Source organism: Aulonocara stuartgranti (assembly GCF_965226115.1).
Source record: "Aulonocara stuartgranti genome assembly, chromosome: 23".
In the NCBI taxonomy this organism is placed as follows: domain Eukaryota; kingdom Metazoa; phylum Chordata; class Actinopteri; order Cichliformes; family Cichlidae; genus Aulonocara; species Aulonocara stuartgranti.
This window is the reverse complement of record NC_138958.1, coordinates 25,669,687-25,785,469: the sequence shown is the minus strand read 5'-3', so window position 1 is coordinate 25,785,469 and position 115,783 is coordinate 25,669,687. Positions and strand designations below refer to the sequence as shown.

Here is a 115,783-nt window from a genome sequence, read left to right as displayed (position 1 = left end):
GTCTGTGAAGGTTCTCAGTCCTCCAGGTCATTGTAGTCTAAGGAGCTTGGGGGGGAAAAAAGCGTCTGGATTTCTTTAAGTTGCTTGAAGACGTTTCACCTCTCATCTGAGAAGCTTCTTCAGTTCTAAGGTCAAATGGCAGAGAGTCCCAGATTTAAACCCAGTGGGAGTTTCCCCCCCAAAGAGGGCCAATGGACCACCTAATAGTCCCCGACCTAATCACATGAGCCAAGGTGTGAAAACAGATGTAGGTCACAATCAGCCAAGGTTTCGGGGGAGCTTATTGTGAAACCTGGCCCCACCTTATGTGATTTCCTGAGATCAGATGGCCCAGGATGTGAGTGGGCATTAAGGCGTCTGGGAAGGGATCTCAAAACTGGATTATAGATGGCAGACAGTTGGTGTCGTAAACCCCCGCCTCTGTTCAAAGATGGTCACTCACAGTGGACATAGATGGCTTCTTTCACTCCTCTTTCAAACCATCTGTCTTCTCTGTCCAAAATGTGAACATTGGCATCCTCAAAAGAATGACCTTTGTCCTTTTAATGCAGATGGACCGTTGAGTCTTGTCCCATCGAGGTGGCTCTTCTGTGTTGTGCCATGTGTTTATGAAGTGGCTGTTTGGTCTCTCCAATGTAGAGGTCTGAGCATTCCTCGCTACACTGTACAGTATATACTACGTTGCTAAATTTGTGTTTAGGAGTTTTTGTCTTTGGGATACTCCACTCCACCATTTGACCTTAGAATTGAAGAAGCTTCTCGGATGAGAGGTGAAACGTCTTGAAGTAACTTAAAGAAGTCCAGACGCTTTTCTTTCCAAGCTCTTTAGACCAGTATGTTGGTTTGTTTTCTGGCAATGGCATGTATTGATGTGCAACCTCTGTAGGGCCCACTAGATGTCAATGTTACACCACAGGTACAGCTTTACTTTTGCGCCTTTTATGTGCAAGTATTACAGTGATGATACGTAATTACAAGTTCATCATTTTCTTGGGTATGTGTTATTTCTTTAATGCCAGAGGCTCTGATAAGTTGTGTTGATGAAAAACGTTGTGACATGTGAACCCCACAGGCGTCACAGCCATGGTTCATGAAACCTGACCTGCATTGCCTGAAGGGGTGGATCTGTACAATGAAAGGTTTGTAATCAAACTACGCTCCAAGCATATAAATACGCACATGCTCTGTTGCACACACACAATCGACTCTTTCACACAGCGCTTTCACTATGGGCTTCCGGGCTGCTGCAACCTGGTACCGCTGCCTCCCAGCGCTCTGCTCCGGGACAGCGCTTCGGGTCGCTCCGGTGCTCAGACCCGCACCCTTCGCTTCCATCCCGGGCAGAAGAAACCTGAACGTGCAGACAGCAACTGAGGCGGTTAGGCTGAAGAGCATTGATGACTTGCCGGGGCCCAGCCGGTCCACCAGTATGTACTGGTTGTTGGTCAAAGGATACGCGGAAAAGATGCACTTACTGCAGGTACTGGAAGAGAATTTAGTGGCTTAAAACAACAACAGCAACTTTTTAACTGTTTGTACATTTGCGCTAAAGAGTAGAACAAGTATGAGATGACCTTCAGCCGACAACAAAAACTGTTTCCACGGCTGCTGCTAGTGTTTCGAGAAAACGCATTCAGGGATGTTACTTTCTTTCAAACTTTTGAACAAACATTTTGGCTTTTTTGTTCACTTTTATTTCTATTGGCTCGATTTTGTATGAAGTCCAGCCAGAATGAAATGTGAACTAAATGTGGGACAGAGAGAATGACTTTTAAGTGGTTTCATTTAAACATTTTAATTAGTTTAGATGTATGACCTAAAATTAAACAGGTTTGGTATTAAGTTTTTAGCTATAGAATAGTAATTATACAGTATAATCTGAAAACAGCTTCCCAAACTCCTAAAAAAGCTTTTCAAAGTGTTAATCATATTAATTATTATTTAGATCAATCTATTTAAAAGTAGTGTGAATAAAAACCAAAATCTAAAAAGTAATGAAATTAGTGATTGTAATTAAACAGATATTCATGTCCTCATTGTCTTTGTTATTGTAAAATAGACTTTTAAATAATTCAATTTTGTAGGGCTTACAGAAGCGTCAGTATGGGCCCATCTGGCGCTCCAAGTTTGGCCCTTTTGACATCGTCAATGTGGCGACTCCTGACCTCATTGGTCAGGTGATCCAGCAGGAAGGCCGCTACCCAGTCCGAATTGAGATGCCCCACTGGAAGGAGTACAGGGAGCTGAGGGGCCAGGCCTACGGACTCCACGTAGAGTGAGTGTAGATGATGTCAAAAAAACTTTTATTCATGTGTCCGAAATTCCTTACAAACAGCCAGGGACCCAGAAAGGAACCCAGAGGAGATCCTCTGACTTATAATAATCAAATGATAATTTCAAATATACATTTTTCTCTGACAACATAGTATTTGTATATAGTATTTCATTCTATTATATATATAGTATCTTATTATTATTACCTTATCCTGTTCCAGTTTTGCTGCTGTAATTTTGCACTGTCCACTTTCTGCTGTCCCATGTGTGGGACTAATAAAGGCTTATCTTATCTTATAAGCTATAAGTAATTCTTAAATTTTTGGAAAAGAAAATTGGTAAAGTTAAGCCCACGTAACAACCTGGTGGATTGTGGAGGCATCCATTGGGTGCTTGTGAAGAATCTCTTTAAGCTAAAAAAAAAATCTGATTTCATAAAAGAATACTGGCGTTCCTCAGGGGTCTTTCATAGTACAGGTATGTATATAAGAACATTTAGCAAGAGAAAATGTACAAATATCTTCTGCGGAGTAGTAAAGGAGTGCTGAAACTGAAACAGAAACTGGCCAAAAGTTTTTTTTAACAGCCATAATTCTCTAATAAACTTCATCCATCGACTTTTTTTCTGTGTCGTGGGGGTAGCATCCTGTTCTTCTTCTGGTTGTTGTTATTATCCTTTCTCGTCTCTGCTGATTGATACTGACTATAACATAGAGTTTATAAAGCCAAAAATTATAAATTGTCCTTTGATTTTGGCAAAACCTGCTACTGGAGTTCCTCAGAGTTTTGTTACTTGTCCTTTTAAGTTTTTTCCCTTTTAATTTTACAGAACAGGACCAGAGTGGTATCGCATCCGCAGTGCCCTGAACCCCAAGATGCTGAAGCTACAGGAGGTATCGGTTTATGCCTCCACCATCCAGCAGGTGACTGGAGATCTGCTGCAACGCATTGAGCTCTTACGAGCTCGCAGTCAGGACCAAGCCACAGTTTTGGACGTGGCAGCTGAGCTCTACAAGTTTGGCTTTGAAGGTGAGAGGGACAGCAACTAATCCTAAAGGGGGTGTAGGTTAGGGTTTGCAACTCTTTTATTTATGTATTTATTAATATTTTATTTACAGGTATATCCTCCATCCTGTTTGAGACCAGACTGGGGTGCCTGCAGGAGGAGATTCCCCATGAGACTCTTCGCTTCATCAAGGCTCTTAACGACATGATGACATTTGCTGACATGGTGCTTCTCTTCCCACGATGGACCCGCAACATCCTCCCCTTCTGGAAACGCTTTGTTCAGGCCTGGGATGACCTCTATGAAGTAGGTATGTAACAGAAAAAAACACAAAAGGGAAGATTTCTGCTGTTTTGGGTTTGCTTTAAGTTCATTTGTATCTTTTATGTGTTTGCACGGCAGCTCAGATGCTCATCGACAGAAGAATGGCTGAAGTTGAAGCTCAGGTGAGCAGGGGTGAGCCTATAGAGGCCATGTACCTGACCTACCTGCTGTCTTCTGGCAAACTGACCAAAGCGGAAGTCTACATAAGCGTTACAGAGCTGATTCTGGGAGGAGTCGACACGGTGAGGAAACAAAATGCTGTAGCATCATGCGTCTGTTCTTCATCCATTTGTTCACTATTGGTAGAAAGAAAATTTTGGTTAACTGTCACAGTTTGAGCTGCTCCAAAATGCCTTTTATTTTTCCTTTTTATTCTGTAAACCAGCAGTTACTGACATCTTTTAAGATTAGTGGGTCAAAAAATGAGCAGAATTGGGGAGTGTGTGTCTGCTAACATAAATTAATAAGCACGTGATTAAACTTGTTTGAGAGGTATCGAATGGAGAATCAATATATTTTGATTGAGTGATCTTCTCTGTTAGAAATTGATGAGGGCTGTGTGGTGGTGCTGGCAGACAGCAGTGAGACAGGTGGAGCTCATTCATCCAGAGAAGCCAGAGATTTAGTTTACACTGTGGACTAATCTCTGAGTAGAGATCATGAGCTTGCTATAAAAATGAACTTGGTTGCCTGAAATGACTATCTTACATGACTTGTGCTGGCCCTATGGCGTTATTTTTGTGCCACTATTCTGAACGCATGCAAAAAAAAAATTGCAGGTGCAAGTGTCGCATTTTAAGAAGAAATTTATTTTGAGCGAAGAAAAGCTAAATTTGAGTGAACAAAATTCATTGCTGCGTGCAAAAAATGTATTTCAGTGTTTGCTATTATCCACACACACACACACACACACACACACACACACACACACACCTCTGAAAACGTTAGAGCACTTTTGCAAATATGTGATGTCTTGATGAATCGAGCAGATATTAGAAGTTTACACAGCTACATTCTCGCATGAAAATATCTTAAAAGTTTATTTTGTGACCCAGAAAGAGAAATATTTCAAACTCCGCCACTCTGTGTTCCTCCGCCACTGCCTCGTTTGAGTTTTGGACGAAATGGATTCTGGGATATTGCATTTCGTCATTTCGAGCTGATTGGAGACCAGAACAGCCAATCAGATTTTTTTGCATCCAAGTCTGTGATTGGCCGGTTTTGTGGCACAAATATAACTGTGTACAGAAAGAGTTGAACGCGCACGGGCAGAAATGTTGAGAGCGCGAGCAACACATTGCGAGCGCAAGTGCAAAAACTGAGCGAGAAGGGCTGCTAGTGTGTGTGTGTGTGTGTGTGTGTGTGTGTGTGTGTGTGTGTGTGTGTGTGTGTGTGTGTGGATAATAGCAAACACTGAAATACATTTTTTGCACACAGCAATGAATTTTGTTCACTCAAATTTAGCTTTTCTTTGCTCAAAATAAATTTCTCCTCAAAATACAATACTTGCACCTGCAATTTTTTTTTACATGCGCTCAGAATAGTGGCACAAAAATAACCACATACTGGCCCCCCTTTTCCCTCCAATGCTTGGTATGGACCTTGGGTAAGCTTAATCAAGACACCAGTATAAGTAAAGGCCAGAATGTGTGGGACGTTCTCTAAACATGCAGGGTGAGGACTCTGAAGAGTCAGAGGATGGAAGCAAAGTTTCGACACCGTGCTCAGTTTTAAGCCATCTGCTCTTGCACACCCAATCTCATAATGTCTCACCTTCCAGTTCTAAAATAAACACTCTTAATGACAGTCATCACAGACACAGACACATGGGACATGTTTTTCAGGCTTAGACTTAGTACAGTTTGCAGCAAATTGTGCCAAAAACATTTATGTGATTCATTTAAATATTATCCTCCCAAGATTTTGCACTCTGTAAATGAAAAAAGACTCCAAAAAGCATAAAAGTTCTAAATATCAGTTTGACAGTCATGAAAATGCAGTTTGGTTTATTGGATCTCATCCATGAAATGCGTTTTACTTTTTAACCAGATTCGTTGATTGCAAATACGTAATTTTTTCACAGAGTATCCCTCTGGTAGTGCTCTGAGCAATCCAAGACCACTGGCTTGTACTGACAGCACCACTCCCTCTAGACCTGTCCCAACATCAGCAGTGCATGCTGTTGAATGCCCGGTAACTCAACAATAAAGCACCACTTATCTGAAATACAATTATTGACAGAAACAGTGGACTTGTGTGTTTGCAGCCATTTCCCTGTTGCCGGGTTTAAATATGGTGAATTTGCTTCTTGTGAAGGATTTATTCTCATGACTCATCCAGTGACTTCACTCCCCCACCAATCAGTGGCATGCAGTCTTTTGATGTCACATTTCTGGCTCAACTCAACTGACTTGGAAGTCCTAAAAAAGCACCTGGTACCAAGTACTACTATCTAATGGAAAACCCTAAAAACTGAGTGGTCTAGTTGAGCTGAGTAGTCCAACTTTATAACAGCATATCCAGCAGCCTCAACTCCCTTGACCCGCTCAAAACAGTCTCTTTTACCTGCTGTGGCCTATGGTTCACTATGGACGTCCGTGCCCTAAAGACCACCTCCTGCTGATTTTAGAGGATCTATAGCCTTATAGACATCATGTGAGGTCCTGTAAAGAAACTCTCTCTCTCTCAGGCCAAGACTTATTATTACTCTTCCCTCATTTGTCATCAGCAAAGCCATTCCAGACTGCTGGACTGGCTACTTCACCCCCTTGATCTACCTCATCCTTCAGGTGCCCCTGACCTCTGCTACTAGGCAAGGCAAGTTTATTTGTATAGCACAATTCAACAACAAGGTGATTCAAAGTGCTTTACAGAGACATTAGAAACAAAAACAAATAAAAAGCATGATTTAAAATTGATTAAAACAAGCAAACAAACAAACTAACTAATTAACAAACAAACAAACAAAACAGTATATAAAATCAAAACAGATAAAATCAGAACAGTAGATAAAATCAGTAGTTAAATGTAAGTTTTGAAATTTAAGCTTAAAAGTGTGGATTTGGTGTTTTATTCAAATGCAGCTGAGAACAGGTGAGTCTTCAACCTGGATTTAAATAAACTGAGTGTTTCAGCTGATCTGAGGCTTTCTGGGAGTTTGTTCCAGATATAAGGAGCATAAAAGCTGAATGCAGCTTCTCCGTGTCTGGTTCTGACTCTGGGAACTGAGAAAAAACCGGATCCAGATGACCTGAGGGATCTGGAAGGTTCATACTGGCTCACCAAACACAATGGAAGGCCCTTGCTCTGCCGCTGCCCTGGTTAACCAAGGTGTGCCTCAAGGTTCTGTGCTTGGACCATTTCTCTTCATTTACATGATCCCCTTTGGCTAGATCATTTGTCACCGTGGTCTCTGTTTCTGTTCCTATGCTGATGACCCTAAACTTTATCAGTACCAAACCTATCACACTCCATAGTCACTTGTCAGCTGTCTGAAATTTAAACAAGGATGTTATCTAATTTACTCAAGCTCAAAGTAATGAAATAGATCTCCTAATTGCGACCCCCCCCCCCCCAAGGCTGTATTCTAGAAGACTGGAATTTTACTCCTTGACAGGCAATGATGACAAAGATATTCAAAGCTCATCTTGTCCAGTACAAACCTTAAGTTATTATTATTATTAATAAACAAATGTGTCTGGATTTTATTCATTTTTTAATAAGATTATGGACTTAGATGATAAATTCCATCCTTTTTTAACACTCTTATGCTGTGGAAGGTTTCTTAGAGTGATAATCCTCTTCCTACCTTTACTTCTAAAATGACTCGGCCCCTCTGATTCTCCTTTTTTAAAAGATCATGTTACTGACCACTTTTAACATCATTAGCTCTAAGAGGTGTTTGTTGCCAGTGTGCAAACTCTTTAAGAAACAGGGTCTGCGACATGTGACCTACAAACCTCAGCAACACAATTATTTGTGCCTTATTCGACACTGAATCTGCTAGCTGAACCTTTATTTTATTTTCCTGTGTGGACTCATTGTTAAACTGTCTCTAGGCAGTTGAGTGAGGAAAGCGGTTATTCATCCATATTACGTTACATTGCAAAATAAACAAACCTTTTCCAAACATGTTGGCATCTTATGTGCAACGAACAACAAAGAAGTTACAGATAAGCTCTGTGTTGCTCATGTAGAGAACCTAAAAGACTGCCATAGCTCATTTAGCACACAAAATTCAAGGTGTGGACTTGTTTGTCTTGACTTCAGTCTGACTCAAGCTTTTCAGCCTCTCACTCAACCTCCACCTTCACCACAACCATGTAAGCTTTGATTCACAATAGCAAAAACACTAGATTTCCATCTCTGTGTCCTCTTGACACGGGTCGACAGAAACCGGCGGCCTGGACTGACTGCAATCAGTCAGTTAGATTTAACGGTGAGAAAACCAGCAGCAGTGATTTGTTTTTGTTTTACCCAGCAATGTTTTTATGTGAGAAGCGAACACACATTACTTACAGCAAAATTGCTTCAGTTTTGCCTGAGGGAATCAAAACCTCTGGTATTCAACACAAACACAAGCCCAGTAGGGATCACATCTGGTACGGCACGTACAGCAAGCTGTCACAGAGCCCGTTTGGCGGCATTCCCTGGTGAGGTTCAGGCTTGTCCCCATCCTTTGCCACAAGCTACAAGTTGGAAGTTTGCGTAATCTGGACATCTTGGTTATCCAAGGTGGGCAAAGATAAAGCTCACAATGTTTAGTCAGTATTTGTACGCTGTGCTCGTGATAGAGGAAAAGTAACAGGCTTAAGGTTAACTTAAAAGGAAGGAAGATAGGGTCCATTATTTTAAGAAGTTTCCTTTTCACATACAGCAAATTTCATGATTCATCCTTTAAAATAGTCTTTTCTATTTTTAAATCAAGTGAAGAAGATAGCTTTCAATCAAGCCATCTTCTTTTTAAGATAAAAGGGATGGTGAACGAGATGAAAATGTGGTGAGGAGATAGTGACTTTGGGTTTTCAGATAAGATGTGTCTGTTCCTGAAACATTGATTGTGTGTGCTCACAGATGGGAAAGAAAATTCCAGAAGACTAGAAATAATTGTTTTTCTGGTTTTTACTGTGTGCCTTTCTCTGTTTGCACTTCTTTCTTATCTTCACCGTTCTAGTGAAGTAAAGGCTAAAGAGCCCCCCAAAACATGAGTACTTTTTAGAATGCAGTTTCTTGGGTGGTCCAACTTTGTGAGTGGGAAATCGGAGTTGAGCAGACTGCTGATTCAAATGATTACTGGGAATTTGGCAATTCCAACTTCAGACTTATTCAGGAGTGTACCAATAGAGGCCAAAAAGTCCTTTGAGTTGAGTTTGAGTTGGCTTCAGTATAGTGTCTACAATGGTAACAACAATGATAAGGGAGGGAGCCTGTTTATTGGGGTGTGTGAGTGTGTGTTGCAAGGACGTGCCTTTAGGGTGTATGAATGTGCCAGACAATGATTATTGGGGAGTGTCGTGTTGAATCCCATTAATCTTATGTCATACTGAGTTGAATTTGAGAGAGATGTAGTCTGACCCAGCATGTATGTGAATGTAACAAAGGCAAGCCAGAAATATTTAAAGTATACTATTATTTGAATGTAACAGAGCAGATGTTTATTGAACTGAAGCTAATGCAAAGCAGTGCATAGAGGGGAGAGTCTCAATACAAGGATGTTAGAATATTACATTTATAGTGAGCTTATTCATTGTTTTAGTAACATTTCTAAAGAGATCAGGCCATAAGAAAACCTGCCAATAGCAGAAAAGCCTCTGCGTGTCCTTTCTCAGAACACAAATGTTTCACCCCTCACCTAAGAGGGTAATAAAATCTTATGGAGAGTAATTTAATGTAGGTGGTACTGAGAGTTGAGCCTTCAAGTCAAGAGAGTTACTTTGGGTCACATGAGCCAAGGTGTGGTCCATGACATGGGACATTACCATCACAGGGGTCAAGGTGTGGATCCTCTGTGAAAATTGCCCTATCCCGTCATTATGTGAGCTATTAGGTTACACGGGTTAAGGCATGAGTGGCGTTTAAATCGCCTGAGAAGGGATCTGAAGACCGGAATATCCTTTCTCCTGTAAGTGCAGATGTATGGCCAAGTCTCGTGCTGTGTTGTGCCGTGGGTATGTGGTTTGGTTTTTTGGTTTCTCCTGTGTATATTTCAGGCCCTTAAGACTACTGTGAACTGAGAACCTACACAAACATTCACAGATTTCAGGTCTTATAGTGCAGTAGTTTCTCATAATGCCTCCCTGTTTACACTTTCGGGTATTAGAAGCTAACCTCATGCTGTGTGTTTAGACTGGAGTTTTCTTTTTAGTTCAGTTCAGATAGTTTGTGCCACCCAGCTGCTGAGCTCAGGAGTGTGAAGGAGGTGCACACAGAGTCAAAAGGAATTATTTTAGCAGGATGGGAAAGAAAAATGATCCCTGCAAATGCTGAGTAAACATCACAAAGAGACACTATAGTGTTTTTTGTATTGTAAGCATTGATGTACATCAATAACTTGCACGGTAATAGTCGTTTTAAGTTTTTTGTGATGTTTTTACCTCTAATTTTTACCTACGTATCTACTCAACCTCTTCCATTTTTCTCCCACCTGACTCCAGACGTCCAACACCTTGTCGTGGGCTTTGTATCACTTAGCGAGAGACAGCAGGGCTCAGGATCGACTTTACAGCGAGGTGAATTCGGTTTGCCCAGACAAGCGGGAGCCAACCATGGATGACCTGAGCAGGATGCCCTTCCTGAAGGCCGTCATAAAGGAGACATTACGGTGAGCTGACAGCTATTTGCGTCTGTCTCTCAAAGGAGTCACGTTTTTCTTAACCGTAAGCATTTTAACCGAAGACCTGATGGTTTTAAAAACAAGTCTGAAATTCATAAATGATCTACAAACACGTGATGTATTTTGCATCTGCATGCTGGAAATCATCAAGTTGGTGTTTTGCACTGAATCTTTTCAAAACTTTGCTGTCCACTCATCCAAACTACACAAGTTAGTGATGTGAAGTCATTCGTGACAGGGAACAGTTTGAGCTTGAGACAAGCAGTAACAAGATTTTGTGAAAGCTGGGATTTTTTTGGATGCCTCTCGTTTACTTCTCGGATGAGAAATTCCAGTGAGTGCCAAAGCTCCTCATGTAGGTTTTCACACACAGGTGCTAAATCCTGCTGGAAGACTGAACTGGCAACTTCATGAAGGTTGCCAACAGAATGATAAAGTGCTCTGAAACCTTCTGCTAGACAGCAGAGTTGAATTTGGACATGATAGAAGGAATAGTTCTGCAGGCTTCTTGAAGGACATTCAAAGCTCTTCTTTGGATGTTTCTGCCTTTTGTTCTGTTCTCTGTCAACATGATCCCACACTGCTTTAATAATGTTGACGTCCGAGCTCTGGGGAGGCCGATCCATGACTGATGGTGTTCCACTGTTTGTTTTTCTATCCAGGTATGATTTTACTGCATTGGCAGTGTGTTTGGGATCATTCACATGCTTGAAAATAAAGCTGTTCTTAATCCGATGCTTTCCAGCACTTTAAAAGCCCTTTGGAAGCAAATTATAGAGAAATGAGGGTTGGCTCAGGACTTTGATAGAGTATTTTATGAGAACGGCCCAACCCAGCAATGTCAAACTGTTTTAAGATCACTTACTTAGACAAGTCAGAGCTGCATTAAAAGCAACATGTGGTTAAATCAAGTTTTAGTCTTAATAAAATCGTGCTTTTGCAGCCCTATGCCTCAATTCCACAGTTTAAAAGCGTCAGGATATTTAGAGGTAAAAGTTCAAGTCTGTGAAAACCTTCAGCTACATATGCATGCTGGCTTTCTTTGAAAATCTGATTAAATGAAGCACACACAGGAAGTTCTCATGCTGAATATGTTGTTTTGGACGGTTTCCTGCTTCTGTGGGTGCAGAATGGAAACCTGTGTGGTATTTGCAAATATTCAAGTGGCTGCTTGTGTACAAAATGGTTTGCTCAGTGTGTGTCATCACCTTTGAAACTCAAAAATTGCTGTGTTGTTCTCACACTGCCACACACCTTAGATGACTACATTTCAGAGAGGTGTGTTTTTATGAAGGAAAAAAAACGTAACAATCTCGAGGATTACTGATGGCGTTTGCTGTGTTCCCGCGTCTCTGTCGTCTCTGTGACAGACACCTCTCAAAGACCCTCAGTCAGCAAATCACATCACAGTAAGAATAAGAGCAAAATACACCTCTGCCAAGGCTGAAAACTCCCTCCATGCCAAACTCAGAATACTGGTGGCATTTTCTTGAGCAATTAAAGGCAATACCATCCTTAAAAAATAAATAAATACATTTTGGTATGTACTTTTAAAGATGGCCTGTATTTGTATAGTGCTTTACTAGTCCCTAAGGACCCCAAAGCGCTTTACACGTCCAGTCATCCACCCATTCACACACACATTCACACACTGGTGATGGCAGCTACAGTGTAGCCACAGCCACCCTGGGGCGCACTGACAGAGGCGAGGCTGCCGGACACTGGTGCCACCGGGCCCTCTGACCACCACCAGTAGGCAACGGGTGAAGTGTCTTGCCCAAGGACACAACAACCGAGACTGTCCAAGCCGGGGCTCGAACCGGCAACCTTCTGATTACAAGGCGAACTCCTAACTCTTGAGCCACGACACAGCACATTTAATTCTGTTCTGCCTTGCAAGACTTCTGCCACAAACCCCTGGTGACGGATCCAGTTTCTCCAGTCACTTCTAACTTGGACCAAGTCCACCTCTGGTAGCATATTACAAGAAAATGTGTGCTCGAGTTCCTGAGAAATCCTCACATCCTCTGTGGCAGTAATAGTAATCTGTGGTGGAGTAAGGGTGCATTTTCAACACGATTTGGTCAAACTGTGACCTCAAACATTTACTGGCGACTCTGATCATGACACAACAGGAAAATGAAGCTTTTCTTTTGAGTTTTCACTGATTAACTTTGTCCTTAAGTTGAACTTTATTCTCAATCAGTGGATTAAGTTCTTTCTAACTAACAGTGAGTTCAGGGTCAAACATGGGTCAGAAAATGAAGAATAATACTAAGTAAGCAATTCTTAAGCCACATACCTGTGTCATTATTTCTTTCCTTTTTTAAAAATTTAAATCAATCATGACAGTGACAATGCCAGAGTCAAAAAATCCTTCGGGATTATTTGCATTTTGCACCCATCCCAACAGGTTTTATCCCACAGGGGCGGTGATTTGATTCAGCCTGTATCACTAGGAGGGGTAAAGGTTCACAAGGTTAAAGTTACATATTTCAGTGTTTTTGCACTTTGAAGGTCTTGTACTAATTGATTTATTGCGAATGACCTCTTGTGACCCATCCCCAACAACTTCATGTTCCACACTTGATGAACTGCTCTGTGGAGAAGCAGTCGTGGCTCGAGCGTTCAGAAAAAAACGAGTCCAAATCTGCCCGGAAAGCTACCTGTGTACTTAGTTGCATACAGTTTTTTTTGGCCTCGGTGGAGCTCAGTCTGACTGCCCTTCTAGTTTAAAAGCAGTTGTGTGGTGGTGGTGGTGTTTTCTTTATTTTCTGTGTTTATAGTTAAGCTGTTCCAGCCAGATTGGTAGTGTTATGAAGGACAGGCTCAGTGAGAACCATCGGTAAATTAAAGCTGGTTTTATCTGTAAAGGACAAACTGTTCCAGTAGTCTGCTCTGACCCATCCAGTTCTCCCATCTGTAACACAATACCTCCATGCATACGCAATGTTTTCACAGGACTCTGTGCAGCCATGTGGAAAGCGAAGTACCTGCCATCATTCAGTAGCTTTTAGGAGCAATAACTTGCATTAATGGTTTTCTTTATGACTTTATCAGTCTCTCACATCGTTGTGGAGGCCCAGTCTTCTTTAGTTCATTGAGATTTGAGGTCATTTGCTTATGCACAGTTCTCTTAAGGTCAACAGCATCAGTCAGATTCGGGTCTGGAGTTTGACAGGACCACTGCTGTGCTTGGGATCATTGTCCTGTTGCGTGACCCAGTTTCAGCCAAGCTTGAAGTGTCAGACAGATTTCCTCAGGTTTGACTCTAGAATATTTTGGTATACAGAGGACTTCATGGTTGACTCATTTACTGTAAAACAAACCTAAATCATCACCCCTCCACCATCGTGCTGACAGCTCGTGTGAGGTGTTTTGTGCTGATATGCTGTGTTAGGTTTTGTGCATTTTGGCCAAATGTCTCTACTTTGGTCTCGTCTGTTCTCACCCTGTGGAAAAAATTAGTTCCTACACTAAATTATCGTCAGATTTATGAAACGTGTACTGGCCTATTTTCTTCTTAAAACTGTGCTTATGTTATCAGTCAATGGAATGCTAGGACTGCCGTAATGAATTAATTAAATACACTATTAAATAATTAAATGTGGCAATAATTAATTACAATTGAAAATAATTAATAAAATAAATATTTACGACACATTTAATTAATTATTTAATGGTGTAGTTAATTCATTATGGCAGTCCTGGCGTTCCATATTGTGCAACCTCCATGCAATTTGCATATCATCTGCAGATTACTCCACCCGCATTTATCAAAATTTATTTATATAGCATGTTTAAAAACAACAATGTCGATCAAAGTGCTTCACAAATTAGGAGCGAAGAAAATAATTTACCAACAGCAACACAAAACAACCTATAGAAACCAGCCAAAATTTAGTCAACTAACTTAAGTCAAAGCCAAAGTAAAAAGGTGAGTCTTTAAGCAAGATTTAAAAGACTGAATAGACTCGGAAGTGTGAATGGTAATAGGGAGATTGTTCCATACTCTAGGTGCTGCGATGGCAAAGGCACGAGCGCCTCTGGTTTTAAGCCTAGACCTGGGCTGCATTGAGAGCATCTGGTTAGAAGATCTTAGTGCTTTTTTTGGGGGGGGGGTTATACAAATGGAGAAGTCCTATTAAACAGCTAGGTGCCGTATTATTTAAAATTTTATAAGTGAGTAAAAGAGTAAAATGATCATACATTCTGGTACCTGATAAAAGGCTATATAATGAACCATGTACCTCCACGTATTGTGCCATGTATGGAGAAAGCAGTGACAACGTTGTAAGAGGAAGAAAAAAGTCTGACGACTGTAGAAAATTCAATAATAGAGTGCAGCAGAAAGAGCTGAGTATATCTCCATTTTCACTCTCACCTATGGTCACAAGCAAAAGGTATCAATATTGTTGTTGTTACTATTAATATTTTAATATTCACTTGTGGTTTATAGAGCATTTAAAAGTAGAATGGGAGGCAGAGCCTTCAGCTTTCAGGCCCCTCTTCTGTGGAAACAAGTCCCAGTGGAAGCAGTAATGCTGGACTGCATGTGATTATGAGAATAGTTTTCCACTTCCACACTTTCTATTTACAGCTCCTACACTTCTAACTGTTACAAACAAAATGGATCATATGACTCCTGTGTCCATGCTTTTCTCTGAGATGCTTATAATTTATCCATCTGTCCTCTTACACGTATCCATTTTAGGGTTGCAGGCATGTTGGAGCCCATTCAAGTTGGCACGGGGTGAGAGCTGGGGTACATCCTGAACTGATCGTCAGTTGGTGTCAGAGTTGTTTGTAATTTGTTATTCATGTGGGTTCTTCATATTTATGTCCTTGGAACACTAATACATTTGGCCCTAGCATTAAACAGTTGTACTCTCAGGTCAGGGTAAATGCATTCAGACTGGTCTACACAGTATTTTTTCCACTCTCCTTGCATTTGGTTCCTCCTTATTTCTCTCTTGCCTTCTGTTTGAATTTATTTTATATTTTTTTTGTCGGTCAAAGCACTTTAGAAGGTGCTTTATAAAAAAAGTTATTTCAGTTAAAAGAAAGCAATAAGAAGAGATCATTTCAAGGAAGTGACTTCCTGATTAATTCATTTACTGAAATAAAGAGTTTGAGTCTGATTAGACTTTGATGACGCTCCATAGCAGAGCAAAGTGTACCGAGGGTCTGTCCAGGGTCTGTCCAGGGTCTGTGGAGTACACTTAAATTACCACATATGTTAGAATTTAACTGCCAAGTCTCATTTTTTAGAGCTCTTGTACATAAGAAACACTGATTGTTTGGTTCTGGGGGAATTCTTTTTTTAAAGGGATGCTGTCACTGCTCTGAATACACCGTGATGGTCTAAAGAACTTCCTCAGTTGAATGTTTCTTCCAGGTTTTTGTGAATTCTGAAATAGTTAATGGTTTCTAAGACTGTCTCTATTTAACAATAAAGAGCAGAAGAAGAAGCAGAACCCCCAACCATGAGGGGCAGCCAATCAGAAGAATCAAAGTCATGCAAAGCTCCTATAGTAGAGCAAGAATGAAAACACCTAGTTGGAAGTGAGCTGAATCAGCCGTCTTTCAGTAAACATCTGCCCTTTTTGGCCTCACGTATTTTCTCTGTCTTCTGATGCAGTTTACGCAAAAACCAACATGTCAGCTGCGATCGATTACAAAGCTGGAAACATCTCTCATGTCTTATTGGAGGCTGATTTGTTTCTTTCTTCCTCAACCAGCCTGTATCCAGTGGTTCCTGGAAACGGACGCTTTGTTTCGGAGAACGAGGTGATTCTGGATAACTACTGGTTCCCGAAGAAGGTAGGAAGACACGGTTACACACATACACTCGTATGTCTTTAAGCATCTCTCTAAAATAAGCCGTCTTTTTCCAGACTCAGTTCCATCTGTGCCATTATGAAGCCTGCCACGATGAGTCCGAGTTCACAAATGCTGAGCACTTCCTCCCAGAGCGGTGGTTTCGCAGTGACACGCCGAATAGCCGCAGTGACAGAGCCAGGCCCGGCTTCTACCAGCATAACCCTTACAGCTTCATCCCGTTCGGCGTCGGGGTGCGAGCCTGTGTGGGGAAGAGGGTGGCAGAGATGGAGATGCACTTTGCTCTGTCCAGGGTGAGTGATGCAGAGCTAGTGCTTTTTTAAGGGTACCTTTTGTACCCTCTGCACAATCTGTGCACATGGGGGGGCAGCTGCGTTCCTTGTGAGGATTGCCCTTTTCCAGCCTCCCTCGCCTGCTTATAGAAAGCACCATGTGGTAGAAACTGGCATTGCATGAAAGTACAGCCCAGCTAGTTTGACTTGAGTTAACATCCCTTTAACCCAGAACACTGTTGTAGTTTCTTCACTTTCTGTTGATAGTATTAGGTAATTTTGAAAGATTGTTGGCTTTTTCTCTGGGGTTTTTTTGTATTATTGTAGGTTTTAACTTACAATATAAAGCATCTGAATTGAATTGAACTGAAATATTTATAAATATTTTTAAACCCAGGACTAAATGCTGAAAATGACACTAGATGTTCTCTCCAAGTGAAGACAGCTGCAGTACTTTATCTTCCTGCAGTCTACAGATGCTGGCTGAGCAGCAAGAAACTGATAAACTGGAAATAAAAACAGTAATAAAATGATTAGCGAGTCCTTAGAGGGAAATAAACAGAAGAAAGAAGGAATTTCTGCAAAAATGCCAAACAAAATAGAAAAGCTCCTTCTTTTGGCGCTCCAGCACTTGAATGCACTGAGACATGTATCACTTCCTCTGTCTCATCTTTATCACTAAGGACGTGTACAGGCTGTTGAATACTTCTGAAGAAGCCGGCTGGCTTAAAGTGGCATTTCAGGCTGCTGTTAAAGGTCAGCGCCTTTAGAGCGCCACAGATTTTATATTTTTAACCTTTTCGTTCATATTTAAACGGCGGACGGTCACGGCAGATGGCTGCCCCTCCCTGAGCTGGGTTCTGCTGGATGTTTCTTCCTTTTAAAAGGGAGTTCTTCCTTCCTTTCTACACACTGATGCAACCTTGTTGCGCTTTAGGGCATTATTCTTTTCATCGACAGATTGCCTAATCTTAAATAATCTGTCTCAGCTTGTTGGAATTTCTACAACTATGACCTGTTATATCTGTATTCAAGTCATGTCATAGATATGAGCATATGAAAACAGATATGCTGAAGAATGTTTGGGCTGCTTTCAGAGATGAGTCTCCCTGTGGTTTGTGTGTTTTGACATTTTCAAAAGCCAGGTTGCCTAATTAGCGTTTTAATGCAAACATCAGTCTTGGTGGCTGTGGTCAGCGTTGTTCTGTTTTCATGTTAAAAACAGTTTTAACCCAATAGGTTCAATTGTTTACAAAGTGAATTTATAAAGAAAGGAGAAGTGCAGTTTAATGCACTTTTAGTATATATGTTATGTTCTGCAAATCAACAGAGTAAATAACTTAGGTAATCAAACATTTAGCTACAATCGGAAGCAGCCGATTTATGGGTAAATTTTTTTAACACAGTCCTGCTATTGCTCTGCAGCTGATGCAGCATTACGAGATCCAGCCTGAAGATGGTGCACCGACAGTGGAGGCCAAAACTCGGACGCTGCTCATTCCCGCTAAGCCCATCAATCTGCGCTTCCTCCCCAGAGTCTGAAGATGGTGCCAGTGATGGCAAGCAGCTCGTACATTCACAATAAAAGTGCTCCCAGAAGTTTCTTTCTCAGTGTAACTTTAGTTTGAGCAACAGGCTAAAACTGCACAGAGGTACAAATGAGTAATTAGATAAAAATTTAAGGCCATTTCTGGTGTTTGCCAGTCTGGGTGTGGTGCAGTTACGCATCTGAGCCTTAATGGTGCAGATTCCTGTCAGCAGCTGCATTTAACAAATTTCAGCAATGATGGTAGTGAGTAAATCCTCAAGCCAGGTTGACACATGCAGGGATTTCTCTTTAGGAACACATTTAATGGGCACATTTATCATTTTAAAGAAATAAGCTCATAATTTATCTACACATTTATCTTTATATGTATTTCTTTATATTTCCTTAGCTAACGTCTGTTATGGTCTTCCTTTATTATTTCATAGTTGTTGTCATTCTGTTTAGTTTTAGCCCTCTGGTATAGTTCTGGATTTTTCAGCAAGTAAAGGCATGTTTTTTGTTTTTTAAACCTCCTTTAGGTTTGTGCATGTGGCTCCTCAATTTATTAACCCATAACAGAATTTGCAAAACAGATGTTATTAGTTTTTAGTTACTACTCAAGTATAACTTCTTTGCACTGTCAGATCTGAGAGTACACTGGCTGTTAAAGCCGTTTAAACACATTACTTTATTTACTTTCATTAACTTTTACACTGACTTTGAGTTTGACATTGACTTTGGCTAAAGTGAATCTCTGAAGTCTTTGATGATGAACCAGTGAAGTGAAATTCTCCCTTTAAAGTTTTTAAAGATTTTATTTGTGCATGTATTTACACACAAAAGAGCTGTTTTATCTTTCATAAACATATTTGTGCAGGAAGTAATTTCATATTTTTCTTCCTCTTTCAGAGAAGCCAGAAAGAGAGAAAAAGGACTTCTCTGCAGAGTTTAGATGTTCACACAAAATTGAACCTAATGCCCAAATCTTGCCTTCTGCATTATATAATCACTGTAATTGTATAACTATGAGTCCTAATATCACTGTGTGTGTGTGTGTGTGTGTGTGTGTGTGTGTGTGTGTGTGTTAGAAAATGCCAGTCTAACTCCAAGCACTTTGCTTTGCATACCTGTTTTTATTAATCTCTTTGGTGCATGTAAAGCTGGAGCAGGTGGGGCTCAAAGCTCAGATGTTGGAAGTGTGAAAATACTTATGCAGATGGGTAGTGCACACTGCCCCCTTGTGACAATAAGGAGGAACGGCAGGCTGTATACATATTTAAAGTTGAGGTTAATAAAATATTTTACACCGATCGCTGTTTGTTTTGCTGTAAGCTCAGCATCAACCACACAGAGGAATAAAGTTGGAGAGAGTGTGTGAATTTACTGAAGGAAAAGGAATTTTTGAACAATTACAATATCACATGTAGACGTGGTGATTGTGATCCCAGTAAAGATGAAATGTTTGTGTTTTTTTCTAAATAAATCAAGTATTTTCTTTATTTTTGACTTTTTAATTCACATTCACTGCAGTCTGGCCATTCCCCTTTAACCTCTGACATCACAAGGCTTTGGCTTGACTCACTGGATATTTGTGTTAACAGGTAGCTTAACAGATGTAGGTAAGTGTACAGTATTGTGCAAAAGTCTTAAGTCACCCCTCAGTTCTTTATATCTTCCTATTAAAATGTGAAATAGGTGCAGCTACTGAAACATGAAGCATGCATGAAAATAAGATACATAAGGTAAAAAACAGTGTTTTGCACAACTCTAACAAGCTTGAAAGTCAATATTTGTTGTGACCACCTTTATTCTTCACCACAGTCTGAACTCTCTTAGGCAGCTTTCTTGTCATGTCTTTAAGTCGTCTTCAGGAATAGTTTTCCAGGCTTCTTGAAGGACATTCAAAGCTCTTCTTTGGATGTTTCTGCCTTTTGTTCTGTTCTCTGTCCACATGATCCCACACTGCTTCAGTAATGCTGAGGTCCGAGCTCTGGGGAGGCCGATCCATGAGTAATAGTGCTCCACTGTGTTGTGTGTGTTTGTTTGTTTTTTAAATTCAGGTATGTTTTTGTTTATGCCGCTGGTATTTGAGAGTGTGTTTATAAACTCAAAACAAAACAAGATGTCTCTATCCAAACATCAGTTTTGGCTCTTTAAGCCATTGTTAAAGAATACAAAGAGAAAGCATGACTGTACATGCACGAGGAAAATCAGGGACATCTACACAGTGTTGCGTGAGTCCTGTGAGGTTTCCCAGTTTGAACGATGCACTGATGTGATATTAAAGAGATTACACACAACAGTCTGATTTTTATTTAAGGAGACAGGAGGACAAAGTCTCTTTTCTAAGGACAGATAAGTGAGATTTGAGATGAGTTTTTCCAGAGCAATTTTATCTTTTTTTTTTTTTTTTTTTTTACGAGTGACAGTACGCACAATCAAATATCACAAGTAACTGAATCTGACATACAATAAGAGAGAAACTTTCATAACATATTGAACAATTACCTACACTCTTTGGCCCCTTTATTAGGTACACCTTGCTAGTACCAGGTTGGACCACCTTTTTCCTTGAAAAATGTGATGGCAACATTCCAGTTTGAGATGATCTGAGTTTTATGACATGTGGGGGAGATTTTTCTGTGTAGTTTAGATAAAGCTACAAAGACACACACAGACACAAATGGGGGGGGGGGGGGGGGGGGGGGTATGATCATGTGGTCAATGTTCTGGCCAACCGATGACAGACCAAGTGTTACTGAAGGTCATTGGGGTTTATTTCTGATTAAATGTGGGAGGAGAAATCTCAGCAGGTACATAAGACTGGAGGCAGAAATCAGTCAGTAAAATACTCCTATAATTAGTGACAGGTGTAAATATGACCTCTCGGCCTTTAAACGCTGCTGCTGTACTTCTGTGACTTCTTCACTCTTGTTGTCAAATGCTAAAAGTTCCTTCTGGTTCTGTTTAACTGGTATTTAGAAGATCCCTCTATTTATGGGACCCCATGACTTGTAATTCCATTTGAAATACTCGGGGAGTGTGCTCCAAGGCCTTTACCAGCAGGTAGTGCCTGTAGCCTTCGATATCAGAGCAATACTGAATTAATATTAAATAAACAGTATAAAAGGAAGCTTCATCCTGTGGTTGCATTTAAGAGCTCAGCCTCTAGGAGCCGCTGCTAGAATTTAAATGTCCCTCCTTCATAATCAGTAAAGCCGTGCAGGCTCTGACAAGTGAGCCCTCGTCATTTATTTTTTATTTTTTATTTTTTGCAGAGGCCATCCTCTACCCGCTTAATGCGAGCGGCTCAGTATCCTCCAACTATCCATCCAGCCGGCCATCCAACCAGCCCACAACCCGGATCATCCAGCAGCTCTTTTTGTTTGCTCACACACAGCTCTGCTTTATATCCGGCATGTAACGGTTATTTTACTAATCGTTTGCTGTAAGACTTTCTCCCCGATGGATGACTAGTCCGAGCGGCCGGGGATCCACCGCCCTGCAGGCTGCCGGGGAACACTGAGCACGCCGTCCGGGGTCAAAACGGTGGAAATGGTCGGTGTTTCGGGCTCGGGAGGCTCCTTTGGCTGTGATGCGAACGCGGACGAGGCGCGTCAACCTGTCGGGGATGATGGTGAGTGGCAGATTAACGCGCACGGCGCGCTTTATTTGTCTCAAACACTTGCTGTCAAACATCAGGAAGGAGCGCATCTTTATTTTAACTGATGCTTTTAGCTGGAGAGGACGTGTTTTTACGCACTAAAATGCAGACTCTTTGGGATTTAACTGAGGCCAGCTGGCTTCCTGTGATGGATGCTGAGCTCCGGTGATGTCTGACCCGGATGGCCGCATCGGGGTCGATCTTTGGTTGGAGTCAGTTGCTTCTCATTATAGCAGATGGATGGATGGATAATGGATGGATGGAGTATTTTTAGAGAGGGCTGAGAGCATGTCTGTCTGAGTTTGAGCATTCCCAGAGGTCCCTGAAGTGATCTGAAACAAACTCCGGATTGGTTTTAAGCCTGGTTTAACCTCCTGATTTAGAATTTTAGGACTAGGATGATTAATTTTAGAAAATAAACATCATAGTTAAAGCAGTCGCTAGTTTCACTCATAAGCTGGGGTTAAATTTGGGAAATTGGAGCTAAAATTGGCATTCAGATTCTTTGGTACTGAAACGTGAGTGGATTCATTGATATATAAAGCTAACTAGCAGCATGTTTTGGTTCCACCTCTCAGGTGTTTAACGTAGATCTTTGCCAATGACAGTTATTTAAAGGTTTAACACCATCCCAGAATTACGTTTGCAATTAGAAGAGTAATCATCTAGTCCGTAAAATGTTGGGAAATGTTGGAAAAACTGCATCACACTATCCTGGAAATCCTCCTAAATACTATTTTTAGTCCAGATCTTTGGTGTACAATCATGGCATTAAGAGAAACCCAAGTATCATTGTGTTTGAGAGGCTGGAAGCAGAGAAAGGTTGAAATTCAGCTTTAAAAAAAGATTTAGGTGATCAATTTGTCATATAGAGTGATTAATTTTCTGTCATTTTTTTTTTAGGACAATGGGTTTTATCAGTTGTGGTTCCATAGTGTAGAGGTCCATTGATTTGAGAACAGGAGGATACATAAATCCCTTAGAGTTGGATCAGGAAGGGCGTCCAGCATAAAAATCTGTCAAAAATCTGTCAAATTAGATATGAAGAAATACCTACAGAAGAAGTTGAAAGTAGCACTAAGTAATCCAAGTTAAATTTAACAGAGTTCACAACTGCAGTCAAGAGAGAAAGAAGTCTTGTCTCTCCCAATCCAACCTCAGGCATGCCTATGTCTGCAGTGGGAAGCAGTAAATCCAAAGTTCTCAGTTGGAGTTTTCAGCTGTGACGACCTCCGTAAAGTCAGACTTTGTGATTCAAGATGGCAGCAGAGTGTTGTAAACCGTAGAACCTGTAATCTGAACCACCGTTTTTGAGTATTTGTGTTTTGCTAACTAAGCTGTATACAGACCAGACTGTGCACATGAACATTTTTGTAGATATAAGCCCCTCCCCCCAAAAAACAAATACTATATACTATAAAGGGTTCAGCGTAGTGTATCTTTCACGTATCTGGTTTCACTTACCCAAATGCTTGCAATCAGGATAAATGGTCACACAAAGCTAGTTATAAACTTGCTAAGTTAACGCAGCATTTATGCTGATTATTCACATGAAATACGCGGTGTTTCCAGCATCTGACCAATCTAAAAGGGGCGTTTTGCAGAGCATTTGACTTTTATTCCACAGAAAATTATACCTATGAGCATCACCTACTTTAGGAGTGCTTTTATTAACATAATATTTTTTTGAGACATTATCAAATGGTTGCCAAATAAAAATTAATAAAGAACTTAAGACATGTACCCATAAAACTGTGCAAAATTATTTTCTGCCAACACAAAAAAGGAATAAAGTTGCATTTAAGAATTATATTTATTACTGATCCCCATCAGAGAAACACAAAGACACTGAAAAACTGTTCTCCCTGCAGAGGTTCAATAAATCTTTCGTTGGAAGTGAAAGACCTTAGGAGTACAGTAAACTCAGAGCCAACCTTAAAGATACCTGGATAAGATAAAGTTCCGTTTTTTAGTACAGGGCTCAGGTATTGCTGTTGATCATTGAGTGGCCCTACCTCGCTAGAGAGCAAAACAAAGCCTGTTTTTCTGGCGACTGCCAATGGAAACGTGGCTGTGTTGTCACTCTGAGCTCTGACATCCAAGTTCTGAGGGGAAAGTTTTATAATTTATACACACCTGGTCAGGTGTAGACAATCGGAAATTAAATCCAGGCTACACGTCAGTACTGCAGTGCAGAGAAGTGTGACACAAACAACTGATTGATCTCTGAAGTCAATATTTTTCAGAACGAACCTTCAGAACGAACCTTACAAATATCACTTACGTATGATTTTTAAACATTTTTTTTAATCACACAGTAATTTAGACTTCCTGTTGCTGCTATGACTGTGGCACACTGTGTGCTATGACTGTAATGGAGGAGGTCACTTTAAGAGGGATGGACTTGACCTCCTGACTATGACTGATGTAGATGATAAGGTGCTGACTCTATGAATCCACAATCTCAACAGGGTTGTCCGATAAGAACAGATGGCGTATCCACAAAATCCACTGCCACTCAGGTATCTGTTGTTCACTCATTTAATTAACAAGAATCCGAAGCACACATCCATAATGTGAGTGAGGGGATTTAACAGGCTGTAAAATGCTATATGCCGTGTGGTGAGTGATGGTGTGGTTTCTGGTGGAAAGAACATAAAAGTCTTCTATAATTATGTGAACAGAGTGTATTAAATGTGTAATACAACAATACAAACAATACTGGATAGTGGATCATTCAACCAAATAAGGCAGTATCAACAAATGATATCTTACTCAGCAGATGTGGCTCCGTTCGTGAGTTCTGCGAACTGGCTGGCCTTTTGTACAATGACCGTGACTTAATATTAGGTTATAGATGTTTTCTGCCACAAGCTTCAAACACCACAAAGTTTGGGGAAGATTGAACAATTTATGAGTTTAGCTGCTTCTTGTGCTGTGGCGAAACATCGAAATTCGCCAAGATGTTGCACGAAAATCCAAATGCTTTATAAATTAGCACTGCAAACATCTTTAGATTGAACTAACCAAGGGTGAAGCAGATTTGACTAATTGTCTTGGTGGAGTACACCACTGCATAAAACCTGGAAATGGCTAGCTGTGTCAAACATTTCATACTGATGTTAAAATGGCGGACTTCCTGTTGGGTTTAGGGTATGGCTCCAAGAAGCTTTTTTTTTTTTTTTTTTTGTACATCTTGGCATGTTACATGAAGCTGACAAACCTCATACACATAGGTGAAACCATAGACTGTAGAAAAGATGGATGTAGCTTCCAGGTCATAAAAATGAACCTAATGTCGATGTGTGTTCTTTTTAATGGCCAGCAGGGGGCGACTCCTCTGGTTTAATAGAAGTCTATGGAGAAACTGGTTCTCTATGAGCTCAGCAGATGGCTTTCTGGTGTGTTTATGGCCCCATCACTATTCTCAAGTCTCACTGAAAAAACAAAACATGTAGTTATTTTTGTAGATTTTGGTCACTATTAGAATGACCTCAGTGAGACTTAGTTTCTCTTTTAATGAAGTAGTTAATTAATGATTTCACTCTTCTTTTATTTGGTTTTTATTTATATCTCAGGTAATTTTATTTTACAGTTCCAATGTACAGCACTTTGTGTCAGCTGTGGTTGTTTTAAAATGCTTTATAAATAAAGGTGATGATGATGATGATGATGATGATGATGATGATGATGATGATGATGAATCAGAAAATAGGGCTTCCCAGGGTGTACTTGTGTACTAACAATTTGACAATTGCAAGGCAAACATAGCTGCTACATCTATTTTTATTCCATAACTTACTTCATAACACACATATTGCCTACAACAAAGGTGTTATCTTTAAAGGATGTGTTTAAAATATTCATATTGTCAGAATATGATAAAGTAAAGCAGCAAGTTCTCACCTTAGAGAATCTGTAACAAGCACATGTTTGCCAGTTTTGTTTGGGGGAAAAACGAAGTGGTTATTCAAGCAACATAATAGTTGCCTAACTAATTGCTGCAGCTAAAAACAATCAGCTCAAGCTGGCTGCTAGATAATTTTCAGCACTTAATGAACACTTTAAGTCTAAAATATTAAACAAACATTAATCAAGAAGGCACCTAGTCTGTAGCTGCACTCGTTACTGGAGGCAGTGGGTGAGCGTTGAAGGCCTTTAATGTGTTTCTATTTTAGGCTCGTGTAGCTGTGTAAGAAGCTGCAGAAGCTGGAGACACCCAGCTGTCCTCCCCACACATCAAGCTGAAACTCTGGATAATTCTGCCTTTTCATGTATCAAACTTTAACCATTTATTGCAGCAGTGGAGATGAAAGGCTTCGCACCAAGAACTGCAATCAAGTATTTGTGATAACTGGCGATGAGTCTTTCACATCTCTGAATTTTGGGACATTCTTCTTTGTAGAATTGCTTTAACCTCCTAAGAACTCTTTCACGGCATGCATTTTTCATTTCTCTTTGCTATTTGGGCTGATTGGGACCTGATGAATGTAAAAACAAAGAATTACATGATTTTCTTTTAAACCTGATTTCTGTTTCTGAGAAAAATGAGATCCAGTGGCAGCATAATATCCTCGTAAGTGGATATCAGGCTCTTGTAGAAAGCAGAATTCATGGTTCCATCAGTTACAGCAAGTCATCCTAAAGCAGCAAAGCAGCCCCAGGCCGTCACACTGCCACCACCATGGTGTGATGTTCTTTTTATGAAGTACTGTGTTTTTTCTATGTGAGATGTAACTCAAACCTTCCATAAAGTTCCATTTTTGTCTCATCAGGCCACAGAATATTTCCCCAAAAGTCTTTGGGATCATCAAGAATTTTTTTGTTGTGTTGCTTTTTGAAAGCTTTTAACGTGATTCACCTTGTCAGTCCCTCAGCTGGCAGTTTGTTCATGATTTACCAATGGGGCAAGTACTTTTTTTACTCAACCCTCCATTGTTGGTGGTTGACATCTGATTGTCCCCCTGACGGTCAGTCTTCACTAGAGTTTAAAAACATGAAACTTTCCACCTCTTGGTTTAAGAATTGTAGAAGCCACTTGAGAAATGAAACATCTTCCAGTCACTTTTCTTTTTCAAGCTCTTAAGACTATCTGGATGACTGAGAATTTACATAGCCATTAATCCCAGGAGGAAGTTGGAAAAGTTGCCCATGCTTTTTATATCTAGTCATCTGCTCACAGAAATATCAAAAGGTTTAGTTACTGAAGTCATTGCATTGGTTTGTGGTTAGCTTGGGAGTTGATTTAAGACCTTGAAGGGTTTGGTACCTTAGTACCTCTGTGACATGCTGTCTGCGGCCTGTGTCTACCAACAATTTTTCATTTGCTGCAATATTATTAGTGTTTAAAAATAAAAACAGTAGCCTTTCAGTAGTCTACTTCCTGGTCCCAGTAATCATGTTACCTCATTTCTAGCTGCTTTATCAATTTCAGGTTACTGGTCTGTTGTTGGGTTCTATTATTATCATATTGAATTTCTGTTTATTTTATGGATTTAACCTTAGCTGTTGTCTTCTTTTTATGTTTTGTCTTTGCCATTAAAGAAAAATTAAATCTACCATATCAATCAAGTTTTGCTTGCTCGTTTTAAAGGTAGCATTAGCCCCTCAGACAGACCTGCTTTCTTTCACGAGAAGCCATTTGGAAATTGCTCTCAGCATTGGTACAGAGATAAATCCACCAGAGGAGAGCAAAATGAGCCTTTTCTGCACCCACAGGAGCAAAGAATGACCCAGAATGCATTGCAGGCTCCAAGTCAAGTTGGGTTTTAATGAGTGGAGCTCATCCTTCATCATCATACCTGACTGAAAAGCTCAGTTCACCTTCACTTACAATTGGCTCGTGAAACCTTTAGGGTCCTTTAAAAGCCATTCTGGGCAGTGAAGGTTTTTTCTAACTGAAGCAGGTTAACAGAAAGTAAAAGGCAGCATTTTGTGATGAAAATAACTCCTGATATGTTTTGAGTTTTCCAGACTTGAGTTATGAAACAGTGTGAGGATGCGAGCCACTCAGAGCAGCTGCCTGATAAAAACCCTGCAGACCTCGAGCCGGCTCTTTGTGTATTCACTGTGTGTCAGGCCGCCGTCTTATCGGTGCAGTCAGGCGGCACGACTCGAGCTCTGCAGCCCGCCAGGGGAATGAAAATGCCACAACACGTCACTACAGATTCACTAGTGGGTCAACGTCTCCGGCATGGTGCTGCTCACGTCCTCCTGGCCCCCACCCTCCCCTCCTGTCTGTCTGATGTAGCTGAGTTTGTTCTTGTCTGGAGCATCGAGTCACAAGCAGCGATGCAGGTCCTGGAAGAAAACCTAAACTGATAAACACAAGGACATTAAGAAAACATTGGTACTTTGAAAGAACAAAAATGCTTTAGAAGTGGCAGCACAAGCAGTGAAAGAAGCATTATGTGCATAGTGATACACAGTCGAGTTTGATCAAAGAAGCAACATCACCAGGATCAAACAATGACCTTTTCTTAGTTGCACCCCTTTGTCCTACACTGACATGTTTTCTCCCTTCCCTAAAATGTAAATTCACTCTGTGTGTAGTTCACCTCGGGTCAGGACGACTAAAGGAGAAGACCAGAACAAGTCAATCTCTCGAGGTTTCTGTAGGTGCGCTTTTGGAAGAACTTTTAACTGCCGTCTACAGCTGCCTTTGTCTGTGGTTGATCTGAGTGATATCTCTATGCGTGTCTTTTCTTTATCAGGTTCAGAACTTCATTCAAAGTCAAGTCAGTGCTTGTTGTTGGTGTGTTTTGGACCTCAGGGCCACCATACTACAAATCTGTATTAAGAGAAAAAAAATCTACAAGTGCTCAAGTACTTCCTGCTGTTTTTCTGCAATTATTTGCAGCACAGCTTAGATATGAGTAATTTAAATCTCGTCATCTCTCTGTGAGCGTGAGACTTTATAGAGACATCTATGTGCCTACTAGTTGAGGAGATGCAAGTTAAGCATCTTTTGTGCAGACCTGGAAAACAGTCCCTACAGGAAAGGGTTATTATTCGTTATAGGATGCACTTTAATCCTACAGTTTTATCTTTAAAAAACAAAACAAAAAACTAGGAAAATTTACACATTTTGACTCTCTTCATAGTAACTTCAGGGTTTTAGGCCATGTTCATCTCTTTAAGGTCCACTGTAGTCTTAGTTTGGTGTTGTTTGGAGGTCATTGGGTTCTCTTCACAAACAGGTTCATCATGTTGAGCTCTCCTGTTCTATTTGCTGCTTTTTGTACCTGCTCGAGGAGCAGACGTCCAAGGAGCTGTGGGAATTGTGGTGTTTGTGTCAGAGCTTCCTGTGCAGTGTTTCAGGGTCCAACAGAGATGATAAGCGCACCAAGTCAAACTAATTAGTGTACAGACTCAAACAGAGAGCTGAGACCTGCGGGGTGCTGAGAGCCAGATGTTTGTTCAGAAGGCTGCGGCTTGTTGTTGGAGCTGACAGGTGCGGCTGGGCAGTCTGAGTAAAGGCTACAGCTCGTTCCTGCTCCTTTGAGCTTAAAACAAGCAACTCTCAACTGGGAATTAATTCAACTGAACATTTAAAAAAAAAAAGAAAGTACTATTTGTTTTTACTGCCTTATTGTTTAAGGTTAAAGACAAGAAATATGTAGAGAAAAGCCCCCTGCTTGCACTCAAACCTGAGATTCGTGCCCAAGTCAGTCAGCTGTAATCTAAATCATAATCAAGCAAAACTAGCAAAGAGCAACATGAAACCTCTGTCTTGTTGCTGTTAATGTGAATATTTTTTGTAATAATTATTTTTGACTGTTGGGTAAACCAAGCAAAGCACATTTACACTGATGTTTATGTGGATTAAAGGCAAAGGTAAAACAGTCATCCTTCAACTCGACTTTCATTTTTACAAAGTGGGATGTCATAGGGAGTGATAGTCCAGCTGGTTTTGAACTTGAACTGTGTTTTCATTTGGCACAACAATTCTTCATTGGATGTTTCAGAAGGTTAAAGCAGGAGTCCACGTTGACTCTCTTCTGCTCAGGAACGATTTCAAGCTGTGCAACCCAGAGCGTCCTCACTTGACGCTTTGCCTTTGGACTCCTCAACTGATTAAACTGCTAATTTGTAGCCGGAGTACCAGCTCTGATCACCAGCGAATATCCTCCACATGGCATTCGGGTAACTTTGAAAAAGGATGTTTGCGCTCTGTAAGTTTGAAGTCCACAGAAAGCACAGTGCATGTGGAAGCTAGATGAGGATGAAGAAGATGATCTTGATAGTCCTAACATTCACAAAGAATTAAAAAAAAACTTCCCACTGGGTTGGATGACATCTGGAGGAGGAGTCTTTCATTAATCAAACAATTATTTAATTAAAATTAATTTGTAAAAATTAACTTGATTTAACTTTAATTGTTCAGAATATGGAATAATAATAATTCACTGCTGCCCTTCAGTCTAGGTGATTGTTTAAACCCATTCGAATAACAAATAATTAATGCAACATAGTCCTCTAGTTTTTGTAAGGCAGTTAAGGTTTCCAGTATGGTAGTGCCTTGATCCTATGTAGAGGACAGATACCCATAATCCTTTACTCTGTGTAGCCAAAGTCAAACACAATCATCAATCCTACATATGTGAGACTCCAAGCCGATGTCGACCTTGTTATCGATGACCGAAACAGCATTTTCAAATCTGTCTCGTCCCTCCAGTCAGGATTGTTCAGCTGCTGGAACGCGCTCCATCATCTAAACAACCTTGGCTCTTAGAGATCAATACTTGTGACGAACTGACTGTGTTTCAGTATCGGTCCATCAGGTTTCCGAAATTATGCAAGCTTGTTAATGGCGCTCTAGTTCTCCTTACAGCATCAGCAGGTTGGGAAAACACAGCTTTAACTGGAAAAATGAACAACACAGTTCTGATTCATCCCACTATGTGAAGCAGTGGAGCTGGAATAATTGCGTTGATCATAGCTGATGGCCACGGTCCATCTCATTTCAAACCCTGCAAAACGCAATCAACCCTCCTATTGATCTGTGCCACGATCCCAGTGTTATTGAAGCTCGGGTGAGCAAAGAAGAGCATGGACTATTTCTGCACGTGAACAAGAACGTGGCTGTTGCTAAATAGCAAGTACGCCAAGTTCTTATTTGAGATGTTTACTCAGGAGACTTCCACATATGGGAGGAGGCAGCGCGGCCATTCTTCAACTGGAACAGCAGCGTGTCTTTTCCCCTTAATTTCACAGAGATTAATATTTAGGATGAAGTTCTATATACTACAGAAAGTTATTCTATGTCTAATTAAAGTTGTTGGAGACACTGACTCGAGTAAGTAAGTAAGTAAAACTTTATTTATATAGCACCTTTCAAGATAAAAATCACAAAGTGCTTCACAGAAGCTAAAACCTAAAAATAAAAATCAACTAAAAGCAAGTTTAAAAAGATGAGTTTTTAGCTGTTTTTTAAAAGCGACCACTGAGTCCACAGATCTCAGGCTCAAAGGGAGAGAGTTCCACAATCTGGGGGCCACAGTTCCAAAAGCTTTGTCGCCTTTTGTTTTCAGCCTCGTGTGCTGGACAGCAAGCAAGCCCTGGTCACATGACCTCAGGGACCTGCTGGGAATGTATGGATGCAAAAGTTAACTTATATATGTTGGTGCTTGTCCATGCAGAGCCCTGAAAGTCAAGGTCAAAACCTTAAACTGGATTCTGAATTTAACGGGGAGCCAGTGCAGCTGAATCAGCAGGGGTGTGACATGGGAAAACTTGGAGGACTTGGTCAGAAGCTTTGCAGCGGCGTTCTGAACAACTTGCAGACGATCCAAAGAGGCTTTACATAAACAAGTAAACAAAGAATTACAGTAGTCCAGACGAGATGAAACAAATGCATGAATGACAATTTCTAATTCGGAGCGCGATACAATGGGACTCAGCTTAGCAATGTTTCTCAAATGATAAAAACAGGAGTGAACCAAAGATTTTACGTGGGCATCCAAAGTCAGAGCTACAATCATTGTACATACAAAGCGATTATCAGAACAGTGTTGGATCCTTGTTGGTAATTTATGGTTTTCATAGTAGATTAGTTGATTTTCCTAAGGTTTAAAGAATCTTTGCATAACCTTGACATGTCATGACAAATGCTATGCTTATGCTATATTGTGAATGTGCGCGTGTGTGTGTGTCAGGATTGATCCTAAACACACAACTATCCTTCCAAGAAATGTCCTGTTGACTGTAGTTTTACCCTGAAGGTTAATTCACAGTTTGATCAAGCAGGCTTCATGAGATGAAACTGTCTTTTTTTCTGGGTAATCTGAAGTTAAATTTTTTGTCTAATGTGGAGAATTGCTTGATACCCAGCGTAACAGCTAGCTGGCTAACAGCTAGCTTATCTGCAATGCCACTTTCTGGCCAACAGATGGCACTCTTACAAATGTCAAATTTGATTTCACTGTAATTATATCAGACGAGTGTTTGTGTCCAGTCACAGCCGTCAGTGACAGCTTAACGCTCACACCAGATGTGAGGAGTAATACGTGAGCATTTCGTTTACGTAGGATAATAAACTTTTTTTATTTGAATATTTTTTATTTTTTGCTTATTTTTAAAGGAAATGTCCATGTGATTACCGTGATCATTTATAGTATTTTTCTTTATTGTTTTACATGAGGTATTGATTAAACTGAATACCAACATTTTAATTATAAGTATATGAACATACAGGACATATTTAAGAACCGAATAAATATTATCATAAATATTTTCTAAGATAACAGCAAAGTTTCCGTCCAGCTAAATCAAATTGAAATGAGAAACTTTTAATTGACCAAAGGTTATCTCAAAGTTGTGTTCATGCAGCCAACAACTTAAAATTTAATAATGACAACTCGAGTTGAAGAACAGCTCCCTCACAGGTTTACTTTCCACTCATGGAACATACAGCCATGTTCACAACTACTGTCAGCCTTCCTCTATTGTAAGTTTTGTGTTATACTTCACAGATTTGTTGACGTTACACCCTCATAACAAAAGTTATTTGTTCCAGCGCTTTTTCTTCTTTCTCTGTTGATCTGCTAATACTAGTATCCCCAGTGTGGCTGTGCCTCTATGTTTAGTTTCTCCTCCTTGGGAACAGATCAGTGGTGTTTCTGGTCGTCTCCCTCAGTGCACTGTTGGATGCGAAACAGTGAGGCAACTGGATCAGCTGGGGAGGGGGGTGTTCAGACATGCTGTGCAGCAGGATTAGGACAGTGTGAAAAAGAGAGGAAGCCTTTGTTGTGGGAGGGTGGCACTTGCATAAGAAAGATAACGGGGGTATTTCTTCAACACGTGCTGCTGTAGATCTGAGAGTACCTGAGAGGCGTCTTAATCCCAAATGTCTTTAGGTTTTATGCTGCCAGTTTCTCCAGTAATTTGAGTTTTTCGATGTAAAACTGAACTTGCTTTAGATTATTTTACAGGATTAAATTAGTGACAGGCTTTAGTTCAGTGTAAATCGCTTTAAAAGTTTAAAGATGTTAAAAACAAGTTTTTCATATTCCTCACCTCACTTGAACTTGTTATTTCTCATCAACTGCAGCTGAAAACAATTTTCAGACTAATTGATCACTCACCGTGGGACCAGTCTAACAACTGACATTAATCTGGTGTTTGACAAGATTTTTAATCTTTAATTTGAAAAAAAAAAAAAAGAGGTTTAGTCATCTTGAGATAAACATATACACATTTTTTTGCAGCCGCCTGTGTGTGTACGGCAACAGAGAACAGTGTTGAAAACAATATGCTGAAAAGCCTGTACATGTTGTTAGGTCTGCCGTGGTTCTTTTACACTGGGATTTTCCATCCATGGGGTTTATAGAGACTGGTCCAAAAAATTAGAATATATCCAGTGAGCAGCAGTGCGCTGGGAGAAAACATCTTGTTAATGTTAATGGAGAATGACCGGACTGTTTTGACCTGCTAGGAAGGAACTGCTAATGCAAATAAACACTTGTTACAATGAGGTATGCAGACAAGCATCACTGAAGGCGCAACATGTTGAACCTGAATTAAAGATGGTAATTTGGACCATTCTTAATCCTTCTCATTATTATTATTATTATTATTATTGTTTTTTTTTTTCCATTTTATTTATGAACAACATCTATTTGTCTGTCTATCTATGACTAAAATGACTCTCAGCAGTGTGTTAGGAAAAAACTCCTCCTTCTTTACTGATCCCTTATCAGCAGATTCTCCCCATTTTGCCCAATCAGAGGAAATGACAGGAGCGACACGTGCTTTTTATAAGTGGATCAGCCCATTCAGTCTCAGCCTTATGTAACCCGCTCAGTGTGTGTCTGAGGAGGTGTGAGAACGCCTCGGCCTCTTGGCGCCGTCGGTCGTGCCTCATCCTCGCAGAGTCGTGCCGGTGTTTGTGGGCGAGAGCCGATGTGCAATCTGAAAATAATATTCATCTGACCGAGTCACGTAATGTTGTCATGTGGAATGTGAGTCACCTCCACCAGTGAAGTTTAAGTGAGCTTTATGTCCTGTCTCAGTATCATTCAGAGCACAGCAGACATTAGATGGACATTTTTGAATTTTGATTTTAACCTGCTGAGATAACGATACAATGCCACTTTAAAGGTGGCACTCTGGATGTAAAAACAGTTCAAAGTGAAGATCAGAAGGAAAATGCCAATTTGTATCTAGTAGTTCAAAGTATATTTAGTTGTCTAAAACCTTGATTATCAAGTAGTTTTTTGTTTTGTTTTTTAAATCTATCCATTCTCCTCTGCTTATTCTTTTCAGGGGGGCTGGAGCCTATCCTAGCTACCATACCAGGTTGCCAGTCTGTCGTAGGGCTAACACATAGAAACAACAACCGTTCACACTCAGATTCACACCTATGGGCAATTCAGAATGACCCATTAACCTAACACCATTACCTGCATGTCTTTAAGTCTGAGAGAGTAATAGCTTTCTTCTTCCCTTTTTCCTCCTTTTTTTACCAAAAGACAATTTTTTGTTTTTGTATTTCACAACCTGATCTCAAACACTTGATCTATTCATTTTCTTTCAAAGGTCTTTTTATTAGACAAAGGTTCTAATACAATGTATACAATAACACAAAATGCTTCAGAATATTCCAAAATTTCAATCTTGTTCCCACCCTAAACCTTAAAACAACAAATAATTGGCAGCCTGATGCCCAACTAAACCAAAAAACAAACCAAAAAACAAACAGAAATAAACAAAAAACAAAAGCAAAAAACAACAAACAGACTCATAAAAGAAAAGAAAAAAACAAGAGGGGGGGGGGGTTCCATGGACTACTCAGAAACAGTAGTTTTGGGCCTTTCAAAGAAGTCCAGAAAGGGGGTCCACAGTTTATAAAATGTATTTTTAGACCCACGAACTGTATATCTAATTTTTTCTAAATCCATACAAGACATTATATCTTTTAGCCATTGTGTGTGTGAGGGAGGAGGGGGGGGAAGAGAGTCTTTCCACTTCAGCAGTATAGCTCGCCTGGCCAGCAGTAATGAAAAGTTTAATGTTCGCAGGACTTCAGACATGGTATGGTAAAGAGATTTCCAAAAGGTGTACAGAGAAGGGCAGGACCAGTACATATGAAACAATGTACCAGGAGCACCCCCACACCTTATACAGGCTGGGTCCACCCCTGGGTATATGTATACTATTATATATGCATATACTATTATATATTGTACATATATTTATTAGTTTCAGATGTAGCCATTCTTGTATTTTGCTTGTTTACATTATTGTATTTTGCACAACTCTGTTGCTTGTGAAGCTCGCACACAAGAATTTCACTCACATGTGCTGTACCAATGTACCTGCACATGTGATGTGACAATAAAAGTGATTTGATTTGATTTGTGTGCCAGTCTATCCCTGGACCAATGCCCCCGATGAACTATCTTAAATTGGATAAGTGTATGTCGAGCACACATTGATATATTGTGAACCTGACACTTGATCTATTCAACTGGGTTAAAGTGACTTTATGACAACGGGTGAAACAAAAATTAAAAGTGGTGGTAATCGGCTCTAATGTTAGCTTGCTAGGCTAACTAGCGCATTCATTCTTGGTGTAAGCTATCTAACATATCTTTTTAAAAAAAGATGTTTATCCTAGCTTGCTAGCTTCTATTCTCTCATTGAAATGCTGGCATGAATGCTGGCTCAAGTAAAAGCTTAAAGAGGTTGAGTAACTGGTAAATTAGCTTATGGTGAACTATTATCATGGTGAAATTAATCTAGGCCTGTCTTCTTTAGGTTTGATCTTTTGGAGTAGAAGATGGAGTTAGACTACATCCTGAGAACATTTCAATCTTAAATTGAATGCTCAAAAAGTAAGATTGGTTCCCATGAGCAGTATTTACAGTTATGAGAGTTACAGTAAAATGTTGTTATAAGTCCTGTCCATGTTGTCTATTTTGGGATAGCCCAGATTAAAACTTAATTTAGATTTTTCTCGTTTTTTTTTTTTTTTTAATTTTTAGTATTCCAGCTTTTTTCTCAGGAATGACTGGCATCCCTTGGAAAGTAGAGTTTTGCCACCCTGCTGCTCTTGGCACTGTTTGGTCCTAATAATCTGACCTGCCTGTCACCCATGTGTATGTCTGTGATCCCCATGATTCTGCTGCCACTGGCCACATCCTCCTCTGCGCACGGTCACATTTCCACAGCAAACCCCAGCCGGTATTGATTAACATGTGCAGAGGGATGGCAGCTGCAGTGCTAGGTTATCAGTGGGACGATTGACAGTGGCGCCCTCTCTTTTCCGTCTCTTCTGTCTCTCCCGGAAGCTGACATGTAAACCGGTGACACACTCGGTCCTCCGCTGTGAGCGGCGGGAAGCTGGCAGCTCGTTCTGAGCTCATCATGAACAGGCCTGTTCTTGGCAGCTCACCCATCAGCCTGTTACCTTGGATGGCTGATGAATAACACCGAGAGACAGAGAGAGGTCTGTCTGCTTCATAGGCTCATTTTCTCAATAAACCACCGGCATTCAGACGAAGAGGGAAGAGAAGTTTTCTAGAGAGCGTGAGATGGGACAATTTTCCTCAGGTCAGTGATGTTGTTAAACTTGGGATGTATTGAATATGAACAGTGCTTTAATTTCTGTTGTCATGTGATGATGTGCTTATTACAAAAGGCTGAGAGTGTAAAATGTTGGGTGTTTTGGTCCACCACTGAGTAACTAACTAAACTAAATAAATTGAAAACTAAATAAAAAGGAAAATTAATACAGGAGAAATATAAATAGAAAATACTAGAAACAGATTCATGCCTATAATATATACATTTTTAATATCAGTTTTGGTGTATTTCATGATATATAAAATTTCTATGGAGTCCTTTATTTCTTTATGTCTGAGTTTATCTGTTTTGGTCTTCCATATTTTAAATATTAAAAAACTAACAAAATTTATGAATGAATATATAAATAGACTAAAAAAGAAACAGGAAACAGGGTAAGCAATATGAAGGAGAAAAGACACACACACACACACACACACACATGTACATACATATATATATGTATGTACGTGTGTGTGTGTGTGTGTGTGTGTGTGTGTGTGTGTTTTCTTGTTTTGAATCATAGGAATGGTTACCAATGCAAAGAGATCTTAAAACGAGTTGGAGTGCAGTGAGTAATACATTATGAAGCTCTTATGTAACACAGCATGGTGGGAAGGCAACGGCTGTGTTTTTTTTTCTTCCCCCCCTTTTATACTCTTTCTCCTTTCTTTTTGTTTTCACTCTCCCATTTTAGTGTTTTCCTTTCAGACCTTAAACAAATCACCACATCCAAGACCTTTAAAATCTCTTATCCAAGTCAATTGTTGATTAATAACTAGAGGTGATAAATCTTTTCAAGTCTGAAATGTGACAAAAACAATCACATTTTGATGTTGCATTCATAATAAATTGCTACCATAAAAATCCATGTTTTTCAAACAATATTTATAGTTTTCTATACTTTTTGTAATTTCCCTCTATAAATTTAAATGTTCACCTCCAGGTTCAGTGTTTTCTTTATTATTATTATTATCATTATTATTATTATTATTATTATTATTTGTAGTGCCCGGGTTAATATGGGTTAGAAAAACTTTACTGCACCATCTTGTGGTAGCAATTGATACTGCATGAAGGTACAGCTTATATCTAGTTCAACATGAGTTGATATCTCACCCACACAACACATGGACGTCTTTAAAGTAATTTCTTCAACTTCTGTAAACTATTTTGTGGACTTTTAGAGGGTTTTAAACTGTCTTTAAACATTATATTTTATTAGTTATTCAGTGTTATGCAATTCCACTTGTTCAGTCTGTTTCTGCACATGGTTCCTCACTCTTCTCGGAGCCCTCTTCACCAACAAACACAAACACCCACTGAAACAAAAAGTTGAGGACATGACTTCACTTGATATTATAAATATTTTCAGAGTTGAAGGCATTGAGGTAGAGAGTGGTGGGTCGAAAATCTTGGGTCCCAACTGTTGAATAGAACATGTGAAATACCAATGTTGTTTCTCCATTTTTACAGCCGTAAGCTACATTCTGACTGTAATAGACAATTGTTTTTTGATCCAGAAGGAACCATGGGTTGATGAGGATCCTGGTGTTAAAATGTAGGTAAAAATGAGACATTTCATAAGCTATAACTTATTTTGAGCAGATACTGACCGCACATGGTGATATGACACTTCAAAATTTACCTTTTTGAAGGTTTCTTCACTGAATAATCTGGAAATGGATCAAACATCCAGAGCATTAACACCTGTGTCCATCCCTTTACGTCACAGCTGGCACACTTTTATTGAAACTATGATGTCGATGGTTAATGGTGGCTATAGAAACCATCTTTTCTCTTTAACATTAACATCTTTTCTCTTTAACATTAACATCTTTTGTCTTGGACATTAGTGTGTTCACTTCCTGCTAACAGGAAGTTGGATCGTGGTATTTTAAGCCCAGCCGGTGCAGCAGATCTATGAACAGTTGTTGTGATATTTCTCACCATTGCTGAAGCTTTGGCGTCAGTCACGACCGTGACACAGGCGGTCACGTTGTGTGTTGTCATTTTTGTGTTGGTGGAAGCTGTTGGGTGACACAGCAACAACTCAGATTTTTTATTTTGTCATTTTTCGCAGTTTGTGTGTAAAGTTCCTCAAGTGCGAAAATTGCTGTCGCACTTTAACGCAGCCGTATGTTCACAGTGGAAAGTCTTCGTGCTGTAAGCGACATCTCACTAGAGTTATCCCAGAGAATCAATGATTTTTAGCTTCTTTAGCTTGTCTGGAGCCACATTAGAGCACCTGAGTGTGAATTACAATGAAAATTTTCAAGTCCAGTAGGTACAGTAGTCTCATGGGTACATAACACTGCTGTTATTCAAAATCTTCCAAGATATTCTCTGTAAATATTTCCCTTTATTGTGACCCTAATCACCAAAATATTCCAATTTTCTCTCCCTCATATCCAGATATTTAAGGTTAAAATATTTAAAAGAATAAAGGATCTCATGTCATCATGAACCCGTGGAGTTAAAGATCAATCTGAGTAGTGGAGGAAAATTGGAAAATCTTAAATGTGAAGGAAAACATGACAAAAAAGTTCCTTTTCTTTGATTTTTACTGTGTCATAAAGCGGTAAGAAAGCATTCAATTTGTATGTAGTGGAGTCATTTAAGGTTTGCATGTCGAGGCCATTTTCTTCTGCTGATGCCACTTTGCACCAAATTAGTGGAAAATTTGTAACATTCATTTGAAACTTTCTATTTCTAGACATAAGTTTGAGAAACAAATCACAGAAGCTAGATGTTTGACCTCGGCTGTTTGAGCTTGTAGACATTTACACCCTCTAAACGTCCTCTCCTACTAAAGCACGTTGTTAAAAACACATGAAATCTTTGTTTTAGACGTTTTAGTCTTGTTGCACAGACCACTTTGAGCTGCTTTTAGTTGTAATTTCCAACTGAAATGAAACCAGGGAAGTGAGATTAGTCTTTACAACTTCACACAGGAAAAATACTTGTGGACAAAGCTGACTTCCAAAACATCCCCATCTGGATTCTCCAAGATTTCAAGGACTTATTTAGTCCCTAGAAGAACTTGAATACTCTGCATTTTTCTCCCACGGCGAGCCAGAACACTCTCGGATATCGAGTGAAAATCTCTTTAAGAAACTTTAAAGTTGAAAATATCAGACCCTCTCCCCCTGGGCACTAAACTGTCTGCTCTGAAAAGCCCTGACTCTGATCACGAGGGAAGCAACGATAAGCTCAGTTCAATCTCATGTTCTCCAGCTGCTAATTATGGATCATAGTCAAACCATATTAGTAAATGGATTAAAAAAACAAAACAAAACATAGTTTGAGCCACATGCTGACCTCTAGCAGCAAATCACGGGAAGTGCATAGAGGGTGATGATGAAAACATGATGTTAACTTAGTGTTTATACACCAATCTGCGGTTAATCATTAGCTATTAATCATCTCTGACTGCCTTCCACAGCGTGTCTTTTCCTCCTGTCTCTCTGCCCTCCAACCAGTCGTAGCAGATGACCTCCCTACCCTGAGCCTGGTTGTACAGGAGGTTTCTTCCTTTTTAAACTGAGTTTTTCTTTCCCACTCTTGCCAAGTGCTTGCCCCATAAGAGGGTTGTCTTATAGTTTCGGTTTTCTCTGTATTATTGAGGCGACTGTTGCTATGATTTGGTGCTATTTAAGTAGAACTTAACTGAATTGAACTGAATTAATGTGACACTATAGAATCAGGCGAGGTCATGGTGATGAAGTGATGGTTACAGACCAGACTCTAGGGCCTTGATGGCAGTTGTAGGGCGACTCCATTGGTTGCTAGCATAATTTTGTAGCTGTAGTTTGACTAGAAGTGGTGGACTTAACTGTAAATACTGCCCAGCTACTTTCTGAGCTGTAGTGAAACTGTGAAAAACAAACTGGAAATTGAGACGGTTCACCTTCAGAATAAAAGTTGCGCCTTTTGAAACTCGCAGTGCGGGGGCACAACTTTTATTTTGGAGGTGAACCATCTCCATTTTCAGTTTTCATTGCACTATAATGAGTTTTGCCACCACTTGGCTAGTAGTTAGTGAGTATTTGCAGACAAACATGAAAACTACAGGCAACCAAAATAATTTGTTAGCATGACGTCACGTGTGAAGCCTCAGTAAAAAATAAAACATCTAATTTTTAATGATAACATTAATATATTAAACTTTAGGCCCTTAAGTCTTTCTAGTCTGGATCAAGTGATGAAGTGAGTTTCTGTTTAAAATAAACAAATAAATACTTAGTTCATCCAGCTGAAAACCGCAGCTAATAATGTGAGATTTAAAAGAAAAAGCCTCATTATCAGGACTTATCTGTATCTCACTGTCACTGAAAGCATAGTGATCTCTCACTCCAGCAGTCCAGCTCTTTAAAACACTGGATTAATGCAGTAAGGCCACTATAGCTGCACGCTGTAAACATATGGCTAAGCAGGCACTGCTGAGGTCATCTGGGTTTCTGGTTTCTTATTGGGTGAAGCCCAGCCTTCTGACAGGCTTGGAGACCTCGCCCGAGGGGATTAACAAAGCCGAGTGTGTCAATGAGTGCAAACAAACACACGTACGTGAACGCGCTGCTGACATCCAGGTATGAACCAGTAACAATGAAGCGGGCACAGATAGTCAGAGGTGGGAAAACAACAGAAGTATTTTTAAATCAGCACAACATGAGCAGATTTTATGAGTCAGAGTTATGAAACCTACACAACCCTCTGTGTACTGAGGTAGTGAGAGAAAACCGACAGGAAAATGAGGCGAGGAAGACAGAAAATCACATAAAATCAATGTCAAGTGTGTTAGATTCTTTGAAATCCTTCAATGTCAGACAAAGTACTGGATGTTTTTTTCCCCCCACTTACAACCAAATGGTTCTAATGAATCAATCGGCTAAAAGCTAAAAAGCTTTATTTCTTCTTAAGGTTCATCCCTGCAGACTTTTCTGTCTCAGAGTTCATTAAGATGCATGAGTACAGCATGAATCCCGTCTCCTCCTCTTTAATCTTCTGACAACAGACTCCCTTTAAAAATAAAAGAAAAGAAAAATCTGTAAACAGCTGAACTTAGGTCAGTGAATCCAGGTTAGGCTAGTTTAACTTTAGTCAGTGTCACAACAGCGTGCAGCCTGCTAACTGGATCTGAGGTTGAGGTTTTGGCGTCATAAATAACATCTCCTGCTTAAATGTTCCAATCAAGAGCATTTTTATTTCCATCTGCAGACGTTTATATTTGTGAAGGCTCTGTCGCAGGACATCCCCTCACAGAACAGAGCAGGCATCAATAACAACAGGTCCGACCAGGCGCGCGACGTTTCTCCCGTTGGTGCGGTAGCATCTAATCTCGGCGTGCCGCTTTTACTGTCTGTGGGTCTTGTTATGTTTGAAGTTTTCTGAATTTTACTTTGAGTTTCCTTGTTACTCTTTAAGATCCTCAGCTGGTGATCTTGTTACGTGGTATTCTGGATGGTAAATTGGTTATTAATATTTGATTCTTTGGTTTGGCCTAGCCTCCCTGGTGTCTTCTCGTATCTTGCGGTTATGTCGAGGCCTCTGTGTTAGGAGTCTCTCTGTCTTATTTTTTTGAGTCCTTGCTTTGAGCTTTACTTCCTGTGTCTTTGATTTCTTCAGCTGTGTCTGGTTCCCCAGGTGTTTCCACTTCCCCCTGATTGCCTTGCGTGTCTCGCTGTATATGCATTTCCTCGGTCTCTTGTTGCTCCTTGTTACATCATAGCCATTTTTCCTGTGCTGCCTGGATTTTGTTTCTTGATATATTGGACTCTGTTTTTCCTCTGATTTGTATTCATGTGTGAACTTTTAGTGGTTGCTTTTGAACTCTGCCTTTGCGTCCTGCATTTAGGATCCTCACCAGCCCCCCCCCCCCCCCCCTTTTTTTTAAACTGAAAAAGAAGGTGAAATTATAATGTGAGAAAAATATATAAAAATGTTGAACATGCTATATAGACTGAAAGCAACACTGCCCTGTGTGTGAGAGGAAAAGGACTGTAGAGTAATGCATTATTAAAAGTGTGAGCTTTTTCAGTAGGACTGAAAGAGTTGCTATGTTAATAAAGTTTACCCGATTTGTAGTCAGGAAAGAAATCCGGAATAATTGCCATCTGCGTGAGTTGACAGACGATCAATATCACAGTTCCATCATTAAGACTAGAGAGAGTCTGATGGTCTATAATTCAGTATGTAATTAAATTAATGTTTAAAAGACAGTTTTAGTTTTGATTCTTTATTCTCAGCTGCAATGTCCTTCAAACATAGGCTGACATAGAGCCACCTGATGCTTGCTGTAGCTGCATGTAATGAGATCTCTCAATGCGCATTGGTAATAAAGCTTTGACTCTTCTTCTCCAGCTGGGATATTAAAGGATTGGTGAGGTCAAGGAAGTTACCTAAACAGGCAATAGATAATCTTGATAACTGCAACATATAAAGAGGATGCCACACCTGAGTTTGAAGTTGCTAACCTTCATTCTAAACAAACTTAAACAAAATAGACAAAGCACCAGAAATGTGAAAGAGACTAGGCTAGCAGCTCAATTGGCTACAGTACACAGAACGTCCCTTCTTAAGTTAATAGCATGAAGGAAATTAAGCTAGCAGTTAGAAAGATGAGCAAAGGAGTAGCAGCAGGGAAAAAGGATGGTGCAACAGAGAGACCAGGAAAGACGAAAACTTTAAACCCTCCTAGTATCCAAACACAGGAGTCTGAGGGACCTTTCAGGAATGGTGCCATTATTTTCCAGAGAGCTGATTGGTCAGTAGGTGGTGATTTTATACCTGCTGATCTCTAATCTCAAGCATGATCTGCTCAGGAGCAGGTTAGATTACCATGGCTTTGTACAGCAGTGAGAAGTGATGCACCTTTGTAGTACAGAAAGCCCAGAGTTAACCTTGTACTTACCTGGATAAGCCAAAGTCCTGCTTTGTAGTACAGGCCTATTTTCTACAGCAAACAGTTTGGAGGCGCGTTACCAACAAACAACCAGTTTTTGCGTTTCAGTCTCAGTACCAAGTGCTGGGAAGAAACTTGTAGTTATTAATATAATTCTCTCAAACAAAGCTCAGATATTTGCAGATCATGGCTACCTTTTAGTTATTTTCATTTAAGGAGCTCTCAGTGCAGTGAAACTGTCCCAGCAATCGTTCTTGATCGTCTGGTTTAAAATCCTCTGTGGTGGTGATCAGAAGTAAAACTATAAACACGTGTCATCGTCCAAATACTTGAGACCTGACTGTATGCGCACCCAGAAGCATTCATCCTCCACCAAGACCAAAACGATGTCTCGCGCTTTATAGAATTTCACCTGATGGCTTTTGCATAAGCCTGCTGTGAAACGGTCAGTGTGCCGTGTCTAAAACACTGAAAAACATCAGTTTGGTCACATTATTCTTGCAGGAAAAGCGGCAGGTAATGACCCAGAATCTTTTTTTTTCTTTCTTTTAAATGTAGAAAGAAAAGAAGCTGAGCTGTAGCATAAGTGCTTGCAGCAAGCATTTCTCAGCCAGGCTGTTTATTAATAGCCATGGTTTCTTTATTCATGAGGAGGCTTCGAGTTCAGACTGATGATGTCAGCGTAGGGAACGAATCGAGCCTCTAACTCACTGATTAACAAACAGCTTTGTTATTTTTTTTGTTTGGTTGTTTTTTTAAAAAAAAAAAAACCCAGCTTGTTTAAAGCAGGGATTGATTTCTCTGTTTGGGGACTTTTACGTGTTTCTTTTTGTCCTCCTAACACGGCTAATGGATCGACCCGCTCGCTGCGCAACAAAAGGTTACAGAAGTTTTTCATTAAATGCAGACGAGTAGGGCCTGAGCAGGCCATATGTTCAGTGTGAATTCACTGAACAGTGAACAGTGAATTCACATCAGGCTTCAGAGAGCGAGAGAATAACATCAGCCCTACTTGAGCCGCATTTAAAAAACAATGGAGAAGCACGGGGACCGGTGCAGTGTGGAGGGTGTTATATAATTATTTTTACTTATGTTTAAAAAACAAAACAAAAAAAAAACATGCACACTCACATCACATACCCAGAAAAATCTAGGTTTGAAAACATCACGAACTATGAGACTGTAGGCATCACCTATGCGCATATTTAGTGCAGCAGATAACTGAAACAGTCTTTCTAAAAGTGGATACGAGCGCCAACGTTTGCACATTTGTTACTCCCAGTAACTGTTAGATCTCTCTAAATTTCACAATTTTAATTTTTTTTTAATCTTAAGAAACGGCAGTTTTCTTTCAGGTTTTGATTTTGACTACATGTAAGTCACATTTATTATCTAAAAATATGTTTGTTATGCCGGGTAACTCATGCAACTAACCAAAACTACACGATGAAGTTTAAGGTTAGTCTGCTGTTCCTACCCTCTCCTACTTTAGGCCAAGGTAAATACATTGGAGTTTATAAAGCACTTCACTCTTCACCTAGCACCAGTGTTAGATGTGACGTGTTCCAGAGTAACATATTAGTGTAATCACATTACATTTTTTGGTAACACGGTAATGTAATGTCCTACTGAGATGGCTCACCTTTACTTTCATTGCATGAAAGGAAAGGAGCACGAGGGCAACCTGCATCCAAGACAGAAACAACAGCGTTGAACTCTCCCATGGAGGACACTTTTGCCCAGTCTCCTTCTTACTGTTGATAAATTATTATTATTATTATTATTTTACATTATTATTTTTGGCACCCGAATCATGAACTCTGACTTTAACTGAGGCAACTGAGGCTGTGTTGTCCACCAAGGGCCCAAGTAAACTAATATCTGAAGATTGGCGAGATGCATCCATTTTTAATCCTACAATTTCACCTGTCTGTGTATTTTTCACAGACAAAACACAAAAAAATCCATTTGGGTTCACTGAGGCTGCTCATCCTGGAGTATTGTATTTATAATTATTTATAATTCAGAGGATGTTACACTGATGCACACTTATATCCCGAATACTCAGATTATACTCAGATCTCATTAAGAGAGCTATTAATTATTTACATTATGAGCACAGAAGTCCAATCCTCATAGTAGTTGCATGAATGGATTTATATCCTCACAACAAGGAGACACACACACACACTAATGTGTAGCAACACATTCGGGGGAATAGACTAGGCCATTGATTGGCTCTCTTGCTGTTGCTATGGCAGTTTAAGCTGCTCTTCTATTGGTCAGGCTTCGGACCAGGACCCGTGTCGGCTGTCTGTCAGCATCCCACCGTTGTCATAGCGACACACAGGAAGCAGGGTGGGAGGAGGAGAACGGTGTGGTTGTTGTTGTTTTTGTTGAATCCCGCAAAAGCAGAAGAATTCCTCTGTCTGTGGTCTGTTGTGCCTTTTGTTTCTTCCATTTCCTAGAGGAGGATCACATTTAATGATGCACATTAAAAAAAAAAAAAAGAAACATTTTCTTTATCTGTTTCCACACACACACACACACACACACACACACACACACACACACACACACACACAGCACAGGCTGCAAGGTCACTGGGCAATGACCCCCTAATCCTCTGCCAAAAGATTATTATTAATATGACATGCTTGGATGAATAGGGGATAAAATAAAATCATAGGGAGTGTGTGTGCGTGAATGAGTGCCTGAAATCCTTTTTTTCCCCCCTTTTTTTGTGGGACTGTACTGCACATTTATTCATCATCTTCTTCCTTGCAACTGCTTCATTACGGTTCTATTAAAATGCAAATGCCCATCTGGAATCCCCCCCAAAAAAACAAAAATAAAACAGCATTCGCTTTTAGCAAGGCTGAACTTGTTTATTTAGCCATCTATCATTCATTAACCTGAAAACATACTGTCATTATTATGCCTGCTATAAAATTAAGGGTTTAATGCTGTCATGAGGCAGTGCTACTCAGTTTGCTGGCCTTAGACTGTGCTTTGAAAATTGATACGATATTTTCATATTAGTGAGTAATGAGAGAGAAAAGACGGTCAGCCTGGGGGGCAGATATGGCCTCCTCTCCCACATGAAGAGCTCTGAGAGTTTATGAGATTTTGGCTTTAGGTTTTGATGCTTGGACTGGATGTAAAATTGATGATGCGGTTGCCCTGATAATTTCGTATGAAGGTATAAGGACTTGAGAATGATAGGAAAGAAGTAAGTCTGAATATATTGATAGTATGAAGGTTAAAGTTTGCATGGCTTCATTAAATGTAGGGGAGACCGGGGATAGTTGTAACATTTTTGACATTTCTGTCTGTAAATTGGAGCTCTTTTAAGGTAGTGGATTCAAAATGTAATGCAAAGTATTTACATGTCTCTGCTATTAAATAGTGCAGCTATTTTCTCTGCAGCACAATTACCCATTGCATGGTATGGCCTCAAACACAAAGAGTGAAATGTTACAATTAACCCCATAGTCTGGGTTAGTTGTAACATATCCTGGGGTGAAATGTAACACAATGAAATAAGGGTACTAACAAAATATTAACATGTAATCTTTGTTTATTCAACACATGAATGCACTTACATCCATTTATGTAGCTTTGTGTGTGTGTGACAGAATGCAGAAATCTAGCTTTTGAACATATTCCAACCCCCCCAAAAAAGACAAATTATGGAATTTTCTGCAACTGAATATTTCATTAATTTTGGTTGGTCTTCCTTGAGTTTGGCCTCATTGGCTCAGTGGGCATTATAACCTACAACTCTTGCACCAATTTTGAACATAACAATGAAGCTGAAAAAATGTAGTTGTTCACCAGCATCGCAATTCCATTACTTTTTATCATGGCTTACCTTGGTGTGGTTTGCAAAGTGCTTCAGAAAGATGAGGAAATCTGTTTCTTGCACCCATCCTGATTTATTTCCACTACCAGTACTTCCTACTGGTCCATCTCTGACACAGTGGTCTGCATAATGTATGTGTGGGAACACAAACAGTGGAGGAATTGTGTTGCCAATGGCATTAACCGCATATACAAATGTGACCAGTGAACCTCTCTTTGCTGATGTCATTGCCCCAACTTGTTTAATATAAGTTAAAGTAATAGTGTGGTAAGTTGTAACATCTGCATTATTGTTACAACTAACCCAGACTGTTGCTGTTACAACTGACCCAGACTCCTATAGCTATGAACTAGCTAACATTACAGCCAACGGCTAAAACATTAGCACTAAAGACCTACACAGAATATATCCCCATAGACATACAAATAACATAATTTAAGTTTGATGAGTTTAACTGCAAAGCAAATAACGCTATTAGAAATTGAAATAAAGTAGAAAAACGTACTTTTTGGCATACAAATGACTTTTTTTGGTGTTAAATTGTCTGTTTTTGACAAAATGTGCTGATTTTTCACATTTGATAGCAGAACTGAATTGGGCATGCACAGGATGAGTCACATCATTTTAAACTTAGCCCTGATTGGAGAAATTGGAAGTGTTACAACTGATCCACGTTACAACTATCCCCGGTCTCCCCTACTAAAGTTATTGTGCATAAAAAAATCAGGTGACTATAAGGTGGTCAGGTGGGAACAGTTCTCATGTTTTTTTTTACTTCTTCTAATTTGCTTTTTGTCCTTTTCTGCCTCCTAATTTACAGCTTTTTGCTGTGAGCTGCTCGGTGAGAGAGCGTTGTGGACTGTGTTTGTCCAGCCTTTCCATTCCTTTTCTTTTATCATTTTTTTTTTTTTAAACACCTTCCCTGCGGGAAAGTGAGTAGGACAGCATGTTTACCTGCTCAGCGTTTGAAGGCAGAATCACTTAAAGCACTGCAATGTGATGGACTAGGAGGAGTTCTGGTTGTTGGTTTTTATGTATGTGTTCCTATAAATTGGAGTGGAGTTCGGAATAGTGAGAACACCAAAGCAGAAGCAGGAAGTCAAACCGGATTCTTAAAGAAAAATTTGCAGTTTATTTGAGGCCGAAGAAGAATGAAAAACAGAAGGCAACTCAGAGGAAACTGACTAGGGCTACGTCCACACGTACACGGGTATTTTTGAAAACGAAGATTTTCCGTTTTCGTTTAGAAAAAAAATCCCGTCCACACATAAAAGCCAAAAACGAAGGAAAACGCTGCTAGGAACATGCCAAAGCAGCAGGTGGCGCTATATTACTATCCGTGTAGAAATGTTGGCCAATCAGAAGTCAATAAGTCTGGGTGGGAAAGCGTAAACAAAGATGGCGCATAGAAGCAGAACTGAGTCGCATGTGTGGAGGGACAGTAACTGTGTGTGTATATGTAAGCATTTAAACACTGCAGAGAGTAAAATTAACAGTATTTTGTCTAAGTTCGCCATTGTAGAAATTCATTTCACCGAAACAGTAACGTGGCGCACAGTGTGACGTCAAAAAATGCGCACACCTTTGACACTGCGTTTTCTCCGTTTACCTCGTCCACGCGTAAACGCAAAAACGGAGTTTTTGAAAATATTCACCCTGGCAGGAGTTTTTAAAAATCTCATTTTTCAGTGATCAAAAACGCCGTTTACGTGTGGACGAAAAGCGCAAACGCATAGAAAAACCTGCATTTTCAAAAATACCCGGGTACGTATGGACGTAGCCTAGAATTAAACTGGGAAAACTAAGATACTGAACACATGCAATTGTGAACATGGGGAAAATAGAATTGATATTACAGGTGAAGCGAAACTGAACACACTGAACCGATGAGATGAGAGACTGTCAAAATAAAACAGGAAACACACTCAGACGCAGACTAAGACACATGGGCTTGACACTGGGACCTGGGGAGAAACTGGGGTGATAGCAAGCGACACAGAGAGGACGAGAGACGTCACGGGCTGGTGAGAACACACATGGATGCACATGACAGACAGGGGAGCCAAGGATGAGACACAAGGAGGAAAACATGGAAACAACTAACACACGGCTAAGACAAGACACAGAGGGAGGGGGAGCAAGACACACAGAGGGAAAGCAAATGCAGACATAACTGGGGAAACCTTAAACTCAACAACATTAAAAGAACCAAATCTCAAACATAAAACATCTTAATAAAGCAAAGAGTAAAAAATCCCAAAGTGAACTATTGTTATAGTTTAAACCCTAAATATGTGGCATCTCAGGGCTTTAAATGCATATAAAAAAACATGAAAACATAAAGCGAAACACTCAAGATAGCTACACGCGGTAAACTTTTATGATGTGGGAATGGTGGACTGCATCTGATGCAATAGGATAGGCTACTTTGAAACCTACCGCCTCTCAAAGGCATTTTTTCCAAGCTGTGTTTTTGACAGAACAGAACATTTAACCGAATTTACTTGATTTAAATGTATTATTTATTTAGTAAATTAATTCTCAATAATTTAGCATTAAAATGCATGGAAAAATAGATATTGCCATAAAAAATTTATGGAGGATATTTGCAGTTTCTGCAAATTTGCGAGCGTTTCTACAAACAAGAACAATCCACAAGAGACTGAGGCAGTGAACTTTGAACCGCGACTTCACGGGGGTATACTGTAGTATATAATTAATAATTGTAGGTGACACTATATAATTAGGCTAAGGGTATAATTTTCTTGTAATTCAATAGAATTCAACTTTATTTTAAAATCACAATGTAATTGTATTTACATACAAATATTGTGTAGGTGACTCGCACTAAATTATGATGATAACAAATCCAGTTTTATTTGACAAGAAACGAAGAAATAATTATACTGTAAATATATTAAAGTACTGTGTAATTAACCCCAAAAGTTGATTCTGTTCATTTGGACGTAACGTTTTCAGTGGGAGAAACGTTTCATCACTCATCCAAGTGACTTCTTCAGTCTCAGCTGACTGCAGGTTTCTCCGACCTCAGAAACAGTACATTTGCACAATAACTAAACCTTGCCCACTGAATGAACAATGGGCTGTGAGGTCAGTTCCTTGATCATTAATATGCAAATTGTCATGACCATTGATCAACAACCTGTGTAATTAAATTTAGGTATTGCACAACTTCTTGTATTTTACAAGAATGGGAACATAAATTATAATGTGAGTACTTTGAAGTAACTTGTTCAGTTTCATGGTAATTTCCCCATCTTGCATTGTAAATACGTTGTACTTTTTGTACTTGTTAACTTTATTCTAATCCAAGCACTGCAGCAAAAACTTTTAGGACAAGAGTTAATTTCCTTAAATGTGAAAGTGCTTCCACGTTATGCAGAAAAGTTCTGACACTTTACAAAATTACTTTGCCGTTCGAGGAGAGAGATCAAAGGTCAAATGCAGAGCAACAGGAGCCAGAGATAATAATGTTTTAGTACTTGGCTCCAGTCTTGAGCACTTTGTCAAACATGCCAAAGCAGTTTTCACTTCCAGTTATGTTTTTTTTATTTTTATTTTTTTATCAACCCCTTCATAACCTCAGGGAGGTAATTAATCAAATCCTGAGGGAGGAAAGTGAATGACGCAAGTGGGGGAAGGCTGGGAAAAGGAGTGGCACCCAAACCAGGTGATCGAGAGGGAGCGGACGGGAGCTAGAGGTACTGAAGGCGAGAAGGGAAACAAAGCAGGCAAGAGGAAAAGGAGAGGAGAGCTCATGAATAGGAGAGTAAAGTTCCCCAGACAGGAGTTACATAAGCACCTCTGACCCAGAAACCTTCCACAACCGGACTGAACTTGCCCTGAGATGGAGAGGACGAAAACAGCCGGAGGAGAGAGGAGGCGTGGGAAGGAGGTGAAAGAGGAGGGGATTTGTTTAACGGATGTGTACATCCTTTTACAGCAGCTGTATGTGTATTGTGAATTAAATAGTTTGTGACTTGTGCATAGGTGCATGCTTTTAGATTAGCAACACTACTATGAAGCATTTTATTAGCGTGAGAGTTATATTGACTAAAACACATGAATGAAAGGTTAGACGGGACGTGGAGGGAGCAGGCAAGGACAGACAGAGATTTGAATAATGGAGGCAGCAGGAAATGAGGTGAAAGACGAGGTGAGAGTGATTTAGAAGGAAGTCGAGGCTGGTGGTTGCTGACAGGTGTGCACAGTCAGACGCAGAGGAAAACAATAAAGAACAAACGAGGACGGGTGCGAAGAAGGACAAAGGCAAGGCGAATTTATTTACCTGAGCTTCAAACAGAGGCCTGCACTGGAATGCAGACGAGGAAAGTAAACAAAGCAGTGGCTGGTGAAGCCTTTGGGAAGATTGATCACTTAATGAAACGCAATGAATCACTGCATTGTTACAGATAAACAAATATAAACCGATAATGTATGAGGATGCTTATAGAGGTTGTACAGGCAGAGCTGAGGTCGCTTGAATGGATAAGAATGCTTAGATCCAGCCTGCTTGCAGCACATGTATATTGTATCAGCTCAGTCAATTCAAGTAGTTTGGGCAGAAAACATCAGTAGTTCTGGGTTTGGACTCCCTTTTATCTTCAGAGATTCTCTAATTCTTCATCGGATGGATTCAACAAGGTGCTGGAACCATTGCTCAGAGATTTTGCTCCATGTTGAAATGATGGCATCATATAGTTGGTGCTCATTCAAGATGATAATCTCCCTCTCCCCCACATCCTAAAATCCTGTCTTGGACTGAGATCTAGTGACTGTGGAGGCCATTTGAGTTTGAGATGATCTGAGCTGGAAGCTGATTAGCTATTTAAATAGGTCTGCCCGGTGAAGTAGCTGGTGAGTGTTTATATCACACAGCTTTTTTTTTTTTTTTAAATTCTTGCCATGCCAGTGAACCAGTTTCTTTAAACAGCTACTAGAAATTGCAAGAGAAGTAGGTTAATGACAAATTTGTCAAACACAAGCTCACAGCGTTACTTGCTCAACTGAAGGGATCTCCTGTCCTGTTCTTTGCTTACATTTTTGTCTGTCTTAGAGACTGTGGTGCCTCTGAAGAGTGCTGCATGAATAAATAAATATAGCTTGTTCAGTTAAGTTGGCAGCCTGCTACAGCAGATTGTAAAAGGCTGTCGTAAAAGGAAACAGAACAAACATCAAATGGATTGAAGTCAAGTAAGGATACTCAAAATTCCAGGTAACAAAACGCGTAAACCAACAGATGAAAGATTTGGGTCATGCAGAATTAGCGGCCATCAACACAGAGCACAGAGTTGTAGACATTCGGGTGAACAATGTGGGTTTTGAACACCTATTAGAAATGGAACTTATATGTCAGACTGGGAAATCACGCTGTTAAAAATAGGACTATTTGAGACTGACTCGCTGGAAAACAACCATTAAAAAAACGTGTTGGCTAAGTTTCACAGCATATTGTGCATCTTCATACCCTCTTGGGTTTGTATTACTGTTTTCAATAATGCATTTATGCATCATATCAGTTTTAAAACCTTTAAGGGTGGTTTCACAGCTAGTGCAGACCTCCATTTGGTGGGCTCTACAGTGCTTAACTTCAACTCTTATATTGTTGCCTTATCCCTTTTCTTCTTCTCTATCCGCAGGTAAAACCATGGACCTGGACAGTGCTCCATAACCTCGCTTGCCCCTCACCTCCCTCCTGATCACCTTTTCTCCTCCTCAATTTGTCCTCCTTCCCCTTCCTTTTCTCTACTACCTGTTCACGATGACAACCACACTGGAGACGATGCTGGCACAGCCTGACCTGGAGCTGGGCCCTGATCGGATGGACGGCTGCGAGGCCGCTCGTGGGCATTACAAAGTGGTTCCCTCCGTTGTCTGCTCGATGTGTTGTCTCTTTGGCATCATTTACTGTTTCTTTGGTGAGTTGAACAGGTGATGTTAATGCAGCAGCAGCAGTTGTTCTTTGTTCTATTTAAGACCTGTTGTTGAGGTCATGTGTTTCTGGCTCTTTTTTTTTCAGGATATCGCTGCTTCAAGGCGGTTATGTTCCTTACGGGCCTGATGTTCGGCTCCGTCGTTATCTTTATGCTCTGCTACAAGGAGCGCGTGCTGGACACCCAGCTGAGCGTGGAGGCCTCAGTGGGCATTGGCCTGGGCATCGGGACGCTCTGCGGCCTTGTCACCATGCTGGTTCGGAGCGTGGGCCTCTTCATGGTGGGCCTGCTGCTTGGCCTGCTGGTGGCCGTGGCTACCCTGGTCGGCATGGAGGAGCTTTCTGACAGCCCGCCGCGCTCTGTCTGGGTGCCCCTGGGCGTGCTGCTTGGCCTGGGCATGCTGTTTGCTGTGCTCACCCTGCAGTGGCAGCGTCTGTTTACAACGCTGTCTACAGCGGTGTTCGGGGCAGCCGTCATCACGGTGGCTTTGGACTACTTCGTGGAGCTCTTTGCCCTTGTGCTCTACATGTATGAACGGATTAAAGCAGAGTCTGGAAAGCCTGTGTGCTGGATGACATGGGTGGTCCTCGGAGTGTGGCCTGCCCTCACCCTGCTGGGTGTCGTGGTCCAGTGGAAGGTGACCGCTGAAGGATACTCCCATACCAAGGGTGAGGAAAGCTGGTTCCAGTGTATATTTGTGGTGCTTGGCTCTGGTTTGCTGCTGACTGTAGCAGTTCACCATTTTTCTTCCTAGAAGACATACCTGTAGGAATGAGTCTAAAGGAGAGCAGGGGGTTCATTCCAGTATATTTATTTAAAAGATTTATATACTAATTATTTAGCACATATAGATTTATAAAGCAAAATATAAATCTTACCTTTAAATTATGATATAATCTTATAGATTATGGTGGCAATAAATACAATAATGTATCTTTTGTTGTGGGTTTGCAATGTATATTATACATTATATATATATATATATATATATATATATATATATATATATATATATATATATATATATATATATATATATATATATTAGGGGTGCAACGATACACAAAATTCACGGTTCGGTTCGATACTTTGGTGTCACGGTTCGATATTTTTTCGATACAAAATAAAATGTTCATGCCTTTTTAATTTGTCATTTATTAAAATTATAAATATATATTTTAACTCAAAAGTACAGTTTTTAAATTTAACCCTAACCCTTGTGCGTGTTTTTTATTTTGACAGCGAATGCGCACCTGCGGACCACTTATGTGCAGCCCTGGTTATTTAGCTCGTCATATTGCAGCCACAGAAATTCTTTTGTCCATGAAACCATAAAGCTGCACTTTCTTTTTGCCTTATAGTCTGATTTGTCATAACTTCTCCGTTTTGTGGTAAGCTTTTCTTTGGCTGTCACTTCTTCACCCCGACCTGTCTTATTTGGCTCAGCAGAACTGAAATGCTTTTACACGCACTCACATAAGCTCAGCGATTCTCTGCACGATCAACCTCTCACATGTTTAAGCTGCGGGAGATTTCACTTGTCATGTTTGCATAGTAAGCTAACGATTAATAAGACGATGTCAGAGGAATTGGTGCACAAATTATCATCACTCACAGATCAGTGCTGTCGCTCTCTATACACAGTTCGCACGATTGCAAAGTGAAAGCAAAAAAACAAGCGCAAATTCAAACGCGACTTCAATATGTCACATATTGACAGTGGCTCACCGATGCCAATGACATAATTACCCAGCTACATTTCTGAAAGAATGCAAAAGCATTGACATATATTTTTCCTTCCTACAATAGCCCGACGGGCAGGGAAGAGATAGATTTTGGTAGCCCGACTGGAAAAATCGCTAGCTCCGGGACGTCGGGCTAGCGATATTGCAAGCCCTGTATCTGATTGAGGAATCACTCATCTTTGGAAAAGAGAGTTTATTACAGAGAAATGGCTCTTTCCAAAATAAAAGCTATACTATCCGCTTCTTCTGGGCTATATTCTCAGCAGCATAAGGAGAATCATGTGCTAACAGCTGTCTAAATGACTCGGCTAAAGTTAGTAGCATGCTTGTTGTTTTTGTCTTTGCACTAGGATGATGTCGGCGTAAATGTGCAGTCATATTCGTTGTGTTCCCACTAGTGCTTTCAGGTTAATCTCGTTGAAATGACCTTAACGCCACAACACGGCAAATCTCCGTTAACGAGCTACCGCCGATCGCCCCGTGCATGGGGCTAGACGGCCAACACGTTAACGAGCTAACTGCGCTAACACACTAGTTCCCACCCATGTAATTGAGCATTGCACGGCACATCCAACATACTGTTTTACTTTAGTCCATGACTCACTTACCTTCAGGGTCATACGTCACATGAAAACCAAAATAATTCCAAACACCACATCTGAATGAGGGTGGGGGAGGTGCCCTGCGCTCTTCCTTCTGACTATGCTGTCTGTGTTGAGCGCTCAGTGGATCTGCGCTCGACAGTGCAGCCTAGGCGGAGTAGTCGAACGCAGATTCACTGAGCGCTCAACACAGACAGCATCGTCAGAAGGAAAGTTGATAAAATAAATTACAAATGTTGTATTGTTCGATACATATGCGTACCGAACCGAAAGTACTGTATCGAACGGTTCAATATCGATACGAATATCGTTGCACCCCTAATATATATATATATATATATATATATATATATATATATATATATATACACACACACACGGGATTATAAGGGGCACTGTCGATTTTCAGAAAAATCAAAGGATTGATTTTAAGTGTGCCGTATTTTTTTCCAAACAACACGGTAATAACGACGGCCTGCTAGTATGCTCTAACAAAAATAGTGCTTTGTTGTGTATCTGACGGATGAAAGCTAAACCAGTTCCACACCACTGAAGTTGCAGCATTTTTACAAACCAGTTCTGGTTCATCCGTTTCATTCAACGATCCACTTTCGCTCTTCTCATTCGCTGCCATGCTTTTTCCGCCATGTGTGTATGAAAACAAAGGCACTGTGCATGCGCGTTTTACCCATATTCTATCGCCATATTTCATTTTCTTGTTGTTGCCCAACATTATACCGGTATTACGGTGAACGGTATGATATGGCCCAGCCCTACCACCCATCTTGAGGAGTTTGCCCCCTCACATATACTAATGTGCTACAAACAGGACTTTAATATCACCAACCATTCCCATGTTATTACGGTGTATTCATATAAATGGCCCACCCTGTACATTAGATAAAGCTAACTCTAAAATGTGAGAATTATCTCACACCAAAACAAATGATTTAATGTTCATTTATTACATCTGAAGTCTAAACTAAATGTGTTTGGGACATGTAAAATATAGAATTTAATTAGCTAAACCAACAATAAGTTATTTCGAGGTCCATGACAGCTATGCCAGAGTTTGGGATTTCCCCACCTGTCAAATTTTACTTTAACCCTGGCCAAGTATTACTGACCAATCAAGTTTAAGCAGGCTTTGCTTGTTTGCTTGTAAAAACTCTCTTATTAAGAGGGAAAAAGGAAAACGCATGCTGAAATTTAAACATCAATGATCTGAGGATGGTTACACTTTTTCTTAGCTTTTTAAAATTGATAAACCAAGACAGGTGAACACAACAGGAAGTCTTAACCTGGATATCCGCTGGTTACACACAAAATATTAGAGCAGCTCTGGAGCTTTTCTGCAGTGATTTGGTTCTAAATGCAGCATTTACAAATACAATAAAAGCCTGATTTTTGTTGCTCTTTAATGGAACTCCTGTATCAGCTTGTAATGTCCTGACTAGACTTCAGCAGTTTTCAGCAGAAGTATATGTTATATTCACTTCTGACAAAATGCATTAATTTAAAAAAAATTATTTGAGGGTTGAATATTTTTAAGTTGTCGTACATCTAAGTGAGAATCTCTTCAAAACTCAAATCTGATCTGATCTGAGTTCCTCAAGAGCACCCGTAAAGGTCCCCTAAGTTTTTAATAAGATGAACCTAATTTTCACATAGAAAAGTATATAGAATATAGATAGATATCAACATTGCCTCTGTTTTTAGCTTTGAAAAACAAAAAATCATCTTTCCTTATTAGCCTCCCTTTGTTCTCCTCAGTAATCATCAGCCGCCAGCAGCGGAGGATGCAGGTGATGCGCATTCGCCAGCGGGATGACCGCTACCGCAACAAGAAGAAGAAGAAGCAGCAACATGGCTCCTCTTCACACCATCAACACCAATCCAAACAACTGCACACGGAGCCCGCCTACCGCCGCAAACCCAACCCTATCCGCCGCTACGATACCGACGTCCTCTCTCCTGTGAGGACCAGTAATCATACTGTTGAATGAAAATTTTTGGCCTTGAAACAAATAGCACAGTTATTTAAAGGAAATAGTCTGTCACTGAATTCTAGAAAAAAATAGAAATCAGTGTGAAACCTTATATAACTATACTCAAGGTCATTATACAATAATAAGATGTAGACAAGACTGTCCTAATTCATATATACTAAATGCTTATCAATATCCTAAAAACAAGACTGATCAAGTACCATTGTCAGATATCTACCATTTAATTAAGTTACTTTATAGCCAGCTGGCGAACTGTCCCCTTGTGAGCTGTCACTGAAAAACGTAAACATCAGTTGTATATATTTTTTTTTGTTGGTCCATTACATGATTTACTGATGGCTAAAATTTATTCTGTTTTAAAATATACACAAGTGTCATGTATTACCTAGTGAACCAATATAGCAAGCTAGCAAACTAGAATTTCCACTCGGCTCACCCTTTGCTGAAAAGAAAGTCTCTTTGAATTCTGAGGCTTTACATATCATGATAATAATAATCTGATCCAGTATCTGAACAAACCAAAAGATTTCTGTATTATGTCCGTTAGACAGACTAAAGTGAAGATTTTTGGCCATAATGCACAGCACCATCAGTGCAAACAACTCATACCAATAGTGAAGCAGGGAGATGATTTTGATTGTTTTTCAGCCAAGGACCCTGAAACCAGGCATTGTGTAGAATAAATAGGTAACAGTAGGTTATGTGACCACAGTCAAACATTGTTTTAACCAGATGATCAAATTTCCAACACATTTCAATAGCTTAGAGACAACCAATTGGGCAAGTAGTGATTTTGAAGTTATCCTGCCATTTGCTAAGACTGGCAATAAAAAGAAGGAACCAGACTAACTTTATAAACTTTTTGTTCTTTCTAGAGCTACATCCAGAGTTTTAGAGATCGGCAGGTACAGGCACAGCCCTTTCCAGGCCGGCTAGTCGGGGGCTCCCATGCCGTAGTGGAGATGGGCTATGACTGTGGATCCACAACGCCACTCACTGGAGCAGCAGGACCTTCGCTACGGGTCTAACCACTCCAGAACCTCCCAGATGCCTGAACATACCACTTACCCAGAGAGATGTACGTCTCTATAATCACACCTGTGCTAGAACAAACCATTACACACCTAAGAGGATGGAAAAAATATGTAGGGCTGGATTTACCTGAAATGCAAACACATTTGACTGTTTCCCTAAATAAATTTTGGATTATAAACCTCTTGCTGGAGCCACCAGTGTGGTGCCGAGGTTAGCTGACCTCTTTTCATCGTCCAAACGCACAAATGCATGCATGTACTTAACATCACAAAAACCGCAGCTACAATTTTAAAGATTGATGTGGAAGCCCAAAACAACCTGCTGGACTCATCCCCAACCTGTCTGCCACCATCTCAACTCAAACCAGGGATTGGAGCTTCAGTGCAAACCCTCCTCAGGTTCTAACAAAAATAATGAAGATTCGTTGTTAATAGTTTCTACCACTGATGTTACAGAAGCAAGTGGAAGTCGAATTAAAGGTCCAGTCAACATTGTCTTTAAGGGGAGGTAATGACCCTTCACAGCAAACTGAGATACTCTATTTGCTCTCTGTGCCATCCGGACTACATACATCCTCTTTGAAATGAGGAAAGATTTCGTAACTGTCACATTTAAAGAGGGGAAAACCCTTTGCCACCCTTGGTGCTGGACGACACACTACTTCAAGCGGCCAACTGCTCTGAAGGCCAGGGAATCTGTTTAAACGGGTGCCTTGCCCCTCCTTGGACTGTAAAGTTTAGCATCAGGAGAGCGGTTACTGGCAGATATCCCACCAGTGGCTTCTTCTTGCATTAAAAGTGGAAAAAAAAAAATTCAGTGAGGGGTGGTAGCCAGGGAGCTACAAAAAGCAGGGTTAAAAGACTTTTTAGAGGTGAGCTTGTTGTTTTCACAGATGTGTGGATAAATGTGGTTTTATTTACACTGGCACCTCAGAAGATCTGATTTTGCGGATTCTCAGTGCTGGAAAATATAAATCTTGCTCATTTTGTGTCCTGAACTTATTCTCTAAGAGATCAGTTTCACGTGTAAAACAGATTTCTTTTTCACTCTACCATTTACCTTTGTGTAGAACTTGGCAGAGGATGGTCAATGACAGAATAGCTGAATTTTTTTGTTTGTTATGCCATAAAAGTGAACATAAATTAAATTTCATTTGTTAGACAACTCATTTACCATAATTGAAACAGGATCAAGAAAACTAATGTTATCAGATAAAATAATCATTTATTTTCATTTAATAGCTGTATGATAATGGAGGTAACATAACTGAAGAGTGGCAGAAATTAATGCCAATGTTACATTTTTAGTTTCTTAAATATGAATAATTTAAAAAGAATTTGTTTATTCCAGTTCTCACATAGCTGTAGTCATTATTTACTGATACAATAGTGTTAAGAAAGTAAAAGCTCGATTACAAATAACGACACTAATAAAAACATGGCGGGAATTATCATTGATGTTAGCATGATAGGCTAACTAATGTCAACTTTTTAAGTAAAAACTAGTTAGCCTGCTTTACTATGGAAGGAAATTAGCCTAGCTTGCTAGCATTGACTTTTTGATTCAAATAACAGTTTATCTGCCCTGTAACCAACTTTTGAAAAGAGAGCAGATAAAGATTTAATAAGTAAATTTGAGGGTTTTTTGTTTTCTAATGTTCCTTTAACATTTACATAATATTTCAGGGTTATTATAGCTGTTTGTTTGTTTTTTTTATTTAACCTAATTTAACCTGAGCTGATTGAGAGATTGTGTTTCAGGTATTGGTTATTTTCCAGTATAATAAATTAAAAGGTTTTCTCAGTGATGGTTTAGGTATCTGTCAAACGAAATCTCAGAAATGTGCCTGTTTGCACCGTAGACAGACCCAGCTGAGGTGCTAGTGTAAACAAAGCTCACAGGTCTGAGTGACAAAATGGACTAATGGCCATAGAAACTTGTATTTAGAGCAACTCTTTCCATCATGTGCATTGACCTTCTTTATTTGGGAAAACATAACATTTTTGTCACCAGTGAAAATGTGAATACTTTGTTATTGTTGCCGCCTTTTTAAAGGAAAAGCAGACACGTGAGTGCGGAGGGGGGGTGTTTCTATTTCTCACCTGACATGCATGATCTCACCCCTCCGTCCACCCAATCCTGTGTGGCACTGAACACCCTGCACCCTTTCATGTACATCGATGTGAAATTTGTACATAAAAAAAACATAACACTTACTACCTTTTTTGGGTGGAAGTGGGATTTTTTTCCCCTTTTTTTTACCATTTGATTGTTATATTTAAACACTTTCTTTTCTTAAAAGTCACATTTAGTGGTTTCTTTCGAGTGGGATGTATTTATTTGTTTTATTTAATTATTTTCTGTAAGGAGAGTGCAATCATCACTGTAGGCCAGTAACTCCATGCTTTTATTAAACTGAATTATGACTATGATCATTAAAGCATGTGTTCCAATGGGCCTGTGTACAATAAAATGTAAAATGATTGGTCTTTTAAAGCAATGCCATGTAGGCATGAAACATAGTCTATTGTTGGCTCCCTCATTTCTTTCTTTCTGCCCTTTTCCTTAACATCTCTCATATCGCTCTTCTGATCTTTAACTTCATCTCCAGACACCTTTTATTCTTCTCCTCCTCCTCATCTGTACATTTTAGTGCCGATACGCATACACATACAATTTAGCTCATCCTTTATATACTATACTATTTGCACTATTACTGTGGTAAATGCTTATGGAAAATGGTGTGTTCGACCTTTTAAATTTAAATTGAGGAGAAAGATCTGTTTCTCTACGCTGACCAAGAGGGCGAACATCTGTTGTAAGGAGCTTCCTGTAATCAGAGGTTGTGGATCAAACTATTGTCTTTGTCATCAACCTCCATCATGCAATCCTCCTCTGTTTTTGTCATATTAACATGTGTAAAGGTGGCCTATAATTGGTGCCTCAGGAATGTCTTTTGGCCGCTATACAACTGTATTAATGTACGTACATCTGAACACTTAGGGGGCATCCAGAAGGAAGTGGTTTGTCAACTTGTCAACTAGGGACTATAACAGCTACCTTGGTTGGAATAACTGCTGGTGACACAAAATAACCAGGTCCTGACTCACCAATAAGAAAAATAGATACAGTTGATCGACATATGACTGGGTGGCAAATACGTTAAAGGGTTACCTAGGCAACTGGAGCCTAAGATATGAGTGAATTGCTCACTGTGTGGATGCTCCTTTACAGACTGTTGAGCAGCCTGAACGGGCACACTCAGTACATCTGTGATCAGGGTCGTGAACTTTCCTTTGGTTTCAGAGCTGGTGGTTTGCTATGGGCAGAATTTTGTGCCATAGTTTGCTTTTAGCAGAAACATGTCTGATCTTTCCTTTTGTTAATGTTTATTTAAGAGAATTTCACCCAATCTCTGAGGGTCTTTTTCTTTTTGTACGAGAAACTCGCCGTTTGCCATGGAAAAATATGTATTTTGTGTATGGTTGCGGCAAGTTTCACTGCTACTTGGTAAGCAGGTAAGTATTTGGGTACAAGTGGGTGACTTCCACACAAATTCTGGGCAGCTGTAGAAATCTGCTAGCCATCAAAGCAGTGCTAGGAATGTTTTTGGTGCATAGTAATTTTGTGACCAATTTCATCTTGTGCCAGTTGCTGTGAAATCAGTTGCTAAAGCCAGTCACCTGGTCAGTGACCACTTGCTAGGAAAATTCCAACTGGTATTCCAAGACCATTTGGTAATTTGTTGGGGCAAGTTCCTGGCAGTTAGTTAGTAGTATAAAATGGTAACAGACCAGCACTTCTGATTGCACTGAAGTCCTCCTGATTGCTTGGATTGCTAGCAGGTTGCCAGGCGTTTGTGTGGAAGACTGTAACCTGTCTGCAAACACTTCAGGTTTCACTACAGAGTGAAAACTACAGAGCGAGTGTCTGCAGACAAGTCACAATGATCCATGCAAACGAGAGCTGACCGCAGCAGTCTGCTAGTAATCAAAGCAATTCCATGGAATTGTTGGTGTAGCATTTTCTTCATGACCAGTTTAGCCCAATTCCAGCCAACAACTATCAGCAACCACTTGTCAACCAGTCAGGGAATACAACATTTTCCAGTGTGAATGCTCATGGAGATTTAGGCGAACAAATTATTTGAAACATTTTATTTTAATTGGAAAAAACACCAATTTAATCTTCATATAAGCTTTTAATCCAACAACCAAACAAATGTGTGTGCTCATACATACATAGGTGAGTCTGCGTGTGAGATTGTATGTCTCTGTATGTCTGACATTGAATCAGAAGTGGATGCTACATTTCTGTCATTTGATTCTCGAAGGACCTTTGCATGCTGATACTTTACATGAGGTTATCATGAAGTCCTCTCCGAGCTCTTGACACACACACGCACATATACGCTATCATTCACATTAACAATAAACAGCTATTGCTTTTCCACACACAGCACATATGTCTGACCCTTAACTGACCCCTGACCCCCTAACTGCTGCTCAGATCAGATTTTGGGGTCATCACTGTCACTCTCATCGACTTCTTCACTGACAGAGTGACCCAAACTGTCCTATCCCATAAAATGTTCTTCTATCAATCAATTAAAAGTTAACACAAGTTCATGTTAGTGCATGGTTGGCCTACTGAAAAAATCCCACCACTCAATGATCAAATAAGTTTAGAAGCACAGCTTTACAATTATACCACCAAGAAAAGACAGATTAGTGTTTTGTTTTGTTTTTTAAATTATTCTTCTTCTCTCCTGCCAGTTGTCATATTTTCTGCTGTTATATTGATGACTGGATTTACTCTGATTCGTCCTGTAGGAGAAAAACATTAGAAAGATTAAACCGACTATATCAGATTTTTATCAGATGGCTTCTCTGTCTGAATGCTTGTTAGCTATCTGAAAGCGAGTAAAGGCTCTGCCCTAAACACATAGAAACTACAACAGCACTGACAGAAAGATTAAAGTAGTTTTTATATTTATCCAGAAAAAAATAGAAATTTTATCTTGTAACAAAACTTTAAAGCTGCTGGTGTAGCGTGTTCCCAATGGTCGCTACGTGTGGATCACAAGGCATCACAGAGGCGAGTGAAGTTGTAATTTTAAAGGCTGACAACTGAGGTCAGAGGTCAAACTACCATCTACCTCTAAAGGTGACTGAAATCAGGTAAAGGGCTGGGGGCATTCTGCCACTTATTTTGGCAACATTTTCAAAAATAAGAAAAAAGGGCTGCTTCTGAAAGAAATTTGCTGTTTCATTTTGCCACTGGGGGCCATCAAAAATCACTAAAAAAAAAGTGGTCCAAGCTTAAACTTAAAGACTTCAATTTCTGAGCCTTTAAAAAAATGAGTGAATTGTGAGAAACACTGAAGTGACTAAAACTGAATCATCATTAATATCAAAATATTTTGAACAGGTTGAGATAATCTTGAAAATTGTCACACAGATGATAAATATGGGCCAATGGGGTGGAAGGATCGATCGGCTGTATCTGGTCATGCATACACAATTTTTGCCATTTGCTCATAATTTTTATTTTCAAATCCAGCTCCACAGACTAGCTTTACCTAATTCACGGATCAAAATAATCCTTTTTTATCTTGTTTGGGAACTTTTGCTGCCCATCAGTTCATACTCTGTTTGATACTATAGTCACAATAAAATAAAATAAAAACAGTGGCTATAGAGCAAAATTATTGTTAGCATGTGCAATGAACTTGTAATCTTGTGGGCTTTGAATTGGTTGCTTTAAAGATGGGGAGCAGGTGTGCAACCACTCACTGTCGGTTAGATCAACTAACATAAAAGGGCAGTAAGACTGAGTCAGTCTGTAATTTGACCAGGTTAAGGTAATAATTACCTACAATCTGTTTTTGTCTGCAAACACAGATGTTCACATTAACTATTTAGATTTAGAGTCAATTCACAATATCACAAATTTCAAACAGAAACACAGAAAATAATGTTAATAGTTGCTGTTGGACAGTGATTTAACTGCAAAATGACAAAGTTGCTCGCTCTGCAGCCTTGCTTTTATGTAGGAATATAACCCGTATACAACCAGCTAAGTTGAGTCCTCTTTTGTGTTCATCAGTGTGGACTGATTCAGACTGATATCAGCATGTTGCAGTCTTGTCTGAGAGTGCAGTCAGAGGCTGGCTGCAGGTTTTTGGAGACAGGTTGCCTGGTTGCTATAAGTACTTGCAATCAGTAGCTGAATGCAAAAAGCACTTTTCAACATAATCACCAGACAACTACTTATTTTTCATAGTCTGGTGTCACTGAGCCATGAAAAAAGCTACTTTAATTCTTCCTCTTCTTATAATTCACTTTGAAACGAAGACCTAAGAACTGTACCATTTGTTTGATGATGAATTTCTTTTCCTACATTTTCTAAAACAAAACGACCTGTCAGGATTCTTAAGAAAGAAAATTTCAAAACATAAACAACACACACACACACACACACACACACACACACACACACACACACACACACACACACACACACACACACGCACGAAACTTCACAAAGAAATAAAAACATGAATAGATAAAATTAATAGTATTTTACCCCATTGTCACTGGAACCACTGTCCGGATTTGAGTCTGCAATGGAATCGGAGTGTTTAACTTTGCATGCACCCTAGCACCATCTAGTGGTAGCTGCAAACAGTACTTGTGAGCCAGTTGTAAACAGGGTGAATACAGGATGGAGGGTGGAGGTGAATACAGGATGGAACGTCATTTCTGCTCAACAATGCAACAGTCCTTTCAATCACTGCTATAAACACCACAGCTTCCTTCATGTTCTTGTTATTTTCAGTTACATCAGTAGTTCCCAAACTTTGTTTTCAGAATCAGAAAGTCTTTATTTATCCCCAAGGGCCAACTAACATACAACAGAGCACCATGACGTTGAAGATACGGACAGGGCATAAACAGGCAGTAAGAGTGAGATAATAAATACACTGAATATACAGTATATACACAGTTTTAAAATTAAAGTCACTGAAAGGTGAGTAAATAACTGTAAGCGAGTAAAGTGCCAGCAGTATAAAAAGAGTGTAGAGTAGTTTATGTTTATGGGTGTGGGAAATGGTCTTATCGGCTGGAGTTAAAGAGCTAGCCCCTCTTTGTTTTAAAAGAACCCCCCCCCCCCCCCCCCCCCCCCCCAACCAAACTCCATTGCAGTTTATTTCACACTTCAAACCTTTTGTATTACAGGTTGCAATGAAATAAACTACTACCTCTTCACAGAGGAGCACTTTTGCAAATATGTGATGTCTTGATAAATTAAGCAGATACTTGAAGTTTATACAGCTACATTTTCGTCTGATGTGATGGCAATTAGATATGTATGTTAATGATTGGCGGATTCCCATGATGTATTGACTATTCTTCTTCAGTCACCTTTCTCACTCACTATGCGTTAATAGACCTCTCTGCACTGAATCATACTTGTTATTAAGCAGACAGTACAGAGTTTGAGAGTTTCACAATTATCTGATCGTATGCTCAGTCAGCCCTTCTTAATGTTTTATTTTGGTATGTTTATGCTTATCTCCAGATGGACTTGATTTTTGATGGACAAAAATCTATATTTAAACAGTAAGTTATGTGTATTTGACTCAGTGTGAATACAGTGTGATTTCACACAAATTGAGGTTTGTATGCTGGTTAAAGAGTCTTCACACCTTTGTTCTTACCTTCATCTGAATCCACATTTTTCCCTGTATTAATCCTGTGAAGACAAAAAGAAAAACGTTGAAAAATAATTTAATAAATAATATAATAATGTGATGGTAAAATGGTAAATGGCCTGTATTTGTATAGCGCTTTTCTAGTCCCTAAGGACCCCAAAGCGCTTTACACATCCAGTCATCCACCCATTCACACACACATTCACACACTGGTGATGGCAAGCTACATTGTAGCCACAGCTCTATCTATCCATAGATATAAAATCTTTAACCAGAATGATTGGATTTCATCCAGGTAAATGATTAAAAGCAACAACTTTAATGGTAGGTACTCCAGCCATGATTACAGCACTTGAATTTAACAACAATTATAAGATGAAGCAATGTAGCAGATAATAAAATCTGTCAACTTATTGAATACAATTGAAAACATCACCTTTCTTTCATTTTTTCCAGCAACTTTGCGTAATGTTCAATATCAGCCTCCAGGTCCGTGCTGTTGTTGAGTCTTTGCTCATATCCTTTTAGGTTGTTCATCAGTTTCGTCATATTCTCTTTCATTCTCCCGAACTCTGACTCTATATTCTGCATCTGTTTTATCATGCCAGGTTCAAAGGTTAATGTTTTTATTTATATAAAATACAGTTCAATTCAGGCTCTTGGGTAGCAGAATTTATCTTTACCACAGCAGTTAATAATGATAACATATCTCCAACCTTTGACTGGTGTTTTTCAAGACTGATCCTCTTAACACGCTCCCTGATCTTTTCCAGTGTTTCCATCAGGTCTGAATTGTTATTATCGGTCTCAGTCTGGTTCTGACTCTGCAGCTCATTGATCTTCTACAGGAGAAGAGGAGACAGGTGAAGATAAACAGAGGCTTAGAGTTAGGATTTATCTATATGAGCTGTTGTCTGTACACATCACATTAATTGATTAACCTCTGTTAACATTGTTAACAGCTGGTAACAACTAAATGCATCAGAACCATTACTGAAACCATACTTAGAACAAATTTTAATCACTGTGTCAGGTTCTTTAAAATGATATTTCTAAGTGCGCTAAATTACAAAAATACATAAATTTGCCATCTTAATATCCAGCCTTAGAGTAGAATAAACCCTCTCATGGTTCTCTTTGGCAGCTCTTGATGAAGGCTAGAACAAATCTACCTACAATTCATAGATGTGATGGGTTTAATACACTTAATAATAGCTAATGTTCTGTTCTGTCCTAGTAAGCCATGGGAGTGAACCAGCACAGTGCTGTAACTGAGAACTTCAGTCTTTTATCTGTGAAGAGATTGTATAAAAACACACATCATCCTGAATATAGCATAAAAAATAAGAAGAAAAGGAGGAGTGAACCTCTTCATAGATCTCCTTCAAGAACTGAATCTCCTGCTCCAGCAGTCCAGTGCGTTTCTTCTGAAACTCACAGTCCAGCTCAGCTTTAACCTTCTCCTGCAAAATTAAAAGCATTTATTTTAATGAAATATCATTACATCATGCAGTCTAACATTATAATAGTTTAAAAAAAGCATACATATTTTAAACAACTCTCCATTTTGCTACTCCAATTCCTGTAAAACTGTGGTGTCAAGAATATGACCCAGGGACCAAATTACAGGCCAAACAAATGAAGTCCATAGGATGGCTTTGAAAAATGTGGCATTAAATTACAAACAAAGAGGGTATGAATTTTGAGCTTTGTCCTGTTTTTTGGCTGTTTACAGCCTTTTTGCTGACAAAGACATCACCCATAGTTTGCCATACAACACCAAAGTAATTAAAGGATTAAACAGAACCAAAGATCAGCTTTATATTATTTATCAATTTTTTTTTCTTTTTCAGTTTTAGTATTCCATCAAACAACAGAAAACTATAGATGAACCAATTAATATTTAAAAAAAATGTTTGAGTGGGTCCATCCCTGCTAATAACAATAAAAAGATAAAATTATTGGAGATTACAAATTACCTTTATAATCCTATCTAACTGGTCTTCTGCAATTTCTCTTCTTTTTTTCTCAGCTTCCAACCTGGACGCCAGTAAGATACACAGATGAGTTTTAGACAGAAAACCTTTGATGAGCAACTGGTTTCATTCAAGCCAGTGTACTCTTAGTGCTGGTTCTGGATAAATGGGAAGGGTTGCATAAGGAAGGGCACTGGCACAAAATATTTGTGAAATCAAACAGCAAGAATGTGATTTTTGTATTGAACTGCTGATCTGGCCTCCAGTGTGCCAACAGAGTGCCAGTGGAAACTATTCTGCTCTTGGCCAAAGACAAAAGAAGAGGAGAGGTGGAAGGCATGTTAGGAGAGAGAGATATATCACGAGACAGAACTCAGGAAATAATTTGCGGTTTTAGTTATTTAAGTCAAAAACAGTTCTACATTTACTATTTTACATGTGAGTGTTAAGTAAGAATAGGCCTATACTAGTTAATCTCCAGCAAGATGTTGACTGTTTATGGATCCAAAACAGGTTTTGAATTTATCAGTGAAAAAATAACAGTATACATAATAATAATCACATTATCAATATAAAGACTCACAAATGCCCCCTTTTGCCCCTTCCCACCTCAATGTTAAGGTTTTCTGCTCCCTGATTATTTCCTCGTTGTCTTCTTCATGCGCCATGCTCAACAGCTCCTTCATCTTCTCCTCAACTATGCCATGGATGGACTCATTGTGCTCCTGATAATTCACCTGATTATTGACCTTCTTGATGTAGGTGGCAAAGAGGCTATTCAGTAACTGCAGCTCTTTCTTCTCCATCGCCATGTTTGCAGAAGAGCACTCAGTGACTTTGTGGGAAGCAAAGCCTGGGCAGTAAGAGGATGCAGTGTGTGCTGAAGAACTCTAGGAGGAAATGCTGGAGCTCACAGAAAGCCTGGTGAGAGCTGCAACTGAAGCAGAACCTGCTTGTCGATCTATTTGTAGGTACCTCCCCCTTCGCTTTTTACCCCCTCCTCCCTGAGAAATGTCCTTCCTGATCCTCCCTCTCTCTTTCTTCCTCCTTTAGCTTATCATTTTAAATTCTTTAACATTTTTTCTTTGTGTCATCTTTTTACATCACCTTTCAATTCTCTCTTCCTCTTCTAGTATTTTCTTCAACTTCCCTTTTCACCCTATTTCTACCCCTTCCTTTTTCTCCCTCTGTTACACTCCCCCATTCTCCAGTTATTGTGCTCTTTTTCTTAACTACCTAAGAGGGTTAATTTTCTTGCAACTACTATTTTTTTGGATTATAGTTGGATACTGGAGGAAAATAAGACAAATTGTGGACCAAATAAGGCAAAACAACAATAAGCGTGTTCACAAGAAGTGCACAGAGACACTAATCACACAGGTACACCATTAGTTGTAACTAACAACAAGCATTGTAGCCTTTCGTGATATGTGCTTCAAAATATAAGTCCATCAATGCAAACATTTATTGTCAATTGATAAAAACACAAAAAATATATTTTTGGTGATTTTGGGTAGTTGGTTCCACATTGAAAATAAAATAAAAGTGAACTGCATGTATAAAATTTATGCTAAAGGGAGGGAAGGAAGGGTATGCAAGAGTCAGTAAGCAGTGACTTGGGAGTGGGACCAAGTTGGCAAATCTCCTAAGTTAAGGATCCTAAGTTAGGGGTTAGGGTTAGGGTGTGTCTCCTAAGTTAAGGAGTTAAGGATCTGGAAGCAAAGCTGAACAATGGCTTAGAGTAAACCTTCACACTGAGGTTTCACTACCTCGCTACCAGTAATGGATGACTTGCCCTCTCGTTTCCACATTCTGCTTCGTCTACAGGAACCATACCAGAGGGATTGACGAGCTCTTTGAAATATTCCTTATAGTTGTATCCTCAGTTGAAGTCATCCCCACGCTTCCAGGTTAACAACAGTCTTGTTCCATGGCCTCACTGAACTCCTCCCACACCTTGGGCCTATCTCAGCTACCATAGGGCAAGAGGCGAGATAAACCCTGGACAGGTCATCAGTCTGTCACAGGGCTACCACAGAGTGACAGACAACAATTCACAATCACACATACCACCCAAAGTTTGGACCCACAAAAGAGATGATGAGAATATCCAAACTCCACTATGTGCAATATCCATCTTTTCTGGCTATAATCCACCACCTCAGGGATAATGATGCTTTCCCAAGTCAGGGCAGGAATGTAATCTGTCCAGTGTACCCCTGGTCTGGCAGTTTGACTTGCTTAAACCACTTCAATTGGATCCTTGCAATGTGGAGGAATAGACTATGAATATACTAACTTTTTCTCTTGATGAAATCATCATTGAAAAAAAACTGCATTTTGTATTTACTTGAGTTATCTTTGTCTATTTTTTAATGATCTGAAACATGTACATGTGACAAATATGTAAAAAACAAATGTGGGTTAGAATGTAGATCAACCAATAAATAGGCAGCCTGACTTTTAGGCCTGTTGTGCCTGTACAGCATCCTCCCACATATCCTGAACCAAATCACTTCTAGTTGGTGACCAGCTGACAGCTCAGCTTCTCTCTTTACCTGATAGTCTTGTCCACGGTCTGATTTATTTGAGTTCAGGGCCATGCAGAGATGTTTGAAGGGGCGGGTGCTCAAAGTTAAAAAGGGACACACAGAACCAGGCAGAATAGCAACTCCCCACATTCATCAAGAATCTAATATGGAATCACATCATACTATCACGTCCACAGGACAGATGGTATCTGATTAAATAAGTGTTATGAGATAATAAAATGCGAAGATCAGTGACAGCACTCGCATGACCCTCTTGGGGACACTCCCATAGGGCTTAAAATCTGGGACTCTGCACCAGTTGCTCTTAGAACTGAAGAATCTTCTCGGATAAGAGGTGAAACGTCTTCAAGAAACCTAAAGAAGTCCTGAAGCTTTTCTTTCCAAGCTCCTTAGATTGTTGCACAGGAAGGACTCCACATGCACACACAATTTTTTTTTAAATTGCCTCATCAAAAAGGGCACTAAGGACACCCATCAGGAAAGGGGCAGGTGCTCAAGGCCCCTCCACCCCACCCCACCCCTGCACTTGCTTGTTTGAGTTCCTAACATGGATGAGTCTGCATCACACCTAGTGACAGTGAGGACCTGTTGTCCCAAAGACACAGGGAAGTAATTAACTCATCCTTCAGGTAAAACACCCGAACATACCGACAAGGCAACAGTAGTTGAGCAATTTGAAAATGAAAATGAGGAGTGTTTCCTTTTTGCTTTTTTTTGGTAGTTGAACAGCCACTCAGTTCAGAGATTTCCGACAACTGGAAAAACTAGTAAGTGCACATAGCATAGTTTCTGTCAACAGTTCTTATTCATGTGAGTGAAGTTGGCCCCCCCACCTTCTTCAAATCCAACAAAAGTGGTATCAAACGTTTGTGCTACGTTTGTGCTGGTTTGTGCTGCTAAAATTTTCGTTTGTACCGCTATCATTTTAAAGATATTATTAAAAATTTCTAGAGGTCATCCGAGGTCAACCAGCCCCCCCACATTAATGGAATCAAACAAAATTGATGTCAAATATTTGTGCTACGTTTGTGCTGGTTTGTGCTGCAAACATTTTTGTTTGTGCTGCTATCATTTTAATAATATTAATACAATAACGTCTTGATGCGTGCTTAATCATCCAGGCAAGTAAATCCCAAAAGGTTGATTCTGTTCATCTGGACATTTTCAGTGGGAGAAACGTTTCGTCACTCATCCAAGTGACTTCTTCAGTCTCAGCTGACTGCATGTTTCCCCAACCTTATAAACAGTACATAGTGAAGGAAACTAGCACCACTGAATGAACAATGTGCTGGGGGGTTAGTTCCATGATTGTTAGTATGCAAATTCTTATGACCATTGATCAATGACAACTAATCAAAGCCTACTGATCAATGGCCATGAGTACCATTCACAGAGAGTTGGGGAATGGCTACAATCACAGCATTGTAAGATGGTGAAAGATGTACCCTTGGTCCCCCCTTCTCGATTCAGAGATGGTCAGCATTCTGACAGCCCGATGGACGAAGCTGTTTCTCAGTCTGCGTGTTCTGGCCCGGAGGCTCTTCAGTATCCTTCCTGATGGCAGCAAACTGAAGAAGCTGTTGGAGGGATGAGTGGAGTCACCTGTAATGGAGAGGACCTTCCAGATGAGGCAGGTGCAGTAGATCTCCTGGGGAGGGAGGCAAGAGAGGTCCCCACAATGCTCTCGGCTGCTCTCACTACCCGTTGTCATTTTTCCTGCAGAACCCAGTGCAGGAGTCATACCACACAGTGATGCAGCTGGTGAGGATCCTCTCAATGGTGTCTCTGTAGAAGGTGCTCATAATGGGGGTTGAATCTGTTGTGCTTCTCAGTTTGCAGAGGAAGTGGAGTCGCTGTTGGTCTTCTCCACATTCAGGGACAGGTTGTTGCTGCTGTACCACTCTGCCAGATGGTTAACTTCACCCCTGTAGTAGATCTCATCATTGTTGCTGATGTGACCTACCACAGTTGTGTGTGACTGGAGCTGTGTGATGGTGTGCAGTCGTGGGTCAGCAGAGTGAAGAGAAGGGGGCTGAACACACATGCTTGAGGAGCCCCCGTATTCAGTGTTCTTGGGCTGGAGGTGTTGCTGCTGACCCGTACTGTCTGCTGTCTTCCTGTCAAGAAATCTAGCAGCCAGTTACATAGCGATGTGCTGATCCACAGCAGATCCAGTATAATCATAGTATAATCTTCACGTGCTTCATCCGAAGCACACTTTCTGTGTACTCACTACCTAATTTATAGCCAAAGTATTCACTCACTGTCTCTGTACTGTTTTGCTAGCTTAGCTTAGCTCGTAGCCGACTCGTTAGCACCATGGCTACTTCACCTGTCCCTCCTGCACTTTCTTGCTCATTGTGTCAGATGTTTAGTTACTCCTCGGCCTCCTTTAGCATTAATGATATCTGTAACAAATGTAGCATATTTGCAGCTCTGGAGGCCAGGATTACTGAATTGGAGACTTGGCTTCGCACCCTTCATTCACCCATAGCTAGCCAGGCCCCTGTAGCTGGTGCAGCCGAAGATAGCGTAGGCCCCGCTAGCTGTTCCCCGGCAGACCCCAAGCAGCTGGGGAAAGAGGGCGGCTGGGTCACGGTGAGGAGGAAGCATAGTCCTAAACAGAAGCCCCAGGTACACCACCAACCCGTTCATGTGTCTAACCGTTTTTCCCCACTCGGCGACACACCCGCCGGGGGTCAAACTCTGGTAATTGGTGATTCTGTTCTCAGACATGTGAAGCTAGAGACACTGGCAACCATAGTCAATTGTCTTCCAGGGGCCAGAGCAGGCGACATTGAAGAAAATTTAAAACTGCTGGCTAAGGGTAAACGTAAATTCAGTAAGATCATAATTCACGTCGGCAGTAATGACACCCGGTTACGCCAATCGGAGGTCACTAAAATCAATATTGAATCGGTGTGCAACTTTGCCAAAACAATGTCGGACTCTGTAGTTTTCTCTGGTCCCCTCCCCAATCAGACCAGGAGTGACATGTTTAGCCGCATGTTCTCCTTAAATTGCTGGCTGTCTGAGTGGTGTCCCAGAAACGATGTGGGCTTCATAGATAATTGGCAAACCTTCTGGAGGAAACCTGGTCATGTTAGGAGAGACGGCATCCATCCCACTTTGGATGGAGCAGCTCTCATTTCTAGAAATATGGACAAATTTATTAAACCCCCAAAATATGACTATCCAGAGTTGGGACCAGGAAGCAGAGTTGCAGTCTTACACGCCTCTCTGCAGCTTCTCTCCTCCTGCTACCCCCCCAAAAACCCATCTCCATAGAGACTGTGTCAGCTCCCAAACAGACAAAAAACAAACTAAAAACCAGCAACAAACTACGGTGGCCCCTAGAGACAAAGCACGTACAAACTCCAAAACACTTACAAATTCCAAATAGCACGCACAAACTCCAAAACACATGCAAACTCCAAAACACGTACAAACTCCAAAACATGTACAAAATCCAAAACACATGCAAAATCCAAAACATGTGCAAGCTCCAAAACACTTACAAAATACAAAACACATGCAAAATCCAAAACACTTACAAACTCCAAAACACATGCAAGCTCCAAAACACTTACAAAATACAAAACACATGCAAAATACAAACCACGTACAAAATCCAAAACACATGCAAAATCCAAAACACGTACAAAATATAAAACACATGCAAAATCCAAAACACGTACAAAATACAAAACACATGCAAAATCCAAAACATGTACAAAATACAAAACACATGCAAAATACAAAACACTTACAAAATACAAAACACGTGCAAAATCCAAAACACTTACAAAATACAAAACACGTGCAAAATACAAAACACGTGCAAAATACAAAACACGTACAAAATACAAAACACGCACAAACTCCAAAACACGTACAAAATACAAAACACGTGCAAAATACAAAACACGTACAAAATACAAAACACTTGCAAAACCCAAAACACATGCATACCCCAAAACACATGCAAATTCCAAAACACAACGGAAGTGCTCCAGGACGCTAGGGGCAGTGTTGAGCTTTTGTTACCTAGTAACTACACAAGCCAGGAAGTACCAATGACCGGATTTGGGGTCTGCAGCCTTAAAGGCCGCATTTTAAGGCCGATTACGTCACAGCGACACGACGAAGACTGTCCCAATTCAAAGGCTGCTCTCTCTTTTTCTTTCTCTCTGATTGTGGAATAAAAGTATGAACATGTGTTTATAAGTTACACTTGTGTTTGAATCCTGCAGCTTATCACACATTTGATTTCTATGTGTGACACCTGCAAGTGTCCAGAGTGAGGACAGACTGAGGGACCCACTGCTGCACATCATCTGTGAGGCTTTGCACCCCTGATGATCCACCAGGACAAACTCAGCAGTATGTGAGGAAGAGGAGGAGGAAGAGCCAGCAGCAGCTGACAGATGGAGAGAATAGACAGACTGTTCCCTGTTTGTGAAGGACTGCTAAGAAAGTTTAACATAACTAATTGTCTGTCCTGAATCAGTCTTATTAGGTAATGTTCAAATAATTTGATCATTCCAGTGTTTTCAGTGTGGGAGAAAGTACCCAGGGCATTCAGGTTACACACTATGAAAGGAACCAACAAGTTTAATGTTCAGAAAAATAAAGTATGTATCAGCAGCAGAATGGAGCTAAAAATAAATGTTTGTTTCAGTTCTATGAAGCTTTGAGTATTTTGGATTAGTAGGACTGCTGTGTTTGTTGCATCATATTGCTGTAATTGTTTATATGCTTTATATATTCTGAGGTAAGTTGATCTATAGTGTCACATCATATTCTATAAGGATGTTATGTGTTTGTATACTTTCTGCCCAGTTTGACCCATTTAGCAGAATTCAGCCTGTTTAAGGCTCTGATATCTATTCTGTATGACTTAAAGCAGTTATGACATGGTCTGATTTTCTAACCCAATAAAGGAATGTTTAATATATCAGTCTACCCTTCATTCTATCAGAAACAGTTATCACAGCTTGTACATTTTCTTTTTACACATGTATGTAAGCATTGAGCCAAATTTAGTAATGCCAACATACTGAAGGAACAACATTTGTCTCTTATATATGATACACCTATATATGCACTGTCAATATACATTTTGAACCAGCTGCAGATGTCAGAGTAACAACTGACTGACCCCCACATAAAGTGCGTTACAGTAGTCCACAGGGGAAGAAATAAAAGCATGGATCACGGTTTCAAAGTGCTGCCTAGGAAGAAAAGATTTCACTCTTGCCAGTCGCCTTAAATGATAAATATGGACTGGTTCAACTTTTAAAACCAAAGGCAGTAACAACAGGTTTAAAATAAACTTCCAGGGGTTCCAAATGAAAAGAAGAGGACTCACAGGAGCCACTGGGTCCAAACACCAACAAATCTGTTTTTTTTTTTCATTCAAATTTAAAAAGTTTAGAGCCAACCAAGCTTTAATGTCATAGGCATGTCAAGAGAGGTTTTATTCAGATGCCATCCTTCTGCTTCAGTGGCAAATAAATTTGGCAGTCATTCCTATATACTTGTCTTTGAGTGAAAATTTAAGGTGGTAAGACATGTAAATAACTGCAACTTGAATCTGTACTGAAGCTCAGTATTTGACACAGAGTTCATGTTCACTGCTGTAATAGCTAATAATGACTAATATAATAACCATAATATTGGCCATATTATATTTACATTACCAAAGTGATATGACTTTAGTCTCATGAACAACATTAGCTAATTGTTATTTACTAGCTAATCTTAAATGACTGTTCAGTACAGAAATGAAGCCCAACAATCATGTTTTACTGTCCTGTGGTCTCAGCCTCAGATACTTATAAAATCACACAAAGCTCTTGTAGAAACAAACAAACAAATGAAAAAAATATGTTCTCCTTCATTTCTGTCAAACAAAGTTGTATGACACGTTTCCAGCTGTTAGTATCATGGTTGCTAGGCAACCTGGGAAGCGCGTCGGAGACTAGAGCCCATGTGTTTGCAACAAATTTGCCCTTTATTTTGCAAATCGAGCTCAACACTGCCCCTAGCGTCCTGGAGCACTTCCGTTGTGATTTGGAGTTTGCATGTGTTTTGGAGTTTGCATGTGTTTTGGATTTTGTATGTGTTTTGGAGTTTGCATGTGTTTTGAATTTTCTACGTGTTTTAGAGTTTGCATGTGTTTTGGATTTTGTACGTGTTTTGGATTTTGCATGTGTTTTGGATTTTGTATGTGTTTTGGAGTTTGCACGTGTTTTGAATTTTGTACGTGTTTTGTATTTTGCACGTGTTTTGGATTTTGTACCTGTTTTGGATTTTGCACGTGTTTTGGATTTTGCATGTGTTTTGGATTTTGTACGTGTTTTGGAGTTTGTACGTGTTTTGGAGTTTGCATGTGTTTTGGATTTTGTACGTGTTTTGGAGTTTGTGCGTGCTATTTGGAATTTGTAAGTGTCTTGGAGTTTGTACATGCTTTGTCTCTAGGGGCCACCGTAACAAACAACTTAAACATAAACAATTACAAAGAAAGAACAATATAGTATCCACATCTGAACCAAAGAGTAAAACAGTGAAATGTGGATTATTAAATATTAGGTCTCTCTCCTCCAAGTCTCTGTTAGTACATGACTTAATAATTGATCAACAAATTGATTTACTCTGCCTTACAGAAACCTGGTTGCAGCAGGATGATTATGTTAGTTTAAATGAATCAACACCCCCGAGTCATTCTAACTACCAGAAATCTCGAAGCACAGGCCGAGGGGGCGGTGTGGCAGCAATTTTTCACACCAGCATATTAATTAATGAAAGACCAAGACAGACTTTTAACTCATTTGAAAGCCTGATGCTTAACATTGTCCACCCCAGCTGTGAAACTCAGAAACCAGTCTTACTTGTTATCATCTATCGTCCACCTGGGCCTTACACAGAGTTTCTGTCCGATTTCTCAGACTTTATATCTAATTTAGTTCTGAGCTCAGATAAAATAATTATTGTGGGTAATTTTAACATCCATGTAGATGCTAAAAATGACAGCCTCAACATGGCATTTAGTCTGTTATTAGACTCAATTGGTTTCTCTCAAAATGTAAAAGAACCCACCCACCACTTTAATCACACTCTAGATCTTGTTTTAACATATGGCATACAAACTGAACATTTAACAGTGTTTCCTGAAAACCCTCTCCTGTCTGATCATTTCCTGATAACATTTACATTTACAATAATTGATTACACAGCAGTGGAGAGCAGACTCTATCACAGTAGATGTCTTTCTGAAAGCGCTGTAACTAAGTTTAAGAATATAATCCACCCACTGTTATCATCTTCAATGCCCTGTACCAACATAGAGCAGAGCAGCTATACCATACCATACCATACCAACTTTATTTCTAAAGCACTTTAACATAAAACCAGAGTTTCACAAAGTGCTGTACATGTTAATAGCATACGTAAAGAAAATTAAAATGAGATACGATAAAATAAATAGATACAATAAATTGAAACATGTTAAAACAAATTGAGTCAACCCCTCTAATCAATGCCAAAGGCTTCAGCGAATAAATATGTTTTAAGAAGACTTTTAAATTCAGAGAGAGAAGAGGCCTGCCTAACATGCAAGGGCAGATCATTCCACAACTTTGGAGCAGCTACAGCAAAAGCACGATCACCTTTAAGTTTATACTTAGTTTTCGGTACCTTAAGGAGTTGCTGATTGGCGGACCTAAGGGAACGGGCAGGTGTATATGGTTGTAGTAGCTCCGAGAGGTAGGGGGGGGCCAGGCCATTAAGAGATTTAAAAGCAAATAAGAGAATTTTAAAAACAATCCTAAAATGTACAGGTAGCCAGTGGAGTGAAATTAAAATAGGGGTAATATGCTCAAACTTTTTTGTTCCAGTTAAAAGACGTGCTGCAGCATTTTGCACAACCTGCAGGCGCCTAATGGACGCATCACTAACCCCAAAATAAAGTGCGTTACAATAATCCAGCCTAGAAGTAACAAAGGCATGGATTACTGTCTGAAAATGCTGTTTCGATAAGATAGGCTTTATTTTGGCTAATTCCCTCAAATGAAAAAAGCTAGATCTTACAACAGCTCTGACCTGGCTTTCAAGTTTAAGATTTGCCTCTATTTTAACTCCCAGATTAGTGATGACTGGTTTAACATACTGTGCCAGTGAACCAAGATCTATAATAGTGGCCTCAGAAGCGCCACCAAAAACCATCACTTCTGTTTTCTGTTCATTAAAATGTAAAAAGTTCAAAGCCATCCAAGTCCTTATTTCATCAAGGCATCTGAGCAGCGGGTCTACTGAGAAGCCATTTATCTTTTTAAGTGGGAAATAAATCTGGGAGTCATCGGCGTAGCAGTTGAAGGATATAAAAAAAAAACAACAGCAATAGAATAATATTAAACACAAAGTGAACCCGTCTTCCTTCATTAAATAGGTTCTTTTAGATGTTAAGGAGGAATTGACTTAACCAGGCTGGCGGAGAATGAAGACAACCGGACACCTGCGGCAGATGGGGAATCAGTGAACTTTTATTGAGACAGAGACAACCTCTCAACACAGCTCACATCAAGAGATTCCTAATATTTGCTGTGAGGATGGGTATATATTCTCTAAAACTTACAGGAGGGGGTTGTGAGGAAAGTGCTGCATTAGCAGAAAAAACAACTCCATAAAAGGAAATCGGCCTTGGGTGTTCTAGTCTCTTCGCTTGCAGATATCTTGCACCTGCAGGATGAGGCGATCGCTTCTTATCGCTCTCAAGGCCAAAGTCGTGAGCACATTTTTATTACACAGTTGCACAGTAACTTTAAAGCTGAACAATATTTAAAGCTGAATAATGTTTGATCAGATTATATTTTCTTCAAATCCCCCTTTTGACCCATTTAAATGGGTCAACACACAAAAATAAGTAACATTCAAAGGAACACAGAGACGTGTCGAAGCCTGGCTCGAAAAACTCCTCGGGTCTTATCATTTGTCTTTATCTGTCATTGCAGATGAGGAGAAAAGAGTCCAGGCACCACCCTGCCCAGGGGTCGGCTGCAAGCAGTCTCGGTTCCCGACGAAAGCAGTAACAGCTGTCCTGCAACCAAGGATACAACGAGTCAGTGCAACCAGGGTAGTGACACAAAATTAACAGTTCCTGTAACCTAGCAACCAAAAAGCATAAGTAATGATAAAAATGTGGAGAGTGCAGAGTATACTATAATAATGAGAGATATAAACGTGAAAATGTGAAAGAATAAATCAATCGTAAAATAAACACAGAACGGTAACTGCGAAGGACATTCAAAAGTGAATATGTTAAAAAGTGAGGAAGGGGTGTGGAATAAAACAATTTATATCCAGTGGTGGGAGTACACATTCGCTCAGGCTTAAGTCCGGAGACCCTGAGAACATCGCTTAACCCTCACAACCCGACCAGACACAGTTCAACCAGATATATCCTTCAAGAGGAAGTGGGTGAGGGAAACAATTAATAACAAGCCTAATACAACACACCACAGAGAAACAACCATTCTAGAAGCATTTAAACAAGAGAAAGACGATAATGTTCGTCACCCTCACGATCAGAGTTTTCATCATCCGTTGGCGAGGAGGTGGGAAGTTGACCAGCTAATAAAGGCATCTGCCGGGCGAGATCCTTATCCTCAGGAGTGAGAGCTGTAACAATCAGTCTCTGGAAGAGGGATCGAATGCATGGAATACAACAGCAACCGCAGGTGACTAGGACAGCAACAAAAACTGAGATGGAAACTAGGACGGAAGCTACAAGGGCCTTATATTTGCCAAACATGTTAAGCCAAGAGTCCCACATGGCAGTATCAACGCCCGAGTGTTCCTTCATTTTAACAGTAAGAGCTGTGAGACCAGTAATAGCTTTAGTGAGGGAACCATCAGGAGCTGTGTTATTGGGGATATAGGTACAGCACTCCTGACCAAAAAGGCTGCAGACTCCGCCTCTTTCTGCGAGGAGAAAATCCGTTGCGACCCTGTTTTGGAAAGCCATTAGGGAAGTGGCAGATAACTGTGCATGCACAGCTTCAAAACCATCTCGAGTGTAATTAGCCAACAGTTGCACATTAAAGTGAATGTAGTTAATTCTGTCTACATTCGCATTTATTTCAACCATCCAAAGTATCGAGGCCCATCCTGCTTTAACCTGGTCTCGCAGTTTATATTCATCGGGGACCCCACGGGGTATACCTACAGCATCAATATAGGTTGGATTATGAGCTGAACCTGGGATTAGAGAACGTTTAGAGCGGCGTTCAGAGGAGGATGGGAGGCCAACTTCGTGTACTTCTATAGAGAGATCTACTGGAGTGACTGAAACAGGTAAAATAAGAGTTATGAGAGCGCAAAGACCTGACGCATCCCGAGGGAAACCATCATATAACTTGTTATTGCCACACCACCACCACAAATCAGCCCTAGCCGTAGGTCGGAAGTTTGGTTTCATAACCGTCATCTCAGTGCACCAAGAAGAGTTCAAGCTACCTAGTTTTACTGCATTGCCAGTCAGGTTAATACAAGTGAAATTGTTCACAGCTACATCTGAAGAAAAGAAAGGTGGTTTATTAGAGACCGAGCGTTGAGTTTTAGGAAAGTGGTTTTCCAGATATGAGCAATGACCTCGTTTTGTATTGTTCATAAGATGCAGGAGGCATGCACTATTGACTGGCGCCGGTACGACTCTTAAAGTGGGGCGGGCTCCCATACAGACTATGCAGTCGGAAGCCGTCTTGTCAGCAGCTTGCTCAGCTAGTAGTAACCAGTTGTTTGTTGCTCCAGAAATACCGGTTAGAATTTGGAAGAGGTCATCTTTAGACATTTTATTTGTGTCTACAATGCGTATTCGGCCGTTTCTCCCCCCGTTTGTATATGTCACCGGAGGGCCATTAAAGGTGGGGTTATCATCTTTAACTACAGAGCTTGGAGCTGCACCAACGCTAGGGCATATTTCCATTTGCCAATACAGGGCGGTGCGATCAGTCCAAGGGGCAAGTATAAATTGTTGACAGGAGGTCAAGGCCAGATCTTTTAGGGTAAAAATTAAGCCTGAAAGATCCGGTTTTTTTGCTATTCTGAGCATATTTTGGTTTCTCCAGTGCAAAGCCTGACCCCTAGAGTGCTTGGACCAATCGAGGTCCGTTTCTGACACTAAACTGGACCACTTCCACTGATGCCAACCTCCCAGGGTTATATACCACACTGAGGAGGAGAGATGTACTGCAAGGTTAAAAAGATCCCCCCCTTGGTCTTTGGTGACGGGAGTGACTGGGAAGCTAGCGAAATCTATTTCGACTACCCAACTTTTATTGTTGGGGACACAGAGAGTAATCATTCTAGTCGTACTTGGGGTGCAGGAGGTAACCGCGTGTCGTTTCTTTCTAAATGGATCGGGCGTGGGCAAAACTGGAGAGGAAGTGGTGGGCAAGACCCTAGGGGCTACATTTGTCAGATTGGGACTGTCAGAAGGGGGCGAAGCTTTTGAACTTGAAGGTGTCAGAAGTGTCGGGGGCCCTTCACAGATCAGGATTATGCCAATGGGAATGAGACCCAGGGCCAGGAAGCAAACAAAGACGCAACATCTTTGCCTGCCTGTCATTTCAGGGGGAAAGGGCCAAGACATGTTTACTTAGCTTGGATGTCTTCTAATAGAGGATGATGGGGCAGAGAAAGGTGGTCCAGTTCCCCCCACCTCGCCAAGGGCGTGTTCTAGGAGTTAAAGAGCAACAAAAAGTATCAGTGACACAACTTTAAATGAGCTTTCAGCAGTTAAAACTATTGCAATGTAAAATGTAAATCTTAAAAACTCAAGCCAATATAAAAGCAAAGTCATAAAAGATGTTAAAAATAGAAAAATAAAAATGTTTAGTTCAGTATGAAGAACACCCCCTTTTGTAACCAGCCGGCTTGTAGGTTGAGCTTTGGCTCCCTCAAGTGGTTGGTGATGCTGTTGCAGCTCCTTCTGACAGGTCCTTCTGCACCTCTCTCAAGGTTCTTCCTGGTTCGGTGGCAGCAGCGCACTGTGTGTAATGAAACCAGGTGTCACCTTTCCCTTCGAGCCTGACAGCGTGGGAGGTCCGCTCTGTTATGCGGTAAGGGCCTGTCCAGCGAGGCTCAGCCCACTTTCTCTTTGTGACTTTCAGGAGGACGTAGTCCATTCCAGGTGTAGCCGCCTCTTTCAGCTCTTGCTGGTTTCTTTCAGCGACCTGTGAGGAATACTGGGCAACAAAACTGCGGAGCATGTTATAATATGTCCTCGGATCGAGGTCTGAATCAGCTTCATCCGACATTAACAGGCGAGAGGAGGGGCCAGGAAAAGGCCTGCCATGCTCCAACTCAAATGGAGTGTAACCAGAGGTTTGATTTACTGAGCATCTTATGGACATTAATGCAAGAGGCAATGCCTTAACCCAATCTAATTTGGTCTGTGCACAGATTTTAGCCAATTTAGTTTTTAGAGTTTGATTCATCCTTTCCACTTTCCCCTGGGATTGGGGGTGGTAAACTGAGCCAAACTTATGTTTCAAACCTAATGCGGCTTCAACCCTCTGCAGATCGTGGTTCCTGAAATGTGAACCATTGTCCGACCTTATGACCTCGGGAAACCCATGCTGTGGTATATAATGATTAATCAGACACTTCACCACAGTTCTACTGTTTTCACTTGCTGTCGGCCAGGCTTCTGGCCAACCTGAAAATGCATCCACAGCCACCAGCAGGTACCTGTAACTACCTACTCTGTCCACCATGTCTGTGTAATCAATGATTATTTCTTTCCCTGGGCAAAGTGGGATGGGGAAGTACCCTGCTATTGGCTTGAAGGCGGGCTTGATTCCAAATTGGTTGCACTCCTTACAGGTTTTAACCATGTATTTTGTCATGTCTTTTAGATAAGGGTGCCACCAGGTGGCTAAGTTCCTCATCATTTGTGCAGGTCCCACATGCCCCACTCCATGTGCCTCTTCCATTGCTGTCTGTCTGACCCCTGGCGGTAGAATGGGCCTTCCATCTGGGCCACGCCAAACATCTGTGTTTGTGGCCCCTCTTGTTACCCATAATGATTTTTCCTGGGGGCTGGCTTTGTCCTGTAACTCTCTGATTGTGGCTAGGCCTAGTTGTATGGGTGGTCTTTCTGGAGGGGGTGTGGCTTCTGGGTCCATTACCATAATCAGGGAGGGTAAGTAACCAGCTGTCTGCTTAGCTACTAAGTCGGCCTGTTTGTTACCTAATGCCACTAAGTTCAATCCGGCACTGTGTCCTTTGCATTTTACCACTGCCACCTTAACAGGTAACAACAGTGCTTCCGCTAATTCCCTCATTTCTATCTCATGTTTAATAGGCTTTCCGCTGGCTGTCAAAAAACCAGCTCTTAGCCACTGCTTGAGCTCCACATGCACTGCTCCCACAGCATAAGCTGAATCACTGTATATATTCACTTTCTGTCCCTTTCCCATCCTTAAGGCTTCAATCACCGCTCTCAGTTCAGCTCTCTGTGCAGACTGTTGTCCTGTCAACTGCTCTGCTTTCACTGTTTTCCATCTCATGTCTGTCTGTTCCACTATTGCCCATGCAGCCTTCAACATTCCACTTTCAGTTCTAAAACAACATCCATCTGTGAACCAATCTTTTTCTGCATCCATTAGAGGTTCTGCCTGCAAATCTGGCCTGATTTTCTCCTGTACCTGCACAACCTCTTCACACATATGTGGTTCCCCTGATCCCATGTGATCAGCCATGTTTATGCCTTCATGTGAGTAGGTGATGTGTGGTGCTTCCAAAATGGTACTGAGGCGTCTCTGCCTGAGTGAAGTGAGTGTGAAGGCCTGTGAGGAGACGTAGGCCACCACACTGTGTGATGTCAAAATTTTTAGTGGGTGGTTCATCACTATGTGTGCTGTTTTCTGAATGATTTTTGCAAGTCCAGAAACGTGTTGTGTGCACGGTGGGTGGCGTTTTTCAGTGTTGTCAAGCATTACGCTTACATATGTCAACACTTTTCTCTCTCCCCCTTTTTTCTGGAACAGGATACCATTGATATGGGTTCCAGTTCCAGAAACATCAAGATGAAAAGGCAAAGCATAATCTGGCACAGCAAGGTCAGAGGCGACAGAAAGCTGTTGTTTTAACTTTATAAACGCCTGTTCTGTTTCTGTAGTCCATGAGAGGCGAGCAGAGAGGTTTCTCATGCCTTGTTCATTTACCAAAACGCGCAAAGGGGAAGTAAGGCCAACATAGTCTGGGACATAGGTCCTGCTGTAACCAGTCAGGCCCAAAAATGACAACATGTCTTTTACAGTTAGAGGTTTTGGATGGTGCAAAATGGAGTTCCTGTGTTCTGGGGACAAGGAAATACCGGACTGTGAGACCATGCGGCCTAGAAAAGAAACCTGTTTTCTTGCAATCTGTAGTTTGTTTTTGCTCACTTTAAAACCTGTGTTGGCCAGGTGGTGAAGTACCACTCTGGTGGCCTCCAAACAGATGTCAGCCGTGGGGGCAGACAGCAAAAGGTCATCCACATATTGTATTAACATACAGTCAGATGGTAGTGGGCTGGTTTGTAAAAGTTCTTTCAAACACTGATTAAACAGTCCTGGGGAGAGGGCAAATCCCTGTGGTAAGCGAGTGTAACGCCATTGTCGGCCTCTAAATGTAAATGAGAAAATGTCACGCAGTGACTCACGAAGTGGGAGGCAGAAAAAGGCATTAGCCAAGTCAATGCAGGTGAACCAGGCATGAGATGGTGGGAGGTTGGTCAAGGCAACATAAGGATTAGGCACAGGCAAAGTAGGAGTGCCAAGTAAGGCATTAATCCTTCTCAAATCATGTGCCATTCTGAACTTCCCCGTGCCTTTTTTCTCAACGGGTAGGATGGGCGTGTTCCACTTAGAGCAGGAGGGCTCCAAGACACCGGCAGTGACCAAACCAGAAATTGTTTCTGCAATCCCAGCCTCAGCCTCCGGTCTGTGTGGGTACTGAGGCTGCCACAAAGGGGTAGCAGATGACAGTTGAAAAGAGACTGGCTCCACATCAACTAAACCTACATCTGTGGGTCCAAGGGACCACAAACAATCTGGAAGAGAGTCGAGTAAAGGCGCAGCATCACAGTGGTCTGTGTGTTCTCTTCCATGTGACCCGCTGACCACTCCATGTTGCAGTGTTGAGGAATTAAAGCAATCATTTAAAATTTGGTATGTCTTGGTAGATGGAGAAAACAAAACCTGTGGGAGTTTTGTAGGTGTCCAGTCAGTGGCCGCAAGGGAACGTTTAACCATTCCACCCAGCTCCTTAGCCTGGTGTCCAGGATGTAAGGCCAGTGACACATGGGGAGCTGCCTCATCAGACATCATGTACCACTGTAATTGATCTGTTGTAAAAGTAACCGCTGCCGCCACTCCCTCCGGTGCCGCAAAAATGCACGACATGTTCAGAGACCAAGCCCGCCCCTCACACTGCTCTTGGAACATGTGCTGGTACCAGGTGGTGTCATGCCTGTCATAAAACAGTGTAACATGAGGTGGGTCAGGGGGAGGGACATAAGGATGTAGGAGTGAGAGCCACGGCCGCCATTGCTGAAAAGCAGTCCAAACTCCTGGTTCAGCAGGTGTTTCAACTTCCAATAATGCCCAGTAGATGTCAGCAGAGTCCGCCAAACAGGAGGAGGGTTGCAGCAGAAACTGACCACCTCCCTCTGGGCCCTCAGAGCAGGGAAGTACAACCCCAGTAGGGAGAGTCACAGTTAGGCCTTGTGAAGAGCAGAGTATTGTGGCTCCTAATTTAATCAACAAGTCTCTTCCCAGTAAATTCACAGGCGCCTGTTTTGAACAAACATAGGTGTGTAACAAGGTCTGATCTCCAACCGTTGTGGGGAGGGGCACGGTGTAAGGCAGAGTTTTAGGTTCCCCAGATATGCCCACCACTGTAATCACTCTGTCAGTAAGTCTTTCACGAGCAACATCCTTAATGGTGGAGTACGTAGCTCCAGTGTCCACTAAAAAGCTGCTTCTTCTTCTATCTACAGTTATGGACAGCATAGGGTCCGCCGTTGTCCCTTCACTGTCCTGGGCAGTCTGTGGGGTGTCCTATAGCTGGGGACCACCCTCGTAGTACTCCCACCCCATCACAGGCATCTGTGGGGCCGGGGGCACTTCAACTAAAGCACCACGAGGTCCACCTCTGTGGCCAGGATGCTGATAGGGCCCACCACGGGCTCCCCTGCCTCTTCCAGCAGCCGGGTTCAAAGGGCACGCTTTAGCCCAGTGTCCAGGTTGTCCACACCGGAAACAAACATACATCTGGCCTCCCCTACCACCTCCCATCTGACCCCTTCCCCTGAAACCACCTCTGTTTCCTCCAAATGGGGAACCTCTCTGCCCATAAGGGGCCGGGGAGTGATAAGCACCATACTGGGGGGGCTGTGGATCAGTTGGCCATGGGTTCGGATACAAATCAGGGGCAACTGGACCAGGAGCGGGAGCCGCAGCGGCCACAAGCTGCTTTTTAGGCTTGTCACCTTTTCCACCCAGGTCGTTTTTAGCTTTCTGCAGCTGAACCTTCAACAGTTGCAACTGTAAATCTTCGACGCTCTCCGCTTTATCATCAGACTTAATCTGCACTTTGTTAAGATTAAAAATCAAATGTTTCTTCCAGATGGCAAAGTCACAGTCCTGCAAATCAGGATTATCCTCCATTTTCTGGCTTACTGACTCCGGAATGCCCCTCAGCACCGCCCTTCTAAACCACATGCTCTGTGAACAAGTCCTACTGGGGTGATGACCTGTATGGTTCACCCAGTCTTCAACAGCCTGATTTAGATACTGGGTGGGATTTTGCTTTCCCTCCCATTTAAATTTCTGTAAGGTGCCTTGATTTTTGGGTGGGAATTGTTTACGCAGGGCCGGTCCAATAAACCTCAAGGCCTGCATTAGTGGCACCTCGTTCTCATGCATGGTAGTACCCGCATTTTGTTCCAGGTCCGCTGCCTGAGATCGGGATGTGCACCTAGTTATAATAGCTCTAAAATCTCCCAGTGCGAGGTCCTGTCCAGCTGTGTATTTATCCAAACCAGCCAACCAGGCATTCCCTCCCTCCGTTATGTCAGGGAGTTTGTCCACTAGGGCCTGGACATCTCCGAATGAATAAGGTTGATACACTGGTCTACGTTGCGCTTTAGTCTGGACCAGGGGAAATATGCCTGGAGGCTGAGGCACAGGGCCCTTAGATCTCGTCTGATATCCTAAACTGGGAGGGGTAGAGGGGCGTGTATTGTTAAGGTCACTGAGTTCATCATCAGTATCCTCAGTTTCTTCCCCGCCTGGTGGGGTAGCAGTGTCAGCAAAAGCGTGGGCTAAACTCATCTGTGTTTCCGGATCCTGACGGCCCACCAAAGACATGGTAACTGTGACATTTGGTGAAGTGCCAGGCTCAGTTTTTGCAGTAGCGGTCAGATCTCCTTTAACAGCGACAGGAGTGCTGGCAAAGGGGTTGGACCGGGAAAGAGGGGCTGACGCAACACGATTATTCACCTGGACCACTGACCTATGTTCATTTAAGCAGCTGCGTAATGCTGCTTCTAGATCAGTTAATTGTTGTTCAGTGGGTTCCTGTCTGTTCATTCGAACCGCAAATGGTGCGCTCGCAAATGGGTCAGTTAGGCCCTCAGATCCGGTTCCAAAACAATGGGACATAGAAGAGGGGGCTCTACTACTAGCTGAGGATGTCGCCGACAGAGAGGAGCTTCCTGGGCAAAAATGCTTGGTATCTATGGGAGTTGGAGCTACGGGCGGTTCTTCTCCAATAGTCATTATTCCACCAGAGATATTAAGTACCGGATATATGCCTGCTGAGGGAGGAGTTGAGGCAGAATAGGGAGGTGGCTGAGACCTATTTTTCTTCATGTGTGGTTTTGCAGTTTCCCATAAACACACCCAGTGATTAAATTTAGCTTTGCGGCCTGCGTGCTTATCTGCTTCCTTTCTGTGTCTCACCCCGCTCATCACACCTGCACCTGCTGCTGCTGAGTTGGCTTCTTCCTCTTTCTCTTTTGCCTGCATAGCCTTATTCTGCCAAATTATTCCCCAGTTACCACTACTCCCCTCGTCCTTTCCCTTTTCTTTCATTAACCTTTCAGCTGTTTTCCTCAATGACTCTTTCTGCTTTTTTGCTTCTTTAGGCTGGTGTGTGGAGTTGATGACTGTCTCAACACATGTTAATTGTTCTCCCAATGTGCTAAGAATAACACCGGGACCCCAACCATCATCATTAGTTTCTCGATCTAATTCTCCATCCATTTTACTGTCAATGGAGGAGTGTTCTTTTATTGATTTTAAAGGAGAATTTGGGCCAGCTGGGTTTCTGCCTCTGTTAGGCACTAACAGCTGGGGCGCTGCTTTAAAGGTGAGTCAGCACTGAAATATCCCTTCAGGTGTTACCAAGCTTCTACCAAACCGGGGTCTGGCGGGTAGCCTTGCCTAGAGCTTCCTGATAGGGGTGCTAGTTGGTTGTCACCTTGTTCACACGTCTCATTCACACTTCATACATTACCTGCAGTCACTCATTACCCTCCTTATGTATGTAATAAATGTGTAAAAAAAAAATTCTATGTGTGGTGTATTATTTTAACCAAAAGAGGAACCTAGTTCCTTTAATTGTGTAATCTGTGAACAACGGAGAACCAAACTGTCCTGCCCAGTGTTCCACAGCAAGCATTCAGCGTGTATTTATGTGTGTCCAATATCAAACAGAACATCAAAACATTTAAAACACTAAAATCATCGGGGTTTTAAGAAGAGATCCGTTTTCTCCTATTGATCAAAGGGACCCCTCCTTTGGACTCCAACCAGTACTTCTCCTTTTTAAGTTTTAGAGGATCTTTTCTAATAAAGTCCTCTGGGCCTTCCTAACCCTTCTGTAGTTTAGAGAATATTACTAAAAAATATTCTCAAGGCCTTTAACCTTTTAATTTGTTTAGAAAGGCGTTACTAATAAACCCTTTCAAGGTCCCAGACCTGCACTGAGGTATGTATCCGACACCGGAGAGCAACCCGTCGGCTGCAACCGTGGTCAGACCTCAGTTCACTCTTATCTTTATTCACTTATTCACTTATTTCTTATTCACTTATCTCTTATTCACTTATTTCTTATTCACTTGTCTGATTCTCAACAAGCCTTAAGTAAGCCAGACAATTTTGGTTATGAATTACTAGGAGTTTGGACACTAAGTATTTTTATAATGTTCAATATAGCAGAAATAAAAGGTCTGCTTACCTTGTTTTTGTGTGCACACAGCTTTTGTCCAAACTCCGTTCACTCAGACCACGGCCGAAATCCTCCCATCCGTTCCAGTTGACCTGGAGCGGATCCTGTTCGTGACGCCAATTGAAGGATATAAAAAAAAAACAACAGCAATAGAATAATATTAAACACAAAGTGAACCCGTCTTCCTTCATTAAATAGGTTCTTTTAGATGTTAAGGAGGAATTGACTTAACCAGGCTGGCGGAGAATGAAGACAACCGGACACCTGCGGCAGATGGGGAATCAGTGAACTTTTATTGAGACAGAGACAACCTCTCAACACAGCTCACATCAAGAGATTCCTAATATTTGCTGTGAGGATGGGTATATATTCTCTAAAACTTACAGGAGGGGGTTGTGAGGAAAGTGCTGCATTAGCAGAAAAAACAACTCCATAAAAGGAAATCGGCCTTGGGTGTTCTAGTCTCTTCGCTTGCAGATATCTTGCACCTGCAGGATGAGGCGATCGCTTCTTATCGCTCTCAAGGCCAAAGTCGTGAGCACATTTTTATTACACAGTTGCACAGTAACTTTAAAGCTGAACAATATTTAAAGCTGAATAATGTTTGATCAGATTATATTTTCTTCACAGTGGAAAGAAATCCCATGTTTCCTGAAAATAGACCCAAGGGGTAGGAGATATAGAGAGAAAAGAAGCGGGCCTAAAACTGAACCCTGTGGAACCCCACATTGAAGAGAAGCAGTAGAGGATACAAACTCCCCTAGTTTCACAGAGAAAGTTCGCTCTGCCAAATAGGATCTGAGCCACTGCAGTGCGGTACTCCGCATACCCACCAACTGCTCTAAACGGGAAATTAAAATATTATGATCCACTGTATCAAAAGCAGCAGTTAAATCTAACAGCACAATAATAACACAGTCACCTGAGTCATTTGCCAAAAACACATCATTAAAAACTCTTAAAAGGGCAGATTCAGTACTATGTAAAGCTTTAAAACCAGATTGGAAAACTTCTAAAATACCGTGTTCTTCTAGGAAGGACATTAATTGCTTGTAAACTACCTTTTCAAGAATCTTTGAGATAAAAGGCAGTTTGGAGATAGGTCTGTAATTCGCAATAATATCAGGATCAAGAGCAGGTTTTTTGAGTAGAGGCTGAATCACTGCATGTTTGAGATTGACAGGTACAACACCAGAGGACAGACTACTATTTACAATGGATTGTACAGCTGATGCTATAGTGAGAAAAACCTCTTTGAAAAATCGAGGAGGGAGAGCATCATAAGGGGAACCTGAGGGCTTCATGTGAGCAACCAACTCCTGCAGGCAGAGCATGGAAACTGGCTCGAACCTGTCAAAGACAGCAGAACTAGGGACAGGGGTAGAAGGGTCGGGAACGGACTGGGAAGTCTGTGCTTTGACAGATAGCACTTTATCAATAAAAAGTGTAGGAAGTTTTCACAAATTTCCTGAGAAGACTCGACAGAAGACTGTGGAGCATGAAGGACCATGTCAATAGTCTTAAATAAGACATGAGGCTTACGACAATTTGCCTGAATAATAGTAGCGAAATGTTTCCTCTTAGCATCTTTTACAGTTTTCTGGTAAGAATTCCAGTAATCTTGTAACATTTGGTATGACACCTGAAGTTGATCCTTCTTCCATTTACGTTCAGCTCTCCTGCACTTTCTTCTGGCAGCCCGGGTGTCTTCATTCAGCCAGGGTTCAGATTTGGCTTTAACTTGCTTAAGCTTAAAGGGGGCCACTGAATCTAAAGCAGTTTGGCAGACAGAATAAAACCACGTACTCAGCTCTTCTGTATCATTGCATATGAAATCAGGAAGGCCGCCGTTCTGATTAAAAACAATAGAAAACTGTCCAGCAGAGGAAGGGTTAAAAATACGACAGCTCCTAGCAGCAACAGGAGGAAGATTAACTTTAGTACAAGGAAGGAAAACCTCAAACAGGACAGGCCTATGGTCTGACCATACAACATCACAAACCTCTAAGTTAGAGACAGGTAAATTGTGAGTTAAAACAAGATCCAACGTGTGCCCATATTTTTGTGTAGGCACAGACACAGGTTGCACAAGATCAAAAGAGTCAATAAGATTTAAAAAGTCCTTTGCCATTGGCTTGTCAGGGCAGCACACATGAATATTGAAGTCCCCAATAATAAGGACATGATCATATTTTGGCATAATTTCAGCCAACAGATCAGAAAAGTCATTTAAGAAGTTCTTATTGTATTTTGGGGGTCTGTAAACCACAGCACAGAGCACTGTGTGAGACCGACCTAGCTCAAACATGCTCAGTTCAAAGCTACTAGGTGAGGTTAGTAATGGCAGTGGTTTACATTTATACTGCTTCTTAAAAACAACCGCTAGTCCTCCTCCTCTGCCTGATATTCGAGGAGAGTTTAAGAAGCAGCAGTCATCAGGTAAGAGATCTGTAAAAGCGCTGGACTCACCGGCCCTCAACCATGTCTCAGTTATACAGAGGAAATCCAGTCCTTGGGTCGTAAATAAATCCCTTAAAATAAAAGTTTTATTACTCAGCGATCTAGTGTTCACCAATCCAAACCTGGTGGAGGTCAGCGTGTTCGTGGCTGACAGCGAGACCCGACGCAGCGGCCGCAGGTTCTGTAGGTTCGCACCGTGCTGACGAGGATGGGAAATCTTTCGTGGCTGGGACATCTGATCCGAGCCAACAACGGGCACCAGCCAGGCATCGATGGGCTCCAGAGAGCACGGAGAAAAGGCATGACAAGGTACCGATCCACGTTCGTTCCAAAGAGCCGGAGAAGAGCGCACCAAGTACGCCTTAAGTTTCACGAGTAGACCGCTACGTTTGCCCCGGCGTCTGAAACGCTTTCGCCGTGAGGCTGGGGCCGGGGTCCGACAGAGGTTAGCTGGTATCCCAGACAGGAATGGAGGTAACGCCTTATGTCCATTATAAGTTGTATTGGTAAGATCACTGGCAACTAGTCGGAGGTCCAAAAGTTTTTATCTGAACGCTACCCCAACAGAGGTCGATTATCTTGTTAATAATTTCACCTCCTCACTACGTACGACTCTGGATACTGTAGCTCCTGTGAAAACTAAGGTCTCTAATCAGAAGTACCTGACTCCGTGGTATAATTCTCAAACACGTACCCTAAAGCAGATGACTCGTAATCTGGAGAGGAAATGGCGTGTCACAAATTTAGAGGATCATCATTTAGCCTAGAGAAATAGTTTGCTGCTTTATAAGAAAGCCCTCCGCAAAGCCAGAACATCTTACTATTCATCACTGATTGAAGAAAATAAGAACAACCCCAGGTTTCTCTTCAGCACTGTAGCCAGGCTGACAAAAAGTCAGAGCTCTTTTGAGCCAACAATCCCTTTAACGTTAACTAGTAATGACTTCATGAACTTCTTCACAAATAAAATTTTTATCATTAGAGAAAAAATTACCAGTAATCATCCCACAGATGTAATATTATCTACAGCTACTCTTACCATTGATGTTAAGTTAGACTCTTTTTCTGTAATTGATCTTTCTGAGTTAACTTCAATAATTACTTCCTCCAAACCATCAACGTGTCTTTTAGACCCCATTCCTACAAAACTGCTCAAAGAAGTCCTGCCATTAATTAATTCTTCGATCTTAAATATGATCAACCTATCTCTAATAATCGGCTATGTACCACAGGCCTTCAAGCTAGCTGTAGTTAAACCTTTACTCAAAAAGCCATCTCTAGACCCAGCAGTCTTAGCTAATTATAGGCCAATCTCCAACCTTCCTTTCATATCAAAAATCCTTGAAAGAGTAGTTGTCAAACAGCTAACAGATCATCTGCAGAGGAATGGTTTATTTGAAGAGTTTCAGTCAGGTTTCAGAGCTCATCGCAGCACAGAAACAGCTTTAGTGAAGGTTACAAATGATCTTCTTATGGCCTCTGACAGTGGACTCATCTCTGTGCTTGTCCTGCTAGACCTTAGTGCAGCATTCGACACTGTCGACCATAATATCCTATTAGAGCGATTAGAACATGCTGTAGGTATTACAGGTACTGCACTGCAGTGGTTTGTATCATATCTATCTAATAGACTCCAGTTTGTGCATGTAAATGGAGAGTCCTCTTCACACACTGAGGTTAATTATGGAGTTCCACAGGGTTCAGTGCTAGGACCAATTCTGTTTACATTATACATGCTTCCCTTAGGCAGTATCATTAGAAGACATAGCATACATTTTCACTGCTATGCAGATGACACCCAGCTCTATCTGTCCATGAAGCCAGATAACACACACCAATTAGTTAAACTGCAGGAATGTCTTAAAGACATAAAGACCTGGATGGCCGCTAACTTTCTGCTTCTTAATTCAGATAAAACTGAGGTTATTGTACTCGGCCCTGAAAAGCCTAGAAATATGGTATCTAACCAAATTCTTACTCTGGATGGCATTACCTTGGCCTCCAGTAACGCTGTGAGGAACCTTGGAGTCATTTTTGACCAGGACATGTCCTTCAATGCACATATTAAACAAATATGTAAAACTGCGTTCTTCCATTTGCGCAACATCTCTAAAATTAGAAATATCCTGTCTCAGAGTGACGCTGAAAAACTAGTTCATGCATTTATTACTTCCAGGCTGGACTACTGTAATTCATTATTATCAGGATGTCCAAAAAAACTCACTGAAAAGCCTTCAGCTAATCCAAAATGCTGCAGCAAGAGTACTGACAGGGACTAGAAAGAGAGAGCATATTTCTCCTGTTTTGGCTTCCCTTCATTAGCTTCCTGTTAAATCCAGAATTGAATTCAAAATCCTGCTCCTCACATACAAGGTCTTAAATAATCAGGCCCCATCTTATCTTAATGACCTTGTAGTACCATATCACCCTATTAGAGCACTTCGCTCTCGCTCTGCAGGCCTACTTGTTGTTCCTAGAATACTTGAAAGTAGAATGGGAGGGAGAGCCTTCAGTTTTCAGGCCCCTCTTCTGTGGAACCAGCTTCCAGTTTGGATTCGGGAGACAGACACTATCTCTACTTTTAAGATTAGGCTTAAAACTTTCCTTTTTGCTAAAGCATATAGTTAGGGCTGGACCAGGTGACCCTGAATCCTCCCTTAGTTATGCTGCAATAGACATAGGCTGCCGGGGGATTCCCATGATGCATTGAGTTTTTCCTTTCCAGTCACCTTTCTCGCTCACTATGTATTAACAGACCTCTCTGCATTGAATCATATCTGTTATTAACCTCTGTCTCTCTTCCACAGCATGTCTTTATCCTGTCTTCCTTCTCTCACCCCAACCGGTCGCAGCAGATGGCCGCCCCTCCCTGAGCCTGGTTCTGCCGGAGGTTTCTTCCTGTTAAAAGGGAGTTTTTCCTTCCCACTGTTGCCAAAGTGCTTGCTCATAGGGGCTCATATGATTGTTGGGTTTTTCTCTGTATCTATGAAGCGCCTTGAGGCGACTTATGTTGTGATTTGGCGCTATATAAATAAAATTGAATTGAATTGAAGTCTATGAACAGCACTCTGACATATGAGTCTCTAGTGTTCAGATGTGTGAGGGCTGAATGAGGGGCAGTTGAAATTCCATCATCGGTTGAGCGTTTTGACGTGTATGCAAACTCAAATGGATCCAGGTTGGGGGAAAGAGATAATTTGATTTGATGCATGACTAACCATTCAAAGCACTTCATAATGATGGAGGTGAGTTTGACAGGACGGTAGTCCTTAAAGCAGGAGGCAGATGACTTCTTGGGTACAGTAATGATGGTGGAGGCTTTGAGGCATGTGGGAACGACGGCCTGACCCTAGTGATGTGTTAAAGATGTCTGTGAAGACATTTGTGAGTTCCACAGCATAGTCCGTCAGTGCTCGTCCAAGGATGTTATCAGGACCCGGAGCTTTGCGTGTATTGATTTTGGCAAGGGATCTCCACACACTGTCTGTTGATTGTGTCACCACGGTCTGCAGAGTGGGCTTGTAGTCTGTGATGGTTTGTCTGTGAAGGTTCTCAGTCATCCAGGTCATCGTAGTCAAAGGAGCTTGCAAAGAAAAGCGTCTGGACTTCTTTAAGTTACTTGAAGACGTTTCACCTCTCATCCGAGAATCTTCTTCAGTTCTAAGTTCAAATGGTGGAGAGTCCCAGATATAAACCTAGTGGGAGTATCCCCCCACAGAGGGACAAAAGGACCCCCTGATGATCCTCTAATCGCCTGAGCCAAGGTGTGAAACTGGGTGTGGGTCCCAATCAGCCAGAGTTTCGGGTGAGTTCATTGTGAAACCTGGCCCCACCTTATCATGCGAATTCCTGAGATCAGATGGCCCAGGATGTGAGTGGGCGTTAAGGCGTCTGGGAAGGGATCTCAAAACTGGATTATAGATGGCAGAGAGTTGGTGTCTTCAACGGCTTCAAGTAACTTAAAGAAGTCCAGACGCTTTTCCTTGCAAGCTCCTTTGACTCTGTGATGGTTTGTATTCCTTGCCACTGCCTCCAAGTATTTCTGCTGTCGCTGAAGCTTTGCTGTAGCTGTAGCTGTAGCTGATGCCACGTGACAGGTTTGCCCTTACTGTTCTTAGGCTCACCTAATTCCCGGCTCTGAAGGCTTGCATTTCTCAACCTTAGGAGCCTTTAAACCGGACCTGTGAGCCATGGTTTCTGATTGCCCCGGACAGTGATAGTCCTGGTCTCTGTGACATCATCGATGCGTTTTGGGATGTAGGCAATGACAGTTTCTGTATATTCCTGAAAGTCTGTGGTGTGTGGCAGCCTGTGGTGGAAAAGCAGTCTTGCGGTGCCTCTGACGACCCTTCTGGCCACACAAACCAGTTCGTAAGCAGGTACTGCTTACGAACTGGTTTGGTGACTTTGACCAGGGGCCTGGGGGAACCCATGGCACACCTAGGTTTCTGCCTGTACTGACCCTTATGCAAAATAGGTGGAATTAAGACACAGTTCCAAAAGCAAACACAACTGATCAGTGCTGAGAGTGGTCCTGTTGCTGAGGTTGGGATGATCCTGTAATCTCTTATGAACTACCTCCAACGCTTCCGTGACTGGGATGCAAGTGAAGACAGATGTAACATCTCTCTCTCACTGTACATGTACTGTTTATAAGATTGGGGAAACCTGCACAAACAAAATATTTTGCAGCACAAACCAGCACAAATGTTTGACATCAATTTTGTTTGATTTGAAGAAGGTGGGGAGGCCAACTTCACTCACATGTGTTTATAAGGTTGGGGAAACATGCAGTCAGCTGAGACTGGAGAAGTCACTTGGATGAGTGACGAAACATTTCTCCCAGTGAAAATGTCCAGATGAACAGAATCAACCATTTGGGATTTACTTACCTGGATGATTAAGCGCGCATCAAGATGTTATTTTATTAATATTTTTAAAGTGATAGCAGCACAAACGAAAATTTCTGGTTGACCTTTTGACCTTTACATTTTCATTAATATCTTTAAAAAAGAAGCAGCACAAACAACAATCTTAGCAGCACAAACAACAATTTTAGCAGCACAAACCAGCACAAACGTAGCACAAACATTTGATACCACTTTTGTTGGACTTCAAGAAGGTGGGGGGGGGGGGCAACTTCACTCACATCCTCAATGGTAATAAGGCTTTCCCAAATCAGGGGAGGAATATAATCTTTTCAGCGTACCCCTGGTCTGCCAATCTGACATGTCCAAACCCCTCAATTGGATCATTTTAATGTGGAGGAACAGATTCAATTTTGGATAATTTTTTCTTATCAGTGAATTAAATCATCATCAAAAAACTGCATTTTTTATTTACCTGGGTATTTTTGTCTATTTTTTTTTTATGATCTGACAAAGAAAAAGGAATCAGGAAAAGGACAAATACTTTTTCACAGTGCTGTACATGTGGGTTAGAATGTAGATCAACTTGTAAATAGGTAGCCTGGATTTCACTTTTGGGTCACACCCAGTGACAGTCAAGACCTGTTGTCCATCCCAAAGACACGGAGAAGTAATTAACTCATCCCTCAGGGAAAAACCCAAACATACCGACAAGGCAAGACAGACTTGAGGAATTTATGAGCGCGAACCAAGAAAAACTAGTAACTGCACGTAGCTTCTGCACGTAGTTTCTGTTGGCAACACTCCTTATCTTTGTAAAAGATAAACTATAAGTTTTTTACAAGGCTGGAAAAAGAAAATGAGGAGGGGTGCTAACTAAAGTGACTTTCACTGAATTAAAGTACAAGATATCATGTTTACTTCCACTTTGTTGTCATATTATTCATTCTGTGAACAAAGAGAAACCTGTAAATAACTCATGAAAGAATAAAGTTACATTGAAACCAAGCACACCATTGTTTTTCTTGTGACAATGCCAATAAGTTGCATACAACTGTCATTCACCCAGCAGTGCAAATGAAAATTAGAGCCGGTTCCTTGATCTAAAGTGTTCAGGGTGTGGTGTTTGGGGACGCTGAACCACACAGGTGCTCTCTATCATGTGATCATGCCTTACCTATTTCAGTAGGATGTCGAGACCTGATGAGAGGTGTGGTGTAGAGGTGAAATGGACAGCTGGAAAGCTGCACAAGCAGTCTGGTTTATGAAACACTTGCTAATAGAGGTTCAGTCATTTGTAAAGGTTCAGTCATTTAGTCTGGAGCGTTATGCCACAAAGTTATCTTGCAGGGTTATTTTACATGACTGGAAAAAGAAAAACAGACATGAGGAGTGGTAGTTTTCATTTTCAAACAAGCCTAACACAGATTTCAAGTCAAAAATATCGTGTTTACTTCCTTGAAAGTGTTAAATATCAACACTTCACCGAGTTCTTTTGATTCCTCAAAGGCATCTGATGGAAGAAAACACACTGCTCAGTAGATCATTTAACACTTTTATTCTCTCACAAAACACTTCTAGGAGGGAGATGCGTCCTGCGTGACACGCTGCCGCGGACCTTGAAACGGCTGTCCCATTCTAGTCTAAACAACAGCATTTCAGTAAATCTCCCCTAAAAGATGGTTCCCTGTTGTCTACTTGTACACTCAAGCGTGGGTAAAGGTCTCCATCATTCTACTACTAAAGGACATGTAGTCTAATGCCTTTATTATCAGGGCCATGTCCACTCAATACTATATGACATTTTGGTTAATATAGCACAGTGATAAGGCACTTCAGAAACTTCATTTTAACAAACTTCCACTTTCTGCCAGATAATCTGCTACCCCGTGGTTGTAGCAGACTACATAAGCTCTCTTACCCAGTGAATTTGCTGAGAGGAAGAGCATTCGGTCGAAGCTTATTTCACTTTTGGTTTTATTGCCTCCTGCTGTGAGTTTCGACTCACTTAAGTGAGTGAGAGAAGTTTCTGTGCTTGTAAGTGTTTTTATTGCAGACCCTCGTGCCGCTTCCTAGTGTAGCAGGTTGGAAAAGGCTACATGTTTATTTTTGTAAGGAAACCAAATACCCCCTCATTTTTTTGTTTATTATTGTGAATTATTTTGACATTGTTATGCATTGCCAGACCAAAGTTATATCTCATTCCAGACCATCACAGACTACAGGACCACCAAACCCTCCCCCGCATCCTCTGATGTCTCCTTCCTCAACGAGCTCAATAACTTTTATGCTCGTTTTGAGCGAGGGAACCCCACAACCACAACCAAAGCAGACATGACGCCAGACCACCAACCTATGACTCTCTCCCCCACCGATGTAGGAGCGGTGCTGAGCAGGATCAATGTCCACAAGGCTGCAGGCCCTGATGGCATCCCCGGGCGTGTTCTCAGAGCGTGTTCTGGGGAGCTTGCAGGAGTGCTCACAGACATATTCAATCTGTCCTTGGCCCACGCTGTGGTACCGGCCTGCTTCAAATCCACCTCCATCGTCCCGATACCCAAAAACTCCAACCCATCTTGCCTCAATGATTACCGCCCAGTAGCACTCACCCCCATCATCACTAAGTGCTTAGAGCGACTGGTCCTAGCACACTTCAAATCCTGTCTCCCCCCCACCCTGGATCCCCACCAATTCGCATACCGCCGGAACAGGAGCACAGAGGATGCAGTCTCCATCGCAATGCACTCTGTCCTCTCACACCTGGACAACAACAACACCTACGCCAGAATGCTGTTTATAGACTTCAGTTCAGCATTCAATACAATCCACCCCTCACAACTCATCAGGAAACTGACAGACCTGGGTATCAGTTCCCTCACCTGCAAATGGTTACTGGACTTCCTGACCAACCGCCCCCAACATGTCCGGCTGGATAACCGCTGCTCATCTACCATCACAATGAACACCGGTGTACCACAAGGCTGTGTGATGAGCCCTTTCCTCTACTCCCTCTTCACCCACGACTGCAGACCTGCTGATGGTTCCAACACCATCATTAAGTTTGCAGATGACACCACGGTGATTGGCCTCATCAGTGACAACGATGAGGCCGCCTACAGGGAGGAGGTGGATCGTCTGGCTGAGTGGTGCGACAGAAACAACCTGCTGCTTAACACCGAGAAGACCAAGGAGCTCATCGTGGACTACAGGAGGAATGCTGACCCACATCCACCCATCCACATTAAGGGGATGGCTGTGGAGCGTGTGAGCAGCTTCAAGTTCCTGGGAGTCCACATCTCCGAGGATCTCACCTGGACGACCAACTGCTCCAAGCTGGTCAAGAAGGCTCACCAGCGCCTCTTCTTCTTGAGGACTCTGAGGAAGAACCACCTGTCCTCAGACATCCTGGTGAACTTCTATCGCTGCACCATCGAGAGCATCCTGACCAACTGTATAACAGTCTGGTACGGGAACTGCTCTGCCTCGGACCGGAAGGCGTTGCAGAGGGTCGTGAAAACTGCCCAGCGCATCGCCGGAGCACCACTTCCTGCCATAAAAGACATCTACAGGAAGCGGTGTCTGAAAAGGGCTGGGAAAATCATCAAAGACCCCAGTCACCCATCACATGGACTCTTCACCCTCCTGCCCTCTGGGAGGCGCCACAGGAGCCTCCGGACTAAGACCACCAGGTACCGGAACAGCTTCTTCCCCACAGCTGTCAGACTCCTGAACTCTGCCTCCTGACATCTGACCCACGTTAAACTCATGGACTGAACATACACACACCCACAATGGACAACTGTACCCTCAAACACACAATAATAACATGGACTGAACCACCACTCACAACCACTAGCACTTTATATAGCCTCTGTAGAAACTATCTACACCCTCACTTATCTTAACTGCACTACTGTATAGCTCTGTGTAAATAATCATTCTGTACATTCGATAATCTTTAATCCTACAACTGTTTACAACTTGCATAGTTCCCATTTCTGTATAGCTGTATATCCCAGATTCTGTAAAGTTATTTATTTCATATTCTGTATAGTTTTTCATATTTATATCCTGTTCATATCCTGTACATAGCTTGTACTCACTACAGCCTGTACATACTTATAGTTATAGAATATTCACAACATACTTCATACCGTGTACATTATAACATACCATAATAGACCCATTTCTGTAATATACTCACATATCTATATTATTGCTAATATATATTGTAATATATCTATATCACTAAAGCACTTCTGGATGGATGCAAACTGCATTTCGTTGCCCTGTACCTGTGCATGTGCAATGACAATAAAGTTGAATTCTATTCTTCTATTCTATTATGCTAGTAGATGGTGCTCTTGCACTGCTGTAGAACTACCAGAGAGACTCTAGCTATAGGCTCTGCGCATGCGCAGCTTAGAAATAAATGAGCTCCGGCCTTAGCAAGACGCTAACTTTGGTGTCCTCTCTATTAATCCACAGGTGCTGACAAACAAACTTTTATGTTACCGAACTGGTTCTGAATGTCATGTAAGTTGAGTAACAACTGTTCGGCCATATTTTGAGATGATTGTGATGATGTTGTTTTTAGGGGTGCAACGATACTCGTATCGATATTGAACCGTTCGATACAGTGCTTTCGGTTCGGTACGCATATGTATCGAACAATACAAAATTTTTAATTTATTTTATCAACTTTCCTTCTGACGATGCTGTCTGTGTTGAGCGCTCAGTGGATCTGCGCTCGACAGTGCAGCCTAGGCGGAGTAGTCGAACGCAGATTCACTGAGCGCAGGGCAAGCTAGCGAGACAGAAGTTAAGCTCTCCTTGCAACATGGCAAATTGAACCCGCCCCTCATTCAGATCTGGCGTTTGGAACTATTTTGGTTTTCATGTGACGTATGACCCTGAAGGTAAGCGCGTCAGGGACTAAAGTAAAACAGTATGTTGGATGTGCCACGCAATGCTCAATTACATGGGTGGGAACTAGTGTGTTAGCGCAGTTAGCTCGTTAACGTGTTGGCCGTCCAGCCCCATTAACGGGGCGATCCGGGGTAGCTCGTTAACGGAGATTTGCCGTGTTGTGGCGTTAACGTCATTTCATCGAGATTTACGCTGACAGCACTAGTGGGAACACAACGAATATGACTGCACATTTATGCTGACATCATCCTAGTGCAAAGACAAGTGGAAGCAGACAAAAACAACAAGCACGCATGCTACAAACTTTACACAAGTCATTTAGAGAGCCGTTAGCACATGATTCTCCTTATGGGGACCTGATATGTTTATTATGCTGCTGAGAATATAGCCCAGAAGAAGTGTATAGTATAGCTTTTATTTCGGAAAGAGCCATTTCTCTGTAATAAACTCTCTTTTCCAAAGATGAGTGATTCCTCAATCAGATACAGGGCTCGCAAAATCGCTAGCCCGACATCCCGGGGCTAGCGATTTTTCCAGTCGGGCTACCAAAATCTATCTCTTCCCTGCCCATCGGGCTATTGTAGGAAGGAAAAATATATGTCAATGCTTTTGCATTCTTTCGGAAATGTAGCTGGGTAATTATGTCATTGGCATCGGTGAGCCACTGTCAATATGTGACATATTGAAATCGCGTTTGAATTTGCGCTTGTTTTTTGCTTTCACTTTGCAATCGCGCAAACTGTGTATAGAGAGCGACAGCACTGATCTGTGAGTGATGATAATTTGTGCACCAATTCCTCTGACATCGTCTTATCAATCGTTAGCTTACTACGCAAACATGACAAGTGAACTCTCCCGCAGCAAGCTTAAACATGTGAGAGGTTGATCGCGCAGAGAATCGCTGAGCTTATGTGAGTGCGTGTGTAAAAGCAGCAGGATTTATATTTTAGTTCTGCTGAGCCAAATAAGACAGGTCAGGGTGAAGGGTGAAGGGTGACAGCCAAAGAAAAGCTTACCACAAAACGGAAAAGTTATGACAAATCAGACTATAAGGCAAAAAGAAAGTGCAGCTTTATGGTTTCATGGACAAAAGAATTTCTGTGGCTGCAATATGACGAGCTAAATAACCGGGGCTGCACATAAGTGGTCCGCAGGTGCGCATTCGCTGTCAAAATAAAAAACGCGCACAAGATAAGAAGTTGCAATGCGTCTTTGCGTACATAAGATTTTCAGGAGGAGGACAGACATTTGTTTAGAATTCTTAAAGATGTTGAAGAAGCAAGCTCCTTTAAGCAATTACTGTGATGTTCCTCCACCTCCAAAGAAATGTCAGGAGTCCGAACCACAAAAGAAGCACGTATTCTCGGAAAAGTAGTTGCAGGAGGTGAGCTGGCTTCAAACAAATGATGAACGCACAGAGATGTGGTGCGGAATGTGCCGTGAAAATTTAATAAATGACAAATTAAAAAGGCATGAACATTTTTTTTTGTATCGAAAAAATATCGAACCGTGACACCAAAGTATCAAACCGAACTGTCAATTTTGTGTATCGTTGCACCCATAGTTGTTTTGTGGTATTTTGTTGTAATGAGTATTAGTTTATCAGTTAACGCTATTACATTATATAGCACTATAAGTATATGCTCTGACAGTGGCAACCTGGGCTTCAGAAAATGTGTTGTAGTGTTTGTTTTAGTGTTAGCCAAGCAGTACTGAGTACATGTGTTAAGGGGAAAGCTGTTAGTTGGTGAAACATTTGCAGTCGTCTGCCTCCATGTTGTGTTGCGTTCAGGGGATGCCATGTTCAAAAGTAATAGGGCTTTGGAGTTGACGTCAGTGCACTGTGGGATCGCGGCGCCATGTCAGAAGGCAACAAATCAAAACAAACACACTGTGTTGGAAGCGGGACTGCCAGAACCATGCTTAAAATCAGCGCAAAAGACAAAGGGCTGTATCGCGACCGATTGCGCCCAGAAGCCAAGAGACGGTACTTGGAAAAAATAGCGTGCATCGGTAATGTGGACCCGTATGAAATAAGGCAGTGGAGTGGAAACCCAGACAGCCTACCGCTGTTGTCCTATCCCGATATCTTTGCGTACCTTGCCTGTGGAGTGTTGCGAAATCAGTTTTACCCCGGTTCTTTTTATTCCTCGAGCATCCAGAGATGGCACCGGACTCAGTAGTCATTTTCACAAAATCTTTATTCATCTTTACTCATCTTCATTTACTCATCTTTTACTCATCTTCATTTAAGCATGCACTTCTAGAAGGGAAGACGAGGCCGGTGTCCCTGTCATGGTCGGACGGTCCTTCCCGGGGCGACCTGCCTGTGTGTGTATGTGTGTGTTTCTCTCTCTCTCCTCCTCCACCCAGTGGCTGACACACCTGCACCTAATTTGCCACCCAGCTGTCACTGATCATCCTTCGTTGTGGGCTGAGGTATTTAACTGTGTGTCCAGATGGCAGTTGACGCTGGATTGTACTGGAAGCTCGGTAGTAAAGAGTGTTTGTTACTTGTAACATAGCTTTAGCCGGCTACCCTTCTCACCTGTTGTTGTCGTCACTCGTTTGTAGGAGGAAGTGATACAGAGCAGAAGGTTGGAGAGAAGGAGCCCGCTGGCTTAAGCTCTCGGAGAAGAAACACACTCGGATAATCACTTGGGAGACTCACCTGCACACCACTGGGAATTTGGAGATGATCACCGTTGAATTTTTGCACTTCGCTTTGTGTTTTGAGACTGTTTTTGAGCACTGTAAATAAACGCACTGTTTGCTTCACATCCAGAGCTCCGCGACTGAGTCCGTATTTCCCCATTACCCGTGACAGAACAATCCAGCCAGCAATGGACTCAGTGGACTCAACCCCCGTCCAGCGCGAGCTCGCGCTTCAAGCTGAACGGTTGGAGCGGCATGAAAAGATGCTGCAGCATGTGGCCGAGGAGCAGTCCACGCTATTACAGGTGGTATCTGAACTGAAAGGTATGTTGCTTGCTACCCCTAGAGCACCCGTTCAACCACCAGAGCCCACTACACCACCACAACCACCAGTGGAGCTTCTAAATGTAGCAGTGGCCTGTCCCCTTCCTCCATCTCCGCCTCAGCGAGAACACACGTTACCTATACCTGAAAAATTCAGTGGAGAGTTGGACAAAAGCCGGGGATTTTTGACTCAATGCTCTCTGATTTTTAGGCAGCAGACTCGAGCTTATGCCTCTGATATCGCCAAGATCACCCTCATGGTGGAGCTCATGACCGGACGAGCACTACTCTGGGCTCAAGCAGTCCTGAGCGCCCAACCCTCCATCTCATATAGTGATTTTTTGAGCAAATTTCGGTGTGTGTTTGACAAAGGCTCTAACCCTGACAGTGCTGCTCATCGCATGTTTACTTTAAAGCAGGGCCGGCGGAGCCTGGCAGACTTCTCCGTGGACTTTTGGATCCTGGCCGAGGAGACGGGTTGGGAGGAAAAGGCGCTCCGAGGAGCATTCCTAAACAGCTTAAACGAGAATGTCAAACGTGAGTTGGCCACTAAAGAGCTTCCTAAATCGTTAAGTGCCCTGGTTAACATGTGTATCAGTCTAGACGACCATATGCGGGAGTTTGGCAGGCGGACTGGAGATGGGCGACGGTCAGTAGGGGGCATAGGAGTTCCGACTGGACTCCCCTCTCTCGAGTGGAGAGAGGAGGGAACGGACTCACCTGACCTGCCCAGAGGGTCAGTCAATGAGCTCGTCAATAGCTTCAATGCTAACATGTTAAATGTAATGGACACTATTGCTCCCATTAAGGTGAAGGTTATCTCTGGAAGGAAAAAGTCTCCATGGAGAAACTCCACACTGGTGAAAAATGAAAAAAGAGAGTGTAGGAAAGCTGAGCGCAGATGGAGAAAAACAAACCTCCAGGTTCATTATGACATTTATAAAGAGAAACTTCACAATTATAATTTACAACTGAGGAATGCAAGGAGGTCCTACTTCTCTGACATCATCACTAAAAACAGCCATAATGCTCGGGTCTTATTTTCTACAGTTGACAGGCTAACAAACCCTCCCGTGTCAGTGGCAGCTGAACTTCATTCGACCATGGCCTGCAATGACTTTGCCAAATTCTTCACTGAAAAAATCCAAAAAATTAGACAAGCAATTGGTACATCAACAGCAGATCCAGTTGACCACAACATATTACTCAAACGACTGGAGAACTGGACAGGTCTTTCAGGAACTGTACTAAACTGGTTCAAAACATACGTAGAAAACAGGAAATACTTTGTATCAATAGGTAACTTCACATCTGAGCAGACAAGTATCACATGTGGAGTTCCCCAAGGTTCCATCTTGGGACCCCTTCTGTTTAACATCTACATGCTCCCACTGGCACAGATTATAAACAACAACAAAATAAACTATCACAGCTATGCAGATGACACACAAATATATATCACAATGTCACCAGGAGACCGAGGCCCTGTACAGGCTCTTGGTAAATGCATTGAGGAAATCAATGACTGGTTGTGCCACAATTTTCTCCAGCTAAACAAAAACAAAACTGAGGTAATAGTCTTTGGCGCCAAAGAAAAACGATTACAGGTCACCAGAGAACTTCAATCTATACATCTAAAAACCACAAACCAGGCGAGAAATTTGGGTGTAGTGATGGATGCAGACCTAAACTTAGAAAAACACATTAAGACAATAACAAAGTCAGCTTACTATCACCTCAAGAATATATCAAGGATAAAAGATCTGATGTCTCAACAGGACCTGGAAAAACTAGTCCATGCATTCATCTTTAGTAGGCTTGATTACTGTAACAGCATCTTTACAGGTCTACCTAAAAAATCAGTCAGACAACTACAGCTCATTCAGAACTCTGCTGCTCGAGTCCTCACTAAGACCAAAAAAGTGGACCACATCAGTCCAGCTCTGAGGTCCTTACACTGGCTGCCTGTCCGTCAGAGGATAGACTTTAAAGTTCTGATGCTGGCCTATAAAGCTCTGAATGGTTTAGGACCAAAATACATCAATGACCTCCTGACCCAGTATGAACCATCCAGATCCCTCAGGTCATCTGGATCCGGTCTTTTATCAGTTCCCAGAGTCAGAACCAGACACGGAGAAGCTGCATTCAGCTTTTATGCTCCTTATATCTGGAACAAACTCCCAGAAAGCCTCAGATCAGCTGAAACACTCAGTTTATTTAAATCCAGGTTGAAGACTCACCTGTTCTCAGCTGCATTTGAATAAAGCACCAAATCCACACTTTAAGCTTAAATTTCAAAACTTACATTTAACTACTGATTTTATCTACTGTTCTGATTTTATCTGTTTTGATTTTATATACTGTTGTTTGTTTGTTTGTTTGTTAATTAGTTAGTTAGTTTATTTGCTTGTTTTATTCAATTTTAAATCATGCTTTTTATTTGTTCTTGTTTCTAATGTCTCTGTAAAGCACTTTGAATCACCTTGTTGTTGAATTGTGCTATACAAATAAACTTGCCTTGCCTTGCCTTGCCTTGCCTTGCTGACAAGGAGCAACCCATGCAGCTGGGACGGACTAAATTCACCCGGAGCAGAAGACAACTGGTGGGTGAGTGTTTTGTGTGCGGGAAGAAGGGGCATTTCGCGGACTCCTGTCCCTCATGGCTAAAAGACTCAGCCCGTCAGTAAAGGTGGGGATACTGACGGGTGCGCCGGTGAATACATTCCTCCACCTCAGCTGCCCCGCTAAATTACGGTTTCTTTCCCGCACCCATTCTTGTGATGCACTAATAGACTCGGGAGCTGAACAAAGTTTTTTGGATGAGGCTTTGGCCCACAAGATGGGTTTGCCTGTTGTTCCTCTCCCTGAAACGCTCCAGGTGTCAGCGCTTAATGGCAGGCCTTTAGCCGCTGTCACTCACTGCACTCAAGAAATCACACTCACTCTCTCCGGCAATCACACTGAACAGATGTTCCTGTTTCTCTTCAAGGCACCTGACACACCCTTAGTTTTGGGATTCCCCTGGTTCCAGCGACACAATCCACATCCACAGATTGATTGGGCCAAGGGATGCATCGTAGGGTGGAGCACCCATTGCCATGAGCAGTGTTTACGCTCTGCTGTGCCGGGTTGCATGTCAGACGATCCTGCGGGGCCGCCCACTCGCCTCGACTTGTCAACCGTGCCAGCCGAATATCATGATCTAGGTCGAGTCTTTAGCAAAGACGGGGCCCAATCGCTGTCCCCCCATCGTCCGTACGACTGCGGGATTGATTTGCTCCCAGGCGCCCCCTTGCCCACTAGCCGACTCTACAGTATCTCGAAACATGAGCGCGAGTCTATGGAGCGCTACATTACAGACTCCCTGGCAGCAGGCATCATCCGTCCCTCCACCTCTCCCTTGGGTGCAGGCTTCTTTTTTGTTGAAAAGAAAGATGCGTCCCTACGCCCCTGCATTGACTATCGGGGACTGAACAAGATCACTATCAAAAACAAATATCCTCTACCTCTGCTCGTCTCAGCTCTTGAACTCCTTCAAAGAGCCACCCATTTCACCAAACTTGATCTCCGCAATGCTTATCACCTGGTCCGCATCCGCGAGGGGGACGAGTGGAAGACGGCCTTCAACACCCATCTGGGCCACGTTGAGTACCTGGTAATGCCGTTCGGACTCACTAACGCCCCTGCCATTTTCCAAGCCCTGGTAAATGACGTCCTACGAGATTTTTTGAACCACTTCGTGTTCGTTTACCTTGACGACATTCTGATTTTCTCCAGGTCCAGAGCTGAGCATGTTAAGCATGTGAGACTGGTGTTGCACCGCCTGCTGGAGAATCGGCTGTTTTGTAAAGCGGAAAAATGTGAGTTTCATGCCTCAACTGTCTCTTTTCTGGGTTTCGTCATTGAACAGGGCCGGTTGCGAGCGGACCCGGCTAAGGTCAAAGCTGTGTTGGAGTGGCCTGTGCCCGGCACCCGGAAGAAGTTGCAAAGTTTTCTGGGATTCAGCAACTTCTACAGACATTTCATCCGGGACTTCAGTAAGGTGGCATTGCCTCTTACTCAACTCACATCGCCCAAACAGCCGTACCTGTGGTCTCCAGCAGCTCAGCAAGCATTCGACCGTCTCAAGAGCCTGTTTGCCTCGGCCCCCATCCTGGCCCAGGCTGACCTCGCCCTGCCGTTCGTGGTGGAAGTGGACGCTTCTGATTCGGGAGTTGGGGCAGTTCTCTCTCAGCGCAAGGCAGGTAAATTACACCCATGTGCCTGTTTCTCCCGTCGGCTCACTCAGGCTGAAAGGAATTATGACGTGGGCGACCGGGAGCTTCTTGCCATCAAGTTGGCGCTGGAGGAGTGGCGGCACTGGTTGGAGGGGAGCGAACATCCTGTTATCGTGTGGACAGACCACAAGAACCTCGCCTACCTCCAAGCGGCTAAGCGCCTGAACGCCCGACAGGCCAGGTGGGCATTGTTTTTTGCACAGTTTAACCTAACCATTACCTACAGGCCCGGGTCCCAGAATACGAAACCAGACGCCTTGTCACGCCAGTTCGCGCCAGACACGGACCCTGAGGAGAAGGAGAGGCCCATTCTGCCAGCCTCATGCATTGTGGGGACCCTCACCTGGGAGATAGAAAGGGTGGTCCGAGATTCTCAGCGACAAGAACCCGAACCAGGCACCGGTCCAGCAGGTAGATTGTACGTTCCCTCAGCGGTCAGGGGTAAGGTCATCCACTGGGCACACACCGCACGGTTTACCTGCCATCCGGGCAGGAACCGAACTGTCACCTTTTTACAAAGACTGTTTTGGTGGCCCTCTCTCTCTCAGGACGTCCGGGAGTATGTGGCCGCATGTCCTGTGTGCGCCCGAAATAAGACGTCCAACTCCCCTCCATCGGGACTCCTCAGACCACTGCCTGTCCCCAGCCGGCCGTGGTCTTACGTCGCTCTGGACTTCATCACTGGCCTCCCTCCGTCCTCTGGTAAAACTGTTATACTCACCATCGTTGACCGTTTTTCTAAGGCTGCCCATTTTGTTGCCCTTACCAAACTTCCCACCGCTCTAGAGACTGCCCAGCTCTTGACTCAGCATGTTTTCCGCCTTCACGGCATTCCTCTGGACATTGTTTCTGACCGTGGGCCCCAGTTCACCTCTCGGGTATGGAAGATGTTTTGTACCGAGCTGGGGGTCCAGGTCAGCCTGTCTTCTGGTTTCCACCCGCAGACTAATGGGCAGACTGAGCGAGCGAACCAGGAGCTGGAGGCCATGCTGCGCTGCGTAGTTTCCTCCAACCAGTCGTCATGGAGTGAGCAGTTGGCGTGGGCCGAATACGCCCATAACTCTAGCACGTCGGCCGCTACGGGTGTCTCTCCCTTCGAAGCATCCCTGGGGTATCAACCCCCACTCCTCTCCATCACGGAGGGAGAGGTGGCCGTGCCTTCCGTGCAACATCACATGAGGCGCTGTCGACGGATCTGGCGGGCAACTCGAGCGGCCCTACTGCGTACGAGCGCTCAAAACAAGAGACTGTCTGACCGCCGCCGCGTCCCTACACCGGCCTATTGGGTGGGCCAGCAGGTATGGCTTTCCTCTAGGAACATCACTCTGCGGACTGAGTCCAAGAAGCTGGCTCCCCGGTTCCTTGGACCCTTTTCTGTGCAAGCCATCCTGAATCCAGTGACTGTCCGACTGGCCCTCCCGCGCAACATGAAGGTACACAACGTGTTTCATGTTTCTCAAATTAGGCCGGTCCGGACCAGCCCGTTGTTTCATTCAAAATAGTCAACAGGGTCGCAAAATAACTGCCCATGAACTGAGAAAAGTCAAGCGTCCAGCCGCCAAGATGCCACTTGCCACCAGTTTGGCCATATTTCAGAGATGCAACATCAGTGGAGTGCCCAAAAGCACAAGGTGTGCAATACTCAGAGACATGGCCAAGGTAAGAAAGGCTGAAAGACGACCACCACTGAACAAGACACACAAGGTGAAACGTCAAGACTGGGCCAAGAAATATCTCAAGACTGGTTTTTCTAAGGTTTTATGGACTGATGAAATGAGAGTGAGTCTTGATGGGCCAGATGGATGGGCCCGTGGCTGGATTGGTAAAGGGCAGAGAGCTCCAGTCCGACTCAGACGCCAGCAAGGTGGAGGTGGAGTACTGGTTTGGGCTGGTATCATCAAAGATGAGCTTGTGGGGCCTTTTCGGTTTGAGGATGGAGTCAAGCTCAACTCCCAGTCCTACTGCCAGTTTCTGGAAGACACCTTCTGCAAGCAGTGGTACAGGAAGAAGTCTGCATCCTTCAAGAAAAACATGATTTTCATGCAGGACAATGCTCCATCACACGCGTCCAAGTACTCCACAGCGTGGCTGGCAAGAAAGGGTATAAAAGAAGAAAAACTAATGACATGGCCTCCTTGTTCACCTGATCTGAACCCCTGTGGTCCATCATCAAATGTGAGATTTACAAGGAGCGAAAACACGCAATGTTGATGGTGAACAGATCAAAACATTGACAGGATCCATGGATGGCAGGCTTTTGAGTGTCCTTGCAAAGAAAGGTGGCTATATTGATCGCTGATTTGTTTTTGTTTTGTTTTTGCATGTCAGAAATGTGTATTTGTGAATGTGGAGATGTTATACTGGTGTCACTGGTAAAAATAAATAATTGAAATGGGTATATATTTGTTTTTTGTTAAGTTGCCTAATAATTATGCACAGTAATAGTCACCTGCACACACAGATATCCCCCTAAAATAGCTAAAACTAAAAACAAACTAAAAACTACTTCCAAAAACATTCAGCTTTGATATTAATGAGTTTTTTGGGTTCATTGAGAAAAATGGTTGTTGTTCAATAATAAATTTATTCCTCAAAAATACAACTTGCCTAATAATTCTGCACTCCCTGTAGAGGGGGGGTGCTGTCATGGTCGGACGGTCCTTCCCGGGGCGACCTGCCTGTGTGTGTATGTGTGTGCTTCTCTCTGTCTCTCCTCCTCCACCCAGTGGCTGACACACCTGCAACTAATTTGCCACCCAGCTGTCACTGATCATCCTTCGTTGTGGGCTGAGGTATTTAACTGTGTGTCCGGATGGCAGTTGACGCTGGATTGTACTGGAAGCTCGGTAGTAAAGAGTGTTTGTTACTTGTAACATAGCTTTAGCCGACTACCCTTCTCACCTGTTGTTGTCGTCACTCGTTTGTAGGAGGAAGTGATACGGAGCAGAAGGTTGGAGAGAAGGAGCCCGCTGGATTAAGCTCTCGGAGGAGAAACACACTCGGATAATCACTTGGGAGACTCACCTGCACACCACTGGAAATTTGGAGATGATCACCGTTGAATTTTTGCACTTCGCTTTGTGTTTTGAGACTGTTTTTGAGCACTGTAAATAAACGCACTGTTTGCTTCACATCCAGAGCTCCGCGACTGAGTCCGTATTTCCCCATTACCCGTGACAGTCCCTCTCCTTTATAGAAGCGACCCCATCATAAACCCCCCCACGGTGTGCTGCAAACTCTGTGTCTGTGTCTATGTGCACGAGCACATGAATGCCTACATGTGAGCGTTTCCACGTGTCTATGTTGAGTGCTCGTGTGTGACTGTGTATGCATACCTGTGTGTATGTGTGAGTGCACATGAGTGAGTGTGCGTGTGGATGTGTGTGCGTGACAGTTAAAACACTGTGGGTGTAGGTGACTCCCTAGGTCATAAAACCCATCTCCCTTCCAGATCACAGTTATCCAGTTACAAATGTTGAGACCCCCACCCAAACATCCTCTGGGGAAATTCCACTCTGTGGGGGAGAGGTCTCCTACAATCTACTCCTAAGTTCACAACACAATGAGCCCTTTATTATATTAAGGGCAGTGTCTCTACAATAGTTCTACATTCTATGTTAGCACATTTCTAAACTCTAAAATAAGCTAAACACTCCTACAGGAGTCAGCACATAGGGGAAATCATTTTCGTAATTATAAATCCCTGGAGGCGCACGTCTGATTCACAAACAGTTGGGTACAAGATTTGGCCGTTTTTAAGCCTCCACGTTGTGAGTACGTTGACCATATGACCAAGATACAGCCAGAGGTTGCACATAACATTGACTTCTCCTCAGCACTTGCCCCAAAATTTGCTCTAGATGAACGGTTCACGATTGATGCCAGCTGTGCGTTGCCATGTAAATAGTTTTCATTTCATGTGTATGTACTTGCTAAGTACATGTGAACAGATCTTGAATAAAAAAAATAAACATACTTTTTTCTGTTTTATTGGAACCACTTTACAGAAAGTGCAATTATTTACAATGAACTGTACATGCAACACAGCAGTTTTATGAATATTCAACAAGAGCAAGTTTCATTTGGCCCTGGTTTGACAACCACTCTGGGGCACATATTCACCAAAACACAGCACACCTTAACAATCTTATCAAGCAGTGTTGTGTCTTCACCCTCACATGATATGAGTAATCGGATTGGCATTGTAGTGTGCAGCATTTTGAATTTGTTACGCAAACTACCTATTACTCGCTGAACATGAATTCTCAGGTGGGCAATTGCTCTCATTTGGGGATGGCAGAGAACTCGATATCCGCTCGTCTGACCGCTGCAATCCAAGCCTGACGTCCTCGTTTAGTATTATCGGATACATGAGATCCTTCCCGTTGCCTCCAGGAAGGGAAACGATGAAAAGAGAGCCCATTTTCCAGCTTCTTGCCTTCCCTATGTGATCTACCTCTACAACCGACAATACAGTACGTATGCGCTTATGGATTTGGGAGCTGAACAAAATCTCTTCGACATTGATTCAGCCAAGCAATTAACTCTCCTGCTAATTCTTCTAGGTCCTTCCATGCCAGCTACCACATTAAACAGTCTAGTTTTTGTCCACATTACTCACCAAGCCAAACCTGTCCGTTTAATCTCTTCCGAAAATCACTGAGATACCATTTCCTTCTTCATTTTTCCCTCCCCTTTAATTCTCAACTATCCCTGGTTGGAGAAACACAATCTGCATATCAACTGTGCTGGGATCAGGATTTGGAGCCAGTTCTGTCTTGCTAAATTCCTGAAATCTGCACGAACTACAGGTTCACAAAGTCCACCTCCTCCACTCTCGCAACCCAGGCATCTTTCTTCTGTCCCAGAGGAATATCATGATCTTCAGGAAGTTTTCACTAAGGATATGTCACTTCCCCTGCACAGAACCTATAACTGTGCTATAGACATTTCCAGAGCTCTGCTGCCTTCGTGCCATCTCTACAACCTGTCGTGACCCGAGAGGTGGGCTATGGAAAAACATATTTGTGGATCATTGGCAGCGCGCATCATCTGTCCCTCCTCTAGGTGCATAGGTAATGCAGTTTTCTTTTTTTGTGGCCAATAAAGATAAGACACTGTGTCCCTGTATAGGTTACAAGGGTTTATTTAAATAAACTTTTTCACATTAAAAGAGATATATGCCTTATATCTCTTCTGCCTTGAATCACTTCAAGGGGCCACTGTTTTTGAGGAGGTTTCAGAGGAGGTTGGAGATTGTTACCATCATGGGCTCATCCGGTCAGGATGAGAATGAACAGTCAGTAATCACTTGCAGGTTTTGCGTTTTATTGAATAATGAACAAAGGAAAGACACAAATGGACTGCTATCTCTGAAAGGAAATAAAGTGTGATTTGAGTAACTCAGTAACTCAAAATAATGAACTCAGGAGACTCAAACAGAAACTCACCTCAGCTGCCGCCCCATGTGGGAGTGAAGAAAGAGTGAGCTGTAGGTGAGTGCAGTCCTTATATAACCGGTGACAGGTGAGTGCAATTAAGGGCAAGCACCACACCCTTTGGACTCTTTGGACTGTGAGAGGAAGCTGGAATAGCCAGAAAAAACCCACGCAATGATGATGAGAATGTTCAAACTTCACTATGTGCGAAATCCATCTCTTCTGGCTATAATCCACCTTCTTGGGGGTAATGAGGCTTTCCCAAGTCAGGGGAGGAATATAATCTTTTCCACGTGCCCCTGGTCTGCCAGTTTGACATGTCCAAACCCCCTCAATTGGATCCTTTTAATGTGGAGGAATCGATCCACGTTTGGATAACTTTTTCTCA

The 115,783-nt window shown here is 41.7% G+C and overlaps 3 protein-coding genes and 3 long non-coding RNA genes across 12 annotated transcripts; 3 read left to right on the top strand and 3 right to left on the bottom strand.

Moving 5' to 3' along the window:
• Window positions 1–1,166: 1,166 nt before the first annotated feature.
• On the top strand, window positions 1,167–19,576 carry cyp27a2 (cytochrome P450 family 27 subfamily A member 2). The gene is made up of 9 exons (XM_082525663.1): window positions 1,167–1,480; window positions 2,085–2,275; window positions 3,104–3,303; window positions 3,393–3,590; window positions 3,683–3,846; window positions 10,258–10,424; window positions 16,178–16,259; window positions 16,334–16,570; window positions 17,975–19,576. Exons 1-9 carry the CDS (start codon window positions 1,229–1,231, stop codon window positions 18,089–18,091), a joined length of 1,608 nt encoding a protein of 535 aa, XP_082381789.1. The 5' UTR covers window positions 1,167–1,228; the 3' UTR covers window positions 18,092–19,576.
• Window positions 19,577–21,165: 1,589 nt separating this feature from the next.
• On the top strand, window positions 21,166–61,890 carry tmem198ab (transmembrane protein 198ab). 6 transcript variants are annotated; one of them, XM_082525435.1, is made up of 5 exons: window positions 21,166–21,714; window positions 53,234–53,512; window positions 53,614–54,195; window positions 57,648–57,850; window positions 58,759–61,890. In XM_082525435.1, exons 2-5 carry the CDS (start codon window positions 53,356–53,358, stop codon window positions 58,909–58,911), a joined length of 1,095 nt encoding a protein of 364 aa, XP_082381561.1. In that variant the 5' UTR covers window positions 21,166–21,714; window positions 53,234–53,355; the 3' UTR covers window positions 58,912–61,890. The 6 variants fall into 6 exon arrangements, with proteins under 6 accessions (XP_082381561.1, XP_082381563.1, XP_082381565.1 ...); XM_082525437.1 differs by lacking the exon at window positions 21,166–21,714 and adding an exon at window positions 24,117–24,263; XM_082525439.1 differs by lacking the exon at window positions 21,166–21,714 and adding an exon at window positions 36,544–36,795.
• A 1,170-nt stretch (window positions 61,891–63,060) lies between these two features.
• On the bottom strand, window positions 63,061–69,534 carry LOC309701451 (uncharacterized protein). 2 transcript variants are annotated; one of them, XM_082525661.1, is made up of 8 exons: window positions 69,221–69,534; window positions 68,615–68,675; window positions 68,003–68,098; window positions 67,352–67,477; window positions 67,072–67,226; window positions 66,630–66,676; window positions 65,507–65,541; window positions 63,061–63,744 (listed from the first exon to the last, which is right to left on the bottom strand). In XM_082525661.1, the coding sequence occupies exons 1-8, from the start codon at window positions 69,421–69,423 to the stop codon at window positions 63,730–63,732; spliced, it is 738 nt and encodes a 245-aa protein (XP_082381787.1). In that variant the 5' UTR covers window positions 69,424–69,534; the 3' UTR covers window positions 63,061–63,729. The 2 variants fall into 2 exon arrangements, with proteins under 2 accessions (XP_082381787.1, XP_082381788.1); XM_082525662.1 differs by having other exon boundaries at window positions 66,642–66,676.
• Window positions 69,535–79,537: 10,003 nt separating this feature from the next.
• On the top strand, window positions 79,538–82,709 carry LOC309700058. The gene is made up of 2 exons (XR_014274558.1): window positions 79,538–80,777; window positions 82,086–82,709. It is a non-coding gene; the product is annotated as an uncharacterized lncRNA (long non-coding RNA).
• Window positions 82,710–82,773: 64 nt separating this feature from the next.
• Window positions 82,774–87,996, bottom strand: LOC309700057. Its single transcript, XR_014274557.1, has 2 exons — window positions 87,530–87,996; window positions 82,774–86,872 (listed from the first exon to the last, which is right to left on the bottom strand). It is a non-coding gene; the product is annotated as an uncharacterized lncRNA (long non-coding RNA).
• A 1,722-nt stretch (window positions 87,997–89,718) lies between these two features.
• Window positions 89,719–91,534, bottom strand: LOC309699823. Its single transcript, XR_014274497.1, has 2 exons — window positions 90,677–91,534; window positions 89,719–90,548 (listed from the first exon to the last, which is right to left on the bottom strand). It is a non-coding gene; the product is annotated as an uncharacterized lncRNA (long non-coding RNA).
• Window positions 91,535–115,783: the final 24,249 nt, after the last annotated feature.

What these genes read in the sequence shown, in the direction of transcription:
- cyp27a2 (XM_082525663.1), top strand. Translation starts at nt 1,229, where the DNA reads ATGGGCTTCCGGGCTGCTGCAACCTGGTACCGCTGCCTCCCAGCGCTC. An exon ending in GCCTACGGACTCCACGTAGA is followed by an intron (nt 2,276 to 3,103) that starts GTGAGTGTAGAT and finishes TTAATTTTACAG; the next exon opens with AACAGGACCAGAGTGGTATC. An exon ending in ACTACTGGTTCCCGAAGAAG is followed by an intron (nt 16,260 to 16,333) that starts GTAGGAAGACAC and finishes GTCTTTTTCCAG; the next exon opens with ACTCAGTTCCATCTGTGCCA.
- LOC309701451 (XM_082525661.1), bottom strand. Translation starts at nt 69,423, where the DNA reads ATGGCGATGGAGAAGAAAGAGCTGCAGTTACTGAATAGCCTCTTTGCC. An exon ending in AGTTAGATAGGATTATAAAG is followed by an intron (nt 68,099 to 68,614) that starts GTAATTTGTAAT and finishes TTAATTTTGCAG; the next exon opens with GAGAAGGTTAAAGCTGAGCT. An exon ending in CTGGAAAAAATGAAAGAAAG is followed by an intron (nt 66,677 to 67,071) that starts GTGATGTTTTCA and finishes TTGTCTTCACAG; the next exon opens with GATTAATACAGGGAAAAATG.
- tmem198ab (XM_082525435.1), top strand. Translation starts at nt 53,356, where the DNA reads ATGACAACCACACTGGAGACGATGCTGGCACAGCCTGACCTGGAGCTG. An exon ending in AGGATACTCCCATACCAAGG is followed by an intron (nt 54,196 to 57,647) that starts GTGAGGAAAGCT and finishes TGTTCTCCTCAG; the next exon opens with TAATCATCAGCCGCCAGCAG. An exon ending in ATACCGACGTCCTCTCTCCT is followed by an intron (nt 57,851 to 58,758) that starts GTGAGGACCAGT and finishes TGTTCTTTCTAG; the next exon opens with AGCTACATCCAGAGTTTTAG.